The following is a 143,355-nucleotide window of genomic DNA, read 5'->3' as shown; positions in this document are numbered from 1 at the left end:
AGTCAGTTCTTCACATCAGATGGCCACAGTATTGGAGTTTCAGCTTCAACATCAGTCCTTCCAATGAATATTCAGGACTGATTTCCTTTAGGATGGACTGGTTGGATCTCCTTGCAGTCTAAAAGACTCTCAAGAGTCTTCTCCAACACCACAGTTCAAAAGCATCAATTCTTCAGCGCTCAGCTTTCTTTATAGTCCAACTCTCACATCCATACATGACTGTTGGAAACACCATAGCTTTGACTAGACTGGACCTCTATTGGCAAAGTAATGTCTCTGCTTTTTAACATGCTGTCTAGGTTGGTCATAGCTTTTCTTCCAAAAAGCAAGCGTCTTTTAATTTCATGGCTGCAGTCACCATCTGCAGTGATTTTGGAGCCCCCCAAAATAAAGTCTGTCACTGTTTTCATTGTTTCCCCATCTATTTCCATGAAGTGATGGAACTGGATGCCATGATCTTCTTTTTTGAATGTTGAGTTTTAAGCCAGCTTTTTCATTCTCTTCCACTTTCATCAAGACGCTCTTTCATTCCTCTTTACTTTCTGCCATAAGAGTGGTATTATTTGCATATCTGAGGTTATTGATATTTCTCCCAGAAATCTTGATTCCAGCTTGTGGTGCATCCAGCCTGGCATTTCTCATGATGCCCTCTGCATAGAAGTTACATAAGCAGGGTGACGATATACAGGACGATATACATAGTCCTTTCCTGATTTGGAACCACTCTGTTGTTCCATGTCCAGTTCTAACTGTTGCTTCTTGACCTGCATACAGATTTCTCAGGAGGCAGGTCAGGTGGTCTGATATTCCCATCTTTTGAAGAATTTTCCACAGTTTGTTGTGATCTACACAGTCAAAATCTTTGTCATAGTCAATTAAGCAGAAGTAGATGTTTTTCTGGAACCCTCTTGCTTTCTCAGTGATCCAATGGATGTTGGCAATTTGATCTCTGGTTCCTCTGCCTTTTCTAAATCCAGCCTGAACATCTGAAAGTTCACGGTTCACATACTGCTGAAGCCTGGCTTGGAAAATTTTGAGCTTTACTTTGCTAGCGTGTGAGACGAGTGGAATTCTGTGGTAGTTTGAAAATTCTTTGGCATTGCCCTTCTTTGGGATTGAAATGAAAAGTGACTTTTTCCAGTCCTGTGGCCACTGCTGCAATTTCCCAGTTTGCTGGCATACTGAGTGCAGCACTTTAACAGCATCATCTTTTAGGATTTGAAATAGCTCAGCTAGAATTCCATCACCGCCACTAGCTTTGTTTGTGGTGATGCTTCCTAAGGCCTGCTTGACTTTGCATTCCACGATGTCTGGCTCTAGGAGAGTGATCACACCACCATGATTATCTGGGTCATTAGGATCTTTTTTGTGCTTTCCTGGTGGCTCAGATGGTAAAGAGTCTTCCTGCAATTCAGGAGACCCGGGTTTGATCCCTTGGTCGGAAGATCCCCTGGAGAAGGAAATGGCAACCCATTCCAGTATCCTTGCCTGGAAAATTCCATGGCTGGTGAAGTCTGGCTGGCTACAGTCCTTGGGGTTGCAAAGAGTCAGCCACAACTGAGCGACTTCACTTTCTTTCTATGTGTTCTTGCCACCTCTTCTTAATATGTTCTGCTTCTGTTATGTCCATACCATTTCTTTCCTTTATTGTGCCCATCTTTGCATGAAATATTTTCTTGGTATCTTAATTTTCTTGAAGAGAGCTTTAGTGTTTCCCATTGTATTGTTTTCCTCTATTTTGCACTGATCACTGAGGAAGGCTTTCTTCTGTCTCCTTGCTATTCTTTGGAACTCTGCATTCAAATGGGTATATCTTTCCTTTTCTCCTTTGCCTGTAGCTTCTCCTCTTTTCTCAGCTATTTGTAAGACCTCCTCAGACAATCATTTTGCCTTTTTACATTTCTTTTTCTTGGGGATTTTTTTTGAGGGGAGGATCATTTTGATCCCTGCCTCGGGTACAATGTCTTGAACCTCCATCCATATTTCTTCAGGTACTCTATCAGATCTAATCCCTCGAATCTATTTGTCACTTCCACTGTATAGTCGTAAGGGATTTGATTTAGGTCATACATGAATAGTCTAGTGGTTTTCCACGAGGCCCATTACCAGTTAGAGGCCCATTACACGCAGGAACTCAGGAAGAACGCTCATTTGTCTTCAAGGGACAGGAGGCTTGACAAAACTCCATTTGTTAGTTTACCCTGAATGTGCCTGGAAATTTAGATGATACTAGAGGAGCCACTTGCCTGTATCCAGAGGGATGCTAGAAGTTTTCATCCTGGAGCATGATGCCGCTGTTACGCGCTGGGAGGCAGGGATCTGGAGGCCCCATCTTCCTTGATGGTTCCCCTTTCTAAAGAGGTGGCTCCAAATATTGGGGGGGGGGAACCCTTGGCTGTGAGAACTCTTTGCGTTCCCCTGGACTGTAGCCCTACATGCCGGAATACTGGAGCGCATTGCCATTTCCTCCTCCAGGGGATCTTCCCAACCCAAGGCTCCAACCCGCGTCTACTGTGTGGCAGACGGATTCTTTACCACTGAGCCACCGGTGGGCTGGGGCACCCCGCTAGTTTCCTGCGAAGAAAAACACCACACTGAGGTCAAGCCGCCCCTGATTCCGCCCGCACGTCGGAGTCTGGGCCCCCAGGCCCTCCCGCTGTCCCAGACCCTGGGGCCTAAGAGTAAAGGAGGCAGAGCCCAGCCTCGGGGTTTTCTGGTTTGCCTGCAGGCAGGCCGGGTCGGGCCGGTCTCGGGAGACCCTGTCCGACTCCCCATGGCGGCTGGTCGATGGGCCGGGCGAGAATACTGGAGTGGGTTCGCCGTTTTCTTCTCCAGGGGGGTCTTCCCCACCCAGGGATCGAACCCACGTCTCTTGTGTACCTGGCATTGGTGTTGGGGTCCTTTAATGGACCGGGACCTGGCGGTCTGGAGGCGACGATAAGAAAGTGAAAGAGAGAAAGAGGCTGATACTCCCTGGTTTATGCAGAAAACCAACGAAGTCCTTAACACAGGACTTGCGTCTCTCACGAAGGCACCGGGCGCCCTCTCGAGGGGGTGAAAGCACAGAGTGCCTTCTTGAGAGAGTCTTAGAAGCCCGGGCAGGAGAGAGAGCAAGACGGGTCTCTGTGCTCCAGGGAATCAGCTGAAGAGAGAGCGAGAAGGACACGGGGCTCCACGCGCTGATGGAGCAGAGGTGCTTTAGTGAGTTTCCTGTGAGTTATAGGCTGTGGCACAAGGAGTTTCCTTCGTCAGGGATGAAGACCAGAAAACCAAACGCACAGTAACGTTACCAAGGGGACAAGGGAGGGTGATGGCCACAAGGTCAGGAGACAATCCGTATCTCAAGAAAGGGGGTCGAGACTAAGCAGTTTTGTGGTTCAGAGAATGTTTTCTAAAGGAGATTCAAGCCTGTCTCACACAATGACCCCAGTTCCTGGGAGCAGCGTGCTGTTCTGCCTAAAAAGAAACAAAGGACTTGTGAGAAACAGCACGTAGGGGTCCTCCTGTTAAACATTCCCTAATAGGCATCGGCAGGCGGATTTTTTTTTTTTTAACCTCCGAGCCACTAGGGAAGTACTTCGAAAGCTTTACCATGTATCTCAAAGGGACAGAGAAAGAATTTACCATCAGGGGCTTGCTAAGGGAAATGCTCTAAGAGACTGCAGGAGATCCACTGCTGGAAGTTCCAAATACCCAACCGGTCTGAGAAGGTTACAGTGAATCCCAAAAGATTAGACACTGTGAGCAAACAGCCTGGGGCCTACTGACTCCCAGACAGTGGCAAACTCGAGTGACTTTTCCTGGGCCCAGCCTCTCATGAATATGCATTTATGCATGCCCCCAGGATTACAACTTCTTTCCCAGTGCAGGGCTTGGCGAGCTAGCTCCCCATCTCCTTGTCACAAGGAATAAATGCCTCTGAATTACCCAAAAGTCCTTGGCGTGTTCACTGGCTATGCTCGCCAAGGGAAGGAACCGCTGAACTCAGTAACATGAAGATACACTCAGCACAACTTGGAGGTCGTGCACATACACAGGTGGGGTCTGCAGGCTGACACCCCTCCGCAAGCCTGCACACACACGCACATTCCTCCATGTCCATGACAGAAGAGGTGTATGAGAGTTGGGAGACAGAAGAACACGACCAGGGTGTGCGACACACATCAGAGGCTCATGGGAAGGGATGGGAGTGTGAGGACACAAATGCACACAGGCTCCAGGGAGACAGGCACGGGAGAGGGAGGCCCCAGAGCCTGGTGTGTGGGTCACACACAGGCTCACAGTCACGCACATGGACTGAGTGTGACCAGGCAGCCTCGGCCTGGCTGGGAGACAACCCTGTCCTTCCCCAACCTACCGCCGCCCCTGCAGGTTTGATGGTGTGCTGATGGTTGGGGCAGTCTGAGCATGGGTTGGAAAAGAGTTTCCAGACATAGTATTTTAGAAGAGAGAGTTTACTGAGAGCAAAAGAAAGAAAGAGGTAGTGAGGGGCCTTGAGAAGACAGCAGGCTGACTTCCTGACAGGGAGAGGCGACGCCTTTGTGGGGTTTTGGCCAATTTTTATAGGCTCAGGATAAAGAAAATTCTTATGGACAGGGGTGGCATTAAGTCATTGGTCGGAGCTCTTTTGGTGCCCCCTTGACCTAATATGGAGATGGGAGCTGGCTGGTTAGGGACAGTATGGGTCATGACAAACAAGATGGCCCACGACAGTGGTTGCCATGGAGATGGGCCGATTCTGCCCAGCGACCTCTGCCTAGGGTTCTACACTGACGGCGCTCAGAACAGGAGTCGGTGCTCACCTTGCCTCACCGGCAGACTCACACGTTTGCAGACCAGTTGCACACGGGAGCAATCGGCCCACGCGCAGGGGCAGCAGACCTTATGGGAAGTGCCTGCTGTGAGGGCCCAGTCTGAAGGGGACAGAGCCGGCGACAGGGCTGGGGGAGGTGACGGTCTCTACTGGAGCGCCAGCGTGTGCCGAGTCAGTTTCAGGGACAGTGGATTAAGGGCGGTTTGGGGAAGGGAAGAACTGTCTGGAGTGTTAACCGTTGTTTGGATGGTTTGTTTTACCCAGAGGGGCAGAGATGATCACCGCCCTGTGTGGCCGTCCTGGCTAAGTCCTAATTCTTTCTTCCTCCTGGTGTTTCTTGAAGTCTTTCCTCTCTAGTGGACAAGCATTTCTAAGACTACCTGAGAAGTTTGCTATGTATTGAATTTCAGCTACAGCAATCCCAGTAAAATACATAGCAAAATTAAATTCCAGGCTTCCCAGGTGGCATTACTTGTAAAAAAACAAAAACAAAAAAAAAACACATGGGCCAATGCAGGAGATATGGGAGACACAGGTTCAATCCTTGGGTTGGGAAGATCCCCTGGAGGAGGGCATGGCAATCCACTCCAGTATTCTTGCCTGGAGAATCTCATGGACAGAGGAGCCTGGAGGTCCACAGTCCACAGGGTTGCGAAGAGGGTCGCATGACAAGTGACTAACCACGCATGCAGGGTAAATTCCTGTTAAATTCAGAAAAGCAAACACGGAGAAGAAATCTCACGGCTTAATATCATGAAAGTTTCTAGGCGATCCTACGGGTCTAACTTCCACAGTGTTTGGTCGGAACAGACCCAGGATGCCCCTTCCTTCAGCCTCCGATCACCCTCCAAACCTTTATTCAGTCGTAACCTCCAGGATCACCCACTCAACGTCCTTGACCTCTGGGACCAGCCAACACCATTTTCTGAGCTGAGCTGCTTATTGCCAGCCAGCTGTGAGCTCCCAGATTTGGTATAATTTCTCCACCCAGATGGAGACCACGTCACCCACGTGGTCAACATGCATCTACGGGCCTCCTACCCTACCTCTGAGGGCTTCTCTTTCCACCCCGATGACGAGGCGGCTCTGGAGGGGGTGGGCCACGGTTCCTCAGATTGACGGAGGAGAAGCAGGAGGTCCCCGAGCCTCTTGAAAATGCAGATCTAATGCTGTGGCTGCGCCCTCTTCCAGAACGTGCAGAAGCGGTCCGGGGTCGAGGGGTCAGACCGCGGACGCCGTGGGGCCGCCCTGCTCACGGATAAGAACCTGAACCAGGCCTTCATGGGTCCCCCAGGCCCCGGGCTTTCCCCTTGCCGACACCCCTCCCTGATTCCTGGAGCCACGTCCTGCACAAGCAGGTGAAACGCAAGATGGTTGCCCACCTGACCAACCTCCGCAGGCTGGCTGGTCCCCGGCTGGACTGGGCGTTTCTCTTCCGAAGGTTCAGCCTCAAGCTGAAACAGTCAAAGGGAAACCACAATGCTTTTTGCAGGAAAAAAAAAAGGAAAGGAGTTTCTATGAAGTGTTGTAAAGAGCCTAGAAGTTTACCAGGCAAACCAGGGTGAGCCCGTAGCGTGTGTGAGTCCCACAGTCCGCCTGTAGTCTGATGCCCCCAAGACGCTCTTATCAGTCAGGGTGTTTTCAAATTTCCTCCTATGGCTGGAAAAGTCTTTGGGGCTAATTTCAAAACTGGATGAAATAATCAGTGTGACCTTTGGTTTTAAAGAAAAGTATTGTCCACAGAGATATAAATACAGCAAGTCCTCACTCCGAGCCCTCCTTGGCGCCTTTTGTACAATCAGATGCGCGCCAAGGGCACAAACCCTCCTGTGGTATTCTGTCCTGGCACATACAGGACAGGACGCATACAGCTCTTAGTGGGAAAATAGTCATTTTTCCTGCTAAATGTGCAATGTCTGAGGAATAGCTCGTGGTTTCTATATTCTTTGCAAAAGTGGCATTTTGAAGATGTATGCTCTTCTAGCTCCTCGCAAAATAATTGGGTTGTAGCTGTACCTGAATCTGAGCCCTGGGATCCATGAGTTGGAGATTGCAGAGCATTCACTCTCAGGAAATGATCCTTGGTTCGAAGCAGAGAGTTCTTCTTCCCATTCCTCGGAGCGCTTTGGGACAAGGGCTCGTAAAGAGACCAGGGCCCCCCAGCGCCAGAATTAGGGATGAGCTGCATCACAATGGGTGAAGGGCCCACTAGGGTTCATTCTATCGTCCAGTTTTCTCTACGTCATCTTCATGGCTGTGGTCACTCAGAGGGGGGCCGCCGGTGGTCTGGGTGCTCCACACAGCAGGCACCGTGCTCTGAGGGGTGGGATGACAGGACCAGAGACATGAACAGGGAAGAAGGGCATCACTAAGAATGGCACACATACGTGAGAGCAGATGCGGGCAACGAAACATCTCTGTTACCAAGACAGAGTTCACGAGCGAGAGAATGGGAGAATCTTGACGTCGCCAGACAGGTGAGTAGGGTGGTGGTCCCTGTGTCTAGAGAGCTTTGATGTGGGAGACAGGAGTTTCAGACCCTTCTGAGCTCTGCTGATAACCTGGGCCTGGGTGACTTTGAGGGTGGAAAAGTCAACCCAACAACTACAAGTCAATCAAATCTACTCACCAAGAAGGGATGTCTCCACAAGCTGCCTGCAGAAGCAGCCAGAGTCATCTGGTCCAGGGCTGCATATCACCACACCCAAAACTGGGGAGAGGGGTGGGGAGGGAGACATCCCAAATCAGGAGGCTGCTGTGCCCTCCAGAGGAAGGGTGAAAGTGTCACTGTCTACATGTACACTGACTCACACGCACTGCGTCCGTGCCATGTGGTGGAGGAGGGAAGGCTCTCTAACACATTGGCAAGGATTCCAGGCAGGTCCCAAAGGGCGAGGTTACTGTGAAAGCCTCCGTTGGACTCGGGACTTAAGAGAAGTTCCCTAGGATGTCTGGATGCTTGCAGTTCAATTCCTGGCTGATTCCTCCTTCACAAAGACTAACCTCCAGAACTTGCTCTGTGAGTATGTAGGACAAGGAAAGAAGTACATGGCCCACACACCTAAGATGTTTCCCTGATTTAAATTTACTAGTGCTGTTTCACACTGTTCATGGGGTTCTCGAGGCAAGAATACTGAAGTGGTTTGCCATTCCCTTATGCAGTGGACCACGTTTTGTTAGAACTCTCCACCGTGACCCGTTCGTCTTGGGTGGCCCTACATGGCATGGCTCATAGTTTCACTGAGTTAGACAAGGTTGTGGTCCATGTGATCAGGTTGGTTAGTTTTCTGTGACTGTGGTTTTTAGTCTGTCTGTCCTCTGATGGTGAAGGATAAGAGGCTTATGGAAGCTTCCTGATGGGAGAGACTGACTGAGGGGGAAACTGGGTCTTGTTCTGATGGGCAGGGCCATGCTCAGTAAATCTTTAACCTGATTTTCTGTTGATGGGTGGGGCTGTGCTCCCTCCCTGTTGTTTGACCTGAGACCAAACTATGATGGAGGTAATGAAGATAATGGTGACCGCCTGCAAAACGTCCCATGCATGCACTGTTGCACTCAGTCCCCCGACCCTGCAGCAGGCCACCACTGGCCCACGCCTCTGCCAGAGACTCCTAAACACTCACAGGCAAGTCTGGGTCAGTCTCTTGTGGGCTCACTGCTCCTTTCTCCTGGGGCCTCGTGCACACAACGTTTGTGCCCTCCAAGACTTTTCCCATTCCTGTGTAAGTTCTGTAATCAAATCCCACTGGCCTCCAATGTCAAATTCCCTGGAAGTTCTGAAGTCTTTCTGACACTGAAAGATGAATTCCCCAGGTAGGTAGGTGCCCAATATGCTACTGGAGAATAAGGGAGAAATAACTCCAGAAAGAATGAAGAGACATCAGCCAAGGTGAAAAGAGCTCCCAGTTGTGGATGTGACCGGTGATGGAAGTAAAGTCTGACGCTGCAGTGAACAATATTGCATAGAAACCTGGAATGTTAGGTCCATGAATCAAGGCAAATTGGAAGTGGTCAAACAGGAGATGGCAAGAGTGAACATTGACGTTTTAGGAATCCGTGAACTAAAATGGACTGAAATAGGAGAATTTAATTCAGATGACCATTATATCTACTACTGTGGGCAAGAATCCCTTAGAAGAAATGGAGTAGCCCTCATAGTCAAAAGAGTCTGAAATGCAGTACTTGGGTGCAATCTCAAAAATGACAGAATGATCTCTGTTCCTTTCCAGGGCAAACCATTCAACATGACAGTAATCCAAGTCTATATCCCAACCAGTAATACTGAAGAATCTGAAGTTGAATGGCTCTGTGAAACCCTACAAGACCTTCTACAACTAACACCCCAAAAAGATGTCCTTTTCATTATAGGGGACTGGAATGCAAAAGTAGAAAGTCAAGAGATACCTGGAGTAACAGGCAAGTTTGGCCTTGGAGTACAGAAAGAAACAGGCCAAAGGCTAACAGAGTTTTGCCAAGAGAATGCACTGGTCATGGCAAACACCCTTTTCCAACAACACAAGAGAAGACTCTACACATGGACATCACCAGATGGTCAATACCAAAATCAGATTGATTATATTCTTTGTGGCCAAAGATGGAGAAGCTCTATACAGTCAGCAAACACAAGACCTGGAGCTGACTGTGGCTCAGATCATGAACTTATTGCAAAATTCTGGCTTAAATTGAAGAAAGTAGGAAAAGCCACTGGACCATTCATGTATGAACTAAATCAAATCCCTAATGATTATACAGTGGAAATGACAAATAGATTCAAGGGATTAGATCTGACAGACAGCGTGCCTGAAGAACTATGGATGGAGGTTCCTGACATTGTACAGGAGGCAGTGATCAAGACCATTCCCAGAAAACAAATGCAAAAAGGCAAAATGGCTGTCTGAGGAGGCCTTACAAATAGCTGAGAAAAGAAGAGAAGCTAAAGGTAAAGGAGAAAAGGAAAGATACACCCATCTGAATGCAGAGTTTCAAAGAACACCAAGGAGAGATAAGAAAGCCTCCCTCAGCGATCAATGCAAAGAAATAGAGGAAGACAACAGAATGGGAAAGACTAGAGATCTCTTCAAGAAAATTAGAGATACCAAGGGAACATTTCATGCAAAGATGGGCACAACAAAGGACAGAAATGGTATGGACCTAACAGAAGCAGAAGATACTAAAAAGAGGTGGTGCTCTTTCGTCTAGGCCGCCGTCCTGCCATCCAGACTAAGGAAGACCCGGAAACTTAGGGGCCACATGAGCCACGGCCACAGCCGCATCAGCAAACACCGGAAACACCCGGGAGGCCGAGGTAATGCTGGTGGCTGCATCATCACGGGATCAACGTCAACAAGTGTCACCCAGGATCCTCTTTAAGGAACCAGAGTTTCTGCCCGACTATCAACCTTGATAAATTGTGGGCCTTGGTTAGTGAGCAGACACGAGTAAATGCTGCCAAGAACAAGACAGGAGCTGCTCCTATCACTGATGTGGTGCGATCAGGTTACTACAAAGTTCTGGGGAAAGGAACGCTCCCAAAGCAGCCTGTCATCGTGAAGGCCAAATTCTTCAGCAGAAGAGCTGAGGAGAAGATTAAGGGTGTAGGTGGGGCTTGTGTCCTGGTGGCTTGAAGCCACATGCTGGGAAATTCATTAAATGTTAAGTGCTTTTCAAAAAATAAAAATAAAAAGAGGTGGCAAGAATACACAGAAGAACTACACAAAAAAGATCTTCATGACAAAGATAACTACGATGGTGTGATCACTCACATAGAGCCAGACATCCTGGAATGCGAAATCAAGTGGGCCTCAGGAAGTGTCACTTCAAACAAAGCTAGTGGAGGTGATGGAATTCCAGTTGAGCTATTTCAAATCCTAAAAGATGATGCTGTGAAAGTGCTGTACTCGATTTGAGAGCAAATTTTGAAAACTCAGCAGTGGCCACAGGACAGGAAAAGGTCAGTTTTCATTCCAATCCCAAAGAAAGGCAATGCCAAAGAATGCTCAAACTATGCACAATTGCACTCATATCACATCCTAGCAAAGTAATGCTCAAAATCTCCAAGCAAGGCTTCAAAAGCATGTGAACTGTGAACTTCCAGATGTTCAAGCTGGATTCAGAAAAGGCAAAGGAACCAGAGATCAAATTGCCAACATCCATTGGATCTCAAAAAAGAAAGTGAGTTCCAGAAAAACATCGACTTCTGCTTTATTGACTACACCAAAGCCTTTGACTGTGTGGATCACAGGAAACTGGAAAATTCTTCAATAGATGGGAATACCAGACCACATGACCTGTCTCTTGAGAAACCTGTATGCAGGTCAAGAAGCAACAGTTAGAACCAGACATGGAACAACAGACTGGTTCCAAATTGGGAAAGGAGTACTTCAAGTTTGTATATTGTCACCCTGCTTATTTAACTTATATGCAGAGTACATCATGCACAGTGCCAGGCTGGATGCAACAGAAGCTGGAATCAAGATTGCCAGGAGAAATATCAATAACCTTAGATATGCAGATGACACCATCCTTATGGCAGAATGCAAAGAGGAACTAAAGAGCCTCTTGATGAACTGGCTTAAAACTCAACATTCAAAAAACGAAGATCATGGCATCTGGTCCCATCACTTTATGGCAAATAGATGGGGAAACAATGGAAACAGTGAGAGACTTTTTTTTTTTTTTTTTTTTAATCCCCCAAATCACTGCAGATGGTGACTGCAGCCATGAAATTAAAAGATGCTTACTCCTTGGAAGAAAAGCTCTGACCACCCTAGACAGCATATTAAAAAGCAGAGACATTACTTTGCTAACAAAGGTCCATCTAGCCAGAGCTATGGCTTTTCCAGTAGTCATGTATTGATGTGAGAGTTGAACTATAAAGTTGAGCACTGAAGAATTGATGCTTTGAAACTGTGGTGTTGTGAGAACTGTTGAGAGTCCCTTGGACTGCAAGGAGATCAAACCAGCCAATCCTAAAGGAAATTCATCCTGAATATTTATTGGGAGGACTGATGCTGAAGATGAAACTCCAATACTTTGGCCACCTGATGCAAATAACTGACTCATCGAAAAGACCCTGATGTTGGGAAAGATTGAAGGCAGGAAGGAGAAGGTGACGACAGAGGATGAGATGGTTGGGTGGCATCACCAACTTGATGGACATGAGTTTGAGCAAGCTCTGGCAATTGGTGACGGACAGGGAAGCCTGGCATGCTGCAGTCCATTGGGTCACAGAGTGGGACATGACTGAGCAACTGAACTGAGTGCTGTTTCAGTTTAGGCTAATAACTGTTTAGGCTGAATAACTTTCAATGTTCACTGCATTCCTAATACTCTTCTGGGTGTGCAGTCGTTTTGTAAGATTTAAATGTTTTTGATGACACTTGGCTAGATAAAAGGCAGAAATGTGTTCCTTAGGCTTAGAATGGGATAAGGGCATCAGGTGGGGCACACAACAGGCTGTATAGAGACACGGTAAGCAACCTGCACTGTAGGGAGCACCCTGTATATAGCAAGTGCTGTGCGGCTAGCTAGGATTCCCAAGCTCCCCATAATGACCTAGTTGGAATAACTTCAAGGAGAAAGGGTACAGAGGCTGTCTCAGTTGCCTGGTATTCTGGCCCTGGGACATAAGGGATGGTGTATGGCAGTCCAGAGTGTGAATGTCTGATATGGACAGTGATTGGGTGTGGACTCAATCAGCTGCTTCAAAAGAGGAAATAACTAGCATAAAGCCAGGGACTTCAAAGTGGATCAAGATAGTATTTTCATAAAATTACATTTCAAGATAACTAGTAATCACCTGTTGTGTAGCACAGGGAACTCTACTCAATACTCTGTAAGAAGAATCTTAAAAAGAGTGGATACGTGTACATGTACAGCTGATTCACCTTGCTGTACACCTGAAACTAACACAACATTTTAATAAAGTCAACAATACTGTGATAAAAATTTAAAAAGTAATGAAACACTGTGGTACTGTCATAAAAGCAAACTTTTAGACCACGGAAGCAGAACAGAGTGCCCAGAACTGGAAGCCAATATATTTAAAGAAATAACCGACAGGAGTGCCGAGACATTTCAGTGGGAGGACAGTCTCTCCAACAAACGGGAGGAAAGTGGAACCTGCACTTGCATGAGTGAGGTCGGGCTCTCACACTCTGGCCGAAAACAAGTTCGAAGTGATCAGTGACCTAACAGTACGACATAAACCCATAAAGCAGGGGAGCACATAGGGGAACGCTTCATGACACTGGATTTGAAAGTTTTTTTGGTGTTGACATGAAAAGCATAGGAAACAAAAGGAAAAATAAAGATACAAAGTTCTGTGCAAAGACACAACTAACAGTGAAAAGGCAACCCACTGAATGGAAGAAAAACATTGACAAATTGTATATTTGGTAAGTATCTAGATACATAAGGAACTGCTACAACTCAATGAGAAAAATAACCTAAAAAAATACTTAAAAGTGGTAAACATAGACAATTTTTTAATTTACAGCTGCACTGAGTCTTCGTTGCTATGCACAAGGCTCCCTAGTTGCAGCGAGTGGGCGTCACTCTTCATGTGGTGTGCAGGCTGCTCACTGTAGTGGCTTCTCTTGCAGAACAGAGGCTCTAGGCATGCAGGCTTCAGTGGTTGCAGATCTCAGTTGCCCTGTGGCACATGGAATCTTCCTGGACCAGGGATTGAATCCATGTCCCTTGCATTGGCAGGTGAATTCTTAACCACGGAACCACCAGTAAAGTCCAAACACATTTTAAAAATGAATACACACAAATGGCCAAGAACTATATGCTCGTAAATAAAACCACAATCAGACACTACTTCACATCCATTCGGACACCTACTACGAAACATGAAATGGAAAGTAAAATTATGTTGAGGTGGCTGTGGAGAACCTTTGTGAACTCTGTGAACCTTTGATGGAAACATAAAATGGTACATCCAATAGAGGAAACTTCAAAATATCAAAAACAGAATGGACATAGAACAAGAACAGAATGGACAAGCGGTTCCAATTCTGGCTATACACCCAAAAGAATTGAAAGCAGTATCACAAGGACATATCTGTGCAGCCATTCTCACAGCAGCACTCTTTACAAGAGCCAAAATAATGGGGAGAAAATAAGTGTCCATCAATGGATGAATGCGTTAACATGTGGTGTACACATACTATTATTATTCAGCCTTAAAAAAGAAGGGACTTCTGAAATATGAAGTGACAGATGAAATGTGAAATTATACTAACTGAAGTCTTCAGAAAGACACAATCTGTATGATTCTCCTTACATGAGGCAGTTCAGTTCAGTCGCTCAGTCGTGTCCAACTCTTTGCGACCCCATGAATCGCAGCACGCCAGGCCTCCCTGTCCATCACCAAGTCCCGGAGTTCACCCAAACCCATGTCCATCAAGTCGGTGATGCCATCCAGCCATCTCATCCTCTGTCATCCCCTTCTCTTCCTGCCCCTAATCCCTCCCAGCATCAGGGTCTTTTCCAATGACTCAACTCTTCGCATGAGGTGGCCAAAGTATTGGAGTTTCAGCTTCAGCATCAGTCCTTCCAATGAACACCCAGGACTGGTCTCCTTTAGGATGAACTGGTTGGATCTCCTTGCAATCCAAGGGACTCTCAAGAGTCTTCTCCAAGACCACAGTTCAAAAGCATCAATTCTTCGGTGCTCAGCTTTCTTCACAGTCCAACTCTCACATCCATACATGACCACTGGAAAAACCATAGCCTTGACTAGATGGACCTTTGTTATCAAAGTAATGTCTCTGCTTTTTAATATGCTATCTAGTTTGGTCATAACTTTTCTTCCAAGGAGCAAGTGTCTTTTAATTTCATGGCTGCAGTCACCATCTGCAGTGATTTTGGAGCCCAAAAAAATAAAGTCTGACACTGTTTCCCCATCTATTTGCCATGAAGTGATGGGACCAGATGCCATGATCTTAGTTTTCTGAATGTTGAGCTTGAAGCCAACTTTTTCACTCTCCTCTTCCACTCTCATCAAGAGGCTTTTTAGTTCCTCTTCACTTTCTGCCATAAGGGTGGTGTCATCTGCATATCTGAGGTTATTGATATTTCTCCTGGCAATCTTGATTCCAGCTTGTGCTTCTTCCAGCCCAGCATTTCTCATGATGTACTCTGCATAGAAGTTAAATAAGCAGGGTGATGATATCCAGCCTGACGTACTCCCTTTCCTATTTGGAACCAGTCTGTTGTTCCATGTCCAGTTCTAACTGTTGCTTCCTGACCTGCATATAGGTTTCTCGAGAGGCAGGTCAGGTGGTCTGGTATTCCCATCTCTTTCAGAATTTTCCACAGTTTATTGTGATCCACACAGTCAAAGGCTTTGGGATAGTCAATAAAGCAGAAATAGATGTTTTTCTGGAACTCTCTTGCTTTTTCAATGATCCAGCGGATGTTGCAGTTAGGGCAGTCAAATTCAGAGAGTAGAATAGTGGTTGCCAGGGGATGGAGGAGGAGAGGAGCATTTGTTATTTAATGGGTACAGAGTTGCATTTTTGCAAGAGGAAGAGGAGCTCTGGACGTTAGTTGCATGACAGTAAGAATGTACTTGACAATACTTAACTGCACACTAAAATTCTTAAGATGGCAAGTTTTATGTATGTGTGTTTTAACACGACAAGAAAGAAAACAAACCCCAAAGTACATAATACGTACTTCACATCACCGATCAGAGCTGACTTTTGGCTGAAGTTATTTCCCCATTTGTTCCTTCCTAATATCTTTTTCTGGTGTGAATTTTTTGGAGCTAAATGAAGTTTGGCTAGTTTTGGTATAGACTTTCCAACATTCATTGCACTCAGAAGGCATTTCTCCAGGGTAAATTCAACCATGTTTAAGACCGGAGTCGCATGCAATGATGTTCCCATATCCGCTGTTCTCAAAAGGCCTCACATCAACGTGAATTCGCTAGTTTTTACTGAATCTGGAGTTTTAACTACAAAACGTTCCCACATTAACGGGACTAAAAAGGCCTTTTTCCAGTGGGACTCCTCCAATGTCTAATGAGTGTGGAGCTGCAACTAAAGGATTTTCTGTATCAATGCACTAGCCACCTAGCCGCCTCTCCCCACCCGGCTTTCCCCACGGCCAGTGACCGAGGCAAGCGCGGGCGGCAACGAGGGCAGCGCCGTCGATTGTGGGCTCCGGGGGTGGGGGTGGGGGGCTCACAGTCGGCTATGGACAGCGGGCCAACGTCTCTCCTCGCGCGATCCATTCACTTCGGTCCCCACTCAGAAAAAAGCCCCAAGAACGGTGAAAACAGCACGAAAACCGGCCGGCTCATAGAAGCCGTTAAGCCCGGCTCCTGAATGCATGTGGACGAAAACATAGGCCCGCTGAACCCTCACTGACCCGGCGATAGGCGGCGGCTGGACCAATGAGAGGTTAGAGGTGGGAGAGTGGCTGCGTGCGCATCCACTGGGCCGGAACTTCCGGAGTTCTTCCTGTCTTCCCTCCCCAGTATCCTGGCTTGGAGAATTCCATGGACAGAAGAGCCTGGCAGGCCACAGTGAAGGCTTAAATGTCCCTCGTCGGGCACCCAAGTGATGGTGGCAAAAAAGCGGGAGGAGAGGCTCAGGGATGAGGTCGGCTCACGTGGGTTCTTCGTCTCCCGGGCCCCCACCTGGCCCGAGTCCCAGATCCGGACCGAGGAACGCCCGTTCAGATCCCTGCCGGTCAGCCATAGAATCCAGAACTGAGGCCGGCCTTGCGAGCGGTCGCCTTTCAGCCAGTGAGCCAGGGTGAAGGAGAGAGTTCCCTCGGGGGCGATGGTGCATGGCTTGCAGATGCTACCGAGTCGGCAGCCTTGGGGAAACCTGGGGTCACTTTTTTTCTGGGACAGAAGGGAACGAGGTGACTCACCTGAAATGGCAGCCTGAGCAGGTGGGAGCCATGGAAGATTGTGCAGGGAGTGGGGATTGGAAAACCGTGTCCAGAGTTAGAAGATAAAAATTGGGAGAAAAGGATGCGAATGGAGGCAGGGAGACTGCTAAGGAAGCCACCGCGATAGACCCCAGGAGAATTATGGGAGAGGCTGGACCAGGGAGGTAGCGGGAGATGGGGTGAGACTCCGGGTAGGTTTCGTCAGTAGAGCGTACAGGATTTTCTGATGTGCCATGTGTGACTGTGAGCAGAAGCAGGGAGTGAAGGGCCATCTCAGGGATTTTTTGGCCTGAAAATATGCAGGTTCCAGGGGGAAGATCCTTGTTGTATTTGGATATGTTGATCCTGACGCTGTCAAGATGGAGGTGTCACCAAATGGAGATGGCATATGCGGAGGCGAACATAATGTCTGGAAGCCGAGGAAGGAGGTGGGGCTGGAGATATCGAAGGAGTGGAGGGTGTGGACTGGGCCAGGAGGGACCAGGTGGAGGAGCGTATCACAAGGAGGCCTTGTGATACGGGTCGGGAGGGCAGGATGAGGGCTGGGTGCTGGCAACCCTGATGCTGCCTCTCAGAAAAGAGAGACCTGACGGAGGAGGGGTTCTGACCTGTGTAGAAAGGGAGGCCGGAGCAGGTAAGAGCTTCCCTTCTGTGGAGCCTGCTGTGGGTGCTGGAGTCGATTCTCTGCTTGCTGGCTCTGCTGACCCTCAGGGACACCCCGATGGAAGGAGGGAAGGGTCAGCCAGGCTGCTGCAGCCAGTGGGTCGTGGACGAGAGCACCTGCCTCACCTCACCCCTCAGGGCAGGAGGGATGAAACTCTGCTTCAGTCAAGGGCTCCCAAGAAGCTGCTCACGGGTCTGCTCGCTGAATAGACTGACAGGTGACCTGCCTGCCCAGCCCCTCCCCGTGACCCATTAACTTAAGAATGTGTGAAAATTAATTTAAACACGAATTAATCAATATTCTTCTAAATACACACGCAATTAGAAATGAGCCTATTCACTCTTAAATTTATGCAGACACTTTATAATTGGCTTGTTATTGATTTACCTCTAGATATTATTTGCTTACAATGCAGAGTTTCGTGTGTGATATCCTCTGAGATCTTAGCAGTAAAAGTGAAGACCCCCAAGTTTCACCACTCTGCCACTTCATTTGCACTGAAAATATGTACAAAACTGTTGATCACGGGACCTCGCCCGGTGGTCCAATGGTTAGGAATCTGCCTTCCAGTGCAGGTGATCTGGTTTGATCTGGGTCAGGGAACTAAAATCCCGCATGGAACGGAGCAACGAAGCCTGAGACTGCAGTTACTAAGCCTGCGAGCTCTGGAGCTGCCATGCCACCAGAGAACTCTGCACGCCCCAACAGAAGATTGCACACATTACAAATACGACCTGACATGACCATAAATAAATACTAAAAACAAAAACTTGTTCCTGTGGACAGTCATAGCTGATACACGCTGTGTCTTCCTTACGTTAGATACCAAGATGAGCCCTGTGAGGTTGGAAGCATTCATATCTTACGCAGCATTTTCTTTTTCCTGAGGCTCAGTCCTTCTCCCCGCTGGTAAGAGACAGTACTGTTTTCTGAGGAACTGAGCTTAGACCATCAGGCTGAGCTCCCACTACACCAGGGCTTGGCAGGGGTGGAGGTCCAGCTCTGCTGTAGGATCCTACCACTGCTGTCCACTTCTCGTGGCTTCCTTCTCTCCCCAGGGCCCCATGGCAGTAGCAGAGATGCGCATGGACCCTGTACAGGTGAGTGGAGGGGTCCCACCTTTTACCCGTACTAATTATCACCTGCTGGTTTTATCATCCTGATATATATGCCCTCAGGAAATGGCAGTGTCCCAAGACGTCTGTCTCTTTTTTCTGTCTTGTATATGTAGACCATGTGCTCTCACCAGGCCCAGAACCCTATATTTAGTCCTGGGTTATATGGAATGTTTCCATTTCTGACAACTGATGGGGGAAGGTGTGGCAGGGAGTCCTGGCCACAGGATGCAGAATGTCCAGACAGCTGCAAGTGATACTGAGGTGGGATGTGCAGGGAACTGTTGGTTCTGTCATATCTGGTGGGAATGGGGTGCTGGGACAGGGGTGCACAGGTATCAGGCCTTGGCTGATAGCCTGAGGTTGGTGGTTGTTCATGAACCAAACTCTTCCAATTCTGGCAGGATTTTCCAGGTTTTGCACATCAGATGCCCTGTGTTGAATCTCTCTGGACATGTGCTGGCCCTTCCTTTTTCTGTCTTTCACCTGGAGCAGCAGAGAGAACCCTGGGTACCTGAGAGTGTGGACATTACTGCATCGATGGCAGGAGACACTTAAAAGTACCCGGGCTTGGCGCAACATCCTGGGAAAGGGTGTCATGTCAGAGCTGGGAACCTGTTCTGTGTTCACCATTGACATGCTACGACCACTGGCCACACCTTGCTTCTTCCTTTTCTTCTGCATTTTTCTTTCTGTTGCCACACTAAGCACACCAGTAGGGGCCTTCATTTGTCACATGTTCCATTTCATTGGACCCTTTGCGTCTTCTACATTTGACCTGTACGTGAGATGCCTTGAGGTCTGCACATATGCATATAGCTCTTGGAATGTAGCGTCACGTTTGCTGTCAGGTATTGACAGCTCTGGAGACAGAATTTGCCACAATGCTCACTGTCACTAGTAGCCATGCCCGTGTTTACTTGGACGCCTGCCTCTCCTCCCTGCTATGGTCTGAAGGTTAGTTTCGCCTCCAGATCCATATGTTGAAAACCTTGTGCCCGAGGTGACAGTATTGGGAGATAGGGACTTTAGGGTGACCAGGTCATGGAGGCAGAGCCCTTGTGAATGAGATTCATGCTGTCATAAAAGCTCCTCCCACCATATGAGGACAATGAGAAGTCTGCACCCTAGAAAAATGCAGACTGATCTCCAGATTCCATCTTCTACAAGTGTGAGAAATATATTTTCTTCCTTATAAGCCAGCCAGCCTGTAGTATTTTATCATAGCATCTCAAATCAGTGGAAACAGTAACTCTTCCTTCAGTCCTTAGCCATGGTCAGGGCTCTCTCATCATGGAGGCTCCCCAGGTCCATCTCTGCACAGCAGACCTTCCTCTCTCTGGCTTTTGTCTTGGGTGTGTGTGACACACATATTTCTGATGGGGCTGTCCTTTCCATCAAAATCAACATGCACTTTACCAGCATCTATCTGGTTACAGGTTGTTGTCATGGAGCCCAGGGTGAGGAGGCCTCTTCTGAGCAAGGTGTTTCTATAGAGACGTCAGAGGTCAGGACTGCAAAGCCAGATCCATCCTCCAGGAAGGCCCAGCCCGGTGACATGTGTGGCCCACTCTCCAGAGACCTTTTACCCCTGCCTGAGCATGACAGAATGTACCCTGATGAAGGACTGTACATTTGTGGAGCAGACCTTTTCCAGCACCAGAAGGAGATTAGAGACAAACTTTGCCGAAGGGCTGAGGGGCAGCCTTCATTTGTGACCAACAGCAGTGTTCACACAGGAGAGAGGACCTTGACCTGCAGCAGAGATGGGAAGCCCTTCCTGGGCAGCACAGGCCTTCTGCAGCAGCTGGCCCCTCGTGGTGTGGGGCAGCCACATGGGGACACTGAGTGCCAGGAGGCCTTTGGTCATGAACAAAGTGGTTACAGGTGCACTCAGTGTGGGAAAGCCTTCAGCCGAAAACAGATACTTGTTGAGCACCAAAAAATCCGCACTGGAATACAGCTTTATGAGCACAGCAAATGCGGGAAATGCTTCAAGGACAAAGCCTACTTTATAAAATATCAGAGAGTTCACACTGGAGAAAGCCCTTATGAGTAAGCAAATGTGGGAAAACTTTCATGTACAGCTCCACATTCATCAGACATCAGAGAGGTCACAATGTAAGAAGGCCTTATAAGTGTGGTGAAAGTGGGAAATTCTTTAAGTCAACACTCATTAAGCATGAGAGAATTCATACTGGAGAAAGGCCAAGTGCAGTGAATGTGGAAAATTATTTAGGTGCACATCCCTCCTCATTAAACATCAGCATTCATGGCACTGAAAGGCTTTATGAGTGCAGGAAATGTGGGAAATTCTTTTGGTATACCTCCACACTCACTGGATATCAAAGAACTCCTACTGTAGAAAAGCCTTATGATTTTTCTGTTTTGTTCTTTATAAGCCAGTCTGTGAATGTGGGGAATTCTTCTTGTACAAGTACAAGCTTGTTAACCATTGGAAAAATCATATTGGAGAAAGGCCTCATAAATGTAGCAAATGTGGTAAATTCTTTCAGTACCACTCCAATTTCATTAAACATTGGAGAGATCACATGGAAGAGAGGCCTGATGAGTGTAGAGAGTATGGGAAAGTGTTTAGCCACAAGAATGTACTTTTTCAGCATCAGAAAACCTGTGGCAAAGTGTTTAGCCACAAGAATATACTTTTTCAGCATCAGAAAACCCATACTGGAGAAAGGCCTTATACATGCAGAAAATGCCACCTCCCACATCACCAGAAAACCCACAATGAGGACAATATGAGCGCCTTTAACGTGGAGAACTCTTTAGGAACAACCCCAACCTTGTTGTGATCCCCAGAGTCAAAGGCTTTGGCATAGTCAATAAAGCAGAAGTAGATGTTTTTTCTGGAACTTTCTTGCTTTTTCAATGATCCAACGGATGTTGGCAATTTGATCTCTGGTTCCTCTGCTTTTTCTAAAACCAGCTTGAACATCTGGAAGTTCATGGTTCACATACTGTTGAAGCCTGGCTTGGAGAATTTTGAGCTTTACGTTACTAGAAAGTGAGATGAGTGCAATTGTGCGGTAGTTTGAGCATTCTTTGGCATTGCCTTTGGGACTGGAATGAAAACTGACCTTTTCCAGTCCTGTGGCCACTGCTGAGTTTTTCAAATTTGCTCTCAAATTGAGTGCAGCACTTTCACAGCATCATCTTTTAGGAACTGAAATAGCTCAACTGGAATTCCATCACCTCCACTAGTTTTGTTCATAGTGACACTTCCTGAGGCCCACTTGACTTTGCATTCCAGGATGTCTGGCTTTAGGTGAGTGGTCACACCATTGTGATTATCTAGGTCGTGAAGATCTTTTTTGTATAGTTCTGTGTATTCTTGCCACCTCTTCTTAATATCTTCTGCTTCTGTTAGGTTCATACCATTTCTGTCCTTTATTGTGCCCATCTTTGCATGAAATGTTCCCTTGGTATCTCTAGTTTAATTACATTAATATTAATCTCTAATTCCCTTGGTATCTCTTGAGAAATCTGTATTCAGGTCAGGAAGCAACAGTTAGAATTGGACATGGAACAACAGACTGGTTCCAAGTTGGGAAAGGAGTATGTCAAGGCTGTATATTGTCACCCTGCTTATTTAACTTATATGCAGAGTGTCAGGGAACGTTTAACAAGAGGATTCCTGCATGCTGTTTCTCATAAATCCTCTGTTCCTTATCAGTTCCTGGCAATAGGAATGAGTGGAACAGCACGCCACTCCCAGCACTGAGGTCGTAGAATGAAACACATGCATGAATCCTTCAGTAAATATTCTCCTTACGACAAAACGGCTTAGTCTCAATCCTCTTTCTTGAGATATGGATTGTCTCCTGGCCATTGTTAAGCCCTTGTTCCCTTGATAAGGGTTGCTGTACGTTTGGTTTTCTGATCTTTATCGTTGTCAAAAGAAATTCCTTGTACACAGCCTGTATGTACTCACAGAAAGATCTTAAAGCACCCTTGCTCCACCAGAGGCTTGGGTCCCCGTGTCTGTCTTTCTCTCTCGCTCTCTCCCTCCCTCCCTCCCTCCGGCTAATTCTCTGGAGCGTGGAAACCCACCAAGCTCACTCTCCTGCCTGGGCTTTCAAGACCTCCTCGAGAGGGGGGCCCTGTGGCCTCGTGAGTGGTGCAAGCCCTGTTCTAGGGTTTTACTGGTTCTCTGCATAAACCAGGGAATATTAGCTTCTTTCAATCTTTCACTTTCTTATCATCGACTCTGGACCACCAGGTTCCGGTCCGTTAAAGGACCACAACAGCAGAGTACACGAGAAATGCTGGGCTGGGTGAAGCACAAGCTGGAATCAAGATTGCCAGGAGAATCTGCTGTTATGCAGATAACACCACCCTTTTTGCAGAAAGCGAAGAAGAATTAAGGAGCCTCTTGATGAAAGTGAAAGAGGAGAGTGAAAAAGTTGGCTTAAAGCACAACATTCAGAAAACTAAGATCATGGCATCTGGTCCCATCACTTCATGGCAAATAGATGGGGAAATGGTGGAAACAGTGACAGGCTTTATTGTTTTTGGCTCCAAAATCACTGCAGATGGTGACTGCAGCCATGAAATTAAAAGACGCTAGCTCCTTGGAAGAAAAGCTATGACCAACCTAGACAGCATATTAAAAACCAGAGAGAGACATTACTTTGCCAGCAAAGATCTGTCTAGTCAAAGCTATGGTTTTTCCAGTATGTATGGATGTTGGACTATAAAGAAAACTGAGCACTGAAGAATTGATGCTTTTGAACTGTAGTGTTGGAGAAGACTCTTGAGAATCCTTTGGACTGCAAGGAGATCCAACCAGTCCATCCTAAAGGAAATCAGTCCTGAATATTCATTGGAAGGACTGACGTTGAAGCTGAAACTCCGGTATTTTGGCCACCTGATGCGTGGCCAAACTAACTCATTTGAAAACACCCTGATGCTGGGAAAGATTGAAGGCAGGAGAAGGGGATGAGAGAGGATGAGATGGTTGGATGGCATCAACAACTCAATGGACATCAGTTTGAGTAAACTCAGGGAGTTGGTGATGGATAGGGAGACCTGGTGTGCTACAGTCCATAGGGTTGCAAAGTGTCAGACATGACTTAATGACTGAACTGAACTGAACAACCTCATTGAGCAAGAATTCACAGTGGTAAAAACCTAATGAATTCAGAGAACATGGTAGATTCTTTAGGTGCTACTCCAAACTCCTAGTGGTAAAGAACTTGCCTGCCAATGCAGGAGACACAAGAGATGCTGGTTTGACCCCTGGGTGTGGAAAATCCCCTGAAGGAGGGCATGGCAACCCACTCCAGTATTCTTGCCTGGAGAATCCCATGGACAAAAGAGCCTGGAAGGCTACAGTCCATAGGGCTGCACAGAATTGGACAAGACTGAAGCAACTTAGCATGCAAGAACGCCAAACTCTGTACACTGGAGAAGCACCCTATGAGTTGATTTGGAGTGGACCTTAAGAGTACAGGAAACATGGGAAATTTTTTGGTACATCTCTCAGACATCAAGAGTTCACAGTGAAGGAAGGCCTTCTGAGAGCAATGAGTGTGGACAAGTCTTTAGGTGAAACTTAGCCCTGTTGCCCATCAGAGATTTCACAATGGAGAAAGACTTTATTTGTGCAGCAATTTAAAGTAAGTTCAGCCAAAACTTCCACCTCATTTAGCACCAAAAAGTTCACAGCAGATTGTTGCAAATGGCGAAAGACTTCAGCAAAATATCTGCTCAATTTTGCCTGTGGTAAAATACATGTAACAAAATTAACCCTCTACCTTTTTAATTGTACAGTTTAGTATGTGTAAAAATTCACATTTTGCACAACTGATCTCCAGAATTCCTGTCATCTGGCAAAAATAAAACTCTACACCCATTAAACAAGATCTCTTCCTATGCCCTCCCTACCAGACCTGCCTCTATCAATTTGATTACTCTGGATACTTTATACAAGTGTAATCATACATTTTTCATCTCTTTGCAACTGGCTTATTTAGCTTAGCATAATGTCCCCATGTTGAAGCATTTGTTAGTACTTCCTTCTGCTTTGAGAAGGAATCAGAATTGACCCACCTAAGCCATAGGGAAGGGTGCTGATGGAGTCAATACTACTAGTACTTTGCCAGATATTTGTAGAGGAAGAAATCCAAATTTTATTGACATATTTACTGAGGTACTGACACATATTAAACCATTCTTGAAAGTGTAAAATGTATTTTCACACGAGTGCATAAGAGGACCATCACCAACATCATAATAATGAACATGTCTATTACTTATAGAATTTCCACTGACTCCTTTGTATTCTCTCTCTCAGTCCTAGCCAACCTGCCATCTCCAGGGAGCTATTACAGTGTGAATTTTTTTTTTTTTTTAATCAAACCATGCAGCTTGCAGGATCTTAATTTCCCTACCAGGGACTGAACCCAGGACCTCAGGAGTTAAACAGCAGAGTCCTAACCATTGGACTGCCAGGGGATTCCCAATACAGTTTATATTTTCTAGAACATTATTGTTATTCAAGTATGGCTGCTTTCAGTAAATGCATTTTTTTGTATATATTTAAAATGTATTTTTAGTATTATATTTAATATTTTGTGTGTGCAAAAGCATGGCATAGTACAGGAATAAACAAGGCCCTGTTATATACTAGAGCTGCATTTTCTGACAATCACTCTGAGAAAAAGTTGTTTAAAGTGGGTAAGTGAAGTTTAAGGAAATTTAAATTGTTTCATAGGAAATTAATATCTTAAAAAATTTTGAGCCAAGCGTCCATTGGCCTATCTTTCTTTATTTTTCTTATTTGGCTTTTTTTCTTGTAGTGTTTTTCAGCTATGTGTTTGTGTCATAAAAGTTCTTATCCATTTTTTTTTATCACTAATCATTTTGGTGTGGTAAAATATGCATAAAATTTGTCATCTATCATCTTTCAGTGTTTAGTGACGTATCCTGGCAGGAAATGGTGTACAATAATTTGCTCTCCTTTAGGCTGGGCTTCAGCTTTTGAAAGAAACTCAGAATAATAAACATTTCAATAAGTGTTGTTTGCTAGGTTGGACCACAATCACTCATTATCAAGGCAGGAAAGATACCCCTTCTCCAACTCTCCCTCATGCCCTGTCTGGGGTCTTTAGCATGTTGAAGGTCACAAAACAGTGTCTAAAAATTTAGTCTACATGTATTTTACAGGCAACGAGAGGTGACAGCTATGAGTGGACATAGAGTGCCATACGATGTGTCCATTTTGGTGTGTAGATTAGAACTAGATGTGGTTCGTGTGTACATGCCAAGTCACTTCAGTCCGACTCCTGGCGACCCTATGGACTGTAGCCTGCCAGGCTCTTCTGTCCATGGGATTCTCCAGGCAAGAATATCGGAGTGAATTGCTGTGCCCTCCTCCAGGGGACCTTCCTGACCCAAGGATCGAACCTGCTTCTCTTATGTCTCCTGCATTGACTGGCGGGTTCTTTACCACTATTACAAATATATTGCTATCTGAAATTACAGGTCCCTAAGCTTTGTGGGCTTTTCCAAGACTCTACAAATTTAGGAGCATCCCACTTAAGAGTAACCGAAGGCCCTCCCATGGCTGGAGCAGGGAACTCTTTTCCTGGTGTCCCTGAGGGTGCCTCTTGGCTTTTACAGGTCCAGTAGGAAGTGACTTACTCTCCAAGTGTTGGTAGGTAGTGTTGGCAGAGGAAGCTACATTACCCAGAAGTCTTTCTGGTGCATGGTCATAGCTGCACAGCCTTGTGGACAGAGTAGTTTCCACTACCTTAGTTACCTGCACTTTCTCAAAGTTGGTAGTTCCAGAATGTGGCTAAAGGCTAAGGGAGGATGGAAAGGGCTCTGGGAAATGAGGTTCTGAAGCTGTAAAGCCAGCGGGGTTTTGCTGCCTCTCAAAGGGCTTATTATACCCAGAGTTCCTTGGAATGTAATCTAGGGCATGTCACAGAAATGTTTCGAGACCTATTATTTCAGACTGCATGAATCGTAGCAAACTTCCAATGACTGCACGTAGAAAGGGACCCACCATACTGCAATGCTACTCAGCATCGTCTCATAGTTGTCAGCTGTCTTGTTTCTTGTCAAAAACATGAACACTCTGCTTTCCATGAGTTTCAGTAGGTTCACTCAAACACAATATGAAAAGCCCCCAAAGGGGCTTAGGATGGGAAACGTGGAAAAGGGATGTTTGCAATCACCAAAGTAGCTTAAAAGGATTATGAGGTGCCCCTGGTTCCCACAGAAAATGTCTTTCCTGCCTGAATAGTCAGTTATTAAGAATGTGAAACCTCTCTAACAGAAGCAGAACTTATCTCGTGCCATCTTCTGCCAGGACAGTGTATACCCCTCAGAATCTGACCATGTGTGCAAAGGGGCCAGCTTATCCCTGATATAAAGGTTTGTGATTCCATGATCTCATCTCCTTGCTGGGAAATGGTTTATCATCTCACCTGTAAATTATTGCAACAGTATATACACAGGCAGTTGAGATTTGTCTTTGGAAAAATACTTGTTAAATGGATGTTATTAAATGTTATTAATAATTTTATAGTTTTTCAAGGGAAGTGGCAGAAATGGTTCTAGAGAAATTTATTTGTGACAGTGGGTGAAAAGAAATCAATGAAGTTTGAGTAAGAGTCACTGATCGCTTCTCGGCCTTTTGGCTAAGATCAAGTGTGAGTAAGAGTCACTGAGTCTGAGAAGTCAGAAAATGAAGCCAAGACCTCAAGGCTTGCTGAAACCTTAGACACACTCAGAGTTCGGTTTAAAAATGTGATTATTTTCATATTTGAAAACATGATGCATTAACAGTTTGGAGAGAAGGGTAAAGACAATATTTAAAAAGAGTTGCCAGATAGGTAAAAATGAATAAAGAAACTGTGCTGTTGTGTACTTCAGTTCAGTTCAGTTCAGTAGCTCAGTCGTGTCTGACTCTCTGCGACCCCATGAATCGCAGCACGCCAGGCCTCCCTGTCCATCACCAACTCCCGGAGTTCACTCAGACTCACGTCCATCAAGTCAGCGATGCCATCCAGCCATCTCATCCTCTGTCGTCCCCTTCTCCTCCTGCCCCCAATCCCTCCCAGCATCAGAGTCTTTTCCAATGAGTCAGCTCTTCGCATGAGGTGGCCAAAGTACTGGAGTTTCAGCTTCAGCATCCTAACCTATAAATGTTCAGTCAGCACTGAAAAGGATTTGGGTACAAGAGCAGCCGCATGACACACACTGGAAATAAGACTCCCGGCTGTTCTGTGTAGAGAGCACATGTTCTGTGTCCTGTATTGATACTGTCAGAACACCCTCAATATTCTGATTTCACCTTTTTTTTTTAACATTACAAAAAGTTAGCAGTTAGAGCTATTTTTCTCTCACTGTAATTGCCAAGTAAATAATTTAGGGGCAACATTAGCTCATAAACATGTCTCCACAAACAACCTTCTCAACAATGCCTTATGGTCTCTTCTGAGAGTCTGGCTAAGGAAGAACAAAAGAGGGGACTGAGAATTAATGTGTTTATTTTTCATAAGTGGAAGGCAAAGACTTCCTTTAGCCAAATTCCAAAATCTTGAACAAGAAAACACAATTTATTAGAGAGAACTTCAGATAATCTGTGAAAACCAGTCAGCAACAGCCTCACACCAGTAAAGTCAAGCTTCCAGAAATTAGCGAATAATTGACAGTGCCAACCTTCTAGAATTCAGCCAGGAGTGTTCAGGCCCCAGCGTAGCTTAAAAGGTAACAACCAATCAGCGAATGCCTCACTATACAACCCCACTTAGAGCCCAGTAATACTCCTGGAAATTCATTGGTCCTTAAACATGCCCATTTTTTAAAGTGCCAACTCCTGAATGCCAGCCTTCCCATTTTGAGGTGACTGCCTGACAACTAGAGCTCTTCTTTGCAGGCAGGAAAACAGGTAGTTCTCCCCCACTGTCTTTGTACTAGATACCAGGTTGAAGCCACTGTTAGCTCACAACTTTGCAAACATTTCAAAGGCTCCACCTTTGAACTCGCAGTTATGAGTTTGGACTTGTGACAAACTGATGCACACGGGAAATTGAAAAAAGCGATGTTCTCTATTGCTGCCCACCTTGCTATTATCTATTTTCTGTATAAACGGAATATAAAAATGCAGGTATACATTTTTTGTGAGATTTCATGAAGACTGGCTATTTCTTAAATGTGGTAAAAGTCCTCTTCAAGGTCTTTGAATGATATGCGACTATTCATTCAATATTGAAAATGATGGACAACATTATAGTTAAACATGAGAGCTGAATGATTTCTTCAACTACTATTAAAGCAAGTGAAAAAGTAATTGGTAAGAAAAATTCAGATTAACAAGGTTAAGAAAGAAATAGGAGAAGTTGTAAGGAGCTTCCACACTGATTATCATCATCAGTCCTCCAGCTCGCACCACTGTTGAGCCTGTATCTCATTAATCAACATTCAGTGGGGAAGGGAACAAGATGAGCTGGATGCACCCACTGTAGAAGTTGTGTAATAGCTTTTATGTTTGCTGTGGAAGTCCCACCAAGCTCTGGAGTGCAACGCCTGTCGCTGCAGACCGCAGCCTTCCACAGGCCCCTGTGCCTTGCTCCTCAAGGACGACTCGAGTCGTTGAAGATGTGGTAAATCAGCAGTGGGTCTAACCTCTGCTTTGTGTTGATCTTCTTGGCTTTTCGTTCTCAGTCTGACACCTGGAATTTGTTGTTACTTCCTAGTTGTTTGAGATACTTGGAGGATCAGGCCATTTCTTTTCAAACCTTTTTTGTTGTCCTTTGAGATACTGGTTATTGTTTTCTGTGCTGTCGAAAAGTGTAGCTTTGTTGTGAGTTGAATCATGGTGGGAACAGAAGTACTGCCCTATGAACCTGTTCAGACCAGCATCACAGACCAATGGGCTTGCAGTTCTCGCAGTACTGGAGGCTACATGACAAACGGTCCTGTGAGACCCCAGTAAACCAAATGAGGCCTCCTTCCATCTCGAAACTGTTGTAGAGTAGTGTGAGCCGGGCAGTATTACAGAGAGAACATTCTCTCCAGTATCCACATGCCAGGGGAATCATTGTGGGTCTGTGGGGTGAGGAGGCCGAACGTCAGGTTAGGAAACGAATGTCCACAAGAATTGCATTCCTAGTGACCACCGCCTGGCCTCGGGGTTGTCTGAGTCCGAATCTTCTCTCCCCTGAAAAATCCCTCTGTTTCCTATCTCTGTTACAGTCCTAATTCTGTGCCTGTCGTGCTGAATAGGATAACTGTACCAAGGATGACTTAAGCCCTCAATGACCACTCAGGAGAACACCTGATTTGAACAAAAAGGTTCATTTGAGAGACACCTTTGAAAATGAAGGAATTCTTTAAATAATTAGAATTCTCAGGCCCAATGGATAGCCTTTCTTATTAGTACACAGAAGCCTCAAATTAAATTCTGAAATAAAAGTTACATTACTAAAGATTCCTTGGCCAAACCTACTAAGCAAGCAGACAAGCTTCAGCAGGAACAGGGAGACTCAATGCCCTGTAAACCCACCATCTCCATGACCTCCAGCTGCCCCCCACACTCCTCTCTCTCCATTCCCACATCCGGGGCCCTCCGCCTACATCCAGCCCTCTCCCCTCCCACATTCAGCTTTCTGTCCTGCCCCTTATCCTTCTGATCGCTCTTCTTAGCCCCTCTCCCCTGCTCTTTTCCTTGCTGACTCCCTACTATTACGCAAAAGTCAGACTGACACTGTTTGCAGCCGCAAATTAAGGATGTGTTGTGGGGCACTAACCAAGGGAATGGGCCACTGCAAGTTGGTCTTGGTTAGGGGTTACTAGAGGGGAAGAACAAAAAAGCCGGGCTTGATCACCATCTTGTGACATTTCTTAGTCAGTTTCAGGAATAAGGATGCCTATGGTTTATGGTTCTCTGGTCTGGTGGTCCACGACCTAGAAGTTGTCAGCTCGTCTTGTCCTGGATAAACACTCCGGTCTGTACATTAACAATGATATCAACAACAGCAATTTTAGTCATCTGACTGGCTGATTAGTGTTCAGTTAGCACAAGATTTAGGTAAGACTGGAAAAGAAAGGGAACAGTTTTGGATAGAGAGGTTAATCATCAACTCAGCAGGGGAACTCAGTTTAGTGGGACTCAGTTTCACCACCTTTTCTTAACAGCTCTCTTAAAACCCCAAATGCCAGTTACCTCTAAAGATCAATGCCAGCCACGAATCAGCAATGCAAGAAATTGTAGATTTTAAACCTTGGATGTAAGCTGAATTAAGAGGTATAAGTAAAGACTCTCTTCAACCCAAGGAAAATCAGCAATTATTAAAAATTTTTAGAATCCTTTAAAAAAAATTTTTTTATAATTCTTTACGGTACATCTAACCTAAGTCACCGAACTTACACAACCTGGTTAGAAGCTAAGACAGAAAGTCAAAGGTGGCAAGAACTGCCTGGACTGGTCAGGGAGGGACCAGCGGGAGTCCCGCTTCCACAATGAACCTGAGGGTCAGAAAGGCCAGGCATCGGCCCAAGCCTCCTGAAGCCACCGCTGAAGCAGTAACAGCAAAAGTGGACTGTGTAACAACTTCACCATTAAAACAAAGGCATTTTTAACCCACAGGAGACTGTCACAACAGACTAGGGAAAATTCCTAATTTCCACAGTTGGGAGTCACAGAGGTGCTGATGTAGGAGTATCTGTTTCATGTCATTTTACAGTGATGTTAAGCTTCAGGTTGGAGACCTAATACAAAAACAGAACTTAAAAGGTTGTCCTATCTCATGAAGAAAAGCTAACACAAAGAAAATCCCTCAAATCAGGACAGTCAGGGTGCTCTGAGGAAGGAACAACACCCAATAACCTGCCATACTCTTTCACGAAACATGAGTTAACTATATTTGGTCATCCTCATCAGTTCCTGGTAGATATGGGACTACTTTTCTACATTAAACACGGGACTACTTTTTCTACATTAAACACCAACATCTTAGCTCAATGTCTTCCTAAGGGTGGAAGATATTTCAAATAACCCACAGATTTACCCCATTTCAAGAGTAACACCTGGGTCACTGACTGAAAAATTACGTGCCTTCCTCTGACTACCCCTGCAAATTCAATAGGAAGAGGCTTGTTAAATTATATACTTCTCAATACCCTAATTACAAGGGAAATTTTAAGAACAAAAATATTTTAACTAGATAAAAATGAAAATGCTACATATAAAAATTGATGTGATACAACCAAATTAAGTGATTAGAGGGAAACATAAAGCTTTAAAGTTTATTACAAAAGAAGAATGATGTCAATAACCTAACCTTCCATGTTAAGAAACTTGGAAAATAAGACAAAACTAGTCACAAGGCAAGCATTAAAAAGGGAAATAAAAGAGATCAGAACAAAACATTGAAACAGAATACAGAAAAAAAATTTTTTCTAGAAATCAATTAAAGAAAAACTCTCTTTCAAAAGATGAACAAAACTGACAAAACTCTAGGTTGGCTGACAAAAAAAGAAGATAACAAATTAACAAAATCAGGAGTGAAGACACTATTGACCCTACAGAACTTAAAAGTCTCATAAGGGAATATTATAAACAATCCTAACCCTCTCAAATGAGAAAATGTAGTTAAAATGGACAAATTCCTAGAAAGATACCAATTATCAATTCTGACACAAAGAATTTATATAGAACTATACTAAGCTTTTACTTATATACAACATGATCCAGTGGGATTTGTCCCAGGAAATACAAGGTTGGTTTAACATTTGAATATCAATTAATGAAATATACCATATAAATAAGACACAAGAAAAAAGCCCCCACAGCCATATGGTGATTATCACAATAAATGGAAAGAACTGGAACGGTGAGTCCACACATTCACACTAATATAGCCAAGTGATCTTTAGAAAGGGAGCAAAGGCTAAGGAATGGAGAAAGGATAGTCTTTTCAACAAATGCGGTTTTAAAAAATGATCCAGACACAAATCTTACACTTTCCATAAATATTTTCAGAAAATGGATAATAAACCTAAATACAAAGCTACAGAACGTCTAGAAGATAACACAGGACATGATGAAGACCTTAGGTATGGCAAGGAGTTTTTAGCTACAACACCAAAAGCACAATCCATTAAAGAAAAACTGAGTATCTTGGAATTGACTAAAATTTAAAACTTCTGCTCTGAAAGCAAAAGACACTGTTAAAAGAATATGAAAAAATATTCATCATAAGTCATTACAGAATTGCAGTTAGAGCAACAACATGCTATTACTACACACCTATTTGGCAAAAACCCAAAACACTGATGACACCAAATGCTGACAAAGACACAGAGTAACGGAATTCTTATCTATTGCTACTGGGAATGCAAATGATTTTTTGCAGCCATTATGGAAGACAGTGTCTTACTGGACTTCCCTGGTGGTCTAGTGGTTAAGAATTTGCATGCCAGTGTGGGGGACATGGGTTCAGTACTTGGTCTGGGAAGAATCCCACATGCCGCTGAACACCTAAGCCCATGCGCCACAACTACTGAGCCTGTGTGGCAACTACTGAAGCCCGCAGGCCTAGAGCCCATGCTCTGCAGCAGGAGAAGCCACCCAAGTGTGAAACCACGCACCAGAACAAAAAGAATATCCTCTACTTGCCACGAGTAGAGAAAGCCTGTGTATGACAATGAAGACACAGCACAGCCAAAAAAACGAAGTTTAAAAAAAAAGAAAACATACCCTTAGTATGACCCAGCAAATCATACTCCTTGGCTTGAACCCAAATGAACTGAATACTTACGTCCACTTACACACAATGCATAATGCAGGTTTATTCATAAATGGCAAAACTTGGAAGCAATCAAGATGTTCTTCAGTCAGTGACTGGATAAGCAAACTGTGGTTCATCCATACAATGGAATGTAATTCAATGATAACTAATACACAAATCTTCACAGCTGCTTTATTTGTAACAGCCAAACCAGAAACAACCCAAACACCCACTACCAGGCGAATGGGTAAAAGAACACGCGTGGTATATCCATACAATGGAGCAGTACTCAGCAATACAAATGAATAACTGATACGTGCAACAGTATGGCTTAATGTCAAAAAGTTATGGTTGGTGCAAAGCGCCAGAGTCCCCACTCTCCACAAAGTATATAATTCTGTTTACACGAAATTCTAGAATATGCTTGCTACTGCTTGTCAATTGTGGGGAAGAGGGGTTAGAAAGGACAAGGAGGAAAGGATTATAAGGGACCCAAGCAATCTCTTGGCTGTGTTGGATGTCTCCATTATCTTGATGTGTGGTCTCATCAGAATATACACATGCTGAAACGAAAAACGCTTCACACTTTACATACATGCCATTTATTTCACGTCACCATACCTCAACAAAGATGTTAGGAGCTAAATATTCCCCATAAATATCCATTTTTACCACTCTTCTTGGGAAGTCCCATCTGCCAACTGTTCTGGTTCTACCATATCCCTCTCTACACAATTTAGGAGCATAAGCCCTGCCTCAGGATCAGCAAAAACTGCAGAGCAATGAAGGCCACATCCACCTTAGTCACTAGGAATGCTGGCTGGTCAGAGAAGCCTGAGCCCTGGATCTTTCTTCTGTCACTGCTGGGGTTCCTGCCTGTGCAGTGATGGCCAGAACATCAACAGCCCAGGGAGGTACAGGAATCCACAAACCTTTACTTACTGAGACAGTGTGTTGGCCACAGGAGACTCAGACGTGTGAAGGCCCTGAGAATTTATGTATACTTTCATGCCATAGAGCCAAAATCGCAGGGACATATAGAGACGCTGCCTTAACAACACCCATCCTCACGAGCCTCAGTCATCCCCACTCCATTATCTCAGTGTCTCTGTACCAACAATGATTCCCACCGTTGCTGCTGTGACTCCTATAATCTTGAACAGGGACATAGTGCATTGACTGCATTCATAAGGCCTTTCTCCCAGTGAAGTTTCTAGGTGTTAAACAAGTTTAAGAGACGCAGCTAAAGGGTCACCAAAACTGCCGCATTCATGAGGTCCTTCTCCAGGGTGAGCTTTCTGGTGCCGAACAAGATGGGAGCTTCTGCTATAGGCCTTCCCACATTCATTGCACACGTAAGGCTTTTCTCCAGTGTGAACTCTCTGGTGTAGAATGAGGCTAGAGTTGCGGCTAAAGAATTTCCCGCATTCACTGCACTTATAAGGTCTCGCTCCAGTGTGAACTTTCTTGTGCTGAACAAGGTGGGAGCTACTAATGTAGGCTTTTCCGCATTCACTACACACATAAGGCCTCGCTCCACTGTGAACTCTCTGGTGTAGAATGAGGCTAGAATTGTGGCTAAAGCATTTCCCACATTCACTGCATTCATAAGGCTTCGCTCCAGTGTGAATTCTCTGGTGCACAATGAGGTTGGAGCTATGGCTAAAGAACTTTCCACAGTCATTGCACTCATAAGGCCTTTCTCCAGTGTGGATTTTCCGGTGCTGTACAAGTGTATCTTTACGGCTAAAGGCCTTTCCACACTCGCTGCACTCATAAGGCCGTGCACCAGTGTGAATTATCTGGTGCTGAACAAGTGTGTCTTTGCAGCCAAAAGCCTTCCCACATTTGCCACACACATAAGACTTTGCTCCTGTGTGGACTCTCCTATGTTTAATGAGGCTGGAGTTATGGCTAAAGAATTTTCCACATTCAATACACTCGTAAGGCCTCGCCCCGGTGTGAATTCTCCAGTGCTCAATAAGGTGAGAGCTTTGGCTAAAGAATTTTCCGCATTCACTGCACTCGTAAGGCCTTTCCCCTGTGTGAAATCTCTGGTGCTGCACAAGTGTGTCTTTACGACTAAAGGCCTTTCCACATTCACTGCATTTATAAGGCCTTTCTCCGGTGTGAATTCTCTGGTGCTGAACGAGGTGGGAGCTTCTGCTGTAGGCTTTTCCACATTCAGTGCAGTCATAAGACCTTTCTCCAGTGTGAACTCTCTGGTGCTGCACAAGTGTGTCTTTGCGGCTGAAGGCCTTTCCACATTCACTGCATGTATATTGTCTTTTGCCAGTGTGAAATTTCTGGTGAGTTTTTAGGTGAGACAAGTTAATGAAGGCCTTTCCACACTCCCTGCACACATGTGATGTTTCCCCACCATGAAGTTTTCTATGATGAATAAGAGTGGATTTCTCGTTGGACAGATTTCCACAAGGTAGGCACCTAAAGGACTGCACTTCAACCGCCTGAGTTACCTGGTTGTCGAGGAGACTGAAGGCGTTCATGAAGGCTTTCTCATCGTCAGTGCAACTGAAAAACATCAGTTCATCACTGTCTCCCTGGTGACAACTGAGACTCGACTTGTGTGCAAATGATTCCGCAAACTCAGCTGTTCTGTGTGGACTCAGTCCACTGTGAGTGCTCTGGTGCTGGAAAAGGCTAGAGCTATCCAGCATGTCCATCCCTTTCCCCCTGCAAGTACAAGGTCTCCCTAACTCATAGACAGCACAGCTCTTCACACATGAGGCCTCATCAGCATCCCCCTGGACGGGATCGTTCCCACTATGTGGTTTCTGGTGCTGATGAAAGTTTTCACTCAACAGGAATCCTCGCCCACAGGGGTCACGTGTGTCCAGGTTCTGTGCAGGGCACGAACCCTGGTGTTCAGCCCAGTGGAAAATGTCTTTTAAGAGCGGGTCACTTCTCTCACACGGATGGACTTTCTGGATAAGTGGACAGGACCCAGGAGTCCTGACCTCTGACACTCCTTCTACACAAACAATCTGCTCGGAGGGGGCCTCCTCATTGTCTGCTTCACACCAACAACCTGAAAGCAAAGAAACGCTAGTGAAGGACATGCTTGCTCTGAGTGTGTGACACACCAGTGAGTGAGCCCTTGCGCTTTTGCAGGATGAGGGGCCAGGATCAGTGAAGGACGGCCCATTGTCACTCCTGGGCCTTGGAAGGTATGGAGGACTTCAATGACGGGTAAAGACACAATGACCGTGGAAAGTACCGGAAGCAGAGGCGAGGTCTCCAACTCACCCTTCTAAGAAGGGTTCGGCAGGGCCTTGGCTTTGGGTCCGGTGAGCCTGGTGCAGAGGCTGTGTCCAGGCCCAGGAAAATCTGATTGCAAGCAAGTAGGCGGCTCTTCTGGACAGCTTACAGGTATGTGCACAACTTGTAACACGTTAAAGCAGCCAATGTTACAGAGCGTTTCAGAGTAAGCTGAGGAGAATGCGTGACAGAGGCCAGAGAGGTGGGAAAACGCCAAGGGAAGGAAGACAGGAGAAACGCCAAGTGCGAGGAATGGTGAGGAAAGGGAGAAGCAAGGTCCCACTAAGGGCCTTGGCAAGAAAGCACTGGCGAACAGGCTGACAGTACAACGTGAACCCTGCCCCCAGATGGTTCTCTCAGTTCCTGTGTGGCAGTGCTGGGCTCTCTCTGGCCTCTCAGTGTGGCTGGAGTCAGGTCCACCCACAAGCACCCGGTGCTTTCTGCCTCTCTGCCACTGGGCAACCACATGGGATCTGGAAGGTGGAAGTTGTGGAAAAAAAAAAGGGAGACAATAACAACATTCTGGATCAGCCCTACTCCAATTAAAAAAAAGCAGGGCAAATGAAAGGCCCAGATAGACCCATCCCACAGAGAAGAGGAAATGTTAAAAAAACAAAAACCCGAAGGAGGACTTACCAGAAAACCCCTATGCCCTCCGCAAGCAGTGACTGTTAGCACCTGTAACTCCTGGCACAGTCCGTCCCCAAGAACTGTCAGCCAGAGCCCTGAACTCCTAACCTGATCGAGAACGGCTTTGTGCAGCAGGTGTCCGACTGCTCAGGGAGGGAACGCCACCACGGCTGTGCCTGGGCATCCACAGCCCCTACCCTGGGAACCAAGACAGGAGGGGGAAGAGCCCCTGATTTGGCAGGACAGGAAGAGCTGCCCCCAGGGCACCAGGGAAAAACCGAACCCAAGGACACTGCAGCAGGCATGTGGGCCTGTGGCAGGCGGCCTCTCCGATGGCCCAGGAAGACCTGTCACCTGGTGTTCTTGCCCTTGCATGAGCCACTTCCCTTGACCAGAGGCTGCACTGACTGACCCATTTCTAAGAACAGAACAGAGAAAAATGATGGGATCACTGTTTCCAGGTCGGGTTAGAAAAAGACCACCTACCATCCTGGACATTCTCTCTGCTCAGAGAGAAGGTTCCTTCCCTGCTGTGAGATGCGCTACAGAAAGGCGACAGTGACAAGGAAGCCAAGGGTCTCTGACCAACAAGCCACAAGAAATGACCTCTTGGAAACACAAAACACGAGTTTGTGAGTGAGATCCTCCCGAGAATGGCCTTCAGATGAGAACAGTTCAGCTGGGAGCTTGAGAGAAGCCTCATGGCAGACCCTGAGCCAAAAGCACCAGGTGAGCTGTGACGAGTTCCTGACACACTGAAACTTCCATAGGCCTTTTTACTGTTTTACATCACTCACTTTTGGAGTAGTTTGACATGTACCAATAGGTAACTGAAACAGGGACTTACCCAAGGCGGCCACGTGTGCGAAGTTCTCCAGCATCACATCGCGGTACAGGAGTCTCTGAGCTTCCTCCAGCAGCTCCCACTCCTCCCGGGAGAAGTACACAAACACATCCTCGAAGGTCACACCACCCTGCCACGATGGGGACAGCTGAGCCCACACACAACAGGACTCTCCAGGCCCCCCACTCACCTCCCACCCCCTGACTCCTCTGCTCCCCAGCCTCCCAACTCGGAGGCAATACTCGGCCATGACACCACTCCTGGTGCCCTCTCCTGTCCCTCTGATCACCGTGGGCAGCCCAGAGCAAAATCAGGAAGGCGGGCAGACAGAGACTATGTAAGCCATAGGTCCGGCAGGAAGGGCACCAAGCACTCTCCCGCGGGCATCCTCCTGACCATGCCTCCCAGAAACAACTCTCAGGCCATCAGTCCATGCTCCTCCCACCATGTACATCACTCTGAACCACACCTTCCTCATATCTGGGGTCCCCCTCCTTTAAGACTGAAAACTTTCCAGTCCACACTTTCAAGGCACACCCTACCCCTGAAGCCACTCTGCACACAGCATCCAGGAAGAACTCCTTTGTGTGTGACAGGCACCCCAGTGCCTGAGCAAGACACCCAGTCCTCAGTGCCCGGTTGGGACTTTCTTTGCCACCATCAACACTTCTGTGGACCAGTGCAGTAGCCTCCTCCCTCACGCCCACACTCCATTCTCAACCAGACAGCAGCCAGAGGGAGCCTGTTAAGATCTGATTCAGGGCATCTCTCTTCTGCTCCAAATCCTCCATGTCTTTTGTGCATGCCACATGTTCAGTCACTTAGTTGAGTCTGCCTCTTTGGGACCCTAAAGACTGCAGCCTGCCCGATTCCTCTGTCTATGGGATTTCCCAGGCAGGACTACTGGGAATGGGTTGCCATTCCCTCCTCCAGGGGATCTTCCTGACCCAGGGATTAAACCCGTGTCTCTTGCGTCTTCTACACTGCAGGCAGACTCTCTATCACTGAGGCATCTGGGAAGCCCATGTCTTTCATTACCTTCAAAACAAGAAGCCCAGTTCCTCAGCCTACCATTCTTGCCCGACTCCTGACCCTTTTCTCAACAGACAGAACTAAGACCCGTGGCTCCTTAAGGACTCCCAACTCAATCTTACCTCTAAGCATTTGCATAAGATGTTCCTGAGTCTAATACACCAGTCCAGCCTTCCTCCTACTGGCTGCCCAAAGCAGGAACCTCTTCATATAACTCCTGGCTTAGATTCAGGGTGCTGGGCTAGAAAGGACTCCTCCTTTAAGGCCCCCAGACTCAAGCGCAGGAGGAGGGACAGGTGAAGCGTCCCAGAACATCAAATACGTCTCATCAGAAAACCTCCATCGGCCCTACTTTAAAAACACACAAAATTCACACACGTCTCTAACGCCCACAGCCACCACTCTAGTCTACCCGCAATCAACACATTTGGACTACTGCAGTCGACTCCCTCCTGATCTCACGTCCCACCCTCAGGCTTCCCCAGTCCTTCCATTGTGCTACCAGAGAGAGCCTGTTAACACCAACGTCAGATCATCTCCCTTCTCTGTTATAAACCTCCCGTGGTTCCCATCACCGTCAGAACAGAGGTCCAGCTCCCCAGGCTGCCATTCCAGTCCGACTCCTGACTCAGCTCTCTGTTGTCAGCACACATAACCGCAGAGACCTGCCGTTTCCAGAACATGCCGAATTCAGCCTCACCTCCAAGTGTTGATACCTGGGGGCTCCTAAGCCCTGGAAACCATTTCGCACCTCATCCAGTCAACATTGGGAACGGGGTCCTCCCCACGTATTCACCGTCAATGACCGCCCTTCACCGCCTTCTTACTCAAGAGCAGGGAGCGACGAAGGCCAAGTTCGGAAAGCCTGAGAACATAACATCCCCCCACCTGAGTCGGTGAGGGCTTGAGGGACCCTCACTCACCTGAGCCCAGGTCATTAGCGCCGCAGCCGCCATGGGGTCCTGTGAGTAGAACCAGGTCGAGAAACGCGATTGGAGTGGGAGCAGCGGGACCCGCACACCCCCTGGGTGCGGTGGGCCCTGGACGACGGTCGAGCTCCGAGCCTTGGTTTCCTCCTGGTCAAAACGGCGCACGGGCTCCGGGTGCCGCCTCCGGAAGCGAACGAGGACGGAGAGCGAGCGCGAAGGCCTGGGAAGGAGTACAGCCCCAGCCCACCGCTCCGCGCTAGGCGGCCCGTCCCACGGCGGCGACCATGGATCGTAATAAGGTCGCCGACGGAGGCCCCAACCTTATTACCGTCCTCTCCTATTCGCTTCTCAAGAGTCGCATGTAAAGCGGAGCCCAGGCCGACTCGCAGATTCCGCAGCCACTCCAGACTTTCCCGGCGCCAGCAAAATACGTCACGACCGTGACGCCGGAAGTCCCGCCTCTGTCTGAAAAAGACGACGGAAACGCGCATCTTCTGGGCTGCCATTGGCGCAGAGCGGATGTGCCGCAAAACAGACTTCTGGGTAAAGGAGTCTGTGGCCCACATCCAACCAGGGAAAAGGCCGATTTCTGGTTGTCCCCAACAGCTGCGCGGAGGCAGGTGGAGAAAGATCCGAGAAAAATTACGTCCTTAAGTACTAGAAGGTGTTAGTTGCTCAGTCGGGTCCGACTCTTTGTGACCCATGGCCTGTAGTCCCCCAGGCTCCTCGGTCCATGGAATTCTCCAGGCAAGACTACTGGAGTGGGTTGACATTCCCTCCTCTAGGGAATCTTCCTGACGCAGGGATTGAACCCGAGTCTCCTGCGTTGCCATCTGAGCCATCCGGGAAGTGCCCGACCTCCCCATAAACGCGACGCGCCCAGATTTCTGTGACGACATGTAGGAAAGCGGCGTCTCCGACGTCTCCAGCAGGTGGAGCATTCTTTCATCCTGGGAGAGCTGCTTCACCTCTTGGGAGTTTTGGACACTGAGATTTAAACTGAATGGATGGAAGGGAATTCTCTGGTGGCCCAGTGGGTTAGGACTCTGCCCTTCCACAACAGGGGGCCCGGGTTTGTTCCCTAGACGGAAACTACGAACCCCAAGCTACTCTCGCGGCCAAAAGGGGGAAAAAAAAAAAAATTGAAGATCGATATCCCTCTCTGTGCAGTCTTCATGTAGTAACATGAAATGTTCCTGCTATTCGTTGATATCCAAAACGGGCTCGGCATCCCTTCTGAACTTGCTCAAAAAGCACATTCTGGGGTCCAACCTACACTTTTTGACACAAAAACCCTGGGCGTGGGAATTGAAAGTCATGACCACCTCCCTACCCCAACTACAGCAACTAAAATGGGAAAATACCTTCCAAATGGGAAGTGAGATGAAAAGTGCTTAGCACAAGACCTGGTGCTGAACACACACAAGCTGTTACTGTTACTATTCATCATGACCACAATTTCTTACATATACAGCTAGAGGAGGATGTCGGAGGCTCCTCTTTGCAGAATCACTGATCATATTTTTCAAAATATAAATACAATCAGTCTTGACTCACCAAGTAGCATTATAGGTAATGGCAAACATTGTGCATAGACCACAGCTGTATACCTGTAGGTTCATTCTATTTTTTAAAACAATAAATGCAGGCAATTGTCATAAACTACTAGGTCTATTGTCAAACAGATGCATTTCTACAGACCATATGACTCAACACGTTGACGTATCCAGAGTAATTTCTATTAGACTTAAATGGGCAGTGGAGTTAACATAGTTTCATATCATGGTTCACTGTGTGAGATGACAAAAGAACCATTCATGCCTAATTCAGAAGAACAAACTCAGGCTCCTCCTGCCTTCCACCATAACCCTCAATAGGCAGACCTGGTACTAATGTATGATCGTCAGATGGCCCAGCCTGGTATCTAGTGGCTCAAGGTCATGGAATATGGTCCTCTTCAAGATATCATCTTTCCATCACCAGGAGCTACAGCTCCCACAGAAGTAATAATTCCTGGGGAGGTATGACAACTGGAACTACTGAGGTCCACAGAGGTACCCCAGGAAGGAGTATAAATGAGAAGATAAATTGAAGAAACATTTTTCACAATCACTCCAGCCCATTTCCATTGGCCAAAATTTATTGCATGCTTCCAAGTTAAGTTAGGGAAGGTGGTGGGACATGCCTATCCTCCTGGGTGTCTAGAAGGAGAAAAGAGTATTGGGGAACAAGTAGCCAGTTTTCTAGCACAAAATATTGATTAGATCACCAGATGCCCATTTTTATTATTCATCTTCTACATTCTACACTCTTACATCCTCATTCATGTGACCAGATCATAATTTATTTAAGCATGTTCCTATTGATGGTTGGGTTGGTTGTTTCAACCTCTTGGCTGTTATCAATAAAATTGTTGTAAACTTTCATGTATATATATCTGGGAGAAAAAAAGTCCTCATTTTAAATGGGTATATGCTTGGAATTGGATTTGCTTATTTCTAATACATACATATCGGAGAAGGCAATGGCACCCCACTCCAGTACTCTTGCCTGGAAAATCCCATGGAAGGCAGAGCCTGGTGGGCTGCAGTCCATGGGGTCGCTGAGGGTCAGACACGACTAAGCGACTTCACTTTCACTTTTCACTTTCATGCATTGGAGAAGGAAATGGCAACGCACTCCAGTGTTCTTGCCTGGAGAATCCCAGGCAATCTCCTGGGACCGGGGAGCCTGGTGGGCTGATACATATATACATATGTTGAAACTTAACCTTGACACATAAAGAGTTAAAATTGAAATTAATGAAAGCACTGTGTAAGAATTAATTAATTGGCTTGTGTAATTTGCAACAGAAACCATTGGGTGTACCATTACCATTTGTAAACTGCATTGTGAGCAACTGCTCAGTCATGTCTGAGCATGACTGGGACATGCTGAGACTCTTTCTGACCCTATGGACTGTAGCCCTCCAGGCTCCTCTGTCCAAGGAATTCTCTAGGCAAGAATACTGGAATGGGGTGCCATTTCCTGCTCTGGGGAATCTTCCCAACCCAGAGATCAAATCCACATCTCTTGCATTTCCTGCCCTGGCAGGCGGATTTTTACCAGTGTGGCACCTGGGAAGCACGTCACACCCTTTGGATCAATAAAATTTGTGATCAACTTACATAATCTATATGCACTTTTTAAAATATAAATTTATTTTAATTGGAGGCTAATTACTTTACAATATTGTATTGGTTTTGCCACACATCAACATGAATCCGCCACGGGTTGTACACATGTTCCCCATCCTGAACCCCCCTCCCACCTCCCTCTCCATACCATCCCTCTGGGTCATCCCAGTGCACCAGCCCCAAGCATCCTGTGTCATGCATCGAACCTGGACTGGCAATTTGTTTCACATATGATATTATACATGTTTCAGTGCCATTCTCCCAAATCATCCCACCCTCACCCTTTCCCACAGAGTCCAAAAGACTGTTGTATACATCAATGTCTCTTTTGCTGTCTCGCATACAGGGTTATCGTTACCATCTTTCTAAAGTCCATAGATATGCGTTAGTATGCTGTTTTGGTGTTTTTCTTTCTGGCTTACTTCACTCTGTATAATAGGCTCCAGTTTCAGCCACCTCATCAGATGCACTTTTTCCTTAAGAGCAGAGTAAATGTTTGTCATCACGTTCTATGTGTATACATCTGATTATCTGCATTTGGGAATGCCCACGTAAATGTGTGTGTACGTGAGCAAGTGAGCTGTCGTGTGTGTCTCTGGACGGTTCTCCCTATTCATGTACAACCATCTGTGCATCTGTCAACGTGGCTGTGCAGAGGTGTCTACCTTTGCGTGTCTCCACGTGCCCCTCTCTCCATGTGTCTGCTCCTGCTAGCCTTGTGTTCTCCTGTGTAGCCTGTGCGTGTCCAGGAGCTTTTCTCTGATGTCTGCACTCTCCTTCTGCACACCAGTGCCCCACGTCTGCACGTACGTGTCTTTGTGCCGGTGGACGCGTCTGTGTGTTGTACACGCACATCCCTGTGAGCACTGTTCATGGTATGTATGGGACTTGTGAGCACACGCATGTGGGTGTCCTGTGTCTGTTTTCATGAGTGTGTGTGTGTCTTTGGTCAATATAAATATATCCTCTCTATTCTGAGTCCTGGTGGGTATCTGTGTGTACATCTGCATAGGATTTTGTGTCCCGCATGTGTCCAAGCTGCACGTCTGCAGATTCATTTTTGTGGAACCCTGTGTGTGATGGCGTTGTAGTCTCCTCCTAGTCTCTGTAAGTCCCGTGACCTCTCTGAGTGTGCCCTGCACGTGCCTGCCTCTGGGTGCCCACGACAAGGTGTCCATGCTGGGCCCACGTCTCCTGCTCTGCACTAGCCTCGTCACCCTAAGGGAGTCTTGCCACGAGGGCTTCGCAAACAGCTGGGCGCTCCTGGAACAGCATCCCTGCAGGAATATATGTGCCCTTGGCTTGTCCCAGTGTAGAATTCACCTTCTCTGGGAGACCCCACGAACAAGCCCCTCAGGTGGGCCACCTCTGTGCCCAGACCCTACCCTCAGAACTCCCTATGCTGAACTTTCAATTTCTCACGTGCCTCAGGATCACCACGTGCCCCGCTCCCCATCACTGCACAGGAGGTTCCCTCTGCCTAGAATTCGACGTGTGGGCTGATTTCTATCTATATCTCAGGTTCAAATTACATGCCGTGGAAGGGCTATGATTGGAAGGGGGACAGCAGAGTTCAGGGGGGCCCTGGGGATCAGGCAGCCAGTCTGACACTCACCTCTGAACTCTGGGTTTTTCCTGTTGAACACTGTTCCCCTAAAATGAACACTGCCAGCTATTTCTCCAGCAAAGAGGGGCTTACACAGGATCAACTGAGAATGGTGATTTGGAGCCTGCAATAATGGCACGCCACCAAGTAGGGACCTGCACAGCAAGAGGAGGACACTTTTACAGAGGGAAAAGTGAACCGGGAGAAAGAGGCCAGGGCTTTTCCTTGACTGCGTCTTTTCTTGGAAGAAGAGGAACCTTTCTCCTTCCTGTTGGGCTCTGCTGTCAGCGGCAGGGTGTGAGAGCTCCCTCCTGCTGGTCTCCTGACTCTATTTAACCAAGGTTTCTATTTTACACACACCAATACTCAACCCCAAGCCTAAGTGACATGACCAAGGCCATGTGGTTGGGGATGGGCATGGTGCAGACAAGTTGCAATCCCAATCAATATCATCCTCAAGCTCCAGAGGAAATAAAAACAGGTTATTAAAGAGATAGGAGCACTGCCATGTTTATTATAGTTCACAGTAGCGAAGATGTGGAAACAACCAAAATGTCCATCAATGGATAAATGAATAAAAACATATATACATCAACAATGGACTACTACTCAGCCTTGAGAAAAAAGGAAATGCTGCCATTTTCAACAATACAGATGGACCTTGAGGATGTTATCCTAAGTGATATACATCAAATATTGTATAAAATCCCTTACATGTGGAAAAAGCAAAACAAAACCAAAAACTGAGCTGGAAAACATTACAGTGATGGTTACCAAAGGCCGGGGGTGGGGTCAGGGGATGGGAGAGATGATGTTCAGGGGTATACACTTAACAACTCGTAGACAAATAATTCCAAGAGATCTAACATAAAGTACAGGGATTACAGACAATAAAACTATATTATAAACATTAAACTTGCCAAGAGATGATATCTTATTTGTTCCCACCACTAGAAGAGATGGTAATTCTGTGGCATAACACAGGCTAACTGAGGCTACAATGGCAATCATACTACAGTGTAAATGTATCAGATAAATATGTTGTACATCTTAGACGTACATAGTTATATGTCAATTATATCTCTATAATTAATGGATAAATAAAAATGAAGCCTTAAACAGTTTTAAGTAGTAAAGTAAAATGTACCCATTCGTGTGTCCTTATGTCTTTATTATAATTTTAGACAACATTTTTGTATCCTAATTTAAGTTTTAAAGGCTTCATAAATCAAGGTGTCACCTAAGATGACGTTTCGTAACGCAGAGATGCTCTCAAGCGTCCAGCCTTCCTGGTGTGGCGTGGCACACAGTGCATATTAATTCAGGCGGTTAATCTCTCAAACAGCCCCCTGCCACCCAAAAACAACAAAAAAGGCCAGCCAATAAACTCACTGGTTTCTCAGGAAAAGCAGAAAAAAAGTCAGAAATACATTCATTTGCCTGTGATATCTACTTATATTTCTTTCTCCTTTGTTTTTTAAATATTCCTGGGGTTGCTTTTTCAGTGCATACTACGGGTAGAGCTATGGTTGAGGATTCTTGAAACCGCACAGTAGCCACTGGCTCTCTCTCCTTTATAAACTCTCAGACGCAACGTCCTAGGATGGATCCATCTCCTGTATGACTCTTCCAGGGACCGTAAGTGATGACTGAGCTCAGAAGATTTTCTCACAGCACACGAACACTTATTTCTCTTTGGTATAATTCCTCAGAGTACGAAGCTTCCCCTGTTCAGAAGATTTTCCCCAGGAGTTACATTCAAAAGGTCTTTTCCCAGTATGAATTCTCTGATAGTGCCTGAGACAAGTTCACATGTAAAAGGCTTTGGCCCATTTCTTACGCTCACAGGGCTTCTCCCCAGTATGAACACTCTGAGGCTTGGAAAGGAATGAATGAAGGCAGAGAGACTGTCCACATTCACTAGATTCACGACATTTCTCCCTCACGTGAGCCTTCCCATATGGAATCAGGAAGGAGCTGTACTAAAAGGCTCTCTGATATTCTTATACTCAAAGGGTTTTTCTCCAGCATGGATCCTATTAGGCCAGACAAGTAAGGGTGAATGAAGGCCTTTCCACATTCACTGTGCTCTGGGGTCCTCTCTTGTGAGAACCCTCACATGATCCACATTCACTGTGCTCTGGGGTCCTCTTGTGAGAACCCTCACGTGATCCACATTCACTGTGCTCTGGGGTCCTCTCTTGTGAGAACCCTCATGTGATCCACATTCACTGTGCTCTGGGGTCCTCTTGTGAGAACCCTCACGTGATGAGTGGAACAACAGTTGCCACGAAAGGTACACCCACATACTTTGCACTCCAAGTATGACTGTCTTTGGAGTGGGAAATGTTACTTGGAACAAAAGCAGAGCAGACACAAGATACTCTCCCACATCCTTTGCATTCATAAGGCTTCTCAATGTGAATGTGCTATTGCTGCATGAGCCTGACCACTCCTGTGGTTCTGCTGAGCATAAACCCTCATGTGCCGACTCGGGCCTACCCTCAGGAGAAAGGCACATCAACGTTTGTTGAAGCCATCCCACATCTCTTCCACGTGCAGAGATTCTTGCCTGGGTAGATCATGGAAGCTTCCCCTGGTGCATGTGAGTTCTGTTTATGAAAAGCATCTACCAGAGGACTGCTCCAGTAATTGCTGGAGCGCAGACCGTCACCTGTTCTCACACCACTGTGTTCACAGCTCATCCTCCTGAAGACTCTCCTTGTGGGAAACTGTCCCTGGGCTCCAGGGCCCTTCTTGCATTTCTGATTTCTAGTTTGCTCCAACCCAGAGTGCCAGAGTCAACTGACCCTGGAGCAACATTCCCTCCAACAAGGGCCACTGAGAGGCAGAAGGCTTTACAGCCTCAGTCGTGCTTTCCGGCCCAGTGGGAACCCAATACCCAAAAGGACCCCGTGGCGATGACAGCAGAGAATAAGCTCCCGACATGCCCCCTGGCTTCTCCCCATGGCGAGGGGCCAGCTGCTGGCTGGGAAGTTCTCGCCACCCTCTCTGCAAGTGAAGGCTGTCTCTGATGTACAGGATCCGCAGTGCTTTACAAATGAAGCCTGGGTTTTCTCTTCTGAAGATTCCATTCCACCACCTCTGCATGTGGTCGAGGTTTACACTACCCGAAATCTCTCCCCATGATTCACCTGCTGGGAGTTCCCTGTGGCTCAGCCAGGGGCCAAACTGTCTTTCAAGACTGGGCCATGCATGTCGCAGGGGTGAGCCGGGTGGGTGGAGGGCTCCGCCTGGGCAGTTCTCATCTGCGGCTGGCTCACAGGAACCCCCTGCTCAGAAGGTGCAGCCACACCCGCCACTCCGTGCCAACGACCTGAAGGAAGACAGATGTGGCTGAAGCGCACGTTCAGCTGGTGGCCTCCAGCAACAAATGTGCGTCTGATACAACTGGCAATGGGTCTGTGGGACTGCGGGCCTCACATGGGGCCCAGGATTAGGAGGAGGAGGGGCCTCTGACGCTTACAGAAGAAGGGACCTCGGAGGAGGGGATACCAGGATGGGGCACAGTGTGGCCAAGGGCTCTCTGAACCACACCATGCAGATGGTCTCCAAGCAAGGCTCTTGGTTCCTTGTGCCAGGTGAGTGCTGTGAAAAAGGGTCTAGCCAGGGCCAGAAAAACCTGGCCTGACAGAATATCAAACCTGGCCCAGAAGAGAATATCTGGCCTGATAGTGTTTAAGGAAAATGTAAGGATATGCGCACATCTCATGACATGTTAAAAGAAACCCAATGCTGTGGAGCGCTGCATGGAGGAGCAGGAGGTCAGATAAGATGTGCGACTAGAAAGGGGGGTGGGACGGACAGGTACCTAAGGGCAGAGCAGAAGTGACAAGTGAGCAAAGCGTCAAAGCTGGGGAAGGAGACACTAGAGACGCAGAGCAAATTGCTGTTATAAAGCAAAGCCAGCCCTGACGCCCGCGCCCTCCGCTCACCAGGCCTGGGCCTCCTCCAGGTCGTCTCTGACCAGAGCCGTGTCTACCTCCTCAGGCACCCCAGGCTCCCCTCTGGCTCCAGCTGGGTAGCCCCATGAGACCTGGAAACTGCAAGTCCTAATGGGAAAGAACAGCTGATGAGGGGCCAGTAGTGACCCTGGGAGACCCCCTTCACAGAGAAGATGGCAGAAGTGGGCAGAACCCGGGGCACAGAGAGGCCAGAGATCTGGCATGTCGGGGGCAGACTGTAAGACTTCTCACCCCCAAATACTTCATCTCAAAGCTCCCGGCAGCAGAGGTTGGGGCGGCTCTGGGAAAGGAGGGAGGTGCCCCTCGCCCAGCCCTGGGGCTCACACTCTTACTCCAGGGAACAAGGAAAGAAGCTGTGCCATGACAGAACTGTGAGACAGAACTGCCCGTGAGAAAACACAACACCCAGCTCAGGAAACTGGGAATCACGTCCTTTTTAACGCCTTCCAGCTGAGTGCTGGCTGGGTTTAAACACTATTTTATAATGAACAGAAAATAATTTTGTTCATTAGAAAATAATGAAACACTGTGGGATGGCACTTCTGAGGGCAGGTTGTAAAAATATCAGTTTCTCTCCTGGATGCTGTCTCTCGCCCGTCATCTCAGAAATCAGCTGCCTTGTGACCTGCCTAAAGGAGAACACAACATGGCGAGAAACTGAGGCAGGGCTTCAGCCAACAGCCTCCTGATCACGTGCATGACCTTGAAGGGAGATTCACCACCAGTTAAGCTTTCAGATCAGATGGAAACCCTGGGCAGCTTGCCAGCAAGGTCATGAAAGACCCTAAGCTAGGGGTACCCAAGTAGAATATGCCTGATTCTTTACCCAAAGCAACTGTAAGATAAATGCTTGTCTATTCAGTGCACTAAGCTTTGGGGTAATTTGCCAGGTAGCAACAGATAACTAAAAGAGGGACTTACCCAGCGATGACACAAGTGCGAAATTCTCCAGCATCACATCACGGTACAGGAGTCTCTGAGCTTCCTCTAGCAGCTCCCACTCCTCCCGGGAGAAATACACGAACACATCCTCGAAGGTCACACCGCCCTGCCACGATGGGGACAGATAAGCTGGCAGGGAGCATCTCTCCCCAGAGCACCCCAGGTCCCTCTCTTCCCTAGTCTCCCAACTCAGAGGAGACGCCCGACTTTGCACCACACGGTAGTTGCTCTCTCCTCTTTTCCCTCTGATTACTGCGTGCAGCCCAGAGCGAAACCAGGCAGGTGGGCAGACAGAAATACTTCCTAAGCTAAGTACAGTATGACGGGCCTCAAACTCTCTCCTGCCAGCCTGTTGTCCTGGTGTCATCCAAACTCGCGCTCACCTTCTCCCACCAGTCCCCAGGACTTGGGTCTTAAAGCTCTTGGCTCACAACCCTCCCGGGGCTCCCTGCCTCACTTCCACAGCCTCCTCTGTGCAGCCAGAGGAAATCTATGTAACGAAATGTGTTAAATCACCTCCACCTTCTCTCCAAACTTTCAGAAGGGAGGTCTAGCTCCTCTGGCTGTCATTCCAGGTCCAATGTAGACCCTGATCACTCCCAACTCAGGCTCACCCCTGAGAGTCGGCACATGGCGCCAAAATTTACTCCCGTGGTTTTCAGTTTAGGCATCTATTCATATGCCTGAATTAGGTACCCTACCCCAGAAGTGACTCCCTCCAGAGACCTGCGACCAAGAACCGGGAGAAGGGAAGGCAGAGTCCCAGGACAAACACCAGCAGCGATGGCCAGGAGCGCGGACTCTGAGGCGCGGCGCTGGGTGACCCTCCACTCACCTGCGCCGGGTTCATCAGCGCTGCCGCACCTGCCACTGCCACGGGACACAGTGGGCGGAACGGGGCCCCGAGAGGCGGGAGACCGGGGCAGACACCTCGGGCCGCGCCTCAAACTCCAAACCTCGCTATAAAATGAAGTCAAACAACAACAAAAAAATGACGTCAAATGCCCGAAAGGCCCAGGCCGCCGTCCTCGGGGCCCTTGGTGACGGAGCGCGGGTGGAGGCCTGCAGAAATGTGCAGTCTCGGCGCAGGCTGGCAAACGCGAGGCGCGAAGTCTCCTGTCCCATAGACGGGGGCACAGTGTCACGGCGAAGGTGCCGGAGCTGGGGCGTCACGGCTCCGATGGGGTGCGGAGACAGGCCCGCTATCTCGCTCGCCTTCCCCGCCCAGCCCTAGAGACACGGTCCCGGAGCTGTGCTCCGGTCCACGTGGTCGCTTTTCAACCATCAACCGCTCCCGGAAAGAAGCTCTACTGCAACGAGACCGGAAGTCCCGCCCCGAGGCCGCCGGAAACGGCCCTTCCCGGACTGTGATTGGCCCAGGGGTGAAGGCGGAAGTGCCGATGGCATCCGCCTCTGTGCAACCCCAGCCTGTGCCCACGCGCTTGCGCCATTTCCCTTCTCCTTGGCGACTGCCCCTCGGCACCACGCGAAGAGACTGGGAGATAACTTAGCTTCACTTTTCCTAATACAGGGCGGGGCTTCCTCTTAAAGGACAGTGCCCAAATTGCCATAGGCCTGGGGGCAATGCCCCGCTTTCTCTGATCACTGCAGGACTTAGGGCCCCATCCAGACGCAGGGCATGAGGAACTCGGGCTGGTGCTGAGCTCACAAGCTATGGATAATTCTTAAAGAGATGCGAATGCCAGACCAACTTACCTGCCTTCTGCAAAATCTATATGCAGGTCAAGAAGCAACAGACAATGGACACGGACCAACAGACTGGTTCAAAATCGTTTCCAGCAGTCACGTATGGATGTGAGAGTTGGACCGTAAAGACGGCTGAGCGCTAAAGAATTGATGCTTTTGAGCTGTGGTGTTGGAGGACTCTTGAGAGTCCCTTGGACTGCAAGTGGATCAAACCAGTGAATCCTAAAGCAAATCAATCCTGAATATTCATTGGACGGACTGAGGCTGAAGCTCCAATACCCTGGCCATCTGAAGCGAAGAGCCGACTCATTAGAAAAGACCCTGATGCTGTGAAAGATTGAAGGCAGGAGAAGGGCATGACAGAGGATGAGATGGTTGGGTGGCATCACCGACCTGATGGATATGAGTTTGAGTAAGCTCTGGGAGATGGTGAATGACAGGGAAGCCTGGGGTGCTGCAGTCCACGGGATCCCAAAGAGTTGGACACGACTGAGTGACTGAACATTACTACTGTCATTAGTATTAACATGGGGCTTCCCTGGTGGATAGGACAGTAAAGAATCTACTTGCAATGCAGAAGACCCAGGCTTGATCCCTGGATTGGAAAGAGCTCCTGGAGAATGGGGCTTCCCTGGTAGCTCAGATGGTAATCAATCTGCCTGCAATGTGGGTCTGAGACACAGGTTCGATCCCTGGGTCAGAAAGATCCCCTGGAGAAGGGAATGGCAACCCACCCCATGAACAGAGGCGCCTGGCAGGCTGCAGTCCATGGGATTGCAGACACAATGCTTTCACATACAAGGCTGTGAAAGGCTAAGCCATGGATACCTCTTTGCAAGAATGTTGGCATTATTTATGAAAATATGATTACTTGACTTGGCAAGGAACCTCTCAGATACTGGGACTTCCCTGGTGGCGCAGATGGTAAAGTGTCTGCCTACAATGTGGGAGACCCGGGTTCGATCCCTGGGTCGGGAAGATCCTCTGGAGAAGGAAATGGCAACCCACTCCAGTACTCTTGCCTGGAAAATCCCATGGATGGAGGAGCACGGTAGTCTACAATCCATGGGGTTGGACACAATTGAGCGACTAGACTTTCAGACTTTTCAAACTCTCAGGTACTGATTAAATGCTTTACATAAAAAGCACACATTTGTATGTAATATTTTGCATAGACCTTTTTTTCTACCCATATTTAGTTATCTCTAAAAAGCAGGTAGACTTCTTAAACTACAGGTAGGCACGATGCCCAAAGAGTTGCATTATTACAATTAAGAGTCTGATCTTGGGCACATCAGGACTAAGTGCCCTCAGGTCCAAGTGGAGTGGAGTCGATGGTTTCACGTTTATGACATGGTGACATATCATCAAGCTCCCAGTAACCAGGGCCTCCTTCTTGCCCTCCTGTCCTCCTCTTCTGACCCTGAGGACTGGCAGACTTGGGTACAAATACGTGATGATGAGATGGCCCAGCTGGAAGCTCAGAGGCTTTTCAGGTCATCGGGACCTATCCTCATCAAGACATCATTACCATCAACCCACCTTCTGAACCTACAGCACCCAAGGGAGCACTAAGTCCTGGGGAGGTTTGAGATTGAGAACCACTGAGAAGATTCCCAGAAGGGTGCACAAATGCAGGAACAATTAAGACACGCATCCACAACCACTTCTGCCTGTATTCATGTGGCCACAACTCATCCACATGGTCCGAGAGTTAACTGTTAAGGAAAGCTGGGACATGCTGACCTCCTAGGCATCCAAAAAGAAACAACGGGGTTTGTTAGTCATCTAGTCAGTTTATGTTGCAATCCATTAATCTGGTTACCAGACATATTATTTCTCCTATGTATTCTACACAGTCATCCTTTTATTATTCCAACAACTCAAAACCCTATCTAATTACTGAGCCTGTTAGAATTTCTAGGATGTGTTGTTCTTGTACCATGTTCAAATACTGTTCCTTAATACCAGGAAACTATTAACACAAAATAAATCACCTCCAGTCACATACAACATAGTGGGTCCAGGACATAGTGGAAGGATGTACTGAAAATGTTTCTCAAAAAGAGAATGAAATAGTAGATAACTCACCCACACAGAACACAACACTGTAAAGCAACTATACTCCAATGAACTACATTTAAGGCCAAAGGAAATGATCCCAGGTGAAAGGTCCGCAGTGACAGGACCAAAGACCCAAGAAAAGGGCACCTCTGAGTAAATGCAGGTAATTCATTATCTATGTAAAACATGAACAATATCTTGTTGAGGAGAACAATGAAATTACCACGCGATCCTCAATAATATCCATTACATCGTGCAAAAGGTTAAGATATTAACTTATACTTTGTTGTGTTAAAGACATGTATTATAATTTTTAACCTTAAACACTAATAAAACAGAAGTATATACATTACCAACTAAAAGTGAAGTTTAGAATGTAAATAATTTTTAAAAGAATGTGTAAGACACAGAACTGAAGCAAATATAAGCACAATAGGAAGATGCATTTTAAATCAGATATGCCAGCTATCACATGAAATGTATATGTAATAAATGTTTGAATTGGTCGTCAGTAGTTTTGAGTAGGCTGAAAACTATCCAGCAATATTCAGTTTATAAGTCACAATTTTGAAGATATGTTACAGAGATAAAGCAAATAAAAATTTGGAAAATAAATATATTAAGTTATTAAATAAATTCAAAATACAAAAGTGTGTATTTGCATCTGAAAAATAGATTCAGGAAAGAAAATAGCAGGAAGACATTTTAAAATTTGTATACAATCTTAAACCTCAATTTATGTAAAACAATTTTACTCTAAGAATAAAAAGTTACATCTATAAATTGAAACATCTTAATGCTATCTCAGTTATTTTTATAAGGCAGGAATAACATTGGTAAGGTTCTACCAGGTTCATACACCAAGATGAATAAATCTGGCCTGATAAGATACATATAGAACTGCATACACTAAATGCAGGATGTTTTCTTTTTAGCACAAAATAAATATATATAAAACTGACAATACACAGACCATAAAAAAAAAAATCTAATTTGCATAGGATGAAAAAAAACAGTGAAATAAAACAGGACACAGATTAGTAACAGAAGATGTGAATGAAAACATCTAAAGATGTGCTTGAAATTGTTACAGAATAACCTATGCCTGAAGGAAGCAAAGATCATCAAAATGTGCTTTTTGAAAATAATCACATACTCAATGCCAACTGGATAGGGCTTTTATAAGCAGTATAAAGGGCAGAATTCCAACAGGCTAGGAGAAACGGACACTATCTGGCCTTATCTTGAGAATATGGGCTTGCACTAGTCACCTGCCTTCTCTGCACCTCAGTTTTCTAATCATTAAATTGAAGAGGGTCTCTACCGTCCTTTGAAGTGCTCAAGTCCTATTATTCAAAGCATAATTTTGCTGTTTTTAAATCATTATAAGATATTCAACTTGAAACTTTGCTTTTCAATGTATCAAAGCTAATGACATCCCTACATATTCTCATGAAGTCCAGTTAATGAATTCCATTAAATGGAATCTCCAGGCCAAAATGGTTTCACCAGAGAATTCTACCAAATATTTAGAGAAGAAAGAAAACCGACTCTCAAAATCTCAACTAGGCTGGGAGGGAAAAAGGGAGAAACACTCAAAGGTCATTTTGGGAGGCCACTATTATTCAGACAGCAGTGCCAAAAAAAATAGGCCAATATGCTCACGATTTTACACATAAAATTTCTCGACAAAATACTGGCAAAAAGAATGTGTGTGTGTGTGTTCCATATTCTGTAACTACAGGGTTTGCTGCAGAAATGCAAGGCTGGATCAACATTCAAATCCAGTCAGACAATCCATCATATACACAGGCTACAGAAGAAAAGTCATATGATCGCATCAGCTGAAAGAGAAAAGGTATTTGACAAAATTCAACACCAATTCATAATGAAAGGTCTTTGCAAATGAGGAGGGAAACCTACCAAACTTGGTTTTAAAACATCTACATAAAATCCCATACTGTCATCTTATTTAATGATCAAGCAACACTGAATGCTTTCCCCTTAACATTAAGAACAAGACATGGGTGTCCTCTTTCATCATTTCTATTCAACATTGTACTGGAAGTTCTGGCTAGCAGAATAAAGAAAGAAAAAGGAAATAAAAGGGATACACCTAAGGAGGAAGAAATAAGATGCTCACTATTCGCAGGCGTTATTCGCTCAGTTGTGTCCAACTCTTTGTGACCCCAGGGACTGGAGCCCACCAAGTTCCTCTCTGCATGGATTTCCCAGGCAAGAATACTGGAATGGCTTGCCACTTTCCTGCTCCAGGGATCTTCCCAACCCAGTGATTGAACCTGGGCCCCCTGCATTGCAGGCAAGTTCTTTACCATCTGAGCTGAGCTGCAGATAGATAACTTATTGCTTATGAAGAAAATCCTGAGGAATCTGCCCACAAAAAACTTGCTAGAACTAATAAATGGGTCCAGCAAGGGCATAGGATACAAAGTCAACATATAAAAATTAATTATATTTCTCAATAACAGTAATGACAATGATAAAACTGAAGTTAAAAACTCAATAAAAACCTAACAAAATATGCTCAGGATCTATAAGCTGAAAATTATAAAACACTTATGAAATAAATCAGAGATCCAAATAAATGAAGAGACATACCATGTTCATGGAGTGGAATACTCAACATAATAAAGACGCCAAATCTCACCAAAAATGATCCATAGATTAATGGAATTTCTATAAAAATCCCACAAGATGTTTTTAATATATACACCAGCACATGTTAAAACTTAAACAGAAAACCAAAGGAAAAATTGACATGGGAAGCTAAATCAATTTTAAAAACTATAAAGAAAAAAAAAACCATAAAGAAGATGGAAGTACTTTATCCAATTTTAAGATTTAATGATAGCTACAGTATTCAAGATAATGTATTGACAGAGGTTTAAATACACCCATCAGTAGGATAACATAAAGAACTCAGAAACAGTCCAAAAATTAATATGCCCAACAGATTTTTTTTTCACTAAGTTCAATTCAATAGAGGCAGGACAGTCTTCTCAAGTATTCAAATGGTGCCAGAACAACCGAACATCCTTAGCAAGACAAACACAAGCTAAACTGCACGTGGTTAACACAAAAAGCAACTCAACGCGTATCAGAGATTTAAGAACCTAGAGCTTGCTGAAGACTTCTTAGACAAGACATGAAAAGCATGAAGAGTGGCCTTCACAATAACGCCATAGATTAACACAACAGAAATGACATGGCCTACGACGGCCATACAGAACTAGACATCGAGTCATTTGAAAAGCCCTGAGAACGTTCAGAGTGAATACGTGATTATTTTTATGCCTTTCTGTACAGTATATTTCTTAATGTGAGGTAATAATACTATCACATGTTGCTTAAAAAAATAAAAGGAAGGAATCTCAAAATACCCTGACCAATGACATTAGTCATCAGTCCTTACACTGGGACTAAGCCAATGGCGACACGTGTGGAACTCACCTGTAGCTGTACTGACACAAGCTCGTTTCAGTCGGTGAAATTCTAGTCACTTTACTTGACAGTGAATCTTCACACAATCTTTTGTAAGATGAAAAATGAGATTCCTTCTCAATGTAGTGCTATCATTTAGCTTAGTTTAGCTGTGTGTTTTGTTCTGTTGTGGCTGCAATTCAACTTCTAGAAAATCACTGAAGTGTTCGTGAAGCCTAAGAAGAATCAGAGGGAAGAACTGGGATTCATCTGGGAAGGTTGCACAGTTATACTGTCCTCCTCACCCTACGACAAATAAAAAGATAAATAGATTAAGTATGAGTGCCAGCTGGTTAAAGACACATGACACATTATGTTTCAAAAATATCAATCATTTCAGTAAAATGGGTTCATCCATACATATATCTTTATCTCCTTAAATATTAAAGTGTATTGTAAGTCAAGCCTTCATATTTCTCATAAAGATACAGGCTACTCAAGGGTAGAGACAATGCTGTAGAACAAAGCTGTGTGTGTTAGCTGCGCAGTCGTGTCTGACTCTTTGCAACCCCCCAGACTGTAGCCTGCCAGGCTCCTCTGTCCGTGAAATTCTCTGGGCAAGGATACTGCAGTGGGTTGCCAGTTCCTGCTCCAGAGGATCTTCCCAACCCAGGGATCAAACCCGGGTCTCCTGCATTGCAGGCGGATGCTTCACTGTCTGAGCTACTAGGGAAGCAAAAGTGACTTTCAGTGAATCTTTTCAGATGCACCCTCAGCTGTTTAACTCTCCCGACAGTGGACAGGAGCGCGTGTGTATACAAGATAAAACAGAAGGAACGCGGCCCTCTGATCTCTGCAACAACACTCCTCTTACCTCAGGTAAACTAAGGGACGACAAACTGCCACAGGCTCGTCATGGAAATCTGAAAGCTGTGTTTGCACTTCTTCTTCTCTTCCATGTCTCTTCCTCTTTTGTTTAAATACCCGAGATAATTTTGCAGTGTAAACTGAGGAGGAAGATGTGCCTGAAGGCTTTGCTAAGTGCACAATAAAGATTGGCTCACTCTCCCGTGTGAATTTTCAGATATAGAATAAGTTTCTAGGCTGACTCCATTTCTAACCTGATTCTTTAGATGACAACTGATATCCTGCAAATAGATTTTCTCACAGGGAAGAAAAATGAGGGGATTTCTCTTTGGTATGAATGATCAGATTCTGAGTAAGATGTTTCCTTGGCAAAAGATTTTCCTCAGGGGTTACATGCAGAAGTCTTTCCCCAGAAAGAGTTCTTAGAGGTTCAACTCTAAACATGGAACGAGGTAAGTGTGCGGGGTTGTCCCACATCTGTCACACTGACAGGGCTTCCCCCAGTATGAACCCTTTGACGCTGAGTGAGGGATGAGCTGCGACTTAAGGTCTTTCCACACTCGCTTCACTCACATGGCTTCTCTCCAGTGTGGATGATGGAGTGTCGAACAAGGCTTGAGCTCCACCAGAAGGTCTTCCTACATTCCACGCATGTGTAGGGCTTCTCTCCACTGTGAATCCGCTGGTGGCTGCTGAGGTATGCTCTGCGGTTGAAGGCCTTCCCACACTCCGTGCACTTGTAGGGCTTCTCTGCACTGTGGATGGTGAAGTGCCGGCTAAGGCTTGACCGACTGCTGAAGGCCTTCCCACATTCTTTGCATCCATAGGGTTTCTCTCCAGTGTGGGCCCTTTTATGTAAGATGAAAGTGGAGCAGTAGACGAAGGCCCTTCCACACTCGGTGCACACATAGGGCTTCTCCCCGGTGTGGATCCGCTGGTGCTCCTTGAGGTACGACTTGCGGTAGAAGGCCTTCCCGCACTCGAGGCAGTTGTAGGGCTTCTCCCCGGTGTGGATGATGGAGTGCTTAATGAGTCTAGTGCTGTCACAGAAACCCTTCCCACACTCACTGCACTCATAGGGCTTCTCCCCGGTGTGGATCAGCTGATGCGTTGTGAGCTGTGACCTGCGGTGGAAGGCCTTCCCACACTCACTGCACTCATAGGGCTTCTCCCTGGTGGGGATCAGGTGGTGCTGGAGGAGGTGTGTGCTCTTGCTGAAGGCTCTCCCATACTCTGTGCATCCATAGGGCTTCACTCCAGAGTGAAGCTGCTCGTGTCGAACAAGGAAGCCATGTGTGTTAAAAGCTTTCCCACATTCCCCACACTTACAGGGGAAGTTCCCTTCATGAGTCAGGGGTCCTTTCACCAGCCCACGTGACTCCCGTTCATAAAGAATGTCTCCTGGAGGGACTCGCTGCTGTGCAGTCCTCGAGGGCAGACAGTCATCTGTCCCTAAACCATGATGATCAGGGTTTACTTTCCCAGGGAGTTCCTTCCCCTGGGGGCCTGTCCCTGGTCTTAGGGGACCTTCCCGCATCTCCAATGGCCTATCTGCATCCTTGGTTTGCTCCAGCTGGGAGTGCCCTGAGGCCCGCTGACTTGGTCGTTTCTGGGGCGAGACTTCCTCAGATGGGGCTGGGTGGGAAGGGGCAGGCTGTGGGGTCTCAGGTTTTGTGTTGTCACCTGGAGGGAAGACAATACACAAAAAGGCTCGTAAGTGATGGCAGTGTAGAAGAAACTAAATCACCGTGGCAGTGAGAGTCGGATGAAGACAGTGGCCGTCTTTTCAGCCTGCTGTCTTTTCAGGTCTCTGAAACTCAGGTTTGCAATTTCTTTCTTTCTCCTGTTTGAATTCTTGAAAATTTTTAAGGGAAAGCCCAGGGGGAGAGTATGGACAGGGGACAGAATGTCTGGAGACTAGGAGGGCAGACAGAGGGCTGACGACACTGCGTGTGGTGAGTGTGCTCCAAACCACACCTCATGGTGCTCTGCACAGGGGAGCCAGCAAAGGGTACCCAGAGCTCCCAGATGGGAGACAAGAATGGGCTGCGGAGGCTTCCTGGTAAGGGCAGACCTACGGATGTGGTAGAGAAAATTAGGAGGTTCTTTCAGCCTTAGGAAAGAGAACGAACACACACACAGTCTTCCAGAACCAAGGAGCTGCCCTGCATGAGAACACAAGGTTGGAGAGAGGAGGGTTCCTGAGATGGGATTAGTGTCCTTACGAGAAGAAAGAGGAGACAGCTTGCTCATGAGGACAGGATGAGAAAGCTGTCATCTGCACACAGAGGAGCGGGCCCTCCTCAGCCGGGATCTGCCAGCACCTTGATCCAGTCTTCCCAGACTCCTGAACTGACAGACACAAGTCTGCTGCTTGAGCTGCCTGGGCTGTGGCTTTCTTTTCACAGCAGCCCACGCTGAGACAGGAGGGCATGAGCAAGGTTCTCGTACTGGAGTCTAGGGATGTTAAGTGCATTATGTTCAAAAAGAAATGAATGAGCAGAGAAATAATTTCATTCCTACATCAATCAGTCAAGGTCATTCATGAATCAGTGACGACAATGAGCCCATAGAACGATGAAGTGAAACCTGTACCTGGGCTCCACCAAACAGAAGTTAGAGGTCATGTGAGTATTATGGTCTCTGACCACAAAAACCTAGGCCCGAATTCCAAAAGAACTCAACGTTAGCTTTATGGCATCTGGCAAGGTACTCAAATGTCATAGGCCTTCATTTCCCTCTTTTGAAAATTAAAGCTAAAGCGAGAACTTGTAGGACCGCTGTGAAGACGAAGCAACACACCGCCTATGCCGTGGGCAGCAGAGGGCCAGACACGGCAAAAACGTCAGTCAATCAGACGCAACTTTTCATTATGGAGTAGTCCAGTGTGTGCACCGGCCTAACCGGGAAGCATGCCAACTGAAGGTGGGAGACCACGAACGTGTGGGTTAACCTTGGAGAGTCATTTAAGAACAAAAAGATGATCCTGTATGCAGGACAGCAATGGAGACTCAGGCACAGAGAACAGACATGTGGAAACGGGGCAGGGAGAGGGTGAGAGAGCAGTACTGGAACACAGACATCACCGTGTGGAAACAGCAGCCAGCGGGAGGCGAGGACGGAAGCCACACAGAGGACACTCCGTGAAGGGGAGCATTAAGGATGGAGCAGCACAAGGGCCAGGCTCTATTTTTGACATGAAGATGGGCTGAGGCCTCGGGGCCTGGGGAGAGGCTGTGGGGGTCAGTGTGGGAGACAGGACAGACAGACAAAGGGGCACAGCAGAGGCAGGGAGAGCAGCCAGGAGCGTGCTGGCACCACCCAGGCAGAAGCCGAAAGCCTGGGCTGAGGGTGGGGCCGGGTCTCATACAGCTGGTGGAGGTGACGGACTAGAGGCGTGCGTGCCCAATGGCCAGGGCTTGGTGCCCCTGGATGGAGGCGCTGGTGGAGACAGGGGTGCCGAGGAGCCGTGTGAGGTGCGCCTGCCTCCTGACCTGCACGCAAGGCAGGAGGAGTGGGCAAGGTCCGAGCTCTCTCTCGGGCGTGTTCAGTGTGAGGAGCCTTGAGGTTTAGGCAAAGAGGACAGAAGACGAGAGCAAGGGGTTGCCTCTGTCCGCTCAATGCGGGGAGCGTCGGTGGTGGAGGTGAGAATGGCTCCTGCTGTCCAGGAGGAAACGTGAGACACTGCCCTGACTCAAGAGCAGTAGTCCCATGACACCAACAGCTCACGTCTGCTGAGCCACTCTACGGTCAGGCCCAGTGAGGAGCAATTTCACACACAATCCAGTACATCCTCTAACCACCCAATGAGGCAGAAACCACAACTGCAGTTTTCCTGAACCGGACAGAGTGTAACAAACCACGCTCACCAAACCGTGTCTTTCGTCTCCGTGGGCACATGCAGCCTCTCTTCCCAGCCCCGGGTACCAGATGACAAGGTCAAGTTTCGAGTCAGTGGAATGTGGGGGAAAACACCGTGTTGGCAATGGCTGTGACACCTTCCCTTCTTCTCTGTCACCCCTGCGCCAGCTGCAGGATGCCAGGAACCCTGGAGGGCCCACACGAATGACGGAAGGCAGCCTCCCTGAAGAACTGCCTGCTCACAGATCCCACGGACCCACGCGGTCCTTGGCTCAAGAAGAGCCCTTTTCCGTACACTGTGCCGTGGAGATTGGTTTGAGCAGCTGGGTTTACCTGGGCCAAACTCACATACAAAGACCACGGAGCACCCTTGGGCCGCAAGGCTGTGTGCTGCGTTACACCTAGTCTGTAAGCCCACGCTCATGGAGCCGAGAGCCTGAACTGACCTGACACACCCCACACCTCCCGGCAGCGTCGCAGGGCAGGGCAAGCACGGGTTCAAAGGCGGCAGGGACCTTGCGCGCCCAGAGTGGCCATGACAAGAACATTCTCACAGAGCGGACGGGCTGTGACCCCCCTAGCCAGCTGTGGGTACTCACCCGAGCAGGAGCTGGGGGTGGGCCCGCTCCCTGATGTCTGTGACTCAGGGCCGGGCTCCACTGGGGAGATCAGATCTGGCTCAGGCAAAGGACATCCTGTTCACAGAGAAAAAAAGACAATGTGGGGAATATGTGGGAAGAAGAAAGAAGCCTCTCAACCGAGACCAGGACTGCAGGGTTTGGAAGAGACCCCAACATGTGGCTGCTCCCCTCCAGGCAAACAGAACCCTGCGCCTGGGAAACATGTGAGAACACCACCCTCAGTCCCCAAAGACGGCAGATGTGACTGCCAGCTGCCCAGACAGGACCCCTCCCCGATCCCCAGAACCCTGCACTGCTCAGACTATTTCCTGAAGACTTTACCTAATTCAGTGGAGTCAGGGTCCTCCTCTGCCTCCCTGAACACCAGGAACACCCAGGGTGTCCCGTTACCAGCACAGAACAGGTCAGACAAAGTCTGTGGGGAGAGGTCCAAGTACCAGTGGACTTAAACGCTCCCCAGGTGCTGGCGCCAACCTGGCAGCTGTGGAGTCTGGTCTCCATCGTCCCACAGACGGCAGCTAAGGCCCACAGGTGACCATGTCAGCTGCTCCTGCCCTCGGGAAGCATCTCGCGAGGTCTGTAGGCGACTGGCCTGCACACCGGGACCAAGGATGTGGAGAAATGGACGCCTGGGTTGGCTCCCCCACCTGGGAGCCAGCGTCCCCTCTGAGCTTCTTAGACAACATGATGCATTTCCTTTGGGCACAGACTGCCTGAAGCTGGTCTGTCATGTGCAACCAAACACACATCAACAATGAGGGGGTCAGGGATGCAGAGAAGTCGCTGGCGGAGGGACCGGGACCCACACAGAAAGTGCACCTGCAGATCCTAAAGCAGAGCCCAGGACTCACCAGTCATCACTAGGCAGATGTTCACCCCATCTGCTTATGTGCTCAGGGACAGGGCAATGCAAATTAAGGAGTCTGCCCTTTGGCTGTCAGGAGTCATGCCCCCTGTGACCTCAGGGCCTTTGCATGTGCTGTCCTGGCAGCTGGAAGGCTGTTTTTTCCCAGTTTGCTCCGACTAGCTTACTATTCATTCTTTGGGTCTCAGCTCAAATGTCACTTCCTGAGAAGATTTCACTGAACTGTGGCTTATCCCAGAGACCTTATCCCCTTCATAAAAATTAACTCAAAGTGGATCACAGATCTAAATGTAACACAAACCCATAAAACTCCTGTAAGATATTATAGGAGAAAACCTAGGTGACTATAGGTACATGATACCTTCCTAGATATAACACCAAAGGCATAACCCATGAAGGAAATGATGGATAAGCTGCACTTCATAAAAATTATAAACTTCTGCTCTGCCAAAAGATATGAGAGGACAAGCCACACACAGATAGCAGAAAATATTTGCAAAAGACATACCTGATAAAAGACAGTTGTCCAAAAATACAAATATTTCTTAAAATTAGACAGTAAGAAAACAACCCCATTTAAAAATGAGCCAAATACCTTATCAGACACCTCCCCAAAGGCAAGAACAAAGACCTTAAAAGACGTCTCACCAAAGACAACATACAGATGGCGAATAAGCGTATGAAAAGACGCTCCACAGACTGTCGTACGTTAAGGCGCTCAGTTCTGTCCGACTCTTTGCGACCCCACGGACTGCAGCACGCCAGGCCTCCCTGTCCATCACCAACTCTCAGAGTTTGCTCAAACTCGTGTGCATCGAGTCGGTGATGCCATCCAACCATGTCATCCTCTGTCGTCCCCTTCTCCTCCCACCTTCAATCTTTCCCAGCATCAGGGTCTTTTCCAATGAGTTAAGTTCTTCACATCCTGTGACCAAAGTATTGGAGCTTCAGCTTCAGCATCAGTCCTTCCAATGAATATTCAGGACTGATTTCCTTTAGACTGTCATCAGGGAAATGCAAATTAAAACTAGACACCAGCGCACACCTACGAGAAGGGGTAAAACAGGAACACTGACAACACCAAAGGCTGTGGAGGATGCTGAGCTCCAGGAACCCTCATTCCAAGCTGGTGGGAATGTAAATGATGCCACCATTCTGAAGTCTGGTGGGTTCTCAAAAAAACTAAACATACCTTCACCACAGGGTCCATCGATCATAGTCCTCACTCTTTACCCAAAGGTCCTGAAAACCTACGTCTGCCTAAAAACCTGCCTGCCTGCACACGGACATTTACAGCAGCTTTTCTCATAACTGCCAAAATTTGGAAGCAACCTAGATGTGCTTCCCTGTGGCTCAGCTGGTAAAGAATCTGCCTGCAGTGTGGGAGACCTGGGTTTGATCCCTGGGTTGGGAAGATCCCCTGGAGAAGGGAAAGTCTACCCACTCCAGGATTCTGGCCTGGAGAGTTCCGTGGACAGTCCATGGGGTCCCAAAGAGTCGGACACGACTGAGCGACTTTCACTTTCACTTTAGATTTCTTCAGTGGGTAAGTGGATGAACTATGGCACATCCAGACAATATCACTCAGCATCAAAAAGCCATGAAAGGACGTGAAGAAACAGGTGCCCGTCACTGAGTGAAAGAAGCCAATCTGAAAAGCCTAAGTACTATAAGATTACAGCTATGTGACATTCTGGAAAATACAAATGAAGACAGTCAAAAAAGATCAGTGGCTGGTGAGGGTTGGGGGTGAACAGAGAGGACTTTTAGGGCCACAAAAATAATCTGTACGATACTATGGTGGATACATGTCATCCATCCAAACTCACTGACTACCAAGAGTAAACCCTAATGCACACTATGGACCTCATGTCATTATGTGTTAATGTAGATACATCAGCTGTAACGAATGTACCATGTAGGGAGAACACAGATAATGAAAGAGGCTATGATCCCTAGGAGGAGGAAATGGCAGCCCACTCCAATATTCCTGCCTGGAGAATCCCATGGACAGAGGAGCCTGGTGGGCTACAGTCCATGGGGTCACAAAGAGTCGGACATGACTGAGTGCCTAAACAACAACCCATGCACCAGTGCAGGGAGCTGACTGTGGGAAATCTCTGTACTTCCTCTCAATTTTGTGACCCTAAAACTGACTTTAAAAAAAGTCTTAAAAAAACATTATTTACAGGTATAACCATATTCCAGGGACTATGCCAAGCAATTTAATTTAAATGCATTAAAAAAAAGAATTAAGTTTACGAACTAATTTAGAAAAGAAACGACATACGTATCTAAAATATTGAGTCTGTTCATTCAAGAACAAGGTAAATGTCTGCACAGATCTGTGTCCTTTTAGGTCCTAAGCAAAGTACTATTTTGACCGTCCTTGTGGACCTTGCATGAAAAATTCTATTGCAGGATTTCCTTACAGCACCCACGTTAAGTACATACTGCAATAAGCACCATTTTACAGATAAAGAAACGGGGGCTCAGGCAGATGAAATGACCCGCTGCAGCCATGACATGAATGGAGGTCTACTCACCTCTGGCACCCGGCCTATTTAAGTACAGAGCTACCCAGCACTGTTTCAGAAAATGCTGAGTCCAAGCGTATGACCCTGACAAGGAGGGTGATGACGTCATTAACGGCAGTGACAGCAGCGGGGGTCCACATCGGCTAACCCGCACTCGCTCACCCTCAGGACTGCTGGCCATGGGAGGAAGACGCTGTGTTACTTCAGGAGATACTGCCTATGCGATAATGGACCCACAGCAGCGTTCAGTCACTTGCCCAGGGACACACCGCTCACGGACAGGGCAGCAGAGCAGGGATTCGCTGCCAGGGGCCTCGCACCAGACCTGGTCTCCCAAGTGCTCCAGTAAGAGGGAAACGGCAAACGGTGGGTGTGAGGCCAGCAGCCTCAGACGAGTGGCTGTGGTGGGGAGAGGGTGACACGAGCAGGGGAGTCAGAGCGCAGGAAATGGGGCTGGAGGCGGGGGCGGACCTGGGGACACCTGAATTCAGTATTTCACAAACTACTAAAAATAAAAACTTGGGGTGGGAATCCCACACCGTGATTGGATCAAATAGAGACACGTGTACAAACATCAAGTATCACTTACTCTTGTCAAGATTTCACAAAAGAAAGGACTCACGCCACCAAAAAATGCAAGGAGAGCTGTTCACGATCAACATGTGCCTTCTGAGTGGATCAAGCTTTCTGAGGGACTCATGCCAACAGCCCTACTTTCCTTACCTTCTGAGGACAGTGTGTGGGAGAAGGACACGAGGAGAGCATGAACACAGGCACAAGACAGACATGCGGAAGGAAACAGAGGTAGGGGGTGCAGGCATCAGAGAGCAAGCACTTGGAGACTTACTTCCTTCTGTAAAGTAGCTGCAGCGGCAAAAGAAAAAGGAAGCACTGCAAAAAGAAAGCGACACGGCGAACCCACAGAAAGGCAGAACGGGAGCCCCAGAAGCCAGGGCAGAACACGCTTCTCTAAGTCACTGCATCGGCCCCTTAGGCAGCCCAGCGGGAATTCCGACCTCCGGGTTCTGTGAGATGCCCCCATTCTGTCCCAACACACCCTTCTCCTTGGGCTGTGACCAAAGGCAAATTAGGCTTCTGGTCCAACCCTCCCTCAGTGAGACCTACGAGGTCTAGGCAGGAAGGGCTGAGAACAGAAAACAACTGAAGCTCTGGGGGAGGAGGCTGGCTGGGCCGCAGAGGCTTTCTCAGACCGCTGGACCTGGAGCCAGAGGGAGAAGAGAAGCAGAGTGGGGGGCCTTACCCAGAGACACCAGGAGCCTGCAGGTCTCCAGCATCACCTCCCAGTACAGTGTCCTCTGCATGGGGCCCAGATGCCCCCACTCCTCCTGGGTGAAAGTCACAGCCACGTCCTCGTAAGTAACAGGCACCTGGAAAGTCAAGAGGCAGCGGGGTTGGTCTCGGGGCTCGTGGTGGGATCAGAGCCCATTCCTCTCCATGGCGAAGGCACAGAGACTGGACACCTCCTACGGGCTGCGCTCGGCGCGGGACACAAGGCGGTGGCCACCACCTGGGGTGACTGCAGCCACGGAGGAGACGGAAGCCTCCCATGTGGGAGCCGATGGAGAGCGACACAAGGTCAGCACCGTTTGCAGAGGCTGTGGGGCACACAGGGTTAAGGGCACAACGATGTCAGAAAAATGAGAAAGAAAAAGGGTGCAAATGTACATGAAATCCCAGCACCAATAATGATCACAGTGACAGCACACAGGCCCCAACGGTCCCCACTGCGTGCCTGCCTCATGGCGAGCGCTTTGCATGTTTTGTTGAAGTGACTGAGAGTCCCCAGCTCTGAAGCCCGTTTCTGAGGTCTGAATCCAAAGTCCTAAATCAACAGTTGCCTGTGGAACGAACTTGGGGCCGCGCTTACTTTCTCTGAACCTTGAATAATTTCTGAGTCAACACAAAGACTCTCATTGAATGATAACATTTATGAGAACGAAAGAAAAAATATTTATAGCAGAAACACTGGGTGACTGGCCACATGACTGGCTACTGACCCCCATGGGGCCAGTGCTGCCATCAAATTCATGTTAGTAATGGGATCTGAAGCCCAGGGAGCTCAACCAGCTCACCCAGAGTTTACATGAGCTGAGAGCAGAGGCGGGATTTAAACCCAGGTTCCCTTGACCCACTGGCAGAGTAAAACCCAGTTAACGAAGACGTGAGATGTTTTAAGTAAACTTCGAAGTTATATTCACTTCAGCCACCGCTGAAAGTAGTTCTGCAGACGTGGGCAGAAGAGCAGACTCATCATCGCCCACCTCATAGGAGCGTGACCCAAGGCGGTGATACCTCCATGAAGTGGACGGGCCTGGACGGGCTCCCGTTGCTGTCTGAATCCTGGAGACTCCCAGGGAGAATCCACAGGAGCCACCCCTGCTCATCTCTACCTGAGACCTGACAGTACGTGTCCCGGAGGAAATGCCTCGGGACCAGGGACCAGGAACTGAGGAGGACGATGCAGGCTGTAGTCAGGCCTCGGATGGGCTGTCTGTCTGTCCTGGCTGAGCAGGATGGAGCCTCCAGCAAATGAGCGCACTGTCTGGCCCTCCCAGGACACGCCTGCTGGAAATGCTCTCAAACAGTATTGCGGGAGTAAGACAGACAATCAAAGATGGCTCCGTAAGGCGGTCTTTACTTCTGTAGAAGGGTGCGCTACAAAAGACTGGGAGTAAGCACACGGAGTGGGAAATCTGCTGTTTTCATTCCTAAAATGCAGGTTCCCTCCTCCAGCCGCTCACAGGCTGAGAGTGACACAGTTACAATCTTCCCGGAGGCCATCTAAGTTTTTGATTGGATGATTTATAGTAACTATTTTCCCCACCCTTTTAGTTCTTTCCTCATGTCCAGGATAAAGCCCGTGAAATTAGCCCGCCGAAACATCCTGGTGAGGAAGGAGAATCAGGGAGTGAAAAGAACAAAGGATTGGCAACTAGCTGCCATTTTAGGAATCTTATTTATAAGCCGGGTATACACCTTTCTGTTCAAGTGTCCTAAGAATGAACCGCTTTTTATTTCTTATAACTTCTCCTTTGCTAGAAAAGATCGTATCTTTCTCACATGTCTCAGCAGATGGGGGAGCGGGGAGGATCCTGGCAATTGTGTAGACCCTCTGAGGGCTTCCGGAACAGCCAGCATGCTTTGCCTTTGGTCCACACACTTCCACCTCCCGAAATGCTATGTTCCTGGCTCAGGCCAAAACTGTCTACCAGAAAGAAGCCTGCCTGGCTTGCAAAGTTTACTTTATGGGTATCATCTCCAGGCACTCCAGGCACGGTTCCAGAGGAGAGAGTGAACGTACAGGCTGTGGTGTGACCTACCGTTTGTTAGTTTCTGCTACTTAAGAGCTGCAATAGGGCCTCCCTGAGGGTCCAGTGGTTAAGAATCCACCTTGCAATGCAAGGGACAAGGGTTTAATCCCTGGCCTTGGAAGATCCCTTCCCTTCATGCCTTGGAGCCACTAAGCCCGTGCACCACAACCACTGAGCCTGTGCTCCAAAACAAGAAAAGCCACCACACTGAATCACGGAAAACTAATCAAACTGATCACACAGATCACAGCCTTGTTTAACTCATTGAAACTATGAGCCATGCTGGGTAGGGCCACCCAAGATGGATGGGTCATGGCGGAGAGTTCTGACAAAACGTGGCCCACTGGAGAAGGGAATGGCAAACCACTTCAGTATTCTTGCCTTGGGAACCCCATAAACAGTATGAAAAGGCAAAAAGATATGACACTGAAAGATGAAGGCCTTAAGGTGGTAGGTGCCCAATATGCTATTGGATAAGAGTGGAGAAAAAACGCCAGAAAGAATGAAGAGGCTGAGCGAAAAGCAAAAACAAGGCCCAGCTGTGGATGAGTTGTGATGGAAGTAAAGTGCGAGGCTGTAAAGAACAATATTGCATAGGAACCTGGAACGTTAGGCCAATGAATCAAGGCAAATTGAAAGTGGTCAACGAGGAGACAGCAAGAATGAACATCTACATTTTAGGAATCAGTGAACTGAAATGGACTGATGTGAGTGAATTTAATTCAGATGACTATTATATCTACTACTCTGGGAAAAGAATCCCTTTAGAAGAAATGGAGTAGTCTTCATAGTCAACAAGAGTCTGAAATTCAGCACTTGGGTGCATCTCAAAAACGAGAGAATGATCTCTGTTTGTTTCCAAGGTAAACTATTCAATATCACAGTAATGCAAGTCTATGCCCCAACCACTAATGCTGAAGAAGCTGAAGTTGAACGGTTCTATGAAGACCTACAAGACCTTCTAGAACTAACACCAAAATAGATGTCCTTTTCATCAAGGGGACTGGAATGCAAAAGTAGGAAGTCAAGAGATATGTAGAGTAACAGGCAAGTTTGGCCTTGGAGTACAGAATGAAGCAGGCCAAAGGCTAACAGAGTTTTGCCAAGAGAACGCACTGGTCATGGTAAACACCCTTTTCCAACAACACAAGAGAAGACTCTACACATGGACATCACCAGATGGTCAATACCGAAATCACTTTGACTATATTCTTTGCAGCCAAAGACGGAGAAGCTCTATACAGTCAGCAAAAACAAGACCTGGAGCTGACTGTGGCCAAGACCATGAACTCCTTATTGCCAAATTCAGACTTAAATTGAAGAAAGTAGGGAAAACCACTAGACCATTCAGGTATGACCTAAATCAAATCCTTTACGATTATACAGTGGAAGTGACAAACAGACCCAAGAAATTAGATCTCATAGACAGAGTGTCTGAAGAACTATGGATGGAGGTTCGTGACATTGTACAGGTGGCAGTGATCAAGACCATCCCCAAGAAAGAAAAAAATGTGAAAAAGCAAAATGGTTGTCTGAGGAGGCCTTACAAATAGCTGAGAAAAGAGAAGTGAAAGGCAAAGGAGAAAAGGAAAGATATATCCATCTAAATACAGAGTTTCAAAGAATAGCAAGGAGAGAGAAGAAAGCCTTCCTCAGTGATCAATGCAAAGAAAGAGAGGAAACCAACAGAATGGGAAAGACTAGAGATCTCTTCAAGAAAATTAGAGATACCAAGGGAACATTTCATGCAAAGATGGGCTCAATAAAGGACATAAACTGTATGGACCTAATAGAAGCAGAGAATATTAAGAAAAGGTAGCAAGAATACACAGTCGCACTATAGAAAAAAGATCTTAATGACCCAGATAACCATGATGGTGTGATCACTCACCTAGAGCCAGACATCCTGGAAAGTCAAGTCAAATGCGCCTTAGGAAGCATCACTACGAACAAAGTTAGTGGAGGTGATAGAATGATGTGTCATTCTGTGCTTTGAATGCTGTGAAAGCGCTGCACTCAATATGTCAGCAAATTTGGAAAACTCAGCAGTGGCCACAGGACTGGAAAAGGTCAGTTTTCATTCCAAACCCAAAGAAAGGCAATGCCAAAGAATGTTCAAACTACTGCACAATTGCACTCATCTCACACGTTAGCAAAGTAATGCTCAAAGTTCTCCAAGCCAGGTTTCAACAGTACATGAACCGAGAAATTCCAGATGTTCAAACTGGATTTAGAAAATGCAGAGGAACCTGAGATCAAATTGTCAACAGCCATTGGATCATAGAAAAAGCAAGAGAGTTCTATAAAAACATCTACTTCTGCTTTATTGACTATGCCAAAGGCTTTGACTATGTGGATCACAATAAACTGTGGAAAATTATTAAAAAGAAGGGACTACCAGACCAACTTATTGGCCTCCTGATAAATCTGTACGCAGGTCAAAAAGCAATAGTTCGAACTGGACATGGAGCAACAGACTGGTTCCAAATTGGGAAAGGAGTACGTCGAGGCTGTATATTGTTAATTATACAGTTAAATACTTAAATATGCAGTTAAATACTTATATGCAGAGTACATCGTGTGAAATGCTGGGCTGGGTGAAGCACAACCTAGAGTCAAGACTGCTGGGAGAAATATCAGTAACCTCAGATACACAGATGACATCACTCTTCCGGCAGAAACGAAGAGGAAATAAAGAGCCTCTTCATGAAAGTGAAAGAGGAGAGTAAAAAGCTGGCTTAAAACTCAACATTAAAAAAACTAAGATCACGGACAGCATCTGGTCCGAGCACTTCATGGCAAATACATGGGGAAACAATGGAAACTGTGACAGACTTTATTTTGGGGGGGCTCCAAAATAACTGCAGATGCTGACTGCAGCCATAAAATTAAAAGATGCTTGCTCCTTGGAAGAAAAGCTATGACCAACCTAGACAGCATATTAAAAAACAGAGACATTACTTTGCCAACAAAGGTCCGCCTAACCAGAGCTATGGTTTTTCCAGTATTCGTGTACAGATGTGAGAGTTGGACTATAAAGAAAGCTGAGTGCTGAAGAATGGACGTTTTTGAACTGTGGTGTTGGAGAAGACTCTTGAGAGTCCCTTGGACTGCAAGGACATCTAACCAGTCCATCCTAAAGGAGATCAGTCCTGGGTGTTCATTGGAAGGACTGATAATGAAGCTGAAACTCCAGTATTTTGGCCGCCTGATGTGAAGAGCTGACTCATTTGAAAAGACCCTGATATTGGGAAAGATTGAAGGCAGGAGGAGAATGGGACAACAAAAGATGAGATGGTTAGATGGCATCACCAACTCAATGGACATGAGTTTAGGTAAACTCCGGGAGTTGGTGATGGACAGGGAGGCCTGGCATGCTGCGGTTCATGGGGTCGGGTCGCAAAGAGTCGGACACGACTGAGCAACTGAACTGAACTGATGATGGTCAGCCACATATAAAATACATATTCACTGAAGTTTAAAGTACCTCAAAATTTAGTAAAGTATCTAAAATTAAAACAAATTTAATTTTGTATATACGGTGGTCCCATACCAGACCACCTGACTTGCCTCTTGAGAAACGTGTATGCAGGTCAGGAAACAAACGTTAGAACTGGACATGGAACAACAGACTGGTTCCAAATAGGAAAAGGAGTACGTCAAGGCTGTATATTGTCACCCTGCTTTTTAACTTATATGCAGACTACATCATGAGAAATGCTGGGCTGGAAGAAGCACAAGCTGGAATCAAGATTGCCGGGAGAAATATCAATAACCTCAGATATGCAGATGACACCACTCTTATGGCAGAAAGTGAAGAGGAACTAAAAACCCTCTTGAGAAAGTGAAAGAGGAAAGTGAAAAAGTTGGCTTAAAGCTCAACATTCAGAAAACAAAGATCATGGCATCTGGTCCCATCACTTCATGGGAAATAGATGGGGAAACAGTGGAAACAGTGTCAGACTTTATTTTGGGGGGCTCCAAAATCACTGCAGATGGTGACTGCAGCCATGAAATTAAAAGACGCTTACTCCTGGGAAGGAAAGTTATGACCAACCTAGATCGCATATTTAAAAGCATGGACATTACTTTGCCAACAAAGGTCCATCTAGTCAAGGCTATAGTTTTTCCAGTGGTCATGTATGGATGTGAGAGTTGGACTGTGAAGAAGGCTGAGTGCCGAAGAATTGATGCTTTTGAACTGTGGTGTTGGAGAAGACTCTTGAGAGTCCCTTGGACTGCAAGGAGATCCAACCAGTCCATTCTGAAGGAGATCAGCCCTGGGACTTCTTTGGAAGGAATGATCCTAAAGCTGAAACTCCAACACTTTGGCCACCTGATGGGAAGAGTTGACTCATTGGAAAAGACTCTGATGCTGGGAGGGATTGGGGGCAAGAGGAGAAGGGGACGACAGAGAATGAGATGGCTGGATGGCATCACTGACTCGATGGACATGAGTCTCAGTGAACTCCGGGAGTTGGTGATGGACAGGGAGGCCTGGCGTGCTGAGATTCATGGGGTCGCAAAGAGTCGGACACGACTGAGCGACTGATCTGATCTGATGGCTTCTCTTGCTCCTCGGATTAAGTCGCCACGCTTTTTCATGCCTCCTGGCCATTTTACAAAGGACCAGATATATGGGTTTAAGATTAATGATCACCAGTTGTTTTGCTCTCAGGCATATGGAACAGAAGTTAATTACTTCCCTGGATCTGAGTGCTGATAATTTATCAGACTAAGGACACAGTCCAGGAATTCCGGACAAAGGGTTTATTTAGCTTTAGGCTAATGGAAAGTGAAAGTGAAGTCGCTCAGTAATGTCCGACTCTTTGCGACCCCGTGGACTGTAGCCTACAACGCTTCTCCGTCCATGGGATTTTCTAGGCAAGAGTACTGGAGTAGGTTGCGAGATGTTTATTGAAAACAAGACCCAGGTCTCAGAGTTGTACACTGACTGCCTAGCAATTTCTACCTCAAAAGCCTCATTTATCCTTCACGCACTGATGACACACCTGACCGAGACAGGCAAGGTGCTAAGATTGAGGATAAATGACAAGCCTCTTGTTGCAAATAAACAAGGACAATGAGAAACCCGACGGCTACGTAGCCTCCTCTTCGCCCAGGAGTCCTCTCCGAACCAGCAATGCTAAAAATGCCGTCCACTCACCCGCCTCGGGTCCATCCACGCCGCCGCGATCGCGGGGTCTTGTGGAGAGCGTGGGGCCAAAGAGGCGGCTCCAGGATCCACCGCCCGCCGGCCGGATCCTGCCTAGGGCGGGCCACGCTTAGGCGGACCTTCGCTCTCCGAGCCTCAGTAGCCCAGGCGTAGAGGCCCAGGCTATCGCGTCAGAGCTGTGGGGATGGATCGGGACCCCGGCGAGCGCTCAGGAGACACCCCCGTGACGGAGGACCCGGGGGGGATGCCAGGCTCGTACACTGACCGACGCGGAGGTGAGATACAGCTTCCTCACCGGCCTTTCCAGCTCCTGCCGGGGAAATGCGGCCGGGCCGCTTTTTCCGTCCTTACAGCCCCAGGCACGCGCTGGACACCGACTGATGACGCACAGGCATTAAAAGGCCCGGAAGTCCCACCCCCATCCTCAGCTGTCTTTGGCCCAGTACCGGCGCAAACACGCGGCGCTCAGACTTCTGGGTAACGTAGTTTTCTTCCGTGCAAACCAGAAAGGAGTATAACACTCGGATCCTGACCCTGGAGTTCTGTCATCTGCTGCTTTGTGTTCATCCCCAGTGTCACTTTCAGGCTCCCTGTGTAGAGCCTTGTAGGCCCTTACGAGGACGTTGTAATATGTTTCGTGCGTGTTCTAGAAATATACCCAGGAACTGTTGAATCTACCACAGTAAGATACTCAGAAATGGTAATAACTGACACAAAGGGGCAAATTTACGCTCCACAGATCCCTAGAAACTTGAGACGGGAACATCGCAAAGGGCCCAGCGGGGAAGACCGGGACGGGTCAGGGGACAGAAGCAAACAAAGCGCGACCCAGAGCTTGTTTTCGACAGGAACGGCGAGGCAAGGCAGGATAACGGCTTGGTATTGGCTAGTCTGAATACTGTCAAGCCTTGGAGCATGGAGGCTGTCCTTATTTGCCTGGCACAGGCCGTTAGGGGGATGAGAAGTATAGTCTATTGACGTATAAGAGTCAGAAAGAGAAGGGGTTTCTATTAGGGGTTTGGGGTTGTTTAATTTACAGATGAAAGGAATAGCCCCTACGAGTAGTCTGTTACCTCTAAGAACTGGCTAGCCCTGAAAGGGGCAGTCTTGGTATCCTCTGGTGGTTTAATGGTTAGGGCTCTGTGCTCTCAGTGCAGAGGGTCCAGGTTTGATCCCTGGTCTGGGAACTAACATCAGGAAGCTGCTGGGGCCCAGCAGTCAATCAAACAATCATAGAGAGGTAGAAACCAAAAAATAGGCAGAGGGGAAACAAAAACAACAAATAGATGCTTAAAACATGGATCTCCAAATTTAAAAATCACAGTAGACAGAAATTTCCTTCAAGCCATCCATCTGGTTAGAACAAGGACAGAAGTATATAATGAGGTGGTCTGATTAGAGGCCTATGCTCTTGACACTGCTTCAAGGAAGGCAAAGTAAGTTACCCATTTATAATTTAGCTTAGACTATTCAATTGTCAGGTATGTAACATACCTGTGAACAGATTACAAATCTTTAACCCTCAAATTTCAAGGATGATGTCACTGACCCCAGAGGCTGCGGGGTATCCCATGACTGAGACAGGAAAGGTGGTCTATGGGTCAGACCCTAAATACCAAGGGGAGCAGCATGTACAACCAGAGACCAGATTCGTATAGGTCTCCAGTATCACATCTCTGTAGAGGGCCCTCCCAGCTGGAAAAAACACTCCCATGACCATCTCAGTAAAACTCACAGACAGGTCCATGAACTTGACTAAGCCTGCAACAACACACTCTTTAATCTCCAGTTATGCACATTTAACAATGCGGGAATTATGACCCCATATTCGTTAATCTTCTCTTTCTTGAAGTCAAGGCTACAAGTTTCAACAGTAGGAAGAATAAAGGAGAAACTGTTGACATATGTGCAATGGAAATACATGGCATTAACCTGGTTGTTAACATCTCTGTAGAAATAGAGGCAAATACAGGGAATATTTGCAAGTCAAATCACTTGGCAATATATCTAAACAGATAAAACATTTATTGAGAGGCATGATTCTTTCTCACCAGATATTCTGTATATTTTGTCATCATTAAATCCTGAACACGTGTAAGAATTTTTGGTGTGATATAACTATTGTTACAATGACTTATATGTATTTAAACCTTCACCTCAAAGCTATGACTTATTTTTGTCATAGCAAACTGTATTTGCTTAGTATTTGTTAAAGGAATTTGAACTTCCCTATTTTGGTATCATTTAAGTCACTGTGAACATGAGTTAACATGCGGTGCTATCCTTTGAACTTCAGTTTGTCCCTGGCTAGTTTAGGGACTTAGACTTTGGGATGCTTGCTATCGTGCCCAGAAAGGATGAATGGCTCAGGATAGGCACTGTCTCTGTATTATGCTGCTGACCTGCTATGCTTCTGAAGGTCAAAACTGTTATGTTCCAAGCAGAGTGCCCAATAAAAATACTGGGCTCTGAGGTTCTACTGAGCTCCCCTATGAGCCACTTCACACACGTTGTTGAAATTCACTGACACAACTTAAACCAAGTGCTCAGGACTCCTAAGGCTTCCCTGGGGCTCAGATGGTAAAGCATCTGCCTGCAATGAGGGAGAGCTGGGTTTGATCCCTGGGTTGGGAAGATCCCCTGGAGGAGGAAATGGCACCCCACTCCAGTACTCTTGCCTGGAAAATTCCATGGATGGAGGAGCCTGGTAGGCTGCAGTCAATCGGATCACAGAGTCGGACGTGACAGCAACTTCACTAGAACTCCTGAAGCTTGTTCCTGGCTTCCTCTGGACTCCAACCCTTATACCGTTCCCCTTGTCTGAGATCGCTTCGAAAAAACATCAATGTTAAGCATGACAATATGCTGAGTTCTTTGATGTTTTCCTAGTAATCATAACTTGGATAATCTTGAGGACTTTCCAGTCATTCATCATGACTCCATTTAAAGTCTGACCATTTTGTCCATATAAGCACATGTGGTTTCTCTTTGTGGTCAACATTATGTCATACACGGTACCCATTATATACACAGCTCTGTGTAAACACTCTGTGAGGGAGGGAGGCAATCAATATAAAAATACACTGCTGTGTGTGGCCACTCATTAACACACACATATACTGAAGGAAACAAAAATGTTAATGTGTCTAATGAGGGAAACAAAAAGGTTAAAGGAACAGAATTGGACAGTGGCTGGAGGTGAGGCTGACGAAAGAAAAATGGCTGCAAGTGGCTTGGTCAGCCAGACACAAGACAGCGGGACTCACTGAGACGTTTTCCAGGCACCTCACACACAGTGTCCACAGCCAAGTCAGCCTTAGCCTTCTGTGATCTCTCTGCTACTTCAAACTCAAGAGATTACCTATATCTTTCACAAAGTGATGAGATGACGCCAGCACTGAAGACTTAACATGGTTTCACACTCAAACTGAAATGGTGGCCAAGAGGTACTGCAGAATGAGAAACAGGGGTCAGAGGTCAATGCACATTACTTGATCCGTTTTAGTAAAAATGAGTAGTGACAAGGAAAAAGGATCACACTACATGAAGGGATCTGGGAAAGTGATATGGGCATGGACTCTGTGGCCAGCCTAAATGGCCTCCGATCCCTAACCTCATACTTTGCACCAACAGTACAAGTCTGGGCAAATCCCTTAGCCTTTCTAGTCTTCAGTTTTCAGTGTAAAATGAGGGCAATATTACCTACCACATAAACTGGCTAGAAAGGCTGAGTCGACATGTCTAAGCGTTTAAGACAGTGGCGGCCGTACGCAGCACCGTGCGTCTGTGCTCTTACGTTCTACGGGCACGTCCTCATGGTGGGCTCCGGCCAAGCGACACAGGCGTGAACTCCGTGTGTGAGCATACAGAAGGCGTGCAGTTACGAACAAAGGGTAACAGACATGACACACTCACCCTGGAGACACAGATTTGGGGGAGCGCTGCAGCTCACTGGGTGTAACAGGCCTTCAATGGGAGTTAAGTCACTCATGGAACACATTGCAAGTGAGAAAACAGTGGCCTTCGATGGACCCCGGGAAGCACACTGTTTAATGCTAAACATGGGCTGAAGACAGATTCTCTGAAGAAGGGCAAGAACTGAGAAAGCAGGGAAGGACATTTAAGTCAGAGAGGTGGGCAGCAGTCCAAAGGGGGCTGGGAGGTAGGGGAAGAGGACAAAAGGGAACTCTTAGACCTGCGTGAGCCAGGTGACCGAGATAGAGATCACCCTCTAGTTGTCACTGGTGTGAAAGGGACATGATGGGGGAGGACAGGCAGTGGACTGAAGAGTCACACAGGGCGTCTGTGAGAGAAAAGAGAAGGGCACAGCTCAGCGCACAAGGGAGGCACAAAGTGCCTGCTGCTGCTGCTGCTGCTGCTGAGTCGCTTCAGTCGTGTCCGACTCTGTGCGACCCCATAGACGGCAGCCCACCAGGCTCCCCCGTCCCTGGGATTCTCCAGGCAAGAACACCGGAGTGGGTTGCCATTTCCTCCTCTAATGCGTGAAAGTGAAGTCGCTCAGTTGTGTCCGACTCTTAGCAACCCCTTGGACCGCAGCCTACCAGGCTTCTCCATCCATAGGATTTTCCAGGTGAGAGTACTGGAGTGGGGTGCCATTGCCTTCTCCATAAAGTGCCTAGGGATGAGGAACACAGGTACAGATTATGGACACAGAAGGGAATTAAGAGGGAGAAGTTAAAGACCAAAAACAGAGGCATAAAAGAAAGAGGTCCTACACACATTGGGAAATGTGGGGGAATGTGTTCAACCACAGAGGAATATTGACTGTGGAAGAGGAGTAGCCCATACTCTTCAGATTGTAACAAGTCTTACTGAGCAATGAAATCTTACACACAAATCTTCTCTGGGGAACAGAACTCTGAACAAGCTGAAGGTCACCCAGTTTTATTTTCTTGAGAACTGTTTATGGATAACAACAAAGAAGACTGCAGGTCTTCCATTCCTTCAGGTAATTCAGGATTTCTAACAGTTAAGATAAACTACCAGAGACCAATGGCTTTGGACCAAAAGTTGTGCTGTACTCTGAGTCCTTCTTTGGCATCATAAACCAGGCAAAGAAATAGAAGATGCATAAAAGAACGAAAGAGAAAATCAAACAACGGAAAAATTCAAAAACCAAAATGAAAATTCACTGCATGAGCTCAATAGTAGATTGTATGTAAGAGGGAAGGAATCAGTGAGCTCAAAGAGAGCTCGAGGGGAATTAGTCAATATGAGCAACAGAGGAAAACACCCTGGGGAAACAAAAAGGTACAAGTCTGAGGGTCCTATGGAACAAGAGCAAGAGCCCACCATTCATGTTACTGGAGCCCCTGAAAAAGAGGGGCTGAAAAAACTATTTGAAGCATAACTAAAAATTTCCCAATTTTTCCAAATGGCATATACTACAAAATTTTAAAAGTTAAGCAAACACCAGACAGGATAAGCCCCCAAATGTTACGGCAGGCTGCATCATGATCAAACTTCTGAACTCTATGTACAAGGAAAAAACACTGAAAGCACTTGACAACATGGACAGAGTACAGATACAGAAATGATGAGTCAAACGGCAGCAGATTTCTCATCTGAAACCGCGGAAGACAAGGAAATGACCTGCCTTTCAAGTACCAAAAGAAAAGAACTGTTGACCCTGAATCCTATGCCCCACAAAAACATCCTTTGGGAATGAAGGAGAAATAAAGACATTCTTAGAAGAAGGAAAACAAAAACATCTGTTACCAGAAAACCTACCACAAAAGACAGGCTACAGGTGTTCCTGGGGTAAATAATTTAAAAAGAAAAACTGTTAATGGAAGAAACTTGGGATTTCAAGTAGGAAGAAAAGAACAATGTAATGAGTAACAATGTAATGAGTAAACAGACTGTGCTTCTTATGAGTTTTGCAAAAATGGTTTGACAGCTGAAGCAAAAAAAAAAAAAAAATCATCCAATATGGTGCTCAGCATACAAAAAGGCAACACTTTATAGACAGTTATATTAAAGAATGGGGAATAACGTACCCAATGGAAGTAAGTTTCTACACGTCAAAGTGCTAAAATGTTGATACTGTACACTCTGATAAGTTATGTATGTACAATGTAATACCTAAAGTAACCACTAAAAAACAAGACATATTCTCAAAAACATCACAGATATATCAAGTGGAATTCCTAACATTAAAAGTTAGTAACTTTTAAAAGTTACTCAAAAGAAGGCAAAACAAACAAAAAGTACCTCCCAAAACCAAATATCAGGTCAACAAAAACCAGGTAACAAAAACATCATAAAATGGTAATGGTAAGCCCTGAAAATATCAATAATTATTTTAAACTTAAATGACCTAAACATACCAATTTTTAAAAGGAAATCAGTAAAATAGACATTAAAAAATGAGGCAAGTATATGCTACTCACAATATTCACATATTACATTACTTGAAATGTAACAATATAGATAAGGTTGAAAATATAATTATTACGGAAAAATATAAACCATGCAAACATTAACCAAAAATCCCAATAGTGACTATATTAATATGAGATAAAGAATACTTCAAAGCAAAACAACTTCCCAGGAGCAAAAAGAAAACAAAGAATAATGATAAAAGGGTCAATACACCAAGATAACATAGCAATCCTAAGTGCATCTGCACCAAGTAACAGACCTTTGAAATGCAAGAAGTGAAAACTGACAGAACTTAAAGGAGGAAGAGACAATTCTAGAATTAAACTGCAGGACAACACCCCCCTTTTCAGCTATTGATAGAAATTAGAGGCAGGAAATCAGCAGACAAAATCGGGAAAACATCATCAATGAACAGGATCGGGAACACACATATACAAACTCCACCCAATGACAGTAGGATACACATTCTTTTCAAGCAGCCTTATTGAACATTCAAGATAGACTATATCTTTGATCATAAAACAAACCACAACAAATTTAAATAGCCAAATCAAATATAAAACAAATGAAATCCAAAACAAGAAGAAAGCACAAAATACTCCAAACACTGCAAAATTAAACAACATACTTCTAAATAATCGATGGGTTACACAGACAGTCTTGAATAAAGAAATATTTAGACCTGAATGAAATGTAATTAGAACATAATAAACTACAACAGTACTGAGGGAAATTTATAGAATTTAATGCTTATATTAATAAAGTGAAAAAAAAATCCTCAATCAATAACCTAAGCACCCGCCTCAAGAAACTGCAAAGGAAAATAGTACCAAAGCAAATAGAAGAAATGATGTAATAAGGATCAGGGGGAAAAAAAATCAGTGAAATAAGGAAAAGACAGAGGAAAAAATGATATAAAGTGCTGGGTTTTTTTAATGATTTAAAAAACTGATATATGTCTGAGAAGACTGACAAAGATAAAAGAGAACACATTTCCAACATCAGGAATAAAATACGGGTTATAAATACAGATTCTGCTGCCCTCAGAATGATAAAGGAACACTTTAAACAAATAAGAACATTTAGATGAAATGGGACAATTTCTAGAAAAAGATAAACTATAAAAACATATCCAATATGAAATAGAAACTGAATAGTTCTATACATATTAAATAAAATAAATAAGTAATTAAGAAGCATTCAAAAGAAAACTCTTCAAGACTAAATGGTTCACTGGAGAATACTACCAATCATTAGGTAGTACCAAATGATACCAAACCAACTCTATACTATACACTGTCTTCTGAATAATAGAACACCTTTTAACACATGTTAAGAGGCCAGAATCACTTAGACACCAAAATCAGACAATGACAATGGAAAAAGAAAGAAAAGAAAGAAAGAAAACTACTTAATACATACCACTGTCACTCATAAAATGAGAGGAAAACTTCCTCAACAAAATACCAGCATATTAAATGCAGTAATGTATATAAAAATAACTGTACTCCATGACCAAGTAGGGCTTATTCCAAGGATACAAGCCTGGCTCAGCATTCAAAACTCAAATAAACATAATATACAACAACAAGCTAGAGAAGAAAAAAACACAAGATTCTATCAGTTGATTAAAGAAAAACCATTTGACAAATTCAACACTCATTCATAGCAACAAAAAATTCTCAGCCAATTAGGAATATGGGAAACTTTCTGAACTTGATAAAGCCCTATGAAGAAAACCTTACAACTAACACCATAGTTTATGATTAAAATCCTAATGTTTTCCCCCTAATATCAGGAACCAGCCAAGGCCATGTTTTCTCACTACTAGTATTCAAAATCATATTGGAAGTCCTAGCTAGTGCAATAAGACAAGAAAAGAAAATGATAGGTATATAGATGAGAAGAAAGAAAGAAAACTTCTCTACTTGCAGATGATATTTCTATGTAGAAAATCCCAAGCATTCTATCAAAAGAAATAGCAAGATTGTAGGATATGAAAAATATATATATACTAAAGACTATATGGAAGCTGAAAATTTTAAAATCAATGCAATCTATAATTACTAAAAACCACCAAACAAAAAACCCACATCTATATATAAATCTTATAAAAACTGTATAGGACCTACTGAGACTTATTAAATAACAATGAAATAAATCAAGAGATAGCAAATAAATATACAGACATAATACATTCATAAACTGGAAGACACAAGACAGCAAACATGCTGACTCTAAACATATTATTCTGCCAATTTAACTCAATTTCTCTCAAAATTCAATAATTTTTCTAGTAAAAACTTACATAAAACTTTATATGGAAATTCAAAATACTAATAACGCTAATCAGTTTTAAATAAGAATACTGCAGTTTTAAATAAGAAGACTGAACTGGGAAAAGCAGACTCACTTTACCCAATTAAAAGACTTACCATATAACTAGAGCAATCAGTAAACCAGGATTAGTACACGACCACAAAAAAGTCTGAGTATTAGCTCTTTAAAACCATATAAAAAAAGGTTTGTCTTTTAAAAATCAAAGCCTAAATAGTCTTAAACGGTGCAAAACAACATGCCCATTCATATGTGAATTCTTATCTCCTTACATATAAAAGCATTTAGCGGCTCAAACTAAAATGTAAGCTCCTTAAGAATAGAGACAATGTTTCAGAACAAAGACGTTGGATGAAAGGTTCCAGACCTGTCTGCCTCACCTTACACTGGATGGCAATGAATGTATATAAAGACGCATAGTACAGGTTCTTTACCATGGGAACAAAACCCTCTTCCTACCAGTTAACTAAGCAATCTGACAAAGTGCCACAGTTTGGCAAGGAAGTCTGAAAGAAACTTTTTTGCAGTTCATTTTCTAAGTCTCTCCCTTCTTTTTTTAAAAAAAATTCCTGAGATAATAGTGAAATGTAAACTAAGTAAGATGGAGCTGAAGGCTTTCCGAAGTGCATAATAACCACTGGGTCTCTCTCCGTGATGAACTCTCACATGCACAATAAGGCTCTAGGTTGGGTCAATTTCCAATATGAGTCTTTAGACGATAATTAATATCCTGCAATAGTTTTTCTCACAGGGAAGAAAACTGTGGGGTTTCTCTTTGGTATGAATGATCAGATTCGGAGTAAGATGTTTCTTCAGGCAAAAGATTTTCCTCAGTGGTTACATTCAAAAAGTCTTTCCCCAATAGGAGTTCTTGAAGGTTGACTGAGGTTTGCCCACTTGTAAAGGGTCTTCCCACTTCTGTCACATTGACAGGGTTTCTCCCAGTATGAACCCTCTGGTGCTGAGTGAGGGACGAGCTGCGACTGAAGGCCTTTCCACACTCACTGCACTCATAGGGCTTCTCTCCAGTGTGGATGATGGAGTGTCGAATAAGGTTTGTGCTCCAGCAGAAGGTTTTTCCACACTCCATGCATTCATAGGGCTTCTCTCCACTATGAATCCGCTGGTGTCTGGTGAGGCCAGACCTGCGGTTGAAGGCCTTCCCACATTCCGTGCACTCATAAGGCTTCTCTCCAGTGTGGATGCTAAAGTGCCGAATGAGGTCTGCCCGATTACTAAAGGCTTTCCCACATTCTTTGCACTCAAAAGGTTTCTCGCCAGTGTGGGCTCTTTTATGTAAGATGAAAGTGGAACAGTGGGTGAAGGCCTTTCCACACTCGGTGCACACATAGGGCTTCTCCCCGGTGTGGATCCGCTGGTGCCTCTTGAGGTATGACCTGTGGTTGAAGGCCTTCCCGCACTCGAGGCACTCGAAGGGCTTCTCCCCGGTGTGGATGACGTAGTGGTGAATGAGGGCTGCGCTCTCACAGAAGGCTTTCCCACATTCGCTGCACTCGTAGGGCTTCTCCCCGGTGTGGGTCTGCTGGTGCCACATGAGGTAGGACCTGTGTTTGAAGACCTTGCCACACTCAAAGCACTCATACGGATTCTCGCCACTGTGGATGATGTAGTGTCGAATGAAACCCGGCCTATCTCGGAAGGCTTTTCCACATTCTTTGCACACAAAAGGTTTTTCTCCAGTGTGGCTCCTGTTATGTAAAACAAAAGTGGAACGGTGGGTGAAGGCCTTTCCACACTCACTGCATTTATAAGGCTTCTCCCCACTGTGAATCCGCTGGTGCTGTGTCAGGTGTGACTTGCGGTTGAAGGCCTTGCCACACTCCATGCACTTATAGGGCTTCTCTCCGGTGTGGACCATGTGGTGTTGAAGGAGATAAGTGCTCTTACTAAAGGTTTTCCCACACTCTGTGCATTCATAGGGCTTCACTCCAGAATGAATCCTCTCATGTCGAGCAAGGAGGCGTTTCTTATTAAAAACTTTCCCACACTCATTGCATTTGAAGAGACTTTCCTCTTCCTGAATCAGGGGATCTTTACCTGATCCACAGGAGTCACGGTCATGGACAGCACCCCCTAGAGGGACTTGCTCCTCTACGATCCTTGAACACACACCACCAGCTGTCCCTAAGCTGCCACGTTCACAGCTTGGATTCCCAGGGAGCTTCCCGTTCTGGGGTTCTATCTCTGGTCTCAAGCATCCTTCATGCCTTTCCAATGGCTCTTCTTGATTGTTGATTTGGCCCAACTGGGAGTCCTCTGAAACTCTCTGTGTTAGCTGTTCTTGGACTGAGGCTCCCTCAAACAGGGATGGCTCAGAAGTGGTAGATTCTCTGGTCTTGGGTTTTCCTTTGTCACCTGAAAGAAATTCAACATACAGAAAGACCTGTTAATAATGCCAGCATGGAAGTTCAATATTTCAGTGTTAAAAATGAAGATGAAAATAGTGCCTCTGTGTCTGCCATGTTGCCCTACCTCTGAATCCCAGGATAAGAATTTATTTCTCTCCTGATCTTGGACTGTTAAAACCTTGAAAGAGGGACCCAGAGGAATGGCTCTGTAAGGGGATGGGGTGCTGGAAAAAAGCACAGTCAATTCCAGACGGGACAGTTATGCAAATAAACAACTCATGTGGGTCCAGACAGTTTATGCTGAAGAGATGACTCAGTTCAAAACCTGAAAGACCAACTATATGATCAGAAGGCTATGGTTTGAACCATAAGATAACAACTAGGAAACAGACAAAGGGAAGACAAGGGCACTGAGTCATGCAGGCACTGATTTAATCAGTTGTGTTTATGTAATGAGAGTCAGTGGAATTCTTATGTTGGCAGTACTCCATGCATATATTGCCATACATCAATGCCAAGAGGCTAATGAGTCCGATGACGTGGTAGCTAATGTTTGGAAGCCCTCCAAAATCTGTTTAAAAAAAAAAATATATTGAAAACTTATTGGACAAAGACTTTGCAACAACTATCTTATAAAAGCTCAAGGAGCTAAAGAAAGATACAGAGAAAGTCAAGAAAACTAGGTAAAAACAAATGGAACTATCAATACAAAGAAAGAAAACCTAAAAAGAAATGAAAAAGAGGGAATTCCCAGGAGACTCAGTAAAGTTAAAACTCCAGGTTCTCACTGCCAGGGACCCAGGTTCAATCCCTGGTCAGGGAATTAAGATCTCACAAGCCACAAAGTGCAGTCAAAAAAAAAAAGAGAAAAAGAAATGAGAAATTCAGGAGCAAAAACTTCATTAATTAAAGTGAAAAACTCACTGGAAGTATTCAAACGAAAATTTATACAGAAAGAAGAAATAATCTGCCAAGTTGAACATAGAATAATGTTAAATATTGAGTCTAACAAACAGACAAAAAGGAAAGATTGAACAATAGTGAGTAGAGCCTAAGGCACCTGTGATACACTTAATGAACCAACATACTCACTAAGACATTCCCAGAAAGACAAGAGAGACGGGATCAAAGAGAGTATCTGAAGAGCCGAAGACGTCCCAAAATGGATGAAACGTCCAAGAAGTTCAATGAATTCCAAGAAAAATAAACTCAGACACACACTGAGGAAACTGTAAACAAACTTTTGTAAGGCAAAGAAAAAGTATAGCAAGTACGAAGCAACCTGTTATATACAAGCGATTCTCAATAAGATTATCAGATTTCTCATCAGAAACTTGGGAGGCCAGACACCAGTGGTTCAATAGATTCAAGTGTAAAACAAACAAACAGAAAGTGTCAAGTAAGAATCCTTAATCCGGCAAAACTGTCCTTTAAAAGAGCAAGGAAGAAATTAAGACATCTCAGTATATGAAAGTTGGAGGAGTTTGTTACCACTGGATCTGCTCTGTAAGAAATTCTTCAGGGAGACTTCCAGGGTGAAATGTAAGAACACTAGACAGTAATTCAAAGCCATATGAATAAATAAAGAGCTTTATAATAGTAAATACATGGGCAGTTATTAAAGATAGAATTATTTTGTAACTCTACATTGTGTATTTACATGATTTAGAAGATTGTTTGTTCAAATTGTTAACCTAAAGGCTAGTATTATTATAACTTTAGCTTATAAGTCCATGTGTAGCTTTCTAGAAATTTAAGAGACTAACACATTTAAAAGAATTAGTAGTTTTACGTTTCTAGGCGTACAACATACAAAGATGTAATTTTGTGACACAAACACTTGAAAGGGGTAATGACGGAGCTGTAAAGGATTTCTGATGTTGCTGAAGTTAGGCTGGTATAAAATCATATTAATGGTAAAACTTTAATACATACATCAAATATAATCCCATGATAGCCATAAATACCTAGAGAATGTATGCAGAAGGAAATGAGAAAGGAATTTAAAAGTTTCACTACAAAATATCAACTAAACACCAGACTATAAAGCAAGAATGAGAATCAAAAACTATAACACATATAGAAATCAAATACCAAAATGACAGAAGTCTCTCCATATCACTAACACTTTAAATGTAAATGGTTAAACTCTTCAATTAACAAACAGAAATTAGCAGAATTGATAACACATGACCCAACTATATGTTTTCCACTAGAGACTCACTTCAGATACAAAGACACAAACTGAAAGTCAAAACAGGGAAGAAGATTCTGTACAAATACTAACAAAAAGAGAGCAGACAAATCGTCTACATTAAAATCAGACAAAACGGACTTTAAATCAAAAAAGATTACAAACAACAATGAAAGATATTATATAAGTAAAAGTTATAATATAGCAAGAAAATATGACTGTAAACAACTACATACTGAAAGAAGATCAAAATACATGAACCAAAGAATGAAAGAACGGAAGAGAAAGAGACAACACTACAAAAAACATGGAGGCTTCAATATCCCATTCTGAATAATGGAGAGAACAACCAGACAAAGGGTAAGTATAGAAACAGAAGACTTAACACAAACCGACTGTATCTAACAGATACATACAGAACACTCTACACAACAATAGCATACACATTCCTCTCGAGTATACATGGAACATTTTCCAGAACAGACCATAGGTTAAATCACAAATTAAATCTCAATAGATTTAAAAATATATCAAAAAAAGTATAATTTGTTTCTAATGAAAACAAACAAAAAAAACACCAAAACTTACAGGATGCAGTGAATGCAGTTGTTAAGAGGGAGATTTGTAGCTATAAACACTTTCAGTGAAAAACAAAAAAGATGTCAAGTCAACAACCTAACTTAACAACTTTAGTAGGAAAAGAAAGAAACTAAACCCAAACTAAAGACACACAGGCAATGGAAAAAGAACAGAGAGCCCGGGAAACACACACACGTGGAGCTCTGGGGAATGGAAGAGAAGGGAGAGCAGTTCACAGTAAAAGCAAAGAACATAAAGTAAATGGAGCTAGAAAAATGGGTGACGCTGGGAATGACAACACCGTATTCCTGTCTCACACTATCCTCAAATTCTACCTCACACCAGAAAGAGTTAAATGTCAGGTGCCAAGCTTAGAACATCTTATAATGAGGACATCTTTTTGATATTAGGGATGGAGCAGCACCTATAACTGATAAAAGTATCAGTAATGTACAAAAATTCCTAAAAACAAAAGGCAAATAAGTTAACACCTAGAGTTTTCGATGAACTGACATTTCAAAGAAGAAAATACAGTTGTTCGTCAGTATCCACAGGGGAATAACTGGTGTCAGACACTTCCTGCTCAACACCCAAATCCAAAGATGCTCAAGTCCTTTGCATAAAATGGCAGTTTTTGCATATAACCTACACACATCCTCCTGTGTACTTTAAATTGTCTCTTGCTTGTAATATCTAATACAATGTAAATACTGTGTAAATAATTGCCAGCACAAGGCAAACTCAAGTTTTGCTTTTTCGAGCTTTCTGGGATTTTCTTTTCCCCCAGTGTCTTCAATCCATGCTTGATGAATCCAGAGTCAGAACCTGCAGATGAGGAGGACAACTGTACAAATGGGCCGATAATTACATGATGAGAAGCTAAAGCTTGTGAACAATTAAGGAAATGCAAGGCAAGCTCACCTAAGACACAGTTGTGTCAGTTCGTTAAGCAAAAATAAACATGCCTGAGAGCATGAAAGACAGAACAGGACACAGTCAGTGGAATCTAGAGAATTATAGATGGGCAGATCTCTTTTAGAAAACCACAGCAATTGTCACCTAAACTTGAAAGTTTGCACAGCTACAATCCAACAATTTTACTCCTAAAAATGACAAAAGACAGGCCTAATCGTGTGCAAGAGGACCAATACATACGAACGTTCCTGGTAGCACTGTTTATGAGAATGATGAAATGTAAAAAAGTAAATGCCCTAGAGAGTGGATAAATATGAAACAGGAATATTTTTTATTTGCTTCAAGTGCAGAAACTTGGGCACATTTTTATGTTAAGTAGACAAAGGATAAAGTTACTAAGGGGCTTCCCTGGTGGCTCAGAAGGTAAAGCATCTGCCTGCAATGTGGGAGACCCGGGTTTGATCCCTGGGTCAGCAAGATCCCCTGGAGAAGGAAATGGCCACCCGCTCCAGGATTCTTGCCTGGAAAATCCCATGGACAGAGGAGCCTGGCAGGCTACAGTCCATGGGGTCACCAAGAGTCGGACACGACTGAGCGACTTCACTTGCACTTTCAGTTACTAAACAAGCAGTAAATAGAAACACTTTCCCTAAAAGGTGTGACCTAGACTCTGGTTCAAGAACTGGCCATGAAATGTGCCAAGGTCTCTTCCACCAGGGAAAGGAAAACCACAGCCTGGGAACCTGAGTGCAGAAGGGCTGAGGACCAAGCAGGAGTTTACTGTGGAGCCCTGCTGACACCCCAGGGCCATGCGCTGAGACACCGGCACTGGGGAGGCAATCCCTGTCGGGAAGGCCGGACGCAGGGCTGCTGGGGGTGGGTCGAGGGTCTGGGGCGGCATCCAGTCTCCAGCCTGTGCGGACGGCAGGACCACGTGCTCAGGCGTAGGAGGGGAGGAGTGAGCACCGGGATGGGTTCTCTGCCAGGCGTGCTCACTGGCTGCCTGAGATCCTCAGGTGGAGGTGTGTGGAGAGCAGGGGGCAGAGGCTGGGATGCCCCTCTGAGGGGCCACCGATGGCCCCACAAACGCTCACAGGCCAGCTGGGCCACGGAGTGACTAGGAGTGGAAAGAGCACGCCTCTGCAGCAGCCCCAGCATCACATACGACGGCTCCAGTGCCCTCAGCAGCCCAGACGTGGGCACACAGGACAAACGTCACTGGGAGGCTTTACCCAACAGGAGGAGACGGGCGACAGGGGACAAGGGAGGGCTCCTCAGTGTCTGAAACGATAGTTTGGGAAAGGGGAAGCAGAGGAGTGCTGGAGAGGCGCTGGGCAGGGAAGACGTGAACCACACTGTTCATCGTGACTAACGGGACATGGCGGTACCAGCAGCTCACTTCCCACGAGACACTGACTACGGCTCAGACCCTGTGCTGAGCAGTTTTATGTTTTAAAACTGCACACCCCCAGCAACCCCAGGTCAGAGCGACTACCGTTGACTGGCGCCTTTAGGAGCAGACCCCCCTCACCAACCTCCTGCTCCTCTCCTGAGACGGAGGGCTCAGTCACAGCTCTCTGCCCACCCCCCAAGTGTGGCCAAGAGCCCAGTGCCTTCCAGTGGAGGGATCAGAGGGCTGCTGTTTATGGGAGTCAGAGTGGCGTCATCCCCCACTTCTCTGCTAGCTGCAGGGGTCAGGGCACCTGAAGTCACACACTGACGACAGAACGAACCCAGGGCCCCGAGCGGCCGCGTGCTGCAGAGCTCCCCGTGACCCACAGGGACCGGGTGCGAGTCAGAAACAGCGCCTCCACGTGCTTGAGCTCCGAGACGCCGGAGTCCCTCTGACACAGCAGCCAGGCTGCAACTCAGACGAACTTACGTGCAGACACAAGGAGATCCCAAATTTCACTGGGACCACAGAGCTGGTGGTCGGCACCCAGGCCTGAAGCCCAGGACACATCTGAGCTCGTACACCGTTGACCTCGGCGAGGACAGAGGGACCTGGGGTCAAAGGGCTCCGTGGCTTCCAGACCACCAGAGGCCCGAACAAGACGCTTCCCAGGGAACCAGGGCCAGCGGCTTCCGGCAGGGTCTCTGCCCACAGCTTGGCTCCTACCTGCACAGGTGCTTCGGGAGAGGTCTCTCTTCACCGTCCACAGCTCCTGCCCGTGCTCCAGCCGGTAGATCAGCTCAGGTCTGGGGACAGGACACCCTGGGCATGGAGAAAAAAGGAAGACATGGGGGCTTCTGTGAAAACTGGGAAGACCTCTCAGTCTCGTGTGAGACTTCAGGATGCAGACCTCAGAATGAAGCTGCTCCCATGCACACAAAATGCGGAACTGCGACCCAAAAACCAAAGACACGCCACACTGCCATGGAGCTTTATTCCTAACACTAAATCAAAAGCTAATATACAGTTAACATGGTCAAAGGACTGTGTTCAAGCAACTGAAATGCACCACACTACTTCAAAATTGAAATAGATTTATGATGTCATTTAAACAACTGACATATTTGAAATATTGATTCTTTTCGTTCAAAACAAGGTTACGTGTCTCCGTTGCTAAGTTCCGTTTTTAGAACACAAGCAAAGTTTTGTACTGTTCTTTCTACAGACCACAGGTGAGTCTACCCCAGGGTTTCCTCACAGCATTCTCAGCAAGTACATACTACGATCAGCACTTTTCTTTTTTAGCCATGCAGGATCCTAGTTCAGTGACCAAGCATCACACCATCACCCTCTGAATCAGGAGGGCAGAGACTCAACCACTGGACCACCATTTTTTTTAAAGTTAAAGTTCATTTACAATGTCATGTTTGTATCGGGTGTACAGGAAAAGTGATTCACATACACAAATACCCACACTGCTTTTCAGATTCTTTTCCGTTATAGGTTATTATAAGATACTGAATATAGTCCCTGTGCTGTATTAGAACCTTGTTGTTTATCTATTATTATATATAGAGGTGTGTATCTGTTGATCCCAAACTCTTAATTTACCCCTCACCACACCTGCTTTGCTCTTTCGTAACCATAAGTTTGTTTTCGGAGTCTGTGAGTAGCACCATTTTATAGATAAAAACCATACAGAAAGCAACAATCAGGCAGATAATGTGATGTGCCAAAGAGCCCACAACTGGTGAACGGCTGGGCCAACACGGAGCCCAGATCTAACCGTCTCGGCTCTGTGTGCTGTTCCACCACAAAGCTACACAAGCCTGCTCCCAGAGGTGCCGAGTGCAGGTCTAGATGATGAAAATCCTGATGAGTAAAGACAGGAGCGATGGTGGTGAGGCTCGCAATGCTACCCTGCACAAAACCTGGTCACTCCAGGCACTGTTCTGACCCTTTCCAGAAAGTTACCCACTTAGCCCTGTTGCAGCCCCGGGAAGTAAACTCCACCTTACTCCGGTTTACCAAGGAGCACCCCGAGGCCCAGACGCACCCCGAGGCCCAGACGCAGTCTGTAACTGCCCAGGACCACACAGTTTTTAAGGTGCAAAGCAGGGACTAAACACCAGAGTCTGGCTCTGACCCTGGCCTCCCCAACACCACAATGAGGAGGAAACAGCAGACACCCCTGAGTGGGGCCAGCATCCTGAGACCAAGTGCGGGGCAGCTGTGAGGGAGGGATGTGAGCACCGAAATGCAACTACTGGGAGCAGGGCTGGGGAGGGGCAGACTCAGCAGACTTCAGTATTTCATGAACTGTGAGAAAATAATAAAACTGAGACTCCTGCACAGTGATACGGTCACATCTACTGCCATCAATATTTCACTAAAAAAAAGGATTTTTACTTCAAAGGAACCCCACAGAGGACAGCTTCATGAAGTGAAGGTGTATGTTCCTTACTGTTAAGGTTCCACTGTACGAGGCTCGCCACGGAAGCCGAGTTCCCCTGACTGTCCTGAGGGCCAGGCGAGCCCGAGGGTCACACGGGAGGAGCAGAGCAGTGCCCGCATCGGGCCTGCCGTGCGGTCAGTCAGCGACCTGGGTGAGCTCTGACTCGTAGTCACAGTAACGCCAGTGCTACAAGTGACGCTTTTTCTGTTTCTCACATCCCTTCAAAAAGGGATTCCTGTACAGCAATGGTGAGTGGGAAACAGAAACCCAGAGGCTGACAAGTCGATAAGTCAACCTGAAAATGCAGCCAAGGGACTGAACAGTGAGAGTTAAGGGCCAGCAAGCCTGCACCAAGGCTCAGGGATGGCCCCCTGTTGAAGAGAGGAAATTAGCAACAGTTGGGGGGAAGAAGGGTTAAGTACTGAACCACATTTTCCCTAAAGAAGTCAGGAGGCACGAAAAAGAGTAAACGAAGGCCTTCCTCAGGGTCGTTCCCAGTGCCCCTGATGAAGTGTCCGTGAGCCTTCAGAAATGGGGCTTCTCAGCCTCTGGACAACTGACATTCAGATCCAGAAAGTTCTTTGCTGAGGAGAAGGGGAGAGAATGTGTCTCTCCTGCACAGTGTAAGGATGTGTGGAGGCGCTCCGGGTCTTCACTCAGTAAGTGCCTGTAGCAACTCCATCCCAGTGGTGACAACCTATGTCTCCAGACGGGGCCAAGTGTCCCTGGGGAATGAGAACCGCTGGCTTAGAGGATGTAAATCAGGTGACAGGGGAGAGCTAGTGTGATGAGGAGGGGCGCTAAGAGAGTTTGTGGTCAGGAAACAGTTGGTGAGGAAGCGAGGTGGCCATGTGCAGAGAAGAGGTGGCCACGTGAAAAGCCAAAATGCCCAAGAACACCCACCAGGAAAACAGGACAGCACCTCAGAGGCCGGAGGCGAGCACGTCAAGTACGTCAGGTACGCACAGAACGGCAAGGCACCAGTGCGACCCGTCAGTGAGCGTGGGGAGAGCCAGGGGAGGCGGGCGGAGGCATCGGGGCTCGATGGTGGGCATTTCTATTTGTTTAATTCTGTTGTAAATTATCTAAATATGTCAAGCTTTTCCTGATTTTGTTCAACCTCCTCTCACTGACATAGAACACAATCCCAGGTCTCTAAGAACACGCCTGTCTCACCGAAGCCCTGGGTTTACAGCCCTCCCTTCCCTCAAACTGAGCAGCCTGAGAGGACCGTCCCTGAGCTGCTGTCTCTCTACTGTGGCTCTCTGGCCCATGCGGACTGGGTCATCCTCAGCTGAGCAGGGCTGTCGTGTCCACCCTCTGGTGCTGAGGGGCATCTCTGGACTCATCACCAGACCCCGGGACCACTCACTCCCACATGTGACGGGCAGATGCAGCAGACGCTGCCCGATGTCTCCTGGGCACAAAACCGCCACATGCTGAGACGCACTCCTCTCCCAGCTTCTCCTTCTCGGACCAGCAGATGATCCCTGCCGAGACTGAGCGAACATGAGACACCCGTGAAGGCGCAGGAGGACAGAGAAGCCCCCTGACTGAGACCCTGCGGCTAGACAGGACCTGCTGGCACTGAAGGCAAAGGCCTCCTGGGGCCCCGGCTGCCTCACCCTCTTCCTGGAGAACAGCTTGTCACCCACATCCTGTGCACTCGGGTATAGGGGACGCCTGGGAACCGGTCTCATTCGGTCCGCTCCCTCTCTGGAATGTGAAACAGGAACTCAGACAGAGGCCGGTCTGTGCCGGGCCCTGGGCTGAGAGGTTCAGGTGGTCACTTCCTCCTCACGGACACCCCCACCCCCACCCAGAGCCCTGCAGCAGAGAAAGAGCAACAATATAAACATACGAAGAAGTAGAAACAAGGCATCTGGAGCCTTGGAGAGCAGGGATTGGGGTGGTCACTCCTGTCAAACTTGCTGGGGTGCAAAAGCCATTCTGAAAAGACAGGGACGTGAGCAAAGCCAGAGAAAGAAGCCAGGACGGAAGCCCCAGAAGCCAGGGTAGAATCCTGGTTCTCCTATTCCAGTCCCATGTGGCCCGACTGGAAATGCTGCCTTTGGGTTCTGCAGAACATTCATTTCTTCCACCACTTTCTAAGAGCCAAAGGGGAACTTTATTCAAAGAGACACAGAGACAGCAGGCAAGAGGAGGTGACTCTCAAGCATGAGTGAAACTGTGAGAAAGCAGGGGGGAGGGAGGACTCCTGAGCCCTTCCTGAGAAGCCAAGATGGAGCCAGGGTCCGGGATGCACGGGGTGGTCGGGGCCCGCACAGCAGAGCAGGAGCCTTACCCAGAGACACCAGGAGGCCGCAGTTCTCCAGCATCACCTCCTGGTACAGGGTCCTCTGGGCCGGGTCCAGATGCCCCCACTCCTCCTGGGTGAAGGTCACAGCCACATCATCGAAGGTCACAGACAGCTGCAATGTCAAATACAGATAGCAGCGTCAGCTTTGGGACGACCGGGTGGGATTGGAGCTTGTCCCTGCGTCTCTGGTAAAGGCGCAGCAAGGTCGAGGCCCTCATCGCCGGGCACCTCCTCCGCACTGGGCTGAAGAGGGGGTGGGCAGTGCTGTGGGCATAACACAGTACAGCCCTACTTCAGATCCTGGGCGTGTGGTTCCCGAGCACTCCGAAAAAGCAGGTCGCATGGTGATTTTGGATTCCCACTGCAAATACAAGTTACATTTAGGACTTCCCTGGCGTCCAGTGGTTAAGAATCCACCTACCAACGCAGGGGACATGGGTGTAATCCCTGGTCCACGAAGATGTGACATGCTTCGGGGCAAGCACACCCGTGTGCCACAACTACTGCAGCCCGTGAGCCCTAGAGCCCCTGCTCCGCAACAAGAGAAGCCACCACAGTAAGTCCATGCACAACAACGAAGAGGAGCCGCCCTGCTCGCTGCAACGAGAGAAAGCCTCCACAGCAACGAAGACCCAGTGCAGCCAAGGGTAAATGCAAGTTTTACAATGTTTACACCGCGCCGCAGTCCACTAAGGGTGCAATAGCGCTAGGTCTGCTGCTAAGGCTTCAGTCGTGTCCGACTCTGTGCGACCCCAGAGACGGCGGCCCACCAGGCTCCCCGTCCCTGGGATTCTCCAGGCAAGAACACTGGAGTGGGCTGCCATTGCCTTCTCCAATGCATGAAAGTGAAAAGGGAAAGTGAAGTCGCTCAGTCGTGCCTGGCTCTTAGCGACCCCCTGGTCTGCAGCCCACCAGGCTCCTCCGTCCATGGGATTTTCCAGGCAAGAGTACTGCAGTGGGGTGCCCTAAGACAATAATTTGGATGCCTTAATTAAAAAGTACTTTATTGCTAAAAAACGCCAACCATCATCGTGAGCTGTAACCTTGTTGCAGGTGGAACCTCTCAACTACTGTGAGAAACTACCACCGTGTGACCCAAAGACACAAAGGAAAGCAAATGATGCAAGGCTGCCACAAACCTTCAGTCTGCGAGAAAGACAACAGCAACAAAAGCACAGAATCCACAAACACGACAAAGAAAAGTGTGAGCACAGAGCACACAGAAGCCTCCCGCGCAGGGGCCCTCGGAAAATGACGGAAGGACGAGGACTGAGGGGTGCAGACAGAGGGGTGCTACAATGTCAGAGGAATGAGTACATAGTGATAATACGACTACAAATAATGTTAAGCACAGCCGCAGGGGCTACCCAGGTGGCTCAGTGTTAAAGAACCCACCTGCCAATGCAGGAGACTCGGGTTCAATCCCTGGGTCAGGAAGATCCCTGGAGAAGGAAAAGGCAACCCACTCCAGGATCTTTGGTGGGAAATGCCTGGACAGAGGAGTCTGGCAGGCTACAGCCCGTGGGGTCACGAAGTGTGAGATAGGGCTGAGCAACTGAGCCACCACCACCTGCGCTTCACTGGTCCTGCTAGTTGCCCGCCCCGTGCTGAGAGCATTACGTCATGTCCAAAAGCAACGAACAGGACTTCCCTAGATGTCCAGGGGCTAATACTCCACACTCCCAATGCACAGGTCCCAGGATCAATCCCCAGTCAAGGAACTAGATCCCACACGCCACAACTAAGAGTTCACGTGCCGCAGCTAAGAACCTGCACAGCCAAACAAATAAACATTAAAAACAAAAGGCAACTAAGTCCCTAGTTCTCAAGTCACCATTTTCCCCAGTGACTCCTAACTAAAAACACTCCACAGTCTGCCTTGTAATCTTACTCCCACCACCACATACTGGACATACTCTGTACACTCTCCTGAAACGTGCAGCAGATGCACGACCACATCCCTGTATGATCAGAACCACTCAGTAAACATAAACAATTCAGCCACCCCACTCTCAGATGAAGAGCCCTACTACTGCAGACCCATCATTTAAATGCTCCAAGACACTGGCTCATGGTTTTTTCACCTTACACAGTGCTCACATCTTTGTATATCAAGTTTTTTTTTTTTTTTTTCTGCAGCTCTGCTCAGCTTGTGGGACCCTAGCTCCCCAACAAGGGATCAAACCCAGGCCCGTGGCAATGAGAGCGCAGAGTCCTAACCGCTGGACCACCAGGGAATTATTAGTTTTCTTGAGTTAATACTTCAATTAAATGTGTGCAAATTCCTAATAAATTGACTGGTTCATACACAGGAATCCTGCAAAAACTCATTTCTGGTGTTAGATAAACTCTTATCACTAGGGACATTTGGGGCAGGTAGGTCAAGAGAAACAAAATTAACTAGGGCCTCAACAATGATTACCAGATGATATGTTTAATTAATTAAAACTCTTTAAGGAAGGGGACAGGGGACTTCCCTGGTGACCAGTGGCTAAGACTCAGTGCTCCCAATGCGGGTTGCATCCCTGGTTAGGGAACTAGATACCACATGCTGGTGTACCTAAATAAAAACATAACTCAAAACTCTCTGGCATATAATCCAACAGCACCCTCCATGACTGTTTAAGCGTGCACCTATGGATGGGCTTTCTCTGCTTGGTCTAAGTTATAAGTGGGGAAAAGAATTAGGGAAAGGGTTAATTATTAATCAAGTCCTGGCCATTTGCAGCCGAGGAAACAAATGTCACTGTTTCTCTTCCTGGAAGCTCTAAAGATAGGAATTTGACTTCAGGCAAGTCTGACTTAGACCGGGCAGGACTCCTGGGTTATTGACTGTAGATGACGGGCTAGGTTCCTAGGCAGGTTATTTGCCAAAGTTTCAATTTTATACTCCATCTATTTTCCATTTGTATATTCAGGCTTGCGTGTTCTAGGACTAGAGATAAAGTGAGTGACGAGCCAGCTCCACTGGTCTCACACAAACACAACTGCAGAGAAACTCAATGCCTCTCCTGAATTCCACCCAGCTCAGGAGCTCTCTCCGAATCAGCAATGCCAGGAACACCGTCCACTCACCCGCGCCGGGTCCATCCACGCCGCCGCCATCATGGGCCCCTGAGGAGATAGCGGGACCCGGAGAGGCGGCGACAGAGGCGAGTCCCGCGGGTTCAGCCGACCGCCGCTCGCTCCTTGCTCTGGGCGAGGTGGCCGATCACGGGGAGGCTCACAGCCAGCTCGAACGCGCGCAAGGGAACCCAAGCCACCTTTCTGCTCATTTGCGAAGACGGCACTGGAAGAAGCCACAGAAGAGCTTTACCCTTCCCGACAGCTGGCGTGGACCGAGCCGTCGCACGCAAATGACGTCCACCACCGGTGGGGCCGGAAGTCCCACCTCCCCGCAGGAAATGCCCCTTCCCTGGGCCGTCATTGGCCCAGCGCCTGCTGCAGTCGCGCAGTGTAGCACTTTCTGGGTAATGTAGTTTTTTCTGTGCAGACAACAGGCAGTGGAGCGCGTGTTCAGTCGCTCGGTCGTGTCCCACTCTTTGCGATCCCATGGACTGCAGCACGCCAGGCTTCCCTGTCCATCACCAACTCCCAGAGCTTGCTCAAACCTATGTCCATCGAATCGGCGAACCCCATGAACAGTGTGAAAAGGCAAAAAAAGCCGCTCTACCTCGATGTAAAATATTTAGGAGATCCAAAGCCCCGAATCAGACCCTCTTCACAGCAGGCACAGCTCGCGGGGAGCGAGGGAGCACTAACGGCGCAGGTGAAAAACCATGAATCAACGTATTGGAGCATTTTTTCTTCTTTCTTTTTGGTTGGGCACAGTGTTCAGAGTCCTAACTACTGGACCGCCAAGGAATTCCCTTGGAGCGTTTAAATGATAAATCTGCAATGATGGGACTGTTCATCCGAGAGGAGTGGCTGAATTGTTTGTGGTTCTAGTCATACAGAGATGTGGTCCCGCCTCTGCTGGACATCTCATATTGAGAAGAATATTGAATATGGTGGTGGGAGTAACAAGGCAAACTCTACATGGGGTGTTTTTTAGTCAGAAGACACAGAGGTGAAAAAGATGCCTGCAAGGGTGGAGGACTTCCTGGTGCTCCAGTAGCTTAGACTTGGCGATCCCAATGCAGGGGACCCGGGGTTCCATCTCTGGTCAGGGAACTAGATCCCACATGCTGTAACTAAGAGGTTGCATGCCCCAGGGAGGAGATCAGAGATCCTGAGTGTCCTAAGACCCCGCACAGCCAAATAAACAATTATTTAGGGGGGAAAAAGCGCCTGCAGTGAACAAAGAACATGTTTGAGCTCCCCACTGGGTAGTTTGGATATTTATTGCTATTTATTCTTGCTTTTGAATTGTGGTGCTGAGGACGACTCTTGAGAGTCCCCTGGACTGCAAGATCAAACCAGTCAATCTTAAAGAAAATCAACTGTAAATATTCATCAGAAGGACTGATGCTGAAGCTCCAATACTTTGGCCATCTGATCTGAAGAGCTAACTCACTGAAAAAGACCCGAATGCTGGGAAAGATTGAGAGGACAGGAGGAGAAGGGGGTGACAAAGGATGAGATGGTTGGATGGCATCACTGACTCAATGGACATGAATCTGAGCAAACCCTGGGAGACGGTGGAGGACAGGGAGACATGGTGTGCTGCAGTCCATGGAGTCACAAAGAGTCAGACATGACTTAGCAACTGAATGTCAGTTTTTGGTAGATGAAGGGAGGAGCTGCCACCGGAAGGATTCGGAGGGGAGGCTGGAAGAGCACTTCTGCAAATGCTGCAAGCAAAGGTTAGATTTCAGAAGAGTTTGGAGATTGGTTTTTCCTGATGCAATCAGAACATGACAACACCACATACATGCTAGTGAATTCATTTGAGAATTGGGTGGCATTGATGTGCAGCAACACATCTTATCTTAAAGATGGAAGCATGTTGGATGTCAGTATAAAGAGAGGGGAGTGTGTGATCACGGGGTTAATTAGTCCTGTTTTACAAAGGACATTCTACTGAAAACCTGGGGAAGAGTAAAGTGAGTCTAGGGGCCCCTGAGGGGTAGGTAATGCACCCTTGGACTGCAAAGAGATCCAACCAGTCCATCCTAAAGGAGATCAGTCCTGGGTGTTCATTGGTAGGACTGATGTTGAAGCTGAAACTCCAATACTTTGACCACCTGATGCGAAGAGCTGACTCATTTGAAAAGCCCCTGATGCTGGGAAAGATTGAGGGCAGGAGGAGAAGGGGACAAGAGAGGATGAGATGGTTGGATGGCTTCACCGACACAATGGACATGGGTTTGGGTAAACTCCGGGAGTTGGTGATAGGGAGGCCTGGTGTGCTGCGGTTCATGGGGTCGCAAAGAGTTGGACACGACTGAGCAACTGAACTGAACTGAATGCACCATCAGGGTGGTTATCCGCATAACGTAATAACTAGTTTTCAGGAAGAGTGCTTAAGTCACAATACCTGTGACCCAGGAAGAGCATCAGTTAGGGCTGCTCTCATGGGAAAGTTTCTACAAGAAATAAAGACTTCACCCAGTCACACACCAACACATGCAAAGACCTGTGTGGGACATCCCTGGTAGCCCAGTGGTTAAGAATCCACCTTGCAATGCAGGGGACGCAGGTTCCATCCCTGATGGGGGAACTGAGATCCCACAAGCAGAAGAGCAACTGAGCCTAGAGTCTATACGCTGCAATGAAAGATGCAACAAAGCTCCTGCAAATAAGACCAGACGCAGCCAAACGATGTTTTAAAAAGAGACTTGGTACAAAATGATTCAACTTTTATTAAGTATGATAATAAAATGATGCATCTTAAAAGAGAAGAAACAAAAGACAAGTGAGCTACCAGAGCCAACGGTGCTCCATGAGCAATCCCAAAGGGATAGGGGCGGACAGGGCTCAGAAAGCCATAGGAACAGATGGGGGCAGCACCCTCTGAGAGTGGGCCCGGATCCATGGGTGTTCCAAGACCCGGACCAAGGGCAGCCTCTCCAAGGGCTGGAATCTGAGAAGCTTGGAGATCAGGTCCCGAGCCCCCGAAGACATTGATGGAGGAAACCTTAAATCTACCTGATGAGGCCAGAGAAGTATGGTTAATTGCCTTGATCCGTTCAAGGCACTGTCCTAGATCTTAGTAGACCACCACTGTATGTGCCCCAGGCTCCGCAGGCCCACCCACCTCCCCACCCCCTACCAACCAGTTCCCGCATGAATGCCCAGAGTGTGGCCATCCCACCTTGAGGATGCGTCTGTAGGTCTCACTAGTGGAGGCACTCTCAAAGGGTGGATTTCCTACCAGCAACTCATAGCAGAGCACCCCAATGCACCATAGATCCACCTTTTCATCATATGTTCTCCCCTCGATCATTTCTGGGGGCAAGTAGTCCAGCGTCCCACACGTGGTCCTTCTCCTAGAGGGTTGCAGAGAAAGGGGCATAAGTACAAGAGAAGGTGTCCGTCCCCAGCTTCCAGGCCCAGGAAGTCCCTTCCCAAGCACAGGAATCAGGAAACACCACGTTTTAACATGCATCAAGGTTCCGAGACCACAAGTACTGGGACCCATCAATTCCATATTCTGAGATTCTTTCTACAATTATTTATATTTAGCTCATGATCCAGGAAGTTTTCACAAGGAAGATTTGAAACAAATTGATGGTGCAACAAGAGAGACCAAGTAAATTCAGTTTAGTTCAGTTCAGTCGATAAGTCGTGTCCGACTCTTCTCGACCCCATGAATCACAGCACGCCAGGCCTCCCTGTCCATAACCAACTCCCAGAGTTCACTCAGACTCATGTCCATCGAGTCAGTGATGCCATCCAGCCATCTCATCCTCTGTCATCCCCCTTGTCCTCCTGCCCCCAATCCCTCCCAGCATCAGAGTCTTTTCCAATGAGTCAACTCTTCGCATGAGGTGGCCAAAGTACTGCAGTTTCAGCTTCAGCATCATCCCTCCAAAGAAATCCCAGGGCTGATCTCCTTCAGAATGATCTCCAAGTAAATTAGTCATGCTTTATTTTTTTTTTTTTTTTCAAATTTTAGACTTTTTATTTTGTATTGGGGTATAGCCAATTAAAGAATCTGCCTGCAATGCAGGAGACCTGGGTTGGGAAGATCCCCTAGAGAAGGAAATACCAACCTCACTTCAGTATTCTTGCCTGGGGAATTCCAGGGACAAAGGAGCCTGGTGGGCTACAGTCCACGGGGTTGCAAAGAGTCAGACACGGCTGAGTGACTTTCACTCATATAGCTGATTAACAATGTTGTGGTAGTTTCAGGTGAACATCGAAGGGACTCAACCATATGTATACATGTATTTATGTCCACGTGTGTGTGTGTTAAGTCACTTCAGCCACATCCAGCTCTTTGCAGCTCCATGGACTATAGCTGACAGGCTCCTCTGTCCATGGGATTCTCCAGGCAAGAATACTGGAGTGGGTTGCCACGCCCTCCTCCAGAGGATCTTCACGACCCAGGGATGAAACCCACATCTCTTGCATTGGTAGGCAGGTTCTTTACAGCTAGCACCACCTGTGAAGCCCTATATACATGTATAATTATGCTTTGTTGATAGAGTAAAATTTGTGGAATTATGGCACAATAGTTCTTGATGTATTTACATGGAAATTTATTGATAAACTTATATGTTAAGAGGATTTAAAACAAAAGGTATAGTTGAACCCCGTTCTTTCAGTCAACAAATATGTATTAGAATATGCATTTCAAAAGGCAGTATTTAAATACAAACTCAGTTTGTATCTGGGTCTTACATGTGAGATGAATTAAACTAGATCATTCTTAACTGGCACCCACTGGACCTACCTCAGAGAGGGGGTGTGCACAGACCAGCCGAAGTCTGCAATCTTCACTTCACCCATAAGCCCCAGCAGCAGGTTCTCCGGCTTAATATCCCTGTGAATCACCTTCCTTTCATGGCAGTAGATCAGAGCATCTGCCAACTCCTCTATTATCTGTGTGAGAAATGAAAAAGCAGTCTGGAAATGAAGCCAGCCACGAGAAGATGATGATTAATGCTTGATTACCCATCTGGAGCCCTCCCAAAATCTCTTGCTTCCTATTTCTAAGTCAGTTCCACTCATTTATTTCAGTGAACTCCCTCAGAGCATTTCATGTTTCTTTCCATAAGGTAGTGCGGTTAGATTCTGTTGCTCACAACCAAAGAATCCAAACTTACACACAGTACTTATTAATATTCTGGGGTAATTATTAGGGTATCCACATGGAAGAGGAAATGGCAACTCACTCCAGTATTCCTGCTGGGGAAACCCCTTGGACAGAGGAGTCTGGTGGGGGTTACAGTCCATGGGGTCACAAAGAATTGGACACGACTGAGCATTAGGGTATCCAAATATGAAGTTGTAGGATGTAAGTCACTATATATAACTTAGTGTCACTATATATAATTTATAGAATGAAATAAAGAAAGAAGCCACGTGGACACTCATGAAAGCCTCAAGCAAAGACCCCCACACCAGCCCATTGTAAACTCGTGAACCTGAGCCCTCCCGCCTCACCGTGGCTGTACGCTGTTCATCAAACGTGTGACTCCTTTGCAGCGCCTTGTAGAGCTCGCCCTTTGGGGCATATTCTAAAATCAGGTACACCCGGCGCGCATCATGGAAGTAGTTGTACAGGCGCAGGATATTGGGGTGTCTGGAGGACAGAAGGAGTAAGTGTCAAGACTGCTCCCTAAAAAAACAAAACACAGCTCCCTGAGGCCCAACTCAAGATGCTATTATAAGTGACTGGTCACACAGAGGGGCAAATTGTGCTGGGACCTGTATAGGAACCGCTCCGTCTGTAAATTTGTGAGCGGAAAACGAAGCAGGTGTCAGAATTCGAGTGTCTGACGCAGGGAGCTTTACATGGTATAACTGGAATGAATTGCAGAGGGGAAAAAAAATCTTTAAGATGCAAGCAAACGGCTTATTTGGAGGTAGTACGGGGGGAAACGCTGAGTTCAGATGCAGAGACGGAACAGGAAAACAGGAAAGAGAAAAAAATAAGAACCGGCACAGGAAGCTCACAGACTATCCTTACTGGAGATGGGCCTGGATTTCAACTTCCCTGCGCAGCTGGTGTTCCAGGCCTTCCTTCTCTATCTGGGACTTGAACAGGACTTTCAGGGCCACGATGAAATGGTTTTTCTTCAGGCGAGCCAGGTACACATTCCCAAATTTTCCCTTGCCGAGAGGACGCCCGATTTCAAAATCATCAACTGTGAAACGCCGCCTGACAGGAAAGAAAGCAGAGCGCCTCCGTTTCGGAGGTGAGTGGAGAGTCAGGGGTCCCTCGTGCTCGCCTTCCGCTTTCACTGTTTCCCTCCTCGGGCCCCTTTTCCTTCTTAAGGGCTCAGCCACGGTGTTGGGTCCATAACTGTCGGTCCCCTAAGGCAACACTTCACACACTCGGTCCCACTTCCCTTCCTCTTCCTGATAAAAAACAAATGCGCTCACGCGGTTGGGGCTCCGGGCACCGTTTGACCTGCTGCAGCTACTGAAAAAAGAAAAGAGATGTCCATCCTTTGTTCTGTGCACCCCCTCACCCCCAACACCCGACCCCAGGCCTGTCTTCTAAACACCCTCTTTCTCTGTTCCTGGTACATAACCCTTCCACCTGCGTGCTGCATCCCGCCCGCCTTCCTCGCAGTTCCTCGATGGCTCATGACCAGAGACGGTGTGGAGGAGGACGCCCTGCGGAGCTGGGTGTCCAGGCAGGAGGTAACATTCAGGTTGAGGCTCCTGTAGTCGCCACTTGCTCCCTTACAGACTCGGGGAACCAGCTACGCGGCAACCTACTATGAGGACCCCCTCTCAGGGACTGAATCGGGGCAACTTGGTGCATACACACGCTAGGATATTTATACTATGTTCTCTGGCCCCATTGGCCGAGCAGGTAGTTCCTGGTTGACTCCCATTGGTTAAAATTTCTGACGATTAGGCAGCATGCTCAACGGAAGGAGCAAGAATGAGCGCTTCCGGTCCGGTGACTGGAGGCGGGACTTAGGGGACTGGGCCAATAAGAGGGCCGGGCATGGAGCCAAGAAGGTCGGAAACGCCCCAGAAAGACACAAGTGGAGGTAAAGGGATCAAGCGGGGAGTGGTGTGCAGAGTCTGTGCTGCTCAGTTCAGTTCAGTTCAGTCACTCAATCGTGTCCTACTCTTTGCGACCCCACAGACTGCCGCACCAGGCCTCCCTGTCCATCACCAACTCCGGAGATTGCTCAAACTCATGTCCATCGAGTCACTGATGCCATCCAACCATCTCATCCTCTGCCGTCCCCTTCTCCTCCGCCTTCAATCTTTCCCAGCATCGGGGTCTTTTCAAATGAGTCAGGTCTTCTCATCCGGTGGCCTAGGTATTGGAGCTTCAGCTTCAGCATCAGTCCTTCCAATGAATATTAAGGACTGATTTCCTTTAGGATTGACTGGTTGGATCTCCTTGAAGTCCAAGGGACTCTCAAGAGTCTTCTCCAAAACCCCAGTTCAAAAGCATCAATTCTTTGGTGCTCAGCTTTCTTTATAGTCCAACTCTCACATCCATACATGACTATGGGAAAAACCATAGCTTAGACTAGACAGACCTTTGTTGGCAAAGTAATGTCTCTGCTTTTTTATATGCTGTCTAGGTCGCTCATAGCTTTTCTTCCAAGGCTTTCATGGCTGCACTCACCCTCTGCAGTGATTTTGGAGCTCAAGAAAATAAAGTCTGTCATATGTTCAGGTACTTTCTTTCTAGTCCTAGTTTGTGGATTTTTTGTTAAAATCATGAATTCTGTCAAAGGCTTTTATAATATCAATTGAGATGATCATGTGGGCTTTTATCTTTCATTCTGTTGTCTTTCCATTACAGGAGTAAACTGCATTTGGTCGTGGTATATGATCCTTTTGATATGGTACTTAATTTGTTTTGCTAATATTTTGTGCAGGGTTTTTTCATCCTATTCCTAAGAGATATTTCTTTGTAGGCTTTTTGTTTTGTTTTGTTTTGGCTGTAGTCACTATGTGCAATGATTTTGAAGCCCCCAAAAAATAGTCTCTCACGGTTTCCTTTGTTTCCCCATCTATTAGCCATGAAGTGAGTGGACCAGATGCCATGATCTTAGCTTTATGAATGTGAGTTTTAAGCCAACTTTTTCACTCTGCTCTTTCACTTTCATCAAGAGGCTCTTTAGTTCTTTGCTTTCTGCTATAAGAGTGGTGTCATCTGCGTATCTGAGGTTATTGATATTTCTCCTGGCAGTCTTGATTCCAGCTTGTGCTTCATCCAGCCTGGCATTTTGCATGATGTACTTTACATATAAATTAAATAATCAGGGTGACAATATACAGCCTTGACATACTCCTTCCCCAATTTGGAATCAGTCCATTGTTCCTTGTCCGGTTCTAACTGTTACTTCCTGACCCGCATATGGATTTCTCAGGAGGCAGGTCAGGTGGTCTGGTATTCCCATCTCTTTAAGAATTTAAGAATATTCCATGGAACGCATAGTATCTGATTTTGGCTTCCCTTGTGGCTCAGCTGGTAAAGAATCCGCCTACAATGTGGGAGACCTGGGTTCGATCCCTGGGTCAGGAAGATCCCCTGGAGAAGGGAAAGACTACCCACTCCAGTATTCTGGCCTGGAGAATTCCATGGACTGTCTAGTATCTGAATGAATGAACATGTATATAAATCTCTGAGGGAGTGAGTTAAGAAAGTCAGTGACATAAGGAAGTGTGTGTGCTAAGTCCTTTCAGTCGTGTTCAACTCTTTGCCACACCATGGACTGTAGCCCTCCAGCTCCTCTGTCCATTGGATTCTCCAGGCAAGAATACTGGAATGTCTAACCATTCCCTTCTCCAGGGGATCGTCCCTAACCCAGGGATCAAACCTGCATCCCTTACGTCTCCTGCAATGGCAGGCTGGTTCTTTACCACTAGTACCACCTGGGAAGCCAGACGGCCAGTGTGACTGACGAGAAATCAACGGCAGGAAGCTGCCAGGGTGTTGCACTGAAGAGCCAGTTCTGGCTCCTTGTTGGATCTGTTTCTTTGACTTTAACCTTTGCTTTTAGTTATTTTGGCTTGTTTGCTTTTGTTATGATAATCATACATAATAGCCTGCCTCGGGGAACCCTCCCCTCAGCCTGACTGTTAAACTGAAGTACCTTTATTCAGCTCACAGAGAGACAATCTGACCCAGCTCACCTGTGAATGGTTGCACTAAAGAAGAAATTAACACATCTGGTATTGTTTTGCAAAATAAAGGGCCATTTTACTTTACTTCCTCACCTCCTCTCCCTCTCTGTTTTAGAGAAGAACCTGCCATCCAGACCAAGGTAAGGTGATTATTTTGAGACTTTAGTCTGCCATCCTCTCTGTCAGCCGGCTTTCTAAATAGTCGTATTCCTTGCCTCAATACCTGTCTTTGATTTTATTGGCCTGTCGTGTGGTGAGCACAGTGAGCTTAGACTCAGTAACAGGGACGTGTTATGCTGTTGGCACACACCAGGACCAAGTGCAACTCAAGCTGCCCCAGCTTGAGGGTCCTGTCCTATTCAGGCTGTTCCTCAGGTTCCTCCTCAACCACTCACATGCATGAGGGTCACCGTGGTGGAGCTCCCTGACATCTGCTTCTGTCTCCAGATATCCTATGGCTTGTGTGCCCTCCCTCAATACACCTGCCTCCCCCAGCCCAGGACTGCCCAGGCCATTTGGCATGGGGGCAAAGACCCATAGCTGCACTTACTGCTCCCCTCTCATGTACTTACTACAGTACAGCTGACCCTTAAATGAGGGCTGGGGTGGGGTTGACATTCAGCACTGTCAAAAATCCACACATAGGACTTCCTTGGTGGTCCAGTGGTTAAGACTCCGTGCTTCCACTGCAGGGGGTACAGGATCGATCCCTCATTGGGGAAGATTCATGTGGCATGCAGTGTGGTGCAACCAAAAAAAAAAAAAGGAAAAAAAATCCACATTTAAGTTATGGTTAGCCCTTGGTCTTACCACCAGGGTTCTTGGACTCCTTAATCAATAGAAATGGATGAGTGTTGTAGAAAAAATAGAAATGAAGTTTTTCCTTCTCTAAGAACAGACATTACTTTACCAACAAAGGTCCATCTAGTCAAGGCTATAACCATAGCCTTCCAGTGGTCATGTATGGATGTGAGAGTTGGACTGTGAAGACAGCTGAGCGCTGAAGAATTGATGCTTTTGAACTGTGGTGTTGGAGAAGACTCTTGAGAGTCCCTTGGACTGCAAGGAGATCCAACCAGTCCATTCTGAAGGAGATCAGCCTGGGTGTTCTTTTGAAGGAATGATGCTAAAGCTAAAACTTATTGGAAAAGACTCTGATGCTGGGAGGGATTGGGGGCAGGAGGAGAAGGGAACGACAGAGGATGAGATGGCTGGATGGCATCACCCACTCGATGGATGTGAGTTTGAGTGGACTCCGGGAGATGGTGATGGACAGGGAGGCCTGGCGTGCTGCGATTCATGGGGTCGCAGAGTCGGACACGACTGAGCGACTGAACTGAACTGAACTGAAGAACAGAAAAGTAAAGGGAACAGTGAGCAGTATAGAGAAGAAACTTGGACGGGCCTGAAAGACCTCCTGAGGTGCTAGCCTGCTGTATTCTCCCCTCACCGGGCAGAGAAATAAAGCCATCTTTCTATGTCCTCTAAACTCTGTCTCTGTATTTTTCATTTGGCATTGGTGGGCAGACAAAGTCATAACCTTGGCGATAACAAAGAGGCCTGAGGAGAAATTCAGGCAAGACTTCATAGGCAAGACTCCTGCTGCAGGAGGGAGAAAACAAGAACAGGTTCCCTGACTCACTCCCTGGAGGGCGGGGGAGTTGGTCTCTTAAACCAGGTGAGGGTAGGGGTGGGTCCGGGGTGGGCCCAGGGATGGGGATGGAGACGTGGCTTAGGTTGTCTGCCACCCGCTGGCTGGTGCTGTGTGCAGCGAGCATGCCAGTACACTGTTCTTGCTCCCATCAGGGTCCATTTGTTCCCAGCTCATCAGAAACCGCAGTTGAGTTTTTGGTCTTTTTGTATCTTATTGCTCATAATCTTACACATGCAGGCAGTTATTTTTAGTCCCTTATAGTTTCTTTGTATTTTGTTGCTGGAGGAGATGTTTGTCCAGCTGAAAGTCATACGCAAGGGTTCCAGCCTATCTTATCAGCATTCGCCATTCCTCTGTATCCTTGCTTCTGCATCTAGGAACTCTACCAACCCGGGATGGCACAGTACTATAGTACACTGGACGAGAAATCTGCATGTAAGTGGACCTACGCAGTTCAGACCCCTGTTGTTCAAGGGTCAACTCTATTTGTTGGACTCAGTAATTGGTTTCCACTTTGGGTCTCAAATAGTAAGCCCACATATTTGTTTGACATATACAGAATTTTCAAAACAATTGTAACTGAACTCTTTTAGATAGGAAATAGGGTAAATTGTTAGAGAAATACAATTTAAAAAGAAAAAGTCTCCTCCTCATTCAGAAAAGTCTCACTGAAAAGACAGTAAAGAAATAAAAGTTTAAAGTTGTATAAGCATTAGACTAGAATCTGATGCACATGGCAGATGGTCATTGCTGCTACTGCTGCTGCTAAGTCGCTTCGGTCGTATCCGACTCTGTGTGACCCCATAGACAGCTGCCCACCAGGCTCCCCTGTCCCTGGGATTCTCCAGGCAAGAACACTGGAGTGGGTTGCCATTTCCTTCTCCAATGCATGAAAGTGAAAAGTGAAAGGGAAGTCGCTCAGTAGTGTCTGACTCTTCGAGATCCCATGGTCTGCAGCCTACCAGGCTCCTCTGTCCATGGGATTTTCAGGCAAGAACACTGGAGTGGATTGCCATTTCCTTCTCCAATGCATGAAAGTGAAAAGTGAAAGGGAAGTCGCTCAGTCGTGTCTGACTCTTCGCGACCCCATGGTCTGCAGCCTACCAGGCTCCTCTGTCCATGGGATTTTCCAGGCAAGAGTACTGGAGTGGGGTGCCATTGCCTTCTCCAGATGGTCGTTAAGAGACTTCAAAGAACACTCACCCCTTCATATAGCGAAACAGACACAAACCATTCCCTACGTTTTCCAATAAACAATTGGTCCTATGAAGTAAGGACAGCACCATTTGTTACACATAGTTCATGCCACACTAACGCAGTAATGGGGTGATTACTTGCTGTTACACTGGCTTTCTATAGAGGAAAACTAACTTCTCATATGACGGGAGGTAGTTTTGCTACTTGGAGCAAATTGGGCTCCTGCCCTCACCCCTGCCCCACAAGAAACTGGGATATGTGAGTGCCAGTCGCTCAGTCGTGTTTGACTCTTTGTGACCCCCATGGATCTTAGCCTGCCAGGCTCCTCTGTCCATGGAACCCTCTAAGCAAGAATACTGGAATGAGTTGCCATTCCCTTCTCCAGGGGATCTTCCTGACCCAGGGATCAAACCCAGGTCTCCCGCAGTGCAAGCAGGTTGTTTACCAGCTGAGCCACTGGGACAGAAAGACGCTATCTCCTTTGATGACTTCATTTCATAAAAATGGGCCCCTGGGCCTTTGAGAAAGACATTCCTGGGTTGTGAGGGTATTGGCGTGTTTGAGTAAAAGCAAGGCTAGTGCAGCTTAGCCTTAATTTGCTGGGATTAGAATGGTACGAGATAAGCTTGGAGAGAAAACAGAGGCAAACCGTGTAGAACCTTGTCGGCCATTGTAAGGAGCTTCTATTATGCTCCTGAACACGTTCTAAAATGTACCTGTGGGGGACTCCTGGGGGACCAGTGCTTTCACGGACTCGGTGCTTTCATGGACTCGGTGCTTTCACTCTTGGGGTCTGGGTTCCATCCCTGGTCAGGGAACCAATATCCCACGTGGCGTGGCCAAAAAAAAAAAAGACTTCCCCTTTACCTCTGCGTCCTTAAGACAGTCTTGCCTGGTAAGAGTGATTTCTCTGCTTATGTCTGTGGGCCCCACTGTATCATTAAGACCAGAAAGTTTATGCTAACAGTGGGACTCACGGTGAAGGGTGGGTTTTGTCTGCCTACGACTACACTACATTTCGCCTTCTGTGGATCCTGTCTCCATGGTCAGTCCAGTGGGCGCTGCCTCGATAAAGGCATCCGCGGGCCGGGAAGCTGGGCGAACTTCCCTTTTGGTGTTGATGAACACGCTGTCACACAGCTCTGGAACTGCACGGGGAGTCACCCGGGCACGCTGCTCAGTTCCTCTTGCATTGTATTCTGGGTGCCTTTTCCCTTTGCAGATCGCGGTCTGTCTTTCTGTGGTGACACCAAGCCTGAAGGTGGTCTTGGGCAGACATGAAAGTCTCCTTGAAAAAGGAAAGTACTGACCTAGATGGGAATCACGGTAAAGGCTTCCCTGGGGAAGTGCTATTTGATGTGAGATGTGATTTTCCAGTGGTCATATATGGATATGAAAGTTGCACTGTGAAGAAAGCTGAATGCCGAAGAATTGATGCTTTTGAACTGTGGTGTTCGAGAAATCTCTTGAGTCCCTTGGACTGCAAGGATATCCAACCAGTCCATTCTAAAGGACATCAGTCCTGGGTGTTCTTTGGAAGGACTGATGCTAAAGCTGAAACTCCAATACATTGGCCACCTCATGTGAAGAGTTGACTCATTGGAAAAGACTCTGATGCTGCGAGGGATTGGGGGCAGGAGGAGAAGGGGACGGCAGAGGATGAGATGGCTGGATGGCATCACTGACTCAATGGACATGAGTTTGGATGAACTCCGGGACTTGGTGATGGACAGGGAGGCCTGGCATGCTGCAATCCATGGGGTTGCAAAGAGTCAGACACAACTGAGAGACTGAACTGAACTGAACTGTACTGTGAAGGGTAAGCATTCATTCTCCAGCCAAAGTGTAGGGAAGAGCCTAGCAATGGGTGGGGAGACAAAAGGAAACACAAGTCAAGAGCAGAGCAGTGGGATCGTGAAAGAGAAAAGGGAGCAAATTAGACACGTCCCACACCAGGTAAGGCCCCATGGATGGGCTACGTGAAGGCTTTGGTTTTTATCTCCAGAGTTAAGGGAAGTCATGAAACGACTGAAGGGCATGTGTGTTGGGCAGGTGGCAGTCTAATTTGCACTGCATCTCTAGTTTCAGTGTGGAGAATGGACTGGAGAGGAAATACAGGTGAAAAAATACCTAGTTACTAAGCTGAAACAGAAGTGATAGATGATGTGTGATAGTCCAGGAAGGAAGTGGTGGGTTACGGAAGACAAACCTGAGAGGCATTTAAGAGGTCACACTGGCAACTTGGCGTGTGGAGTGTAAGGAAACAGAGGTCACAAGGTTGCGTCGGGGTTCTGTCCTTGGTCACCAAACCGTGCCATGTGGTGCAGAGGCAAAACTACTAGAGGATCGGTATCAGGGAGAAGCGGGAGCCACTTTAGGAACCTTTAAACAGTCACGTGGAGACTGACATCTTCCAAACACTCAAGTAGGGGCAGTAATCAGGAATTCAGGTCTAGGGCCCCAAGAAGTCAGGACTGGGAAAATAAATTCCAACTTGTTCAAAGTAACAAAGGTCTGTATAATCAAAACTATGTTTTTTCCAGTACTCATGTATGGATGTGAGAGTTGGACTATAAAGAAGGCTGAGTGCCAAAGAATTGATGCTTTCAAACTTTGGCATTAGAAAACTCTTGAGAGTCCCTTGCACTGCAAGATCAAACCAGTCTATCCTGAAGGAAATCAACTCTGAATATTCACTGGAAGGACTGATGATGAAGCTGAAGCTCTAATACTTTGGCCACCTGATGCAAAGAGCTGACACATTAGAAAAGACCCTGATGCTGGGAAAGACTGAAGGTGGCAGAAGGTGGGAGAAGGATGAGATGGTCGGATGGCATCACCAACTCAATGGACACGAGTTTAAGCAGGCTCCTGGGGGATGGTGAAGGACAGGGAAGCCTGGCATGCTGCAGCCCACGGGGTCACAATGAGTTGGACAAGACTGAGTGACTAAACAACAACAATGAAGATAAGTGAAGCCGCATGAAGGATGCGGATGAAGCCTAGGGAGAGACCACAAAGAAAGAAAAGGGACTGTGAAAACTGTTTAGGAATTTCAAAACTGCATGGGTGGCTAGACGTGGATGAGTCAGCAAGGAAGGAAAAAAAGAAAGGAGGGAGAAAACCAGGACAGTGATGATATGGAACGAAAAAAAGTGTATTTCAAGAATGGTCAGTGAGATGATTCTCAGTCTCAAGACCAGGGCTTACGTTATATAAACATGGGAGTCACTGCTGACCCTGGCCAGGGTGATGAAGACAGCAGGACCCTAGGAAGGAGGTTCACAAGGCAGGGAGGTTTGGGAAATGGAAGAAAAAGGATGAGGTAACAGTGAAGTGCAATTATCACAAGGAAACGAAGAGAATCCCAAGGGTACTCCTCAGTTAAAGGAAGAGGGAGGAATAAAGATGTGAATACGTGAGACGTGGTGAAGACAGTGGTGCCGGACGCTCAGGGCAATGGATGAAGACAAGTCAGAAAGGGTGAGGGACAGAGCAGATGAAAAATAGGCTTTAGGCAGGTGAGGTCACAGGCAAGAAAAACATTGGGCACACTCTGAGGTGGGGCAAACGGTGATGACTGCCTAAGTGCAAGCAAAGCACTTCAAACGTGTGTGAAGATTTATCCTGACAGCAAGCACATGAAATGACACTAGAACAAGCCATAGTGAGAGTTGCTGAAAGATGATGGAACTAGAGAGGCTGTAAGGGAGGAGGGAGGAGAGTGATGAGGGTGCCTGTCAGCTGGATGATGGTCAAGAGAACGAATGATGTAGCAGGACTTGGGACTCAGCACACGAGAGGCGTTTCTTCCTTCACATCCCAGAGACTTGGGAGAAATGATACATGGAGACTAGGTTGTCATTAATGAGTTTGTGGCCCCCAGTTAGTGGTGCTTCGTCATCGTCTGATGTGTGGGGCTGTGCGGGCATCTGAAACCATCTTCCTAAAATACAAACACCAGGGGAGATTGAGTGTGATCTTACTAAGGAACATCTTGGCCCCTTGGATACCTGCTTTCTACTTGCCCACCTGGACAGCCCCTGGTTGGCACTCTCCTTGTCTGTGGCTCTCCACATCCAACTCAAAGATCGCATGTGGCTGGGTGCACTGGCACCCTCACTTCTCGAAGTGGCTGATGTGCCTTGTTAAATTCTTAGTATTTATCATCTCATTAATACTTTTGGGCGTTGTTTTAAAGTGTAGGATTTGCTATCCTGATACGAGGCCTTTGAAGAGTTACTTATGGCTCCAGTTAAGACGAGGGCCTGCTGTGCTTGCTCCACGGGGCCACGTAGGGCAACCCCTGAGGACAGTCAGAAGCAAAGAGGTGGAGGGGAAGGGTAGAGAGACTGCAGATATAGTGATCTTCACTGGGAGGCGTGGGACTGGTGACGCAGGCAGGCCAAGCAGGTTTAGGATTTGCTAGTTTGGTTCCTGCCAGCACAGCTCAGGGTGCAAGGGCTGCCCTCAACTGCCTGGTTATCTGGGGAAGGGTCTTGAAGCATGGGGACTTGATAAAGGCAGTAGCTGAGGGCTCTGGCTCTGGAACGGCTGGTTTGTCTACGGAGGGCACAGACCACAGGGAAAATTATCCGGAGAGATTAGCTAGCTCTAGAAGGAGCAGTCTCCACAGGATCAGTGGGGTCCCAAACGTTAGAACTTCAGAATAAAAACACATGCTTCAACATTAAGTATCCAAAATAAGGGGGAGGAGGAGAGCGGCCAGGAAGATTTTAAAGTCTCCCAGGTAAGCCAGAGGTCAGAAGTATGACGGGAGGGCCCGTGGCCCTGACACGGCTCTGAGGGAGGCCCGGTAGGTTGCCTGTTTATACTTTACTTCAGACTGTTTAAAAAGTGAGCTGCATAACACATCCATGAGCAGAGATGACAAGTCTTCAGCCCTCAAACCTCAAGCATGACATCACCGAGCATCCCAGGACTGAGAGGGAAAGGCGGTCTTCGGGTCAGAGCCCGAGTGCCCGGGGAGCAGAGAGGCCCCGCAGACCAGGTTCCTGCCAGTCTTCAGCACCTCTCTGGCGAAGCCGTCCCTGCAGGAGCCACCTGCTCCCCCTCGCTCCAGGTGAAACTCCCCCACAGATGGTGAAGGTAACCAAGCCTGACACAGGGTAGTCTAGCTTCAAGTGAGGTGTGCTGGATGATGCAAACATTCCTTATTTCTCTTTGCTGAAAACAGGGGCACAGAGTATCGACAGCAGGGAGAGAGAGAGATGAGAAACTGCTGCCTTATGTGCCTCAGAAACAGCACTGGTCTGGCATTTACATCTTTATAAAGTAAACAGCTGGTATATTTGCACATCAGACCACTTGAAGCCATTCATCTATAAAGATACATGTGTACTAGGTATCTACACATTTATGTACATATATGTGCCCTCAAGTGGTGTATACACATCACACGTGTATCAATTATCAGAAAGAGGCAAGGTCCTTGTCACCAGACTTCCTCTGTATGTTGTCATCACTAAATTAAATCCCGGCTAGTTTCTTCAGTTCTACTTTGGCTTAGTGATAGTTTTTAAAAAAATTTTGGTTATGATTTTGCCTCAAAATTATGACTCTTTTAGGAAACTGTGCTTAACATTACAGAAGCCTGAATTTATTAATTGGCATCTTAGTTCCATTTAAGTTGCTATGAAGACCTAACAGAGCAGGCCCAAGACTGCTATTCTCTTAACTAGCAGGTTTACCCTGGGCTGTGGTTTGAGACCTTAGATTTTGGAGGACTTCCCACGAGTGAGTGGCTCAGTGTGCTCAAGCTTTCTGTGCACCAGTGTGTTTTATGCCAAAGATCCACTGTCCTTCTGGAGGTCTAGAATTTGGTATAAATATTAAAGTCCCCAAGAAACCCTGAGTCTCGAGCTAGCTTCCACATGTGACATTTCAGTCGATGGCTGTCCCTCCTTGACAGAGCTTAAATTGAGCACATCCCACGTGACTCCCCTGAGCCAGGACAATTGCAGATTGCCCCTGGTCCCTGTGCAGCTTCTCTTGGCTGAGTTTGCTTTGATCGTTTTGGTGGAATAAGCATAGCTGTTGAGTGTTAACAAAACATGAGTTCTGGGAGTCTTCCTAGGAAACTGCTGAACTAAGTGTGGTCTTGATCACATGATACAATCATTCATCCTGATTTCCATCTGGCCATAAAAGCTTCTGGAGCTTTTCTTCAAGGTCAACATATGTTCTATATGGTGGCAACTATACAATAGCACCCCACTCCATTACTCTTGCCTGGAAAATCCCATGGATGGCGGAACCTGGTAGGCTGCAGTCCATTGGGTCGCTAAGAGTCGGACGCGACTGAGCGATTTCACTTTCACGCATTGGAGAAGGAAAAGGCAACCCACTCCAGTGTTCTTGCCTGGAGAGTCCCAGGGACGGGGGAGCCTGGTGGGCTGCCGTCTATGGGGTCACATAGAGTCGGACATGACTGAAGCGACTTAGCAGCAGTAGCAGCAGCATACACACAGCTTCATGTAAACACTGTGAGGAAGCCAAGCATTATGATAAACATTCCCTGCTGTGTGTAGCCACTCACTAAAACACACATCTATTGGGTGTCTACTAGGGGAAAAAAAGAACGGGACAGTGGTTGGATGTGGGATGATGAAAAAATGGCTGCAAGGTGTCCATCTGGCCTGGGCAACAAGGCAGACGGCAGTGGGATTCACAGGGAATATGGGCACTGAAAACCTTAGCCCTTTTCTATCTTCCTGCCACCACAAATCAACTGTATCTTCTTCAGTTAAAACAGACTATGCAGCCACTAAAGAGGGAGTTTGGTGTATCTCACTCATCCTAAAGGGATGGTCAACATTAATGTCAAATGAGAAAAGTAATTTGCAGACAAATGATCAAGACTTGGTCTACTCTGAAGTGGTGCATTCACCCATCCTATGAAAGACAACACAGGTTAAGTATCAAGGGCATGGATTTTGCAGTCAGCTAACTCCAATCCCAGTTCCTACACTTTCTAATCATGAAACCCTGGACAAATTCCTAAACTGCAAAGGTTAAGAGTTAATACGTATAAAACAATGTTTGCTTGCTGTTCTAACGATAGGTTTATCTCCAGGCCATGGTCACATGACACATGAACACAGTTTATAAACAGTGGGTGTGGAAGGATGGCCAGTGAGAAACATTCAACCTGGAGACACAGACTGGGGGACTCTAGATCACTGTGGATAAAATGCCTTGAGAGGGAATTAACTCACTCATGGGACACATCACAAGTGAAAAAGCAAAGGCCACACATGGATCCTGGGAAGTGGAACTATTTAATAGATGGAAAACACAGACCCTATTAAGGAGAAGAGAGAAATGCTCAGAAGCCAGCCAAGGACTCTTGAGAAAGAGGGGTGGGCAGCACAAGGGCCAGTAATGAGGTGGGCACAGAGGGGCACAAATGGGAACTTTGTGAGGACTGCGCAAGCCAGGTGACCGTGGTGGAGGTCACTCTTAGTGGTCACTGGAGCACACCACAAGGAGGTGAGGGCAGACAGTGGACAGAACAGTTCCACTGGGTGTGTCTGTGAGAGAAAGAAGGGCAGAGTTCAATGGGCATGTGGGGCAGAAAGTGCCCAGCGGTGAGACTAGAGACTGAACACATTTGACAGTTGAGGCAGAAATGACAACAACATCCAATATGGCGCTCACTGTACAGATGATGAGGCTAGAAGGGCATTAAGAGGGAGAAGTTAAAGACCACAGAATACAGGAGGAGGTACAGCACACAGACGGAGACCCTCAGCAAGCTGGGGGCGGAGGTGGGGGATGCACTCAGTCACGGGGAGGAAGAGTGAGCCTGAAGGGGGAGTGACCCTCCTCCTCTGCGGCTGCAACAAGCCTTAGAGAACCAGGAAATTCTACACACACGCCTTCCCTGGAGAACACAGCTCTGAACAACCTGGAGGTCAACCTTAGTTGTAAAATCTGTTCTCAGAGATACCTGTGGATATAAGGCCTTTCATTCCTCTAGTTTATTTAGGATTTCTATCCCAATACAAAGATAAAACCACCAGAGAATCATGACTTTGGGCTACATAGTTTTGCCTGTTTTCTCAGAGTCCTCCTTTGGCATTATAAACTAGGCAAAAATACAGAAGACATATAAAATAACCAAATGGAAATCAAACAACTGAAAAATTAAAAAAACAAAATGAAAATTCACTGGGTGAGCTCAATAGTAGATTATATGAGAGAAGGGCATCAGTGAGCTCAAAGAGCAATCAATCGAAATTATTCAATAAGAGCAACAGAGAGATACAAACTGGGGGAAACAAAAAGATGGGAACTGAGGGTCCTATGGTACAAAACATGAGAATTATCACTCATGTTACTGGAGTCCTTAAAAGAGGGAAAAATGTGAGGTTAAAAAATATTTGAAGAATTAATCATTTAAAATGTCCAAATTTGGCAAGGGGCATACACCACATGATTCAAAAAGCTGAGCAACCACCAAACAGGAGAGACCCTAAAAGTTCTATGCCAGGACACATCATAATTAAACTTATGACCACAATGAAAAACACTTTGAAAACATGTGACGGAAAGGATGCTTTACAGATAGAGAAGTAACAGGGTGACACGCACTTCTCATGTGAAACCACGGTGCACAGAAGAAGATAGAATGTAGAAAAACAGACATGTTTTCTTTTGTCCTAAAAGAACTGTGGATCCCACATCGTATGTTCCACAAAAATATCTTTCAAGAATGAAGGGGAAAAGACATTTTTAAATGAAGAAAAAAAACATTCATTAACAGCAGACATACTTTAGAAAGAACAGATAAAGGAAACTTGCCAAACAGAAGGGAAATGTTAATAGAAGACTTGGGACTTTAAGAACAAGAGAAAGAACAATGAAATGGAAAACTGAGAGGGTACCAGGCAGGAAGGCCAGGGGTCTCCAAAAGGAGGAAATAGGCTGCAAGTGTCAGACATTTTTCTCTTAAGTGGCAGGAGGAAACAAACTAGCGGTATTTTTTTCCTTCTCTATATAAATTAAAAGGTTTCTCTTAAAATACTGTCTTGCCATAATGACACCTGGTTTCACTATTCTCAAACCTTGAGTTAACCAATGCATTTCTTATGGAAATGTTTGTCTTAAGCTATGTTAATGTACTATGCATTTACCCCAGACTCGGTCTTCAAGGAGGTTCTGCCTAACGGAGAAGGCAATGGCACCCCACTCCAGTACTCTTGCTTGGAAAATCCCATGGACGGAGGAGCCTGGTAGGCTGCAGTCCATGGGGTCGAGAAGAGTCGGACACGACTGAGCGACTTCACTTTCACTTTTCACTTTCATGCATTGGAGAAGGAAATGACAGCCCACTCCAGTGTTCTTGCCTGGAGAATCCCAGGGACGGGGGAGCCTGGTGGGCTGCCGTCTATGGGGTCACACAGAGTCAGAAACGACTGAAGTGACTTAGCATAATGGCTCAGAACCTACTTGACAAACCAGTACGTTATACTCAGATATTGTTCCCCTAATCTATGTAAATGAAACTATCTGTATGGTAATCTGCCTTTCTTCACAATTCAAGTCAATGGTTTTATGGCCCAGGATGAATCATCTGGTGCCAAGATTATCCCAAAATGCATCTTATGGATGGGGGTGCCTGGTGCCATTCTGAGTTTTAAGACATTCCTTTCTTTCATTAACAGACTGCTAGTGACTACATAACATGCAGCTGAAGACTGGCAGGGGGGTACTCTTTCTGCCCCCTTTTGATGCCTATGTCAGCAGCTTTCTCTATCTCCTTTATACTTTAATAAAACTTTATTACACAAAAGCTCTGAGCGATCAAGCCTCGTCTCTGGCCCCGGATTGAATTCTCCTCCAGAGGTCAAAAATCCCAGCATCTTTTCATTCAGCAACAATCTTTCAAAAACTGGAGATACACAGACTTCACTTCTCACAAACTTTGTTTTAAAAAAAAATCTTAAGACAGTTGAGGCAAAAATTACAATATCCAATATGGTGCTCAGTATACAGTGAGAAACTATTTAGAACAACTATATTAAGAACAGGGAATGTAAAAGAACCCTAATGAAATCAAGGTTTCTATACGTCAAAGTGCTGAAATATTGATAAGTCTGTGATTAAGTTATGTATATGTAATACACTTCATACAGTAAAAAAAATTAAGATATATACTCAAAAGCATTACAGATACATCACGTAGAATTCTAAAAAACATTAAAGTAACCCACAGGAAGGACAGGAAAGCTAAATAACAAGAACTAAAAAACAAGAGTAACACTATAAAGGGAATACAACAAAAAAAACAATTAAAATGGTACACTGAAGCTCTAATGCATCATTAACTATTTTAAATTTAGATGATCTAAATTTACAAATTAAAAGAAAGTGGCAGAAAGGATTTAAAAAATATGACCCCAACTATTGCTGTTACAAGAAACTTAAAAAATACAAACTGCAAACACTACAATTTCTTAATTATCCTTCAAGACTTCATCATTTCTCTCTGCAACTGACAAGAAATACTACACAGAAAGTCAGCAAGGATATAGAGAATCTGAAAAACATCCCCAACAAAGAAAATTGTGCAGACATTTATAGAAACTCCACCCAATGACAGCAGAATACACATTCTTTCCAAGAAGTCTTACAGAACATTCAACAAGATTTACCACACCCAAGGGCAATAAACAAACTTCAACAAATTTAAACAGTCAAACCAAACGTGAAACAAACAAGAAATCAATAACAAAATGATACCAGAAAATGGTTCAAACAGTAGAAAATGAAATAAAAAACTTCTAAATAATCCACAGGTGACAGAAGTCTCTAAAGGAATCAAGGGGTATTCAGAACTGAATAAACTGTAATAAAAACTTGTGGGACAAAACTTGAACAGTGCTGTGGTAGAACTTTATAATACTTAATGCTTCATAAGAAAACAAAAAGTGTCGAATCAATAATCTCAGCATCCCTCAAAAATTAAAAGTGCAAAATACAACCAGAGCAAAGCAGAAGATAGGCTATCATAAAACCTGGGGCAGAAATCAGTGAAAGCAAAAACAGAAAGGAACAGAAAAAAAATCAATTAAGTGCTGGTTCTTCAAAATGATCAGTAAGATTGGTAAATGTCTAAGACTGACAATGATTAAAAGGAGTTGACTATTTCCAAAATCAGGAGTAAAATGGAATATAAGTACATTCCTTGCTGCTGTTAAAAAAAATAATGAGGAAAAAAAAAAAATGAGGGAATACTTCCAACAAGTCTAAAATTGAGATGAAATGAAACATTTCTTTGACGAGGACCAGCTATCCAATTTATCCAATATGAAAAGACACTATGAATAGTTCCATATTTATCAACTAGTATCCAGAAAATCTCCAGGCCCAAATGGTCCGTTGGACTATTATAAAACAACAATTAAAAACACTTACACACCATCTTCCTAAAAAACAGAACTTGAGAGGCCACTATCACCTTGACCTAAAATCAGACAATGATAGAAGCTAAAAACAACGAATGGCCACTATGCACCATCAATCAAGAGATCAGAGGAAAAGTGCCTCAAAAAAATACAGTCAAATCAAATGCTTTAATATATATTTTAAAATGCATACTCCATAACCAAGTGGGGCTTATTCCAAGGATGCAAGGCTGGTTCCATATGCAAAACTCAATCAATTGGGTATCAAAGAAAAATCAGATGATCACATCAATTGATGGGAGGAAAAGCATCCAACAAAACCCAACACTCAAGCATAACAAAAATCTCACCAAATTAAGAACTGAGGGAAACTTTCTAGACTTGACAGGAAAAGTCTATGGGAAAAAAAAAACTTGTAACATTGTACTTGATAAGAAAACTGAATGTCTCCCCCTAATATCAGAAACCAATCAAGGGTGTCCTCTCCTACTGCTCATACTCAACATCAGACTGCAAGTCCTAGCAAGCGCATTAAGAAAAGGAAATGGAAAGAGTACAAATAGGAAGAAAAAAAGTATGTGCAGTTGACATTTCTAAGTACAAAATACCAAGGATTCTATCTAAAGAAACTACTAGAAATAATAACTCCGTTCAGCCAAGGCTACAAGATACCCAAATACCACCCGCAGAACAATCTTTCTATATACTACTAAAGGAAATGAGGAAATGAAAGTTTAAGAATCAGTGTCAACAGAGAATTCCCTGGCAGTCCACCACCCCAGTGGTCAGGACTCTGAGCTGGCCTGGATTTGACCCCTGATTGGGGAACTAATATCCTATAAGACACAAGGCCAAAAAAACCCCCAAATCAATGCATTTATAAATCACTTTTAAGACTTTATAGGGCCTGTATTATTGAAAATTAGGACTTCCCTGGTGGCTCAGACGGTAAAGCATCTGTCTACAATGCGGGAGACCTGGGTTCAATCCCTGGGTCGGGAAGATCCCCTGGAGAAGGAAATGGCAACCCACCCAGTACTCTTGCCTGGAGAATCCCATGGACAGAGGAGCCTAGTGAGCTACAGTCCACAGGGTTGCAAAGAGTCGGACACGACTGAGCAACTCTACATTATTGAAAATTACAAAATGATAATGAAACACCAAGAATGCTAATGACGTGTCATATCATGTACTGTGTTCACAGTGTCACTTCTGAACTGCTCTATAGGTTTAAATCAATCTCTATAAATGCTGAAGCAATACTTTTTTGCATGCTAAGATTTATACGGGAAGTCCAAGGAACTAGGAAAGCTAAGTCAATTTAAATAATAGAGACAATTCATTTATCCAATTTTAAGATTTACGGTAGAGCTAAAATTAAGTAAACAACAGATTGAATCAATAAAAAAGTCTGAATGTTTGGTGTTTAAAACCACCAAAAAAAGTTTGTTTTTTTAAAAAAACTAAAGCCTGAAGGTCTTAACTGGCACAATAAAATGTGCCCATATATCATGTGTGTATTTTTATCTACGTAAATACCTGCCCTCAACTATCTTAACTCTCCCGACACTGGATAACAATGAGTGTATATACAAGACCCACGAAGGGTCAAGGCCCTTTGCCAGTGAAATAACATTCCACTCACCCCAAGTAAACTAAGGAACCCATGACAAAGTGCCATAAGCTTGACAGAGAAGTCTCAAAGGAACTGGGTTTGCATTTCATTTGCTTATCTAAATTTCCATCTTCTTTTTATACAAATTCCTGAGATAACACTACAGTGTAAACTAAGGAGAAAAACACAGCTAAAGGTTTCCTTAGTGCACAATAAACACTGGTCTCTCCCTTACGGATGAATTCTCAGATGCAGAATAAGGCTCCACGCTGGGTCAATTTCTAAAACAGGTCTTTACACAACTACAGATGATCTGACAGGTTTTCTCAAAGCGAAGATACTTGAGGGGTTTCTCTTTGGTATGTGCGATCAGATGTCATGGTAGATACTTTCTCTTGCAAAAGATTTTCCTCTGTGTTTACATTCAAAAAGTCTTTCCCCAATAGGAGTTCTCGGAGGGTGACAGAGGTTTGCCCACTTGTGAAGGGTCTTCCCACATTTGTCACACTGACAGAGTTTCTCCCAATATGGATCCTTTGATGCTGAGTGAGAGAGGAGCTACGACTGAAGGCCTTTCCACACTCACTGCACTTATAAGGCTTCTCTCCAGTGTGGATGATGGCATGTCTAATGAGGTTTGTGCTCCAGCAGAAGGACTTCCCGCACTCCATGCATTCATAGGGCTTCTCTCCACTATGAATCCGCTGGTGTCTGGTGAGGCCAGACCTGCGGTTGAAGGCCTTCCCACACTCCGTGCACTCATAAGGCTTCTCTCCGGTGTGGATGCTGAAGTGCCGAATGAGGTCTTTCCTAGTGCTAAAGGCTTTCCCACATTCTTTGCACTCAAAAGGTTTCTCGCCAGTGTGTGCCCTTTTATGCAAGATGAAAGTAGAGCAGTGGGTGAAGGCCCTTCCACACTCAGTGCACACAAAAGGCTTCTCCCCAGTGTGGATCCGCTGGTGCCTCTTGAGGTATGACCTGTGGTTGAAGGCCTTCCCGCACTCGAGGCACTCGAAGGGCTTCTCCCCGGTGTGGATGACGTAGTGGTGAATGAGGGCTGCGCTCTCACAAAAGGCTTTCCCACATTCGCTGCACTCGTAGGGCTTCTCCCCGGTGTGGGTCTGCTGGTGCCACATGAGGTAGGACTTGTGTTTGAAGACCTTGCCACACTCAAAGCACTCATACGGATTCTCGCCACTGTGGATGATGTGATGGCGAAGGAATCCGGGCCTGTGTCGGAAGACCTGCCCACATTCTTTGCACACAAAGGATTTTTCCCCATTGTGTCTCCTCTTATGTAAGACAAAATTGGAGCGGTGAGTAAAGGCCTTTCCACACTCACTGCACTTGTAGGGCTTCTCCCCACTGTGAATCCGCTGGTGCTGTGTCAGGTAGGACTTGCGGTTGAAGGCCTTGCCACACTCCATGCACTCGTAGGGCCTCTCCCCGGTGTGGATCATATGGTGCTGCAGAAGGTGTGTGCTCTTAATGAAGGTTTTCCCACACTCAGTGCATTCATAGGGCTTCACTCCAGAGTGAATCTTTTCATGTCCAGCAAGAAGGTGTTTCTTGTTAAAAACTTTCCCACACTCATTGCATTTGAAGAGACTTTCCTCTTCCTGAATCAGGGGATCTTTACCTGATCCACAGGAGTCACGGTCATGGACAGCACCCCCTAGAGGGACTGGTTCCTCTTCGACCCTTGAACACACACCACCAGCTGTCCTTAAGCTGCCATGTTCAGGACTTATTTTTTCATGAAGCTTCTCCCTCTGGGGGTTGATCCCTGGTACAAAGTGGTCTTCCTGCATTTCCAGCGGCCCATCCTGATCCTTGGTTTGTCCCAACTGGGAGTCTCCTGGGCCTCCCTGCATCAGTTCCTGGAGAGAGGCTCCTTTAGACAGCGTTGGTTCACAACTGGTAGGTTCTGTGGTCTTGGGTTTTCCTTCGTCAACTGAAAGAAATACAATAAACAGGGCCTGTTAGTAATCCAACACGGAAGAAAAGAAATCAGCATTTCAGTGAGGAAAAAAATAAAGATGAAAGGAGTGCCTCTGGGTCTTTATGCTTTGCTACCATTGACTCTCAGGATTGTTAATTTCCTTCTTCCTTGGTCATTAGACTGCTGACTCCTTCAAAGAGAGTTTAGGTGAGGAGATAAAGGGTATGGAGTGGACACGCCACCACAATTTTATAGACGTTGCTTGACAGAGTAATAATACCTCTGTGTGCTTTCAGTTTCTATAAGTAAGGACGTCCCAATTGTAAGAACACTAGGAAAAGGGGAATTCCCTGGAGGTCCAGTGGTTAGGACTTGGTGCATTCACGGCCAGGCCTTGGTTAAATCCCTGGTCAGGGACGTACTTTCTATTCTATGACAACAGATAGCTCATTATGGGAACCTAGACAGATTATGCTAGAGAGATAACATTATGTCTGATTATAGCAGAAAGACCACACATGTAATTAGAATCTTGGGGTTTTGAACCATGAGTTATTAGCTGGCGCTCTGGAGAGGGAAAGAAGGCTAGACACTGAGTCCCATGTTCAATGACTCAAGTCAGTCATGCTTCTGTAACGAAGGTCAATAAAAATCTACATACCCAGGCTCTGGTGAGGTTTATGGGTTGCCAACACTCCGTGCACATACTGCCAAGCACTGATTCCTGGAGGTAAAGAGTCGCTGAAGACACGGACGCTTCGTGATTGGAATACCTCTGGCCCTTCTTCTGAGCTGTATCCTGTACCAAACATACTCTGTGAGCATAACAGGTTCAAGGGGAGTTTCTCTGAGTCTAGCAAATCAATGAACCTGAGGGTGGACTGGAAACTCTTGACTTTCAGTTGGTTTAGAAGACCAAGGCAGACACGGCAGTCCTGGATTCTATGTTCCTAATCTGGGGTTTGGCTAACTGTGTGAAGGAAGAGGCCAGGGGAGTTGTACACCACAGGAGTCCTACACCAACTCCAGGCACAACAGGCACTGCCAGAGAGAGACAGTGGGAAGGATGCTACAGCCTAAGGAGACAATGTACAAAAGCCCCACAGGTCACGAGGATGGTACTGATGAGAATCCAGGGGAGCTGACTTGGGTTACTGTGAAACCTCCCAGGACATAGCTCATAAGGCAGGATGGTAAGCAGGACGGAAGGGACACACTGGGTCTGTTATGTCTGAACAGTTTGGTGAAAAGACTAGCAAAAGACACATGATCTACATAAAGAAAATGTCAATACTTTACTTGAAGACATTAAAGAGGAGCTAAACCAATGAGGGATTTAGTGTAGGGGATGGTGAAATTGGAGAGAGACGGTCAAAAGGTACAAAATGCCACTTTTAAGATTAAGTAACCAAGGAATGTAATGTACAACTATAGATGACTATAGTTGACACTGCTGTATGATATAAAGAAGCACCATTAACAGAGTATTCCTAAGAGTTCTCATCATGAGAAAAATTTTTCCCTTTTATCTTTTCTTCTTTACTTTTTAACATACTGTCACCGTGCTTATTAAACTTATATTCAGAGTACATCATGCGAAATGCTGGGCTGGATGAAGCACAAGCTGGAATCAAGATTGCTGAGAGATATCAATAACCTCAGATACACGATGACACCACCCTTATGGCAGAAAGCAAAGAGGAACTGAAGAGTTTTTTGATGAAAGAGAAAGAGCAGACTGAAAAAGCTGACATAAAACTCAACATTAAAAAAACAAAGATCACGGTATCGGGTCCCATCACTGCACGGCAGATAGACAGGGTGATGATGGAAACAGTGACAGACTTTATTTTCTTGGGTTCCAAAATCACTGCAGATGGTGAGTGCAGCCATGCAATTAAAAGATGATTGCTCCTTGGAAGAAAAGCTATGACCAACCTAGAGAGCTTATTAAGAAGCAGAGACGTTACTTTACTGACAAAGGCCCAACTAGTTAAAGCTATGGTTTTTTCCAGTAGTCATGTATGGATGTGAGAGTTGGACCATAAAGAAAGCTGAGCCCCAAAGACTGGATGCTTTTGAACTGTGGTGTTGGAGAAGACTCTTGAGAGTCCCTTGGACTTCAAGGAGATCAAACCAGTCAGTCCTAAAGGAAATCAGTCCTGAATATACATTGGAAGGACTGATTCTGAAGCTGAAACTTCAATACGTTGGCCACCAGATGTGAAGAACTGACTCACTGGAAAAGACCCTGATGTTGGCAAAGTTTGAAGGCAGGAGGAGAAGGAGACAACAGAGGATGAGATGGTTGGATGGCATCACCGACTTGATGGACATGAGTCTGAGCACGCTCTGGGAGTTGGTGGTGGACAGGGAGGCCTGGCATGTTGCAGTCCATGGGGTTGCAAAGTCGGACTTGACTGAGCAACTGAACTGATCTGATACAGGAAGATGGATGTTAGCTTAACCAACTGGTAATCACTTCATAATGTATGTAAATCAAACCAGCATGCTCTGTGCCTTAAAACTTATACAGTGATGTATATCAATTGTTTCTCAATAAAACTGGAAAAAAATGAATCATATGAAGCTGACAATTCTATCCCAGTGAATGTGTATATTCAATACAATTTCCAATAAAATACCAATTGGGTTATTGTGGAACTCAGTAGTTTTACCATGGGATTTGCATGAAAAATCAAAGATGCAAGAATAATGAGAATTAAAAAGATATCTACCTTAGCAGGTAACAAGATTCTAGACTTTAAGACACTGTGGTCCTGGTACAGAGAAGACACAGGCAATGGAAAAGAACCGAGAGCCCGGGAAACACACACACGTGGAGCTCTGGGGAATGGAACGAAGGGAGAGCAGTTCACAGTAAAAGGAAAGGACACAGAGTAAATGGAGCTAGAAAAATGGGTGACGCTGGGAATGACAACACCGTATTCCTGTCTCACACTATCCTCAAATTCTACCTCACACCAGAAAGAGTTAAATGTCAGGTGCCAAGCTTAGAACATCTTATAATGAGGACATCTTTTTGATATTAGGGATGGAGCAGCACCTATAACTGATCAAAGTATCAGTAATGTACAAAAATTCCTAAAAACAAAAGGCAAACAAAGTTAACAGAACACCTGGCATTTTCCATGAACTGACATTTCAGAGAAGAAAATACAGCTGTTCGTCAGTATCCACAGGGGAATAACTGGTATCAGAAGACACTTCCTGCTCAACACCCAAATCCAAAGATGCTCAAGTCCTTTACATAAAATGGCAGTTTTTGCACATAACCTACACACATCCTCCTGTGTACTTTAAATCGTCTCTAGAGTGCTTGTAATATCTAATACAATGTAAATGCTATGTAAATAATTGCCAGCACAAGGCAAACTCAAGTTTTGCTTTTTCGAGCTTTCTGGGATTTTCTTTTCCCCCAGTGTCTTCAATCCATGCTTGATGAATCCAGAGTCAGAACCTGCAGATGAGGAGGACAACTGTACAAATGGGCCGATAATTACATGATGAGAAGCTAAAGCTTGTGAACAATTAAGGAAATGCAAGGCAAGCTCACCTAACACACAGTTTTGTCCGTTTGTTAAGCAAAAATAAACGTGCCTGAGAGCATGAAGGACAGAACAGGACATAGTCAGTGGAATCTAGAGAATTATAGATGGGCAGATCTCTTTTAGAAAACCACGGCAATTGTCACCTAAACTTGAAAGTTTGCACAGCTACAATCCAACAATTTTACTCCTAAAAATGACAAAAGACAGGCCTAATCGTGTGCAAGAGGACCAATACATACGAATGTTCCTGGTAGCACTGTTTATGAGAATGATGAAATGTAAAAAAGTAAATGTCCTAGAGAGTGGATAAATATGAAACAGGAATATTTTTTATTTGCTTCAAGTGCAGAAACTTGGGCACATTTTTATGTTAAGTAGACAAAGGATAAAGTTACTAAGGGGTTTCCCTGGTGGCTCAGAAGGTAAAGCATCTGCCTGCAATGTGGGAGACCCGGATTCGATCCCTGGGTCAGCAAGATCCCCTGGAGAAGGAAATGGCCACCCACTCCAGTATTCTTGCCTGGAAAATCCCATGGACAGAGGAGCCTGGCGGGCTACAGTCCATGGGGTCGCCAAGAGTCGGACACGACTGAGTGACTTCACTTGCACTTTCAAAGTTACTAAACAAGCACTAAATAAGAAATACTTTCCCTAAAAGGTGTAACCTAGACTCTGGTTCAAGAACTGGCCATGAAGTGTGCCAAGATCTCTTCCACCAGGTGAAAGGAAAACTACAGCCTGGGAACCTGAGTGCAGAAGGGCTGAGGACCAAGCAGGAGTTTACTGTGGAGCCCTGCTGACACCCCAGGGCCATGCGCTGAGACACCGGCACTGGGGAGGCAGTCCCTGTCGGGAGGGCCGGACGCAGGGCTGCTGGGGGTGGGTCGAGGGTCTGGGGCGGCATCCAGTCTCCAGCCTGTGCGGACGGCAGGACCACGTGCTCAGGCGTAGGAGGGGAGGAGTGAGCATGGGATGGGTTCTCTGCCAGGCGTGCTCACTGGCTGCCTCTGAGATCCTCAGGTGGAGGTGTGTGGAGAGCAGGGGGCAGAGGCTGGGATGCCCCTCTGAGGGGCCACCGATGGCCCCACAAACGCTCACAGGCCAGCTGGGCCACGGAGTGACTAGGAGTGGAAAGAGCACGCCTCTGCAGCAGCCCCAGCATCACATACGACGGCTCCAGTGCCCTCAGCAGCCCAGACGTGGGCACACAGGACAAACGTCACTGGGAGGCTTTACCCAACAGGAGGAGACGGGCGACAGGGGACAAGGGAGGGCTCCTCAGTGTCTGAAACGATAGTTTGGGAAAGGGGAAGCAGAGGAGTGCTGGAGAGGCGCTGGGCAGGGAAGACGTGAACCACACTGTTCATCGTGACTAACGGGACGTGGCGGTACCAGCAGCTCACCTCCCACGAGACACTGACTACGGCTCAGACCCTGTGCTGAGCAGTTTTATGTTTTAAATCTGCACACCCCCAGCAACCCCAGGTCAGAGTGACTACCATTGACTGGCGCCTTTAGGAGCAGACCCCCCTCACCAACCTCCTGCTCCTCTCCTGAGACGGAGGGCTCAGTCACAGCTCTCTGCCCACCCCCCAAGTGTGGCCAAGAGCCCAGTGCCTTCCAGTGGAGGGATCAGAGGGCTGCTGTTTATGGGAGTCAGAGTGGCGTCATCCCCCACTTCTCTGCTAGCTGCAGGGGTCAGGGCACCTGAAGTCACACACTGACGACAGAACGAACCCAGGGCCCCGAGCGGCCGCGTGCTGCAGAGCTCCCCGTGACCCACAGGGACCGGGTGCGAGTCAGAAACAGCGCCTCCACGTGCTTGAGCTCCGAGACGCCGGAGTCCCTCTGACACAGCAGCCAGGCTGTAACTCAGACGAACTTACGTGCAGACACAAGGAGATCCCAAATTTCACTGGGACCACAGAGCTGGTGGTCGGCACGCAGGCCTGAAGCCCAGGACACATCTGAGCTCGTACACCGTTGACCTCGGCGAGGACAGAGGGACCTGGGGTCAAAGGGCTCCATGGCTTCCAGACCACCAGAGGCCCGAACAAGACGCTTCCCAGGGAACCAGGGCCAGCGGCTTCCGGCAGGGTCTCTGCCCACAGCTTGGCTCCTACCTGCACAGGTGCTTCGGGAGAGGTCTCTCTTCACCGTCCACAGCTCCTGCCCGTGCTCCTGCTGGTAGATCAGCTCAGGTCTGGGGACAGGACACCCTGGGCATGGAGAAAAAAGGAAGACATGGGGGCTTCTGTGAAAACTGAGAAGACCTCTCAGTCTCGTGTGGGACTTCAGGATGTGGACCTCAGAATGAAGCTGCTCCCACCCACCGACATCTGGACTTGTGACCCGGACAGCAAGGTTAGAAGCAGCACTCCTGGGACCTAGACTTCAGACAGCAGTGAGAGTTGTGCAGACAGCACCTGTGCCCTTTGACCTCCATCATGTAGAGCTCCAGGAGACCTGTTCAGTTGTAGCCAAGAGACCCAGAAAACATGACCCCTCCTTCCAGAGGCTGTTTCCTAATTAATACAAGTGAGTCTCAATCGTGTGAGCATCAAAACCTCCCGGGATGTCTGGTTCATATCCAACTGAAAGCTCATCTCTGCAGATAGGGCCTGGGCAGCAATAGATTAAAACCACCCCAGACTCTGGCATCAAGAAGGACCGAAAAGTCTGGTCTCCACCAACTGGCAGGTGAGCCACCAGGCACTCTGGAGAAGAGCACCCCAGTCCAGGATGGCTGAGAGAGGGGACTCGCCGGTGCCGTGTCCTGCAGCAGCCTGGGTCGCCCAGCAGGTCGCCTGCCTGTCAGGAAAGCTGCCCAAGACTCTAGACCAGGAAGAAGCAGAGCAGCAGACAATTGGGTTGCAAGCCACGAACCCGTGAGCCAGTCCCAGCCTTGTGCTTCTGACTGGTGAGGTAATAAAAAACTTCTTCCAGAGTGAAGACTGAGCCAATCTGCCACATGCAACCACACACAGATGCAAGGGCAAGACAAGTGGGTTCCACAGGAAGTGGATGGCGGAGGCGCCAGGATTCGCAGATGATCTCCTCTGGCAGATCCAGGGTTCATCACTCATCACTAAGCAACTGTGCTCTCCTGTCTGCTCCGATCCCGGCACACGGCTCAGCCACCAGGAATCACCCTCCCGACAACCTCAGGGCCTTCGCACGTGCTGACCCTCCTCCCTGGGTCTCCACTCAAATGTTGCCCCCTGAGAAGACTCTGCTGAACCCTGGAGAAGTCCAGGTGCTTAACCAACTCACCACACCACTATCAACTTTTAATCTTAATTATAAGTGAAAATTAATTTGTACAGGGTATAACCATATCACAGGAATTGTGCCAAGCTATTTAAATGCATTACATTATTTAAAATGGCAATAAACTGATGGAATAATTTAAAGAACTCACATATTTGAAACATAGACTCTTTTCAGTCAAAATAAGGTATGATGACCTCATTGATGTAAGTCTTTTGAGTCCCTAGCTGCCACCTGATCTGAGAAGAGACTAATCTTGTTAGTTGGTCTCTCTGTGGTCAACATACCAAGTTTCTGGATTGGTGACCCAGGGGCAACCAGGTAACTGGTACTGCACCAGGCCAAGGTCCCCTCAAAGATGCAACTGTGATCAACTAAACCAACATCACTGAAATCTGGGGGCAGGTGGGGAGAGGCACTCAACCCAGCTTACTCCAGACCGTACAAGCCCTGCCGTGGGTCTGGGCGCTCCTGAGGAACAGACGCCCAAAGGTCGCACCACTGCTGTCTGGAGGCACAAGCCCCAGCCCCTCCCTAGAAAGGGAAGCCGCCACTCACAGACTCACCACTTGGGACTGCTAGGAACCTACCAGGAAAACACCCAAGTAAAAAAAAAATGGTCAGGGATAGAAAGGTGACCAAAAAAAATTTTTTTTTGGTTTGGAGGTAAAAAAGGAGTGGGGAGGAGGAGGAAGGGACTAATTATTATGCCATGCACCAGGGCCATGCCAGGGAGAGGCTGAGCTTCAAGGCCCAAGCCCCTCCCCGACAGGAGATAGACTAAAACTAAAAACCAGGGCTTTAAAAGAATAAAAGCCCAAAAGGAAAAAAGGGAGGGAGTGGTGGCACACACTTTAAACCTTATTTACCAAGCAAATGCCAGGTCTAGCAAACACAGTACTGGTTCTAGACTGGTACTGATTCAAACATAGTAACAACAAAAGCCAAACCAAAAGCCCTAGATAACAAGAAGAGAGTAAAACATTTAACGAAATAACATACATGACTAAATTAGAACATAGTTAATAGTTGGACCCAACTGGAAATCCGAAATTTTTATACTAAAACTTACGTAGTAAATTATTATATATAAATAACATAACTGAATGTATTTAAAAAGTTTATATTACTGAAACATAACAAGGCACAGACTGGTTTGTCTGATCCTACAACACAAGTTTTTGAATTATTTTCAGAATTTGCTAAACTGCACCAACAGACAAAACCTCATGAACTTAATACTGTGGCTCAAATCATAGTTATACCCGGGAATCCCCCTAAACTGAAACACTGCACTCTGCCATCTTAAAAAGTAACTGAATACTAAAGAGGAAAAATCGGCATTTCTCACTTTAACTCTACAGCTTTGCCTGAACTTCCTATAGGCCAAGTAACCACTGTTCTAAAAGTACCCCACATTGGGCACTGATGCTCTGACATAGTACATAATTAAGATGAATTTCTGGCACTTATAAATTAATTGACTTGATAAAATGGGACCCCATACACCCGAGTGAAAATAATTATCCAGCCCAGCGTTAAGTTGAAAAGGAAATTTCAGGGAGCAAATCTAATATGTAAGACCTAATTCATCAAGGGGTGATGATCCCCACTGCTGCTCCATTTGACAGCCCAACTGTGTCTGTTCTTAAACCTGAAAAGACCCAGGGCCCCTCACTGTGAGTTACTGCAACCTGCATTCTGTGGTCCCACCCAGCTTTAGGGTTCCTGTCATGGACTGAACTGTGTGCCCTTAAGATGAATGTGTTACCCCCTAGTCCCCAGTGTGATCCAATTTGGACTTAGGGCCTTAAAGAGGTAATGAAGGTGAAACGAGGTCATGGGGTAGGGCCCTGATCTGGTAGGACTGGTACCCTCTGAAGAGGAAGTCCCTCCAAGCCAGAGCAAAGGTCATGTAAGGACTCCCAAGCAGGCGGTCAGCAAGAGATCCTCATCAGGAACTGAACTGGGCCGTCCAGCCTCCAGAAACTGTGAAAATAAAGCTATTTAACCACTGAGCTGACTAACAAGATCCACACAGCCCAAACCCAGCAGTATCAGAAGCCAGTAATTACTCGCCCTGACAGACTCGGCTAAGGTGCTCTGTTTGGTGTCTGTTTTGACGGCCTCACAGCCTTGGTCTGCCTTCACTCTGAAGGGAAACAGAACTCCTCTCCCAGGCTGCCAACACCCACACCCTTGGTAGCTAAGACCCCAACTACACCCTTCTCTGCAGGAGCACAGGCAACGTTACACCGACCACAGCCTCTCTCAGGAGACGCTGTCTGACACAGGGCGGACAGTAGGCCCGTTACACCGACCACAGCCTTTCTCAGGAGACGCAATCTGACACAGGACAGACAGTAAGCCAACACCTGTTAGACCTCTGGGACTACTTTAGATAACATTCCCATGTAGTATGACTTTGGTGGCCATGTATTCCTCGTTTATAAATTTTACTTCATCTCCCTGATGCTGATTCTTATAAATCAGCCCACCATAAACAGGCCTCCCTCCAACAAAGGCCCTAAAATCTGCTCACAATACTGCTGGAAAGCCAGTCCCACTAGTGCCCTCAGAGACTCCTTCACTAAAGGGCTTTGACAACCTCTTCGCACACCTCCTGGAGTTTCTGAAGCATGGACCAGGGCCATGAGATGCCCAGACTGTGCCCTCAGCCTGCTGCGACGTGCTGTCCAGACCACCACGAGCCACACACAAGGCTCTCCTGACAACAAAGGCTCTCTCAGACCTGGACCTCTGACCTCCACACCCAGGTGCCCATCACGTTCTGGGTCATGAAAACAGCACAGCCCAAGCTCAGCACAGCTATCGAGAGCTCAGGACAGGATGGCACGGACCCTAGGCCCTCTGACACATTCCATTCGGACGCGGCAGTGGCTTCTCCTGTCCTCAGCTCCTTGCCAGATGCCGTGGTGCTGGAGGGGTCACCCCTCCCGATGGGCCTCGGCTACGCAGGGAGATTGAGTGAGTGATTGAGTGAGTGAACCGCTGTGGGAGTCCCTCAGTCTGCTGTCCATCATAGACGATGCAACTTAGTAGAATGCTGCGGCTTTCTACCCTGTAGCCAGGATGTCCCAGTGAAAAATGGGACCTAAGAAACACTGTGCCGCCTATTCAGGGAGTCATCTTAGTACCAGAAGCCCTGATCAGCCAACAGCTTCACGTTCATTATCAACTGTTGGGCCACCACTTCAAAACTACCTCCTTCAGGGTAAAGAACCTCTTGTCTCACAAGTATCACAAAAATAAGTCAAAGTCACACATCCCTACATTTATAAAAGTGACCACGCAAGCCTTGCCAGGACGCTCCCGAGTCCCTCTGGAGTGACAGACATTACTGACAGTGACCAAGATACACATTTCACTTCACAAACTACACAATGCTGGGCTCTGGTGAGAGGCATTCAACTGAGCTTCGCGGCCCCAAATAGCTGGTTTAACTAGAGAGTAATAATTTCCTTCAACAACTCCTTTTCAAATTCTAGTCTGACAAATAAATCCCCAAATAAGCCTCTATCTCTCCGCTTAGCCTTAATTCAAGGTTCCTTGGCCTACTTACAACACACCAACTTCAAAAACGTCCCACTGCCCTCTGCTACGCTGAAGGGGAACGTGGCTTCCCTCTATGCACACCAAGACTGGCTCTCCAGGAGGCCACTCACACTGCCCTCCCTGTGGTTATGCACGGAGCTTGCCATCATCCCACGAGGCCGGAGGTGAGACTGAGGGAGCACACGCTCCGGGGCACACTAACCAGGGACTGTCCTGGAGCCTGGGCAGCTGCTCATCTGATGTGGGATCCATCTGGCCTGAACTCCAAAACAAAACAAACAAACCAAACCTTGAACAAGAGCCCTATGCCACTCTGAGAACTGCTATTCTGATACTGGTCTGGGTACTTTCAACGGTTTATAACTCAGAGACCTGAACCCTCCTAGGAAGCCACTGTTTCAAACAAACAAGCAAATACCAAGGTGGTCATCAAGTCGAGTGCATACCCACTTGCAAAGGTTACCTTGTCCCACGCCCCATCATTGAGATGACGTCATCAGGGACACTAAAACTCTCACTCTAGTGGATACCTATGAACTGCCTCTCCTAGGACACAAATCAGATCTGGGAGCTTTTGGCTTTCTACTAGGGATTCTATCATACACGATCATGTTCCTGAGCTGCTGTCTACGATCCTGGTAAATTCCTCAACCTGCCAAAGGGGAGACCTGGTAGAGGATGCTACTATCTGTGACATTTTAAGAACGAATGGAGATTATGGCTTCCCTCACGAGGCATTTGTTTCCTATAATCAACCTTCTAAATCTCTGGAGAGCGGCACCCACTTCCCAAAGGTGCCTCCCCACTACCCACTCCAGCTTTCTGCCTGGAAGGTGCGGAGAAGAGGGCCGCAAAAAAAGCCGAAATGCCCAAGAACACCCACCAGGAAAACAGAACAGCACCTCAGAGGCCGGAGGCAAAGATGTCAAGCATGTGCGGAAACAGCAAGACGCCAGTGACCAAGACGTCAGAGACCGGAGCAGTGAGCACAGGGAGAGCTTGCGGGGGGCGGGTGGAGGGATCAGGGCTCAATAGTGGGCTATTTTGTTTAATTGTTATAAAATATCTAAATATGTCAAGCTTTTCCTGATTTTGTTCAACCTCCTCTCACTAACGCAGAACATAATCCCAGGTCTCTAAGAACAGGCCTGTCTCACCAAAGCCCTGGGTTTACAGCCCTCCCTTCCCTCAAACTGAGCAGCCTGAGGGGACCGTCCCCGAGCTGCTGTTTCTCCACCGTGGCTCTCCATCCCGTGCAGACTGGGTCATCCTCAGCTGAGCGGGGCTGTCGTGTCCACCCTCTGGTGCTGAGGGGCATCTCTGGACTCATCACCAGACCCCGGGACCACTCACTCCCACATGTGACGGGCAGATGCAGCAGACGCTGCCCGATGTCTCCTGGGCACAAAACCGCCACATGCTGAGACGCACTCCTCTCCCAGCTTCTCCTTCTTGGACCAGCAGATGATCCCGGCCGAGACTGAGCGAACATGAGACACCCGTGAAGGCGCAGGAGGACAGAGAAGCCCCCTGACTGAGACCCTGCGGCTAGACAGGACCTGCTGGCACTGAAGGCAAAGGCCTCCTGGGGCCCCGGCTGCCTCACCCTCTTCCTGGAGAACAGCTTGTCACCCACATCCTGTGCACTCGGGTATAGGGGACGCTTGGGAACCGGTCTCATTCGGTCCGCTCCCTCTCTGGAATGTGAAACAGGAACTCAGACAGAGGCTGGTCTGTGCTGGGCCCTGGGCTGAGAGGCTCAGGTGGTCACTTCCGCCTCACGGACACCCCCACCCCCACCCATAGCCCTGTAGCAGAGAAAGAGCAACAATATAAGCATACAAAGAAGTAGAAACAAGGCATCTGGAGCCTTGGAGAGCAGGGATTGGGGTGGTCACTCCTGTCAAACTTGCTGGGGTGCAAAAGCCATTCTGAAAAGACAGGGACGTGAGCAAAGCCAGAGAAAGAAGCCAGGATGGAAGACCCAGAAGCCAGAGTAGAATCCTGGTTCTCCTATTCCATTCCCATGTGGCCCGACTGGAAATGCTGCCTTTGGGCTCTGCAGAACATTCATTTCCTTCCACCACTTTCTAAGAGCCAAAGGAGTCTTTCTTGCCCAAAGTGGCACTAAGATAGCAGGCAGGAAGAGATGAATCTCAAACATGAGTGAAGCTGTAGGGCAGGTAGGCTTCTGGATCAGCTCAGCATGGAGCTAGAGTGTGCCTGCAGGGAAGTGGCAGGTGCCCTGCATGGCTGAGTGAGAGGCCTTACCCAAAGACATCAGGAGCCTGCACGTCTCCAGCATCACCTCCCGGTACAGGGTCCTCTGAGCCGGGTCCAGATGCCCCCACTCCTCCTGGGTGAAAGTCACAGCCACATCATCAAAGGTCACAGACACCTGTCAAGCAGAGGTAGCAGAGCTCATTTCTAAAAGGCTGGTAAAGGTGCAGAGAGATCAAGACCCTAATCATGGAGCATCTCCTGAGGGCAAGATCCAGGCTGGGCTGAAGGGGAGGTGAACAATGTTTTGGACATAATACAGTAGTGTATTATGAAGTCTGTAAGAGAAGTCTCCTATGCGGGACCACTGGAAAGTCACACAAGACAATGGAAGTGATGTGTGGGCTGTGAAGTGCAGACAGGGCTCTAGGACATCAGAGGAATGAGTACATAATGGTAATAACAGTATCAATAATGGTAACAACAGCAGTACCTGCGCCTCCCTGGTCCTGCTAACTGCCTGACCCATGCTGAGGGCTTCATATCCTGGTTAGAGCGACTAAAAGTCCCCACTTCTTTTGTCAGTCTCCAGTGGTTTGCATCCAAACTCTTGAAACCCGACACTTGCCAGCTGTGTTACCTTGGAGACATCAATCACTTCATTTCTCTGAGCCTCCATTTCTGGATCAATACAATAACAGTTCCCACTTCACCAATAACAGTCATGAGTTTTAGAAAATTATTCAACATTCCATGGGCTTTGGCATTTTCCTTGATTCCCCCACAGACTCTGAGTAAATCTCTCATTACCTCCATGCCAGTCAGTGACCTGAGGCTAAGGGAGCTCCACCAATCCACCCAATCATGTGTCCTACAAACCCAAGGCAAGATTTTTAACACAGGCCAGTGTTAACTCAGGGTCTAACAATGTAACCTGACATTCTTTCACCAAAGTGAACACCTAGTGATGAGGCTGTGAGGCATTTACAGCAAATGTTTGCTGTTAAACCCATTTCATCATGCCTGAAAATATTTCTGTGAACATGCACAGAGAAGCAGAGCCTTCGTCACAGACCTCCTGAGAGAAACTCCTGAAGGGGTGGCTCTACCTGGGTAATGGCAGGGTCTGGACCAACTCCCCAGCCCCTCCTGGTTTCCAGACTCCCAGAGAGATTCCACAATGAACCGTTTAGCCCCTTTCTTCCTGGTCCCTGCCAAAACTCACCCCGTGCCAGGACTACTTCAGACCAGGGAGCACAAGTGGCCAAGGCTACCGCTCGCTTTGACCATGAGATTGGCCACCATGGCTGACCTGACTGAAAGTGAGTGCAACATTAAGCAAAGGCCCACAGGATCTCGCCAACTCAAGTCTCAGCATCTGGGAGGAACCATGGCAACCTCGCGGGCCTTCTGTACCTTGGCTTTGTCAGTGCACTCATCTCACCCTCCAACGCCCAAGGCCACCAGGAGTAGTAACACCACGGCAAGTAGGGGGCGTGGGTGTATCCTCGCAGCACACGGTGGGGTTAGGGATTTACCAAGTATGATGGGGGCTCATCAGGTGGCTCAGCGGATTAAAAAAAAAAAAAAAAAAAGCAGCAGCAGCCCATGGACAGGGGAGCCTGGCGGGCTACAGTCCACGGGGTCGCAAGATTCGGACATGACTGAGCGACTGATTAACAACCTGGAGGAAGCAGAAGGCATTTCTCTACAACTTCTGGGCACCTGTCAGAGCCCAGCAGCTTTCAAGACCGGGAACACGTAAGAGGCAAAGCGGCTCCACACACCAGAGCATACAGCCGCGTGGACACATCCGGGGTGCCTGCCGGAACCGCCTCTGCCCTCAGAGATGAGCGGTACCGCCACTGCCGTCCACTCACCTGGGTCCGGTGGGTCGGCGCCGCCATGATGGGAGCTGCGGTCCAGGCCGCCTGGGAGAGGCGAGCCCCGGGCGGCCCGCTGCCCCTCGTCTCCGCCCGCCTGGGCTGGGCGACCTCGGCTGACCGCCGCCCTGCGCGAACAAGCCGCCCCGGAGCCGGGCGCCGCCCTCGTGAACGCGGAGACCAGGGCCGCTGCTGAGGCCCGCAGAGGCCGCGGGCCGGCGGGCGACCAGGGCACGCCACCGTCTAGGGACTCACGACCCGCTCAAAGGCACGAAGGGGATCCGCACCCCTCTGCTCGGGCCCCACGAAAGGCCAGGGGAGCCGCGCGAGCCCAGGACTCCGCCCGTCGAATCCTGTCGGGAGCGAACCCTGTAGGCAAATGGCGTCCACAGAGAGAAACCGGAAATCCCGCCCACGCCCCAGGAAACGCCCCTACGTCTTTGGCCAGCGCCCGCCTCAGGCGCATAGCCTCTGGGTAAGATAGTCTCCGCTAGATCCGCGAAGGCGAGGGGCCGGGTAGCCAGCCGGGTATTGCTCCACACGAGAAGCTGAGGCCAGCCTACACGGGCTTCTTCATGCTGGATTCAAGTCGGGTGGACGAGGGGCCGGGGGTAAGAGAGTCCGTGCAGAGACCCAGGGAAACTGAGGCTAGGAGTGCTGGGACATTCGCCCCCGGTGGGGCCAAGTGCAGAGTGTGGGGCTGTGACCTGGGCTTGCAGCTGGCCGAGTGGTTTTCCTTTCCCCGCTGCTCCTTCCTGGATCCTCTCTTTTTTGTTGTTGTTATCCAGCGAGGCTTGTGGGCTCTTAGTTTCCCGACCAGGGATGGAACCCACATCCCTACAGTGGATACTCAGGGTCCTAATTGAGGTAGAAGTTAGATGGGCTCCAGGTTAGACGTTTACAACTAGCTTCCTGTTTGCATTTCCAGAGACAAGATGTAGGTGGACTCCAGTCAAGGCATTTAAAATCAGCCCCCTGTTTGCCCTTCAAAAATGGGAAGTAACAGAACAGTAAATAGCCAGGCTTTGTTTCTTGTACACTGTGTTCAGTTCTGTCCGACTCTGCGACCCCATGGACTGTAGCCCTGCAGGCTTGTCTGTCCATGGGATTTTCCCAAACAAGAATACTGGAGTGGGTTGCAGGACTGAACCCTTGTCTCTGGCGTCTCCAGCATTGCAGGCAGATTCTTTACCACCTGGGGAGCTCTTGTAGATGCCTTAAGATAATAGTCATGGCAAAGACAAAGGGGCAAAACCCTGTCTGGGTCAAGTGTCCTTTTTTGGGACAAAGGAGACACTGCACATGAGCAGAAAGGCTCCTTGGGGTCAAAAGTCAGAGGATAACACCAGGCCATAATGAGTCTCCTTCCAGAAGCCTTCACTTCAAGATCCATCTTGGCTGAGGTGTATGTGTGTGTGTGTGCACCCAGGGGAGGGTCCTGAGACAATTTAGCCAGGAGTGGGGTACAAAGCAAGATGATTGGCCAGAAGGAAGACCAAGACCCAGAAAGCTGCCCCCTGGTAAAGGATTTCAACTTCCCAAAGTCAGGACTCTAAGTTTTCCCATGCACCTTTCTGAATGTATTTTTCAATAAACTTTTACTTTACACTTTACTTTCTGCCTCCTTGCCTGAATTCATTCTTGACTAGGCAGGCAAGGACTAGGGACTCAAGCCCTAACTGCTGGCCCCTGTGGTCCAGTGGTTAGGACTCCTGGTCAGGAAAACTAAGACCTTGCTTCCAGCTACTATTCACTGCCACTTACTACTGTGTGCGTCCAAAATCATAACCACTGGACCACCAGCGAATTCCCAAGAGCCTCTTCTCAAAACCTAGCAGGACTGTGTGGAGCCTCCTCCACCACCACACCTCTCTGTGTCCCTACTTCTTGTTTGTGGCAACAGCTTTAGTTGACTTGGACTCCCTGATTTCCAAACGGTGGGCTCCAACAGTTAATCATTTTAAGAGGCAACAATTCGAACAAAGAAGAGGCAGTCAAACAGAGAAGGAGAAAATAAGCAATATGTCAATCTGTAGGATGGGGTCATAAGAGCTTAGCTCTCCTCGAGGAAGACAGTTAACAATGTCTGAAGCACATTTTAAGTTGTTTTTTTATAGAAACCAAATTCTCACCAGGTGGAAACTGCTGACCTCAAACACATAGACCACAGACTGCTTGGAATCAGAAGATTGATGGTGAGATTCCTGAAACACGACCCTGCTACCTCAGCATCAGACAATCAGAAAATTCTCCATGAGCTGATCATGCATCCTGGGACCCTCTCCCCTAACACTGTCTTTAAAAACCCTTGCCTGGGGACTTTCCCTGGTGTCCAGGGGTTAGGAATCTGCCTGCCAGTGCAGTGGACATGGGGTCGATCCCCTGGTCTGAGAACTAAGATCCCACATGCTGCAGGGCAACTAAGCCCATGCACTGCAACTACTGAAGCCCTTGTGCTCTAGAGTCTGTGGTCAGCAACAAGAGAAGCCACAACTCAGGAGTAGCCCGCAGTCTGTGCAGCTAGAGGAAGCCTGAGCATAGCAATGAAGAGCCTGTGTGCCATGGAAAGACCCAGTGCAGCCGTGTACTAATTAATTATCAATAAATGTGTGTTTTTTTTAAATAAACCCTCGCCTGAAGCCATCAAGGTGTGAGTGTGAGCTCCCCATTCTCCTTGGTCGGCGCCCTGTGATAAACGCTGTACTTTCACCACAACCCGTTGTCAGGTTGGCTTTGCTGTGCATGGAGTGAGTGAACCTGAGTTTGGCTTGGTAGCATTCTAAGGGAACATATTTTTTTTTTAAGTAGCTTAAAAATTACCTTGAAAAGGAAACCAGAAGTCCCATCTTGATGCACTGCACACATGCCTTACTGCACTCCCGAGTCGTCTTCTACCCTCAGTCTCCTTCATATATAGTTGACCTAGGTCACCTGAAGCGTGGATTTTCCATCCCCTGAAAGCCACATGTTGAAGAGACCTGGGGAGGAAATGAAGACTCCAGGTTTTTGGTTTTGTTTTTTTGGCTGCCCTGGGTCTTTGCTGCTGTGCGGGGTTTTTCTCTAGTTGTGGCGAGTGGGGGCTGCTCTCTGTAGTATGCGAGCTTCTCACTGCAGTGGCTTCTCGTGTTGCGGAGCATAGGCTCTAGAGCACACGGGCTTCAGTCGCTGCAGCCCGTGGACTCAATAGTTGCAGCTCCCGGGCTCTAGAGCGCAGGTTCAATAGTTGTGGCTGACGGGCTTAGTTGCTCCTCAGCATGTGGGATCTTCCCAGATCAGGGATTGAACCCATGTCTCCTGCATTGGCAGGTGGATTCTTTACCACTGAGCCACCAGGGAAGACGAAGACTCCAGTCTTTAACGTGATAAATTTGAAAGGTTTATGAGACCACAAAGTATGTGTCACTTAGGCATTTCAACCTATGATTGAACATTGAGAGTTCAAGCCTGCATATATAAATTTCAAAGTTGTTACCTTATACTATCATTTTAAGTCATGGTTAGATGAGACTTTCAAGGGAATGAGTGAAGACAGAAGAAGAAAATGATCAGAGTGTGAATACTAGACCCACGCAATTGATGACAGGAAACTAACAAGCTCATGTTAGAGCTTCCAGTGTCCACCA

General features: G+C 46.8%; 4 protein-coding genes and 1 pseudogene across 16 annotated transcripts; 1 reads left to right on the top strand and 4 right to left on the bottom strand.

The window, feature by feature from the left end:
• Positions 1-6,183: 6,183 nt before the first annotated feature.
• Positions 6,184-10,490, top strand: LOC101905686 (large ribosomal subunit protein uL15-like; annotated as a pseudogene).
• A 22,956-nt stretch (positions 10,491-33,446) lies between these two features.
• ZNF304 (zinc finger protein 304) lies at positions 33,447-40,389 on the bottom strand. 4 transcript variants are annotated; one of them, XM_005219788.5, is made up of 3 exons: positions 39,979-40,389; positions 38,027-38,153; positions 33,447-36,319 (listed from the first exon to the last, which is right to left on the bottom strand). In XM_005219788.5, exons 1-3 carry the CDS (start codon positions 40,009-40,011, stop codon positions 34,491-34,493), a joined length of 1,989 nt encoding a protein of 662 aa, XP_005219845.1. In that variant the 5' UTR covers positions 40,012-40,389; the 3' UTR covers positions 33,447-34,490.
• Positions 40,390-49,712: 9,323 nt separating this feature from the next.
• Positions 49,713-74,553, bottom strand: ZNF543 (zinc finger protein 543). Of its 4 annotated transcripts, none has more exons than XR_009491229.1 (6): positions 74,177-74,553; positions 66,939-67,065; positions 62,234-62,329; positions 58,347-59,456; positions 56,937-57,212; positions 49,713-49,800 (listed from the first exon to the last, which is right to left on the bottom strand). XR_009491229.1 is itself a non-coding variant. In XM_005219811.5 (5 exons), the coding sequence occupies exons 1-5, from the start codon at positions 74,189-74,191 to the stop codon at positions 57,208-57,210; spliced, it is 1,353 nt and encodes a 450-aa protein (XP_005219868.1). In that variant the 5' UTR covers positions 74,192-74,553; the 3' UTR covers positions 56,307-57,207. The 4 variants fall into 4 exon arrangements, 2 of the variants coding, with proteins under 2 accessions (XP_005219868.1, XP_059733248.1); XR_009491230.1 differs by lacking the exon at positions 49,713-49,800 and adding an exon at positions 50,545-50,654; XM_005219811.5 differs by lacking the exon at positions 49,713-49,800 and having other exon boundaries at positions 56,307-57,212.
• A 1,378-nt stretch (positions 74,554-75,931) lies between these two features.
• On the bottom strand, positions 75,932-140,142 carry ZNF805 (zinc finger protein 805). 4 transcript variants are annotated; one of them, XM_024979415.2, is made up of 5 exons: positions 139,730-140,142; positions 137,901-138,027; positions 130,907-131,002; positions 125,873-126,010; positions 117,505-125,223 (listed from the first exon to the last, which is right to left on the bottom strand). In XM_024979415.2, exons 1-5 carry the CDS (start codon positions 139,754-139,756, stop codon positions 123,596-123,598), a joined length of 2,016 nt encoding a protein of 671 aa, XP_024835183.1. In that variant the 5' UTR covers positions 139,757-140,142; the 3' UTR covers positions 117,505-123,595. The 4 variants fall into 4 exon arrangements, with proteins under 4 accessions (XP_024835184.1, XP_024835185.1, XP_024835183.1 ...); XM_024979418.2 differs by lacking the exon at positions 139,730-140,142 and adding an exon at positions 138,343-139,723; XM_024979416.2 differs by lacking the exons at positions 117,505-125,223; positions 125,873-126,010; positions 130,907-131,002; positions 139,730-140,142 and adding exons at positions 75,932-85,303; positions 91,104-91,199; positions 138,343-139,723.
• On the bottom strand, positions 100,933-110,075 carry AURKC (aurora kinase C). Of its 4 annotated transcripts, none has more exons than NM_001193195.1 (7): positions 104,808-105,012; positions 104,648-104,687; positions 104,232-104,423; positions 103,706-103,844; positions 102,993-103,141; positions 101,409-101,583; positions 100,933-101,242 (listed from the first exon to the last, which is right to left on the bottom strand). In NM_001193195.1, exons 1-7 carry the CDS (start codon positions 104,854-104,856, stop codon positions 101,072-101,074), a joined length of 915 nt encoding a protein of 304 aa, NP_001180124.1. In that variant the 5' UTR covers positions 104,857-105,012; the 3' UTR covers positions 100,933-101,071. The 4 variants fall into 4 exon arrangements, with proteins under 4 accessions (NP_001180124.1, XP_005219855.1, XP_005219854.1 ...); XM_005219798.4 differs by lacking the exon at positions 104,808-105,012 and adding an exon at positions 107,944-110,075 and having other exon boundaries at positions 100,937-101,242; XM_005219797.5 differs by having other exon boundaries at positions 100,937-101,242; positions 104,648-104,684; positions 104,808-105,026.
• Positions 140,143-143,355: the final 3,213 nt, after the last annotated feature.

Source organism: Bos taurus, chromosome 18 (assembly GCF_002263795.3).
Source record: "Bos taurus isolate L1 Dominette 01449 registration number 42190680 breed Hereford chromosome 18, ARS-UCD2.0, whole genome shotgun sequence".
Lineage (NCBI taxonomy): Eukaryota > Metazoa > Chordata > Mammalia > Artiodactyla > Bovidae > Bos > Bos taurus.
Note: the sequence above shows the minus strand (reverse complement) of the source record. Positions and strands in the feature narration are given on the sequence as shown.

Bases quoted from the DNA above. Each gene is read 5' to 3' on its own strand.
- ZNF304 (XM_005219788.5), bottom strand. From the start codon at position 40,011: ATGGCGGCTGCGGCGCTAATGACCTGGGCTCAG. The intron at 38,154-39,978 runs GTGAGTGAGGGT...CCATCGTGGCAG, and splicing joins CGCTAATGACCTGGGCTCAG to GGTGGTGTGACCTTCGAGGA. The intron at 36,320-38,026 runs GTAAGTCCCTGT...CTTTGCTTTCAG, and splicing joins CGCACACGTGGCCGCCTTGG to GTTGTTGGTGTGAAGCAGAC.
- ZNF543 (XM_059877265.1), bottom strand. The intron at 62,330-66,938 runs GTAAGGCCCCCC...CTCTGTGAACAG, and splicing joins CAGGCTCCTGGTGTCTCTGG to GATGTCCTTTGCCTGAGCCA. The intron at 59,457-62,233 runs GTGAGTACCCAC...TCTTCCCTCCAG, and splicing joins CACCCCCAGCTCCTGCTCGG to GTGACAACACAAAACCTGAG.
- AURKC (XM_059876982.1), bottom strand. From the start codon at position 104,856: ATGAGCCATCGAGGAACTGCGAGGAAGGCGGGCGGGATGCAGCACGCA. The intron at 104,424-104,647 runs GTGAGCGCATTT...CTTTCCTGTCAG, and splicing joins GTGCCCGGAGCCCCAACCGC to GCGGCGTTTCACAGTTGATG. The intron at 101,243-101,408 runs GTGGGATGGCCA...TGGCCTCATCAG, and splicing joins CCTACAGACGCATCCTCAAG to GTAGATTTAAGGTTTCCTCC.
- ZNF805 (XM_024979418.2), bottom strand. From the start codon at position 138,378: ATGGGTCAGGCAGTTAGCAGGACCAGGGAGGCGCAG. The intron at 131,003-137,900 runs GTAAGGCCTCTC...CTCCATGCCCAG, and splicing joins CAGGCTCCTGATGTCTTTGG to GGTGTCCTGTCCCCAGACCT. The intron at 126,011-130,906 runs GTAGGAGCCAAG...TGTTTGGTACAG, and splicing joins CTCCCGAAGCACCTGTGCAG to GATACAGCTCAGAAGAAGGG.